The following is a 108018-nucleotide window of genomic DNA, read 5'->3' on the forward strand; positions in this document are numbered from 1 at the left end:
GAGATCCACCCGTGGATCCTGAAGGAGCTGGCAAATGAAGTTGCTAAGCCACTGGCCATCGTATTTGAAAAATCATGGCAGTCAGGTGAAGTTCCCGATAACTGGAAAAAGGGAAATATAACCCCCATTTTCAAGAAGGGGAAAATGGATGACCCAGGGAATTACAGACCAGTCAGTCTCACCTCTGTGCCTGGCAAAATCTTGGAGCAGATTCTCCTGGAAGGCATGCTAAGGCACATGAAAAACAAGGTGCTTGGTGACAGCCAGCATGGCTTCACTAAGGGGAAATCCTGCCTGAGCAGTTTGGTGGCCTTCTATGATGGGGCTACAGAACTGATGGACGGGGTAGAGCAGTTGACGTCATCTACCTGGGCTTGTGTAAAGCGTTCGACACTGTTCCAAACAACATCCTTGTCTCTAAATTGGAGAGACATCAATTTGATGGATGGACCACTCGGTGGATAAAGAACTGGCTGGATGGCTGCACACAAAGAGTTGTGGTCAATGGCTCAATGTCCAGCTGGAGACCAGTAACGAGTGGTGTCCCTCAGGGATCGGAGTTGGGACCAGTCTTGTTTAACATCTTCATCGCTGACATGGACAGTGGGATTGAGTGCGCCCTCAGCAGGTTTGCCGATGACACCAAGCTGTGTGGTTTGGTTGATACCCTGGAGGGAAGGAATGCCATCCAGAGGGACCTTGACACGCTTGTGAGGTGGGCTGATGCCAACCTTATGAAGTTTAACCATGCCAAGACCCAGGTCCTACACCTGGGTGGGAGCAATCCCAGGCACAGCTACAGGTTGGGCAGAGAAGAGATTGAGAGCAGCCCTGCGGAGAAGGACTTGGGGGTGTTGGTCGATGAGAAAATGAACACTGGCCGGCAGTTTGCGCTTGCAGCCCAGAAAGCCAACCGTATCCTGGGCTGCATCAACAGGAGCGTGACCAGCAGGTCGAAGGAGGTGATCCTGCCCCTCTACTCTGTTCTCGTGAGACCTCACTTGGAGTATTGTGTGCAGTTCTGGTGTCCTCAACATAAAAAGGACATGGAACTGTTGGAACAAGTCCAGAGAAGGGCCTCGAGGATGATCAGGGGACTGGAGCACCTCCCATATGAAAATAGCCTGAGAAAGTTGAGGCTGTTCAGCCTGGAGAAGAGAAGGCTGCGTGGAGACCTCATAGCAGCCTTCCAGTATCTGAAGGGGGCCTATAGGGATGCTGGGGAGGGACTCTTCGTCAGAGACTGTAATGACAGGACAAGGGGTAATGGGTTAAAACTTAAACACGGGAAGTTTAGATTGGATATAAGGAGGAAATTCTCTCCTGTTAGGGTGGTGAGGCACTGGAATGTGTTGCCCAGGGAGGTTGTGAATGTTCCATCCCTGGCAGTGTTTAAGCCCAGGTTGGACAAAGCCTTGGGTGATATGGTTTAGTGTGAGGTGTCCCTGCCCACGGCAGGGGGTTTGGAACTAGATGATCTTAAGGTCGTTTCCAACCCTGACTACTCTATGATTCTATGATTCTATGATCATGTTAACATCAGTGGTAAGCCACTCACTTTGCAGGTAGGGCACAGTTTGCATCATTCAGGTGGTTGGTAGTCCTCTGGTGTCATCCACAATCCCCTTGGTGCCCACAGAGACAGCCAACTTGTGTAATTCACTGGCAAAGCATCACAGAGTAGCTCATGCCATTGGATGTGCCCCAAGATGTCTGACATACAAGCTCACATGAGGTCCAGCAGCTCTAGCAAGGATCTACACAAGGGTCTCCATGGGAAAAAGCCCCAGTGAACTCTGCAGCAATGATGTGTGTGGAAGAAAAAGAGAATACAGCACCAGCTTGAGAATAGCAGTGACAGAAAACCATGCTGAGAAGCACAAGAGCAAATGTGAGATCCCACCTGGTGATCCAAAAGGCCTCCTACAAGGCAGTTCAGATTTCTTTTGAACAGCCTAAGTGAGAACAAAGGACCTACATGCCAACTTCTTTGCATGGTGTGCTGAGGTCAGTGAAGAAAGTCTTTTCTGGCAAGAGCTGAAAACAAAAATGAAGCTGAGTCCTTATGAAGGACTGTTTTTCACCCAGCACAGCCTGTGACTCAGGTGATACTGCTCTTGTTTCCCCAGTGCCAGGCAGAGAAGTTCCTGTTCTGCGGGGATGAAAGATACAGGTCCTCCCTTGCTCTGTGTCAGATCCTTGGTTAGATGGAGGGCTGAGCTTCAAACAGTGAGATGAAAGAGAAATAATATAAGAACTAGATTAATGTAGTCAGAGAAATTAGATTTTAAACATATTCGGGTACTCAGCCAATCCTCAGGATTTTGGTGGAATTTAATACCTCAAATACTTTACAAATCTGGATTGAATGGAAAGACAGTTTCCATTCATCATCTCATTATAGAGGAAATAATCATCAATCAAAACATGCTTACTTTTCCTGCTCACCTTTCTGACAGTCTGCAAACATGCCTTCATAAAGCCCATCTGGAGCACTAGCTGAAGTTGGTAAGTTTACCTTGGGAAGAGCCTGGCAGAGATCACAACGGTCCCGGAGAGGTCACTGAAGGAATTAAGGCAGGCTTTGTCACTCTGATGCCAAAAAAAAAAAAAAAAATTACAGTTTTGCCTTGCAAATTGCCCCTAATCCAAATGCAATCCCTCAGGAAAAGTTTATCTTGGTAGTCTGTATACCACACCTCTGGTGTCTGTAGGCAGCTTGCTTCCCCACCTAACTCATACTCTATCCTCATGCAGTTTTTCATGTTCTTATCATGCAGAAGGCACCAAGTGCAGCGTAGGTCTAACAGGACCCTGCATGTCCCTCCATGTGCCATTAGCCCTCACCTGTACAGAACCATTAACAATCCCTGGGTGCCGTTTCCCTTACTCCATCCCCCACTCCTCTTTGATGGCACTAAACTGTGCCTCAACAGCAGTTGCAGATAGGTTCTCAGAAGTTAAGAGACTTAAACACCTTCTTCCCATTCCTGGTGGCTCCCAGACAGCAGCAGTCAGAGTCAGAGCTGAGTGCCACATTCCTGGGAGGCCACAACATTGCTGCCAGACCAGTGGAATTCCCTTGATTGAATGGAACAACCAATAACACTGCCAAGACCCAGAGCCTACACTTAACTGACTTTGGGCCTCGTCCAGCATTCAATCTTCCTAAGGCTCTGTCCAGGCAATGTGACTTCAGGATCAGGGCCCTGTTTTCTAGAGACCACGGAATCACAGAATGGTTTGGGTCAGAAAGCACCTTAAAGCTCATCCAGTTCCAACCCCCGGCCATAGGCAGGGACACCTTCCACTAGACCAGGTTGCCCCAAGCCCCATCCAACCTGGCCTTGAACATTGCCGGGGATGGGGCAGCCACAGCTTCTCCAGGCAACCTGTGCCAGGGCCTCACCACCCTCACAGAGAAGAACTTCTTCCTAAGAGCTCATCTCAGTCTCCCCTCTGTCAGGTTAAAGCCATTCCCCCTTGTCCTGTCCCTGCAGGCCCTTGTCAAAGCCCCTCTTCAGCTTTCTTGTGGGCCCCTTTAGGCACTGGAAGCTGCTCTAAGGTCTCCCTGGAGTCTTCTCTTCTCCAGGCTGAGCAAGCCCAGCTCTCTCAGCCTGTCTCCATAGCAGAGCTGCTCCAGCTCTTGGAGCATCTTTGTGGCCTCCTCTGGACTCACTCCAAGAGCTCCACGTCCTTCTTATGTTGGAGATTCCAGAGCTGGAGACAGGCCTGGGGGGTGTCTCACAAGAGTGGAGCAGAGGGGGGGAGCATCCCCTCCCTCGACCTGCTGGTCACACTGCTGGTGATGCAGCCCAGGACACGGTTGGTTTCTGGGCTCAAGCGCACACTGCTGGGTCATGGGGAGCTTCTCAGTAACCAACACCTCCAAGTCCTTCTCCTCAGGGCTGCTCTCAGTCCAGTCTCCCCCAGCCTGTGTTTGTGCTTGGGATTGCCCCGATCCAGTCTGAACCTCTCTCCTCAAATTTATGCCTGTTATCTCCCGTCCTTCCACCGCACACTGCTGTGGAGGTTGTGGGGCTGCTGTCAGCCCCCCCCAAAGCCCTTCCTTTCCCCTCTGAAGGAGCCTCTTCCCTCACCTCTCTTTCCCATGGGCACCCTCAAACACTCCTGCTCCCCTGCACCACGCCCCAGCTCCCCCCTGTGCTCCTCAGGAGCCCGCAGGTCTCCAAGCACCTCTCGGGCACTTTTATTCATTTCGCAGGAAAATCCAGCTCGTTCTTCCCTCCCTCACGTCGACGCTTTGCTACCATCTAGCGCTGAAGGGGCGCAGGGCCCGAAGAGCGCCATGGAGCGGGTGAACTCGGTCCGCCGCTACACCGGCAAGCGCTGATCACGTCAATGAGGGACACTCGGCACCACCCACGGTACGGAGGCGCCGACACTGATGGGGTCCCCCACGGGACAGGCTGCGCCCCGCGGGTCCCCTCACAGCGCCCCCAGCGGCTGGCGGAGGCACTCCTTGTCGCCCGCCGTCCTCATGTCGCTTTCCGGCAGAGCGGCTGGAGGTGCGGCTTTTTCGCGACAGAGCTGAGCGGTGTTGCTTGATGGCAGGGGCCCGTGGCCTGGCTTGTGAAGGGAGCAGCTGAGGGGGAGCGGGCAGCATGAGGCAGAAGAGGAAAGGTACCGGGGTGTGCGGGACCGTAGTGTCCGGTTCGTGCTGCTAGGCGGCTCCTGCCGCTCTCCCAGCAGCTGAGGGCGGTGGGGTAGGGTTCTGCCGCCTCCCCCGGCCTCGTCTGTGTGCAAGGAGAGGCTTTGGGCCAGCACTTCACCGTGTGTTTGGCTGTGGCGGGGGGGTTCCCGCGCTGCTTCTGGCTCTGTGGCGATGGAGCTATGGGGTTACCACCTCCATGAACGCTGTGCATGTGTGCGGAGAGAGAGAACGAGGCACGGCTTTGCGCTGCTCCCTCCGTGCTCTTTTGGAGGAGGGTGGAGGGACTTGGCACCCCCCGCTGAGCCGCCCCTATTCTCCCCCCACTGTTGAATCGGGCGCTGTGAATGGGAGGCAGAGTCAGCTGAGAAGGACCTGGGAGTATTTGTAGATGATAAGTTGACTATGAGCTGGCAGTGTGCCCTTGCAGCCAGGAGGGACAATAGTATGCTGGGGTTCATTGGGAGGAGTGTGGCAGCAGGTGGAGGGAGGTGATCCTCCGCCTCTGTTCGACCGTGGTGAGGCCACACTTGGGAGTGCTGTGTCCAGTTCTGGGCTCAGCAGCACAAGAAAGACAAGGGGCTATTGGAGAGGGACCAGCAGAGGCCACAAGGATGATCAGGGGTCTGGAGCATCTCTCTTAGGAGAGATTGTGAGAGCTGGGCTTATTTAGTCTAGGGAAGAGAAGACTGAGATGGGATCAGATTAATGCGTATAAATATCTCAAAGGTGGGTGCCAAGAGAATAGTGCCTAACTGTTTTTGGTGGTGGCCAGTGACAGGATGAGAAGCAATGGCCGTAAACTAAAACACAAGAAGTTTCACCTCAACGTGAGGAAGAACTTCTTCACACTGAGGGTGACAGAGCCCTGAACAGGCTGCCCAAGGGGGTTCTGGTTTCTCCTTCCTCTCTGGAGACATTCAAAACCCACCAGATATGTTGCTGTGTAACCTGCTCTAGGAGGCCCTGCCTTGGAAGGGGGGATTGGGCTACATGATCTCCAGAGGTCCCTTCCAACCCTAATGATCCTGTGGTTCCTTTGCACTCACGTGAGTGCTCAGGAGTTTGCCTGGCTCCTGTCCTAGAAGTAAAAGAGAATCAGTGATATGAGATGGTGACAGTCATTTATTTGGGGAAGGCTGCAGTGATATGCAGTGGCAAAATTCCCTTTGAGAGCAGTAACTGTAGGTAGTATTAAATTGCAGAGCAGGTGTGCATTGGTTGCCACAAGCAGGTAGAATGCTCTGGCTATACACATCATTTGGTTTGTTCTCATTGCAGGAGACCTCAGCCATGCAGAGCTGATGATGATGACAATTGCTGACATCATAAAGCAGTTAATCGAGGCTCATGAGCAGGGAAACGATGTGAATCTGAACAAGTAAGTCCCTGGAATGATGCTGAAGGGCTGGTCCATCAGTGATGAATCTGTCCTGTATCATATGCAGGCTTTATTTTAAAATGTTTTATTTTCACAGGCTACTGTCATTTCTCTTACTGTTACCTGATAATAAAGACACCAAGATTTGTAAATTCTGCAGTGATTTGCTACTTCACAGTCAATGCTCAGAGTACAAAAGAGGTTGTATTGGTGCAAAACTCTTTAGAAACTTGTCATTGCCTTTTTATGTTTCTATCTGCATTCATCCTTCAGGAGTCCCAAAGTCAGAAAGGAGAGAATAATATTGGAATAAAGTTAAAATCAGATTTTCTTGGCAATGTGTTATAAATGGCATTGGTGCTTAGGGAAAGTTCTTCCTTCTTGACGCATGTGGAATAATAAACCTGAATTTGTCCTGCTGTTTCCGTTTAATTTACCTGATATAATTGCAACCTTTTTGCTGATGCTGGAAGTAACTGACATGAACATGTTAGAAATGAACTTGGCTAAACTCTATGCGGAGGGGTTAATCATGTGGAAAACATGAAAAGAGTTAAATCTCTGAAAATGGACAAGCCAGAGTCTGTTGGCAGCTTTGGCAATGCTTTGATAAAACCATATTTAGAAGAAAACTATACAGAAACTAAAAACATTGGCAGTTTTGCATCCACCTTATTTGGAGTTAATTTTTGGTATCTTAATGCAGCTGTTGCAAGAAATAACTGTATGCTTTTTAAATAATTTACCTGGAAGAGCAAACTGGGAGAACCTACATAGATCTCCGTGTAACTGGACAGCAGCACAATGGCATTCTTGTGGAATATGGGTAAATAAGTCAGAATGGAGTTGTTAATTTGAGGTATTTCTGCTTTCAGGCTGAAAACCAAGACGGCGGCGAAGTATGGCCTTTCAGCACAGCCGCGCTTGGTTGACATCATTGCTGCTGTTCCACCACAGTACCGCAAGGTGCTGGTACCAAAGCTGAAGGCCAAGCCTATAAGGACTGCTAGTGGGGTAAGCAAGTGCATTGTTCTCACCATCCCCCCCTGCTGTCATCAATAAATTGTGTTTAATTATTTTTAATAACGTGGATATTGAATGTCCATATGGACGCACTGGCTGCGCTGCTGCCTTGCAGGTCAACTTCTCTGTGATGTTGTGCCTACAGGGCTATTGCTTTCAAAGTACTTGGGAGGAGGTAAAAAGGCAGTGTGGGGATCTATTTTCAGAGCACCATGCCTTACTTTTCAGTTGTGTAGAAAAAGTGCAGCTTAACCTTCAGGCCCTCTCAGTGAACACATATAAAATGTGTTAATGCAAGTCTAGAGGAGGCCATGAAGATGCTCTAAGGGCTGGAATACCTCTCCTATGGAGACAGGCTGAGAGAGCTGGGCTTGTTCAGCCTAGAAAAGGCTTTAAAATCTTCTTTCTATAGAATATTTTGTTAAACTCTGACTTCAACCAGGATTTCTGAAAACACGAAATTAGGTGTTATGCTTTCAGTGCCCCAAATTAAGAGGATCTTTGTGTGTCCCTCTCTTCTTCCCTCTGGTTCTTTTTTAGTGAAGGAAGATGGGATCTGGCATTAGGCTTGCATTTAGTGTATGAAAAGCAGTTGTGAGATCCAACAGGGAAAAAGGGCTTGGCTCAGGTGGAGGGAGGGAGCTCTTTTTATTATCTTTGGTTTTTGGTTTTGTGTTTCTCTTCATCTCTCCCTTGTTTTCATCTTTGAGTGGTGTTTGGTGTGCTTGCCAACACACTCTCACCCTTTTAGGTACATGTTAGATGGGCTCAGTGAATACCTGAATGTCTGTGTGCATCTCTTCACCAAGGTGGTTAATCAGATTTGCTATAAGACACGTGGTTCTTTCCAATAAACTGTCAAGTTTATTCTGAATCATGAAAATATTAAAGAATAAGATTCCTGCTCCTTTATATATTTGTTATCTCATTCAAGAGCTAACACACAGATATTCTAGCTGGCAGACTAAGCAGAAAACATCTTTAAATAGTCTCTCACAGATGCACATGTATACATAGCCTTCCAAGTCAATTCGGCAGCAATTACCATAATTTCTCTCCTCTCTAATTTTGCTTCTTACAGATTGCTGTTGTAGCTGTGATGTGTAAACCACACAGGTGTCCGCACATTAATTTCACAGGCAACATATGTGTGTAAGTATGACAGCTTAGATGAGCTAAGAGAACTGTTTTCATAGAATCACAGAATGCTTTGGGTTGGAAGGGAACTTAAAGCTCATCTAGTTCCAAATCCCTGACACCTCCACTAGACCAGGTTGCTGTAACCCCCGTCCAACCTGGCCTTGAACACTGCCAGGGATGGGGCAGCCACAGCTTCTCTGGGCAACCTGTGCCAGGGCCTCACCACCCTCACAGGGAAGAACTTCTGCCTAAGATCTCATCTCAGTCTCCCCTTGGTCAGTTTAAAGCCATTCCCCCTTGTCCTGTCCCAACAGGTCATTGTCCAAAGCCCCTCTCCAGCTTTCTTGTGGGCCCCTTTAGGCACTGGAAGCTGCTGTAAGATCTTCCCAGAGCCTTCCCTTTTCCAGGCTGCAGAACCACAGCTCTTCTCAGTCTGTCTTCCAACATTTCTGTGTAAATCTATGATTGCAGCAGCATTGTATTGGAGACAGGCTTGCTCCCTGCACAAGTGCAGAGTTGCAGATTGCTGATACCTGCATATTACTCTAAAAAGTCTACTTGTTTTCAGTTTTTCATCGTGGAGGAGACCTTTTTCTTTCATGGGCCATGTTAGTAGAATACAGTTTTGTGAATAGAATAACCAGGAGAATCTATTAACAGTCAAATGTAAGTTGTATGACTGTGTCAGGGTGTGCAGAGGTGCATGACTGGGTATGTAAGCAGATTGGAGAAGACCATTCCAGAAAAGAAACAGGGCTCAATCTGACAAGTTTGAAAAGTGCTGAACTGAGACCCACCTGAGGAGGTGTAGGTGGGTGTCTGCAAAAACTTGCTTGGTGTGACAGCCTGGCTCTGCTTGGCTCTGGAGTGAAATGAGAGCACAGATGGAAGGGAAGGCCTCCAGCTGCCAAGAGCTTGTGGTGTTAAGGGAATAGCGCTGGAGTTTTATTTGAATTGAGAAACCCAAAATGGCTTTACCTTGAAGTATGTTACCTCCATTTGACTTAAGAGTCTGTACACCTGTCATCACATCTGGGTTTTTTTCTAACCATAACGGTTCATCTATTTCAAAACATTGCCTCTGTTTCCTGCCTTGTCTCTCCCAAAACATCTCTATCTCTCTACCGGCTGCCTGATGCAGAGTGAGCTGGCTCTGATCTTGCTCTTGCATGAGCCACTATTCTGTCCGATATGTTCCAGGTAATTACGTGTATGAAATGCCTTCAATTGGATTGCACAACTTTTGCCAGCAAATTAATTCAGCCCTGGTAATTTGGTAATTAATTTTGTAATGGTGACAGATGACTTGGGTTAAGTTTGCAGGGCAGGCACTGGGAAAACTCATCCATTATACTGTGAGGCGAATGTGTCTGATTTGACTGAGATGGCATTATCTTGGTGTCTGTGCACTGAGATCTGCACCATGAGTAGCAATACGCTGACTGCTGTTCTGTTTTCTGTTGGGGGTGCTCAGAGCCTGCAATTAAAATAGAAAGGACTGTCAACAATCATGCCTAGGGCTGCCTTGGAGCCCGGAATGGCTGTAGATTGGTCATTAATAACCATAGTCCTCAAAAGAGAGTTAAGGACCCTTCAGAATAAGTTTATATTCCTTTAATTATTCCCTGCCGTGTACCATTCCTCTCCTGGCCAGCAGTCATACTGTGGTAGCTGCAAGTCTGTCTTGCTGTGTCACAGAATAGAGAGTTTCAAACAAGCCTCTACATGCAGAAGCTAATTTACTCTATGGCAGCTCCTTCCTTAAACAATGCCATGTTCCAGAAATAGATTCACAGTACACTTTGCTTCTTGTAAGTCTTACGAAGTTGTTTTTTGTGGATGTAGTTATTTGCCATGTCTGAACTGTTTTTTGACATCGCATTCTCATGAAACAAAACAACTGTTCTGTACTGTATACTTAACATTTGTAAACAGACATAGTCTCAGTTCCTCTCAACTCACAGAATTACCCCCTTCAGCATCTGTGTTTGAATCTGTACCTGTATTTACATAAGGTGATGCAGAAACACACAAATTTATTGGTTCATCCCATGCTCTGAACCATGATCTGTGGTTCTATGATTTGTATTTCTGTGTGTTTCTGGTGAGAGCTGGGGCAGTTAGAGCAGTGTCTGCTCAGCCTGCACCATCTTGTGTGCCTGTACCTCAGACAGATTAAGTCATTGCACCTGTACGAGTTTGATGCCTGTTTTCTGTCTTTTTATATTTGCAGATACTGCCCGGGTGGACCTGATTCTGACTTTGAATATTCAACACAGTCTTACACTGGATATGAGGTATTAATTTGGTTTGCTGTAGCGCCTTGCCTATGCTCACTATAAACTTGGGTTCAGCTGCTCTTTATTTCTGCAGATTAAGTCATGCTGCAAGAATAAAAACCAAAAGTAGGCTTCATGAAGTTTGAGATCTAAAGCAGCTCAACCACAGGACTGGAAATTCCTCTTGATTATTGTAGCAGTTGTTTCCTTCTCCTCACCTTGCTTCTGTTCATAATGTTACACATGCAGGAATGAGCAGCCTGTGATTCCAAGCAGGGCAAGTGCAGCATTGTGGCTGTACTCCGTGACCTGCTGATGTGGGAACTGCTGTTAATGTGAATCTCCAGCTGTGGAAAGAGATCAGTGAGTGAGAGCAGTTGGAGGTGACATTGTGGTCTCTCATGGGACACTGCTGTGTGCAATTTGTTGAAATGAATGCTGGCTGTGATTCCTGTGTGTCAAAATTTTCCTGACTGAACAGTCCAGCAGGACTGTACAGATTTACTTATGGCTCCCTATGGGGTTAAGGGAAAGGTACAGAGAAGACAGAGCCAGACTTCTCCTCAGAGCTGCCCAGTGGAAAGAGGAGGGGCAACAAACATTAGTTAGAATGTGGAAAATTATGCCATAATATAAGGATGTTTTAACATGACAATTATCAGTCACTTGAGTAGGGATTTATCTAGAGGTTTTGGAAACTGTTCTTAAAGATAATCAAGCACTGACTGGACAGAGACCTGAGCATCCTGTCTTAAGTGGACCTGCTTTCAGTCATGTCCAACCTACAGGACACTGCAGGTTAACAAAGGTTAAGCTCTCAAGAAAAAGCCTGTTATTTAGCTGTTACTGCCTCTGAAATTACATTAATGCTCCATATCTGCAGTGATACCTCACTAAATATATGTATTTCCGAAATAGCGTGCTCTTGTTGTCTGGAGAAAGTTTAGCAGCAGCAGATCTTGTGACTAAATTACTGTGACTGGTTTTAACAAAATAGCTCATAGCTATAGTACAGACGTAAAGTAGCAAAATGAGGTAAAATGCAAACTGGATTTGGTAAACAGCAATTCAGCATACTTACAGATTTTTTCTGCTGTTATCCACTTCTCAGTGACTTGAAACTTGTTCTGTTAGTGCAAAGTAGGAAAATCTGCGTATATGTAAATGCTTTGTAATTCCTGTTGGTTTGGATATGTTGTATTCATTCGTTTAGTACTAACAGCATGTGGGAGTTATGCATGATTAAGAGTCCTCATCATTTAGAACTTTTAATGTAATATGAATGAAATGCTCAACAAATCCAGGATACACAAGGTACTTGAAAACCTTATCTGAGAGTATTATTAGTACGCAAACAGTAGTAGTAATACAGAAAGTAAGTTGTTAGAGATTTGAGTTGAAAGAGTATGTTTAGCTTAAAGAATATTTGAAATATAGACTGTGCTGAAGGGGAGACTGTTTGGATAACTTGTGCAAGTAAAGAGAAACTAAAATGAACGGGATGGAAGAAGTGGTATTTTGAAAAACATTTTGTTTGTGATGTTTGCAATATCTTCAGTGAATCACTACAGAGATTCTTTATCCGGTTGATAAAGATGCACTAAAAGTTTGAAAAGCTGTGTTGTTTTTATGTCATGTTACCATCTCAGCAAAACAGTGTGTTTAATTATCATTTTAAAACATGGAAAGAGCCAAATTTGTATTCACAATTGGATGGACTCTTTGGCTGTGAGTTTGAAGAGTTTAGGGTCAGTTAGGATTTGAAGACTTCAGCATCCGTTTCAGTGCTGAAAGTTTTCTTTTGTTCTTTTTCACCATTCTTCTACAAACTGAATACAAAACTATTCTACAAACTGAATCTCCTTCTGTTTTTTAGCCAACGTCCATGAGGGCGATTCGAGCCAGATATGACCCCTATCTCCAGACAAGACACAGAGTGGAACAGGTGAAATTTTACCATTGAAAGGGGAACACATTGTGGTTGCGAAGAAAGTAATGAGAACACTTTTAATCACCTAAATTGTTTGGCAGGAAGCTGGATATAACCCAGCTGTCAATATTGTGACCACTAGTGCTTAATGTGGTAATGTCTGTGTTAATGACAGGGATGCTGGGACAGAGCATGCTGTCAGCAAGTTTGCTGATGATGCAGGACTGGGAGAAGTGGGTGGTAGACCAGAGGATTGTGCTGCCATTCAGGGAGACCTGGACAGGCTGGAGAAATGAGTTGGCAGGAACCTCTTGAAGTTAAACAAAGGGAAATGCCAAACTCCGGGCACAGGTATGTGCTGGGGACTGACCAGCTGGAAAGCAGCTTGATGGAAGAGGACCTGAGGATACTGGCAGGCATCAAGTTGACTGTGAGCAGCATTGTGTCCTTGAAGCAAAGACAGCCAGTGGCCTTAGGAGGAGTGTTGCCAACACATCAAGGGAGGAGATCCTTCCTTTTGCCTCAGCACTGCCGAGGCTCCACCTGGAGAGTTGTGTCGAGTTCTGGACTCCCCAGAAGACCGCGGACTTGAACATACTGGGGGAGGTCTAGCAAAAGGCCACTAAGGTGATGGAAGGACTGGAGCATCTGAAGAGATGCCAAGAGCTCCAAGACTGCTCAGGCTAGGGAAGAGAAAGCTTAGGGGAGTCTTACCAATGTGTATAAATACCTGGCGGTAGGCTGTAAAAAGGACGAAGCCAGGCCCTTCTCAGTGGTGCTAGTGACAGGACATGATGCAGTGGCCACAAATTGAAACTCCATTTGAACATCTGGAAACAGTTTTTAACTGTGAGGGTGACCAAGCACTGGACCAGGTTGCCATAGAGGTTGTGCAGTCTCCAGTCTTTGAGACACTTGAAGCCTGTTTGGGTGCAGTGCTGAACAAACTGCTGTAGCTGATGCTGCTTTGAGAAGAGAGATAAGACTGGGTGATCTCCAGAGGTCCTTTCCAGCCTCACCTTTTTCATCATTCTGTAATTCTACATTAGCCTGGTTTGATCCCCACAGAAGTATTATTTTTACACCTTTAGTCTGTCATTAGATAAATTAGAAGTTTTGAACCTCTTGTAAGATCTTACCTGTTGTGAACAATACCTTATTTCTAATAGGAGATTGTATTACAATAAATTGTACTGAACTTCTGTGGCAATTGCTAGTTCTTGATAATTACTTACAATTGGAGAATTTAATACTCAAATAGTGGCTTTTATACCAAGATGGTTTATTGAGGTCTTTTCTGGAGAGTTAGAAGATCTGAAGAATTTCTTAATCCTGCTCTGCTTTGACCGGTTTCCAGTTTATCTCTAAATCCATTGAAAAATCCTTCATGGATTCAGTGTAGTCCTCCATTCTCTCAAGTTTGTAAGGAAGTTAGTTCTACATGGATTGAAGAAGAAACTTCTATCAGTCAAATCTAAGCTAGCTTCAAACTGGAACCAGTGTAACTCTGTCAGCAAGAGGCTAGGTTCAAATGATTCTGCTTTGTCAAGAAAAGCTGTTATGCTAGGCTCAGTATATGTACTGTGTTCTTGCAGTAGAAAGGTAACTTTGAGGTTTATATTTTTGGGAGGGTTTATAAGAAGTCTTTACAAAATTATTAATGGTTTGTCATTGCTAAAAGATACCACAACTAAAGGAGGAAACATGGTGTAAGAATGTCACTGTTTTCAGAGAAGTCTTCTAAAAAAGTCCCTGGATAATTTTTCCATGGTATTTTCCATTTTACAGCTGAAGCAGTTGGGCCACAGCGTGGATAAAGTGGAGTTTATTGTGATGGGTGGCACATTCATGGCCCTGCCTGAAGACTACCGTGATTACTTCATCAGAAACCTTCATGATGCCTTATCAGGTCACACTTCCAATAACGTTGCAGAAGCCGTCAGGTAAGCATCTTGGGTTTCCTTCATGTAATGGTTTAAAAGTGTTCTTTAACTGGTGTAAGAACAAAAAATACAGCAAAACTTTTGTTTGAATGTTTATCCAAATACATATTTAGGCATAGAATATTTATAGCTCAACTTGGAGCCCTGCTCTGTGTACTGCATAGCACAAGGAGAAGGTTGTGCCATGGTTTATCTATTTTCTCATGTAGGAAGTGCTAAGCCGCTTGTGGTTTCTTGGCATTCCATGTAGACTTCTACCTTTTATGCCTCATCACCTTGGTTTGGAGTTGTGACGAATCACATTGCCATGGGATTTATTGCCTTTAGCTGGCAGGGGGAACTGATCCTGCCTTGGAGGGAGGCCCGACGTCAACTCCCGCAAGGAATGACTCACCCCTGAGAGCGTCAGTGCTCAGGAGCTCCAGGCCCCTTGCGGCATCAAACGCAGTTACCCTTGCAGTATTTCAGTGTGACAGGGAAATGCTCTTCTCATTTTAAAGCAGAGGAACTGAAAATCAGAGGCTGATTTATGTATGTGTGCTTTGGGTCATTAAATACCCAACTTTTCAGTGCGTTTTGCGGTATAACACTGAGAAGAAAAAGGAGAGATTTGACGTTTTGGAGCTGTTAAAACTAGGTGAGGGTCCTTACTGGCAGTTTTAGTTTGCTTGTCATTGTTCAGTCAGGTGGATTTTCCTTGATACCATTATCATCTGCTAAAGAAAATGGTCTTAAAAGTAAGTTGGACTAGCCTGTGCCTAGTAGCTTCATGTCTGTTTTCGTATTTGAAAGCTGTAATTTCATTTGATTTTCCTCTGGAGGGCAGCAAACACTTCTGCTGGTTTTCTTTGGATTTTGTTTTGTTTTTTTTTTTCTTGTCATTCAAAGACTAGGCAAAAAGTGCTGTGCTGTTCCCGAGTTGATTTTATCCAGATAAAATAGTGAGCGAGTTGGGAAGAGAATTGCTTTTCTGCTGCTCTAGTGCCCTGGCTGTGAGCACTGAAGGACACAGCTCATCATGGAAGAGGGGTGGTGTTTGCAGGTTGCATAGTCAAATTAGTGCTATACTTGTACATACCTCAGGTAGCTCAGGATGTGTTTATTCCGTATCTTGTCTGCTGCAGGTGTTTTATTGGACCTAAAATTATTTTTCAAGTAGCCTGGCCATTACTGATTGAGGAAGCTATTTATGACACAGACCATTCAACCAAGTGATTTTAAGTGCATGCCAGAAGGAAGTGATGCTGAAGTCAGTGCACTGCCTTGCGAGTGCACAGATCAAGGAATGTGAAAAAAACCTGCACTAACAGTGTGTGGGTTTTTCCAGCAGATAAATAAAGGTTTATATTTTTAACGTAAATTTCATGTTAAACGCTTAGTAAATGGGAGTATGTGGGAGTTATTCAAGTTGCACTTCCTAAATATTCTAGAGGCGCTGAAATTGGGTTCAAGATGAATCAGACCTTTTACTTCTTGTGCTGCTTGCATTTGGCTGTTGCACTGTGTCACTGCAGTACTGTTTTGAGATGGTCAATGCTACTTGAAATAAACATTCAAGATTAAGTTTATTTCTCTTTGTATACGACAGTTCAGCCCGTCTCCTTCACTTCTTCCATCAATAGAGGCCATGCTGCATGGGGAATGATGACAGTATTTTACTGGTTTTATATTGTGGGCATGGCATTCAGCAGTAACCTGGGAAATGGTCTCTATGATCCCTTACTTTGAGTGAGTTTACGGTGGTCTTGAAATTTTTCTTCCTTTTGCAGATCATTACTTATTTTTGGATTTTGTACGAATCCCTAATGGAAAAAAAGACCTTCAGCCAGGTTGCTTTTTTTGAAAGTCCTGAATATGACCTTTGATTAGGCTAGTGGAGCATCCATCTACATAGACAACAGTCCACCTAACCATAAACACAGTTTTTTCCCCTTTTGTCCAGTCATTTCTTTACTTTGTCCTAAACCTGAGGTCTGCTTCTGTGTCCACACGCTGTCTTTCCAGTGACAGCGACATGCTGACCTGTACAGCATGACTTTTGCAGCACTGAAGGGCTCATTAATCTGGCGTCCTCCTCCTGATGTAATTTCTAATCGTCTTCATATAATACTTTGTCTTTATCAGTGCACTGCAGCTTCTGGTCCTAGTTAATGTGATAAAAAGGATGTGACTCTGTGCAGTTTCAAGCAGTACAGTACGACCGCTGCCTGCCAGGGAGGTATATGCTATTTCTCACCAGGAACTGGCACTGCAAGGCTGACAAAGACATAAATCCTCAAACTCTGTTGGCTGTTGGACTCCAGTGGATATTCTGAGTGGGCTTTTTGCTTTCTTGCAGATACAGTGGCTTATGTTAAATCCAGCATCATGGTAAATCACACAACTGCAAACACAGCTGTGCCTGCATGAGAGAAATGATGTGGGACTGGGAGTGATCTGTCTCAGGGAAGTGGGACACTGCTCTAGCCAGCTGCTGCTGAGTAAATGAGACTGAAACTGTGTCAGTGGAGAGGGCAGGATTCTCATGGGATGGCCCAGAGCATTTGAGCTACATTGTTGTGAACTGGGCAACTGACTTGGCGTGAAGAGCTCCCTTTATACCTCTATTTATAAAACAGGAGGAGATCCTTTTTGCATGAGTTAAGATTACTGTTTTTATGGATGCATGGACAGGACGTGAGTGTAGAAGTGACTGTATTTCCATACATGAACTCACAGAATGATGAAAGTTGGAAGTGACCATCCGAGGTGATATACTCTGGCCTTCCTGCTCAAGCAGGGTCATCTGGAGCACATTGCCGCAGAAAGTCCAAAGCAACACCAACCAAATGTGCAATTGCTTAAAAAAAGATAGAGAAACAGCTTGGCTTTCTTAGCAACTCCATTGCAAGAGAAGGAAAGAAATGACTTCTCCGAGAAAGTCTTGCTGGTGTTTAATACTTCTGTGGCAGCTCCTTATTGTGGTAGTAAACACTTTTCAGACTATTCAGACAGAAGTCTTTGAGGTGCTTTGTTATGCTTGAGAAATAAGTTGGCCAAGGAATGAGTAAAGAATTGCAGAGCCAGAGGGAACCTTTGTTTGTAGAGTGTACAATAAGACTGAGAAGTTTTAATTTTTATCTGCAGAGAGCACCACTTAAGAGATTTCAGTGCACTTCTGGATGTCTGTCAAGCAAGGTTTTGGACTTTGTGAGGAAGAGATCTGTAATTAGTGTAAAAGAATCACAGTAAGACAGATCACAAAGCAGATTTTTCTTCTTGTACTCTATAGAAATACATCTCTCTCTGGGAGTTGTTCCCATCAAGCCAAAGTGTTGACTAGATTGCGGCTGCCTTTGCTCTTTTGTGAGGACAATGAACCAAGAAGGTGTAAAATGCACATGCAAATGAGGATTGCTGCTCCCCAGCATTTTGCTCCTCTCACCTGACCCATGAGTCATTAGAGGTGCTGGGCATATTTAACTGCATCCATGACTCACCACTTAACTCCCAGGGCTGAGCAACTCTTCTCTGAGCCAGGATCCAACTTTTAATTAGTGACTGAGGCCAAAGGAGAACTTGCCTATGTTTAGAATACATAAAGGGACCCACAGGAAAGCTGGAGAGGAACTTTTTAGAAGGGCATGTGGGATAGGACAAGGGGGTATGGCTTTAAACTGAAAGAGAGGAGATTTAGATTAGAAATTAGGAAGAAGTTGTTCCCTATGAGGGTGATGAGGCCCTGCACAGGTTGCCCAGAGAAGCTGTGGTGGTCCCATCCCTGGCAGTGTTCAAGGCCAGGCTGGACGGGGCTTGGAGAAGCCTGGTCTAGTGGAAGGTGTCCCTGCCTCTGGCAGGGGATTGGAACTGGATGAGCTTTAAGGTGCCTTCCAACCCAAACCATGCTATGATTCTAAGAGAAAAGCAGGTGTCAGAAAAGTCCCCCTGTGCTGTACACCATAGCAGCACCTTGGATTGCAGCATCAAGCCTGCTTCTCTTAGGGTATTTAAAAATGCACAGAAATTTGGGTTTTTCTAGTTTATTTTAACAGCATCATGTGTTGGCTGATGTTCGATCTGGTTGTAAATCACATTGTTAATGGCAAAGTAAGAAGGGGATAGGATTGCTGGAACAATATGTTCTGCAATTCTGGTGTACCTGATATTTATGTGACAATATTCAGGTGTGTGGCTAACATCATAACTGATTTCATAATAGGTCTGTAATCCAAGACTGTTTTAGCTTTACACCATTCATCAGTCAGTAGTCTCTTAAAAGGCTCATTCTCCACCTGCATCACACGTTGAAGCCCAGCACTTGCAGAAGTGAGTACCATTGACTGTGTTTGATTCCTTGTGGAGAAATTGCAGCTCCTAATACCAGACTCTGTCATGAAATTGCCTTTTTCTTAGGCTTGTCATGGATCATTTTTGTCAAGTGTCCTTTTGTGTTCCCACCATTAGCTGTGTCTTCTGCTGAGTATTCCTACTGCCACAAATATTTTCATTATGCATGAGGAAATCCCCCTTGGGTATCCCAAAAGCCATATTGATCTTTTGGCAAGCAGTAAGGAGTTAGAGCCAGCTACTTCAGAGCCTTTGCTGAAATAGAAGACATGGGTTTTAAATAACCATTGCTTAGGTTATTGTGTGTACAGTTTAAGAACTCTTAGCCCATCCAAGGAAGGACAAAAAACCCCAAGTACTGGTACTTTGACCAGCAGTTGGTTTGATATGTGAAGCTCCTGATGCTTTTTGAAACCCAGTGGAAATCACTCTTCTCAAAGACACCAGATCAGAGCAACCTGTTAAAAATGTGTTTGGTGAGATTAACAGATGATAACATAAGAAGAATGTGCAGCTATTGGAGCAAGTCCAGAGAAGGCCATGAAGATGCTGCAAGGGCTAGAGCACCTCTGCTATGGAGACAGGCTGAGAGAGCTGGGCTTGTTCAGCCTGGAGAAGAGAAGCCTTCAAGGAGACCTTAGAGCAGCTTTCAGTGCCTAAAGCGGTGACACGGAAACTGGAGAGGGGCTTTTGACAAGGGCCTGTAAGGACAAGGCAAGGGGGGGAATGGCTTGAACCTGACAGAGGGGAGATTGAGATGAGCGCTCAGGCAGTTTTTCCCTGTGAGGGTGGTGAGGCCTCTCAGGTTGCCCAGAGAAGCTGTGGCTCCCCCATCTGTGGCAGTGTTCAAGGCCAGGTTGGACGGGGCTTGGAGCAACCTGGTCTAGTGGGAGGTGGCCTTGCCTATGGCAGGGGATTGGAACTGGATGAGCTTTAAGGTGCCTTCAAATCCAAACCATTCTGTAATTCTATGATATGTTTTCTGGAAAGATCATTCTATGCTTTTTCTCAAATACTCACATTAGGTTTCGTGTATCAGTCATTTTTCTAATAGAAACTGCAATTTCTCCACAAGAAATACAGCGATCATGAAGGCTGACAGTGAAGCAGCTCCTAATTTTGTTTCTCTATAGTAAGGAATAAATCTCCTTTTAGAAGGTTGCACTTTATTTTCAAAGTTGAAGTCTGTTTTAAATTTCCCAAATAAGACTTTGGGAGTTCTTTTAGAAGATTTTGGCAACCTGGTCTAGTGGAAGGTGTCACTGCCCATGGTAAGGGCAGTGGAACTGATGATCTTTAAGGTCTCTTCTAACCCAAATCATTTTATGATAAGATGGAGGTTTCTGCAGGCAAGTCCCATCTTACTGCAGCTGTCCTGTAATTTTACCAAGATTTAGCCCATCTGCTTGATTTTGGTGGCACAGACCTGCAATGAACTTAGGTGGGGTAACAAGTGGGCATATTTGTGCTGTGCTATTGCAGCTGGCTGTTCATCTGTATTTCACTAGTGGGTAATTCTAGTGCACTGTGAACCTCAAGAAAAGATGTTTAAGCAAACCTGTTTTACCTTATGAGCAGAGGCAGAGAAGAGGCTCTCCTGTAAATTGGGTGGCTCTGTTCACATATAGTTGTTTGTTACACTAATGTATCTTACTTGTGCTTTCTGAGTACTAATTGTGACTCTAGCAAAAATATCTGAGGGCTTTGACTCACGAGCTCCAGTGATTCATGCTGGGGCGATTTAAGAGGTTAGTGTTCTCCTTTTATCTACCTTGACCCTCTGCTTGAGGTTACTGCTTCCTAAACAAGCAGCTAAACATAGCTGTCCACCCTTCAGCTGCCAGCGTTCACCCTGTGGCAAATTAATGTCATCTGGAGCATACAGCGATTTCAGAAGAATCTTTGGCTGGGGGGAGCTCAGGGTGTTAAATTGCCCCACTATAAATTGCCAGAATTTGATAGTCAGATCTCACCTCTTGACTTGCCGTAATGAGCAGGTGTGTGACAGGTAGGCTCTGGAAGCAGCTCCAGCACAAACTGCTGTAATTGCTGGTTTAAGATCCTATTCTAGCAGTAATCTGGGGAATCAAGGTGTGCGGGTACTTAATCCAGTTCTACATCTCCTCCCGTGCCGGCAGCAGCTTCTGGCAGAGAAGGAAGCAAATAGCAGGAGGCAGCCACACTGCAAATTGCTGTGGCTGTATCCATTAGACCTTGTCTGTCAAATCCCTCAGGACATCTGACTGGGCAGTGATTTTCTGTGCCTCTGTGCCAGGCAGGAGATAACTGGCTGTTGTTTTAGTGCCAGATCGTTTACAACAGAGATTCTGCCTAAATTTCCTTTTGTTTCCAGAGATCTGGGGGCTTGTTCCTAACTAGTTCTGGTGAAGCAGGCAGATTTTCTTTGTTTCCAGCTTTGGATGTGACTCAGACATGGTTCAGGAGCCATGTTTGCCATTTAAAACCTGTTTATTGTCGAGTGTTTACCTCTGAATGCCTTCAGTATGGGTGACATCTTTCCAACTTGCAGAATTTGAGCAAATTTGAGGGGAGACCTTAGAACAGCCTTCCAAAATCTAAAGGGGCCTACAAGAAATCTGGGGGTTGGAACTAGATGAGCTTTAACGTTACTTCAGCCCAAACCATTTTGATTTCTAAATTTTCCCAAAGCTGACTGCCCTTTGTTGTCATTCTGTTACTTTCGCATTGCATATTTTCTACTGCAAGACCCAAATTCTAGAAGCTGAAGAGTGTGTTATTTGGAAGATGTGTAACTGAAAATCATTTCGTGAGATCCTAATCTTATTATGGGGAGCTGTTCATCTTCTTTTGTTCCTCCTGCAGCTATGGAAAGTGATTGCCTATCCAGTTATCTGTCTTGTTCAATATTTGCACAGCATTTTCTCCTGCATGTGAAATATTCAGGTTTGTGACTGAACATAAGTGACTAAGGAGGGTAGATTTAAGGAAGCCATACTCACATATTTGTGTGGACGCTAGAACGAAATACATTTTTGTCAGAGGTTTACAGGGTGGTAGTATTTATTCATAACAGAAATCTGAGCTACAGGAGATTTAGCAATATCTGTAAATGCTATTGATCCATATTTTATCCTGCACCAGTGGAAGGGATGATGGTCCTTGCGGTCATGACTTTGTCAAAGCTAAATAATGAATTTCAGTGCCTTTTTTTTTTTGTACATTTTCAGCAAATTACTGCTGAACACCTGCCAAAGGGAATACTTTTCTCATTTTTGCTGCTTCACTGCTGTGCGTGTGTAATTTGGCAAGCATAACAAGTTCTCCAGTGACCTGTGCTGACATGTTAATGTGAGGATGGGATCTGAGTGGTCAGCTGGGATTGGTAACTGGAGATAGAATTTTTTACATGGCTCGGTCACCTGTATGAATATGAACCTGGCCTGACAACGACATGGTTCTAGTTCAAATTGTGCTAGTGATCCACAGTTAATGTCTTGTAGAGATGGTGTGGCATCTACTAAATAAGTTTTCTGGGTTAATTTCCTTCCTGACGCAGAAAGTATTACACCGATGCCTGTATTACAGCAGCACGCCTTAGGTACTTTTGTATTCTGATTTTCAAAGTGGGCAGAACATCACACATTAGCAATTGCTTTGAGCTCCGTTAGGATGCAAAGGATCTTCGACTAATACTCCCATGCCCTGGAGAGCTAATGCAGGACCTGCAGTATGTATTTTCCTTCTTCCAGCAGAGACTGCTTTCCAGCCTAAATTGAAATAGGCTGGTAGAAGAGTGAGATGTGGTTTATAGTTCCCTCAGCTGTGCTGTGCTTGCCTCATTGATATTGTAAACTGAGATCCATTGCCTTTCAACAGTGCTAAATTAATTTGAAAGAAAAGTCATTTTCTAGTAACATTGTGGGTGCAGTAAGCATGGAAAAAAGAAGGCAGGTTTAATTTTCATACTCCTATGGAAGGATGTCAAGAAGTGGTTTTCCTGGGACTATTTTGTAAATGCTGTACTAAGCAGAGGCTGTTTGCTTTTGAAATATGTCTTTCTGCAATGTGTTGCAGCTGATGTGCTCTGGGACTTGGTGCCTCCTCATGGCCCATCAGTTTGTGAAGTCAAGTACTCAAAAGCTGAAAACTGGCAGAGCTGGGAGTGTTTTTGCAGCCTGAATTTGGTCACCCTCTGGGCTTGGATTATGCGATTACCTGGTTTTCTCTTTCTTGCAAAACCTTTGCCTTGTTTCCCTCCAGAGATCTTAGAATCCTAGAATCCCAGGTTGGAGAGGACCTCAGGGGTCATCTGCTCCAGCCTCTCCTGGCAAATCATGACCCAGGCAAGGCATGACCCAAAGCATAACCCTGTCCAGCCAGAGCTTAAAAGTGTCCAATGCTGGGGAGTCACCACTTCCCTGGGGAGATTATTCCAACGGCTGGTTGTTCTCATTGTGAAAAATTTTCCTTGTGTCCAACTGAAATCTCCCCAGGAATAACTTGTGCCCATTACCTTTGTCTTTTCCATGTGACTCCTTCTAAAAAGTGTGTCTCTATCTTCTGTGTAGCCACTCTTTAAATACTGGAACATGCTAACAGCTCTGAGGTGAGATGGGGGATAAGACAGCTCAATTCCTGTATTTCTATGTAAACTGGGTGCCTGATCTCCCCTTGCAGCCAGCCAAGATGTAGCCAGCAGAGCCTAGACCAGGATCCACCTTGTGCTGAAGCAGACACCCGTGCTTGGTTTGCGTCTCTGGATTCTGTTGCCTGGCCTGAGCTGACTGCCAGCTCAATGTGGGTGTTTGTGTCCATCGGCTGGATCCCATGCCCAGATTCTTGGCTCCATTGCAGGCTTGGGCAAGAGGACATGTTTCCTTCTTCATCTCTGACTTCTGAGTCCTTGAGCTTCTGCTGGTTTTTGATGTAACATAGCTTTTTGTAACATACTCCTATTTCTTCCAGTGTTGGTTCTTGGTCCTGTTCTGCTTTTCAGGTCTTTGCTTTTTCCCACCTCTAAGAAGACACAAACGTTTGCTCGCCTTTGGTTGCACTCTTTTTTTTGTCTCCTCTCTGGTGTATTTGTCTTGTTGTAAGCCAGGTTGTGCCATTTGCAGGGGGTTGTGGCCATGATAGGAAATGTTTGACTTTACTCCTTAGAAGGATCTTGCTCCTCGGGACCAACACCTCTTCACTGGAGTTGAGAGGGATGTGTGTGCCTAGGGATGAGATAGCTTTAACCTACTGTAGCAGCTAAAAACTGAAAGTTTTCCAAAGCGATGAGCTCAATCACCATTAAAAGTTGAGTAGCTGTTGGCACCTTAGTTGGAGCTGTGATGGACAGAGAATGGAGCCAGGGAAATGGCACCACCATTTCTTGCAGTCTACTGCAGCAAGCCTCTGCCTGAACGTGTGGTTTTACGAGCATGGAGAAAACAAGTGCATGGGTTTGTAGCCATCTGAGGAGATCATACTGCAGCTTTTTAGCAACAAGCTAAAAGAGAAGAAGATTAGATAAACCGTAGCTTTTTGCTGGCAGTTTTGGCTGATGACTGCTTTTTATTAGCTCTGTTTATAATTTTGTTGATACAATTTCTTTGTTTCCTCAAAGCAACAATCAAGTTGTTTTTTTCTTCCTCAAGCTAAATGTTTATATTGGAGTGTTGGATGGGGGTGAGATGAATTCTGTTTAATAGGGAGATGCAGAAACTACAAAGCAAGGTCTTTGCTGGACACTGTCTTTATGCTACAATAGCTTTTAGGAGATAGAGTTGTCAGAACTCTATGCAGCACCACAGCAGCAAAAGTGGTTATTTTCCTCAATAACAGCAAGAAGTGGTTGTTGTGAAGAGTATACATCTCTCCCTAGGCCACAGCCAGGCAATATCAGAACTGAAATTAGAACCAGACTTTTACAAAAATACATAAAAGTGTCACCTAGTGCTGTCTGTCTCATCAGCTGTAGGAAGAAAAACTTGAACTTCAGTTTAGATTTAATACAAAAGACTGTTGTGTCATTTCTTTCATAATTGTAGATAAAAGGATTTTTTTTTCTCTCAGTTCCCTTTTCAGTGTGCATCTGTAACTACATATTGACTATTGCATGGTAAACTGTCTGTATAATTAGGACCTAATTGTTGATCATTATTGATTTGGCAACAGACATTTAAATTGTTGTTCTTTCAAGTTTCCCTGAAGTAAATTGCGCAGCAAAGATACGAGAAATCAAGGGCAAATCTTGGGCATCTCCTCAAGCAAGTTTTATAACAGTCTTCGTTTTGCTGTATGTAGCAGGTTGACAAGCTGCTTGTGCTTCAGCATCACTGTGGTGACATGATTTGTTGTTCATGGGATGTGTTAGTTTGCTTCCCTACACTTGGATAAAAAGAGAGAGGGATGTAGAGTAAAACCTGTCCTGTGGGAATAGCTGATATTGATTGCCTGGTAGAGGTGGAATTTAACTAAAGGTCAGATAATTGTACTGGAATCCACTTAAGGGACAGTGAAATGGGGCTAAGAGCTAGTTGGTTTTAGATTTTTATGTTGCTTGGCAAAAAGAGACCAGAAAGGCAAAATTGACCAAAATGAAATATTAACCAAAGGCAGCCTAAAGCCTTCTGCTTCTCTCCCCTTGAAAGACTGTGTGGGTGAAGGCCACTGTGCTGCACAGAATCGGTGCTTAAAGCAAAGAGTAGCACTCTGTATTTAGTGTTTATCCTGGAATATTGGCCAGAAATACCCAAATTGTTACTGAGAAATGCATTTAATGGTTTCTAAAACTTTATAGCTTAAAGCGTCTCCAATTTTCTCTCATTGTGCTGAGCATTTTTTTTTCCCAAGCTTTTATTTTGCACTATAAACTGACAAATGGGTTTGAAAATAACACTGTTTGGGGTTGATGACCCTCATGCAGGGGCTTTTTCCCCACTTCAGAAGTGACCTGTGTGGTTTTGGTAGCTTGGAAGGGCATGTAGTTACTTGTAAACTATTTTTTTTCCCCTTAAACAGGAGAGGGGCTGCTCTTTGGCACAGGAGGTCTTACCCTCTTCTGCAGCAAGCCCAGAGCTTCATAGCATCTTCAAGCTTCTGGCCATCTGAATCATGGAATTGTAAAATGGTTTGGGTAGAAGGGACCTTAAAGCTCACCTAGTTTCAGCCCCCCAGGGTTATATAATGAAGGGAATAGAGAGCAACCGGAGAAATAGTGTTTTGCTGCCATGTAATTCAGCGGTGCCTTCACACTCTGTTCAGTTCTTCTTTTTAAAAAGAAAGGGAAGAGGGAGAAGGGAAAAGATACTGTGGAACAGGGGAAAAATATCTCAAAGTGGTATGATAGAGATCTGTGAAATCCTGAGTGGCATGGAGAAGACAAAGGATAAACATTGATTCAGTCATGGAATCAAAGAATCCCAGATTGGAAGGGACCTCAAGGATCATCTTATCCATCCTCTCCTGGCCAAGCATGACCTAGACTAAGTGGCCCAGCACTCTGTCTAGCTGAATCTTAACAGTGGAAAATGTTTAGGAGTCCACTACTTCCCTGGGGAGTTGATTCCAATGGCTGATTGTTCTCATTGTGATAAATTTTCCTCTGGTGTCGTCAGAATCTCCCCAGGAGTAACTTGTGCCCATCACCCCTGGTCAAAAGGGAGTCTCTGTCGTATTTGTAGCCGCCCTTTAAATGCTAGAACACGGGGATAAGGTCTCCACTGAACCTTCTTGTCTCCAGTCTGAACAAGCTCAGCTTTTCCTCACACGGCTGCCCAGTGCTTGGATCATCTTTGTGGCCCTTCTCTGGGCCCCCTCCAGCCCATCCACATCTTTTTTTGTATGGCAAGGACCAAAACTGCACACAGTATTCCCAGTGTGGCCTGACAAGTGGGACAATGACATCTTTATCTCTGAAGGCAGTTCAGGGACTCTGCTCTCCCTGTTCCTTGGGACAAGGAAGCTGGTAGCTTGTGGTGCTGCTTCTGTTCTGGGAGAAATGTGAAGACTTCAGTCTCCAAGACTGTAATTTGGCTCTGCTCAATGGGACAGGTTTGAGAAAGGCAGAGAGTTAACATAAGGGAGGAGGAGATGAACACTTGTCTATATTAGTCTTGTCTTAGTATTCCCCCCCGCCCTTCCCCTCCTTTTAGTTTTAACAGAGGTAGGTAAAATAGCAACTCGGCTCCTGCTAGAGCCATGCATATCTGATTTTTCTGGTTTGAAATCTTTCACTCTAGCATATGCTTGCTCATGCTGGTGTTTTCAGTTTGCCAATAATCTGTTGCTGAAAAAATGTTATGTGGCTATTGCCTTGAACTTGAGGGATGGGAGCTTAGAAAATAAGCCTGCGGTGTTAGACGGTCCTGTCAGGGTTTTCTGTTCAGTGTCCTGTTTTTGCCTCTTGAGCAGGAGCTAAGGCAGTGATTTTGGCTTCTGGCTTCTGAAATGATTGTGCATTTATGATCCCAGCATGGTGAGAGCAGAGCAGCTCTTGTGCATGGCTCTGTCCTGGCTGTTGTGAATGGCAGGGTCCCTCCGGCAAAGCTGCAGCCTTCTTGCCCAGAGGTCCTTGACATGGCACTGCTCTGTGAAAGCTGTGAATGATATAAAAATAAACCAAACAACCCTCCCACCCTCTCCGCTCTACAGCCAACATCATTATCTCCTTGTTGTTACAGCCAGGCGTTTAATTAGCCCATGCAAAGAGCCCTGCTCTGACTAGGCCTAAAGTGTGTGTTAGCATAGCTGTGCTGCTTCTGCTCATGCTGTGCTTTTTCCTGGGAGGATTTTCAGATGTTGGATCCATTCATTGTGGTTACAATTTGGTAAACAAGAAAGAGAGAAAACTGGTAAGTTGTTGGGGTTTTGCTTCTGAATGAATGTGATTTTGAACAAAGATGCGACCCTGGATTTTGAAGACCAAGTGACACAGCAGGAGGGAGTGTAATTACATATGACTTATCTGTTAGTGGCATTTCAGAAGAGCAAATATTATATTTTTTTCACTTGTCTTTCAGCAGTAAATACTGTTAACTTTATCAAAATTGGAAAATTATGTTTTAGTCAATAAATGACCCTATTTTAGGTAACTAAGTTGTTCAGTATTTGAAAACTGAACCTTGGGAAACTGGTGCTGCTAAGAAACCAAAGAAATCCATTGTACTCCTGGTAGCAGTGATAAACAAAACGCTGAAATGTTGTAATAAAAAGGGAGCAGTAAAAACCCAAATTACCAGTGTTTGAGCATTCAGAAATACCTGCTCTGGGCAGTCATCAAACATGCAACTTTTGAAATCTGTTGAATGAGTTAAGATGCCACCTGTTTGGTTTACTGGCAGGAAATTGTAGATATTAAATTAATTATTGCTAACTGTGTTTTGGAGATTGGCATATGCTAAAGCAGAGCTATGAGATCAAGAAGAAGAAGGTCATTTAAGTAGTAGGTGATCCTTGTGTATCATATTGGAAGTTTCCTCTTTTCAAAAAGCAGTAGTGTTAGGTTTTGTGTTAATTCCATGTGTATAGATGTCATTATCTGTCTTGAACACCTGTAGTTGTGTCACACCTAGGACCATGCGTCTTGGAGTCAAGGGCACAGGAAGGTTGTTTTTTTAAGACATTAGACTTGTTTGAGATGCTGGATGTTCACAATCTTGGTTGTTGACAAAGTTAAGGCCAGGAATCTTCTGCTGAGAGCTCTTTTAGTTGCTGATTAAAATTCTTCTTTTTCCCACCCAGGCCTCTACAACTTCCCTCTTTCCACAAGACTCTATGAACTGCTTCTAAGGCAGGTTTGCAACTGGTTTTTTATTCCTTTTTTTCCATTGGAATAGGCTGAAGGTAGACAGGCAGCAGTACCTTCACCTTCCCAGCTCAGTTGTGACCACTTGTTGCAACGTGTATGAATACTGAGCACCACATTTTGTGGAAATTTCTGCTGTCAGATAATCCATTGACAACAACGGTGATCAAGTAATGTGAACATCTTCAGAATTTATTCCAACTTTGCCTTTTCAGAAGGTTTTCTTTGGCTTTTAAAGTAGTGCTGGAATGCTCTGCAGGCACATATTTGGGGACTGTTGGGTTGGAAGAGTTGTTCTAGATCCTTTCCTTCTTTCCATATAGACAGGTGCAGCTAAATGCTTCTTGCTCTTGGAGTTTCACAGAATCACAGAATGGTTTGGGTTGGAAGGGACCTTAAAGCTCATCCAGTTCCAACACCCTGACACAGGTAGGAACACCTTCCACTGGACCAGGTTGCTCCAAGCCCTGTCCAACCTGGCCTTGAACACTGCCAGGGATGGGGCAGCCACAGCTTCTCAGGGCAACCTGTGCCAGGGCCTGACCACCCTCACAGGGTACAACTTCTTCCTTATATCTAAGCTAAATTGCCCCTCTTCAGTTTAAAGCCATTCCCCCTTGTCCTGTCCCTACAGGCCTTTGTCAAAAGCCCCTCTCCAGCTTTCTTGTCAGCCCCTTTAGGCACTGGAAGCTGCTCTAAGGTCTCTGTGGAGACTTCTCCAGGCTGAACAAGCCCAGCTCTCTCAGCCTGTCTCCGTATGAGAGGTTCTCTTTGTTGCTGCCTTTGAGCTTCTTGTGCTTTAACCTTTTCCTGCTTCTTGCGCCTTAACCTTTTCCTGCTTCTTGCGCCTTTTTCTGCTCTTTTTCTTCTCCCTTTACTTCCTCTTTATGTACTCTGCTAGCCTGAAACATGTGAAACAGATAAATGGTTTAAAGGCATGTGATTAATGTACTGTATGCACACTGTGTTAACTCCCCAGCTTTATTCTTACAGTTTATCTTTTCTATGCTTTCTGGGAGGAGGCACATCTTTTGGTGTTGTCTGGCATCGTGCCACTCTGATCCCAACCAGGGAGTTTAGAAAGTGATGTGGTATGGATTGTAAATAATTGAGTCTTTGATGTTCAGGTCTCTTAGTGGATGAGACTTTTTGTCTGTAGACCAGGTTTAATCAAGAGCAAGTAGAGTCTTTGTTGAATGAGTTGTTTTATGCCAGAACTGTGGCGTCTGTTTTTTCTTTAAGTGAGAAAGCATTTGAAACTCTACGTTAAACTGCTGTGTCTGGTGGAGAGGTAGGTGGTTTTTTGATCTAAACCCCCAGAACTTAAATAAGAGGTAGATTCTAAGAAGGTCTATTTAATGTACCAGCTTTCTCTGAAAATTCAGTCAAAAATTCTGTAATTATTAAAATTAATAGACTCTCCTTTCTGACTTCCTATTTCAGGCAATTTGTAATCATGCTGAAAAGAACTGACTTAGAATAGTAATATCTGAGCAAATCTTAAGGTTTCTCTGTACCTAATTTCTTTCATTTGTATGGCTTAACCACAACTTTATTTGCATAATTCTTCTCTGTGGTCAGTCTGTTATTAAAATTGCCCCACTGCCATCTTGTGCTGTACACTTGGCTTGATTTCTGATTGTTCTTTTGATTATATGGGGTTCCTCAGCACTGTTGTATTGCAACTAACGAGTAAGACTGTTCCAGGGAAGGAGGAGAAACACTGTAAGATACTTGTTGCTGCCTGAGAAGATAAAATCCATTTTCTCTTTCTGGTTCCATAAGAAATGCACTTCATAAATATTAATGCAAAAATGAACTTGGAAATCGGGTGAACTTGAATATATAAGGCCATCATGGGTGTAGTTTCCAGCTTGGGTTCATCTAATTCCTCAGAGCTTGCTCTCTTTTGCTTTTTTTGGTAATAGTTCTGCTTGTCTTGGTCATAACCAAGGTCATCTTGTGTCAGACACTCTTGTGTGTGAGTATCCTAAAATCACTTTCTTCAGAGCTCTAGGTATCTGCTTTTCAGGCTTTCTGCCTAATTGGATGGAAAGTGTTCCCTTTTCATATCTGCCTTGGTTAGCATGCCATTGTTGCAGGATATGTGCCTAGATATCTGTTGTTTTTGAAGATTAAGTGAAGGCAAATCCATCCTGTCCATTATCATGATACATCATTGTATCCTGTTAGTGAGCTTGCAGGGTTGGTTGTTTTTGTGTTGGGTTGTTTTGGTTTTTTTTTTGAGAAATTAAGTGTAAATATGCATAAACTTCTGCAAGAAAATTGACCTGGTATAGTGAGGCATTTTGACATTAAAAAAGAGAGTAGAACAATGTGTCACCCATTTCATTGGTTTCCAAACCAGACATAGCAGAAAAATATTGTCATTGACCTGAATGGCTTCTAATAGGGTTCTGTTGGGTTTTGCCTCTGGGACTACTGTTTAATGCTTGTGTAGTGATTTTGAAGGGTTGGCAGGAGACACCAATATTGGAGGTGGGCATATAAGGGATAAACCTGTATTCCATAGTAATTTCTATATGAGCAAGCTGTGTATTTTATTATGGGAAAATGTAAAGCTGTTTTTCTTGGAATGGTGCAGGATTCTATTCTGAGAAGCAGCGAAATATCTAGAAAACATTTGTGAGTTAAGTTGCATTATCATGAGCTAACTGTATGATTCAGCAGCCAAATTACCCTTGACTATATTAATAGTGGAAAATTGGGTAGGAATAGGCAAATCATATTCCATCTGGATATAGTACTGGTGTGTCTGCAAAGTTCTTTGGCTGTTTTTGGTATCAAAGGCAACAAAAATATGCTTGAAAATGGTGCTAAGAAAAAGTATGAAAGTGATGAAGCATTAGAATATATGCACATAGTGAACAATATGCAAAACTCCTTGAGCCTAGTCTGACACCCTGATGCCTGCTAGAATGGCAACATGGTGGAACACAACTAATTTTTGGAGATTTCTGGAGTGCATTATGGTGGTATTTGGAAATAGTTGGTTCATCCAGTGCCTAGGAGAGGCGCTTTCCTGGATCTGCTGCTCTCAAAGAGCAAGCTGGGGAGAGGTGTGGTCTTAGCTGCAATGACTCTGAGACGTCAGAGCTCAAGATCCCAAGGGATGCAAGTAGCAGATTAAAGACCTCAGAATTCAGGACAACAACCTTTCCAGGATCCCATGGGAGGATGCCTTGAAGGGTGAGTAAACTCAGGTGAGCTTAGCTGCTCTTCCAGGACAACCTCTTCAAATTGCAGAGACAATGCATCCTGATGTGCAGGACACCAAGCAAGTGCAACAGGTCACCAGCGTTGCTTAACAGCGTAATGGGGACATCCTGATGGAGCTCAAACATGGAAAAAGGACTGCGTGCGGAAGGTGAAAGGAGGTTTGGGATACCCAAAAGGAATACAGGCAAGCAGAGGGCATATCAGGAAAGTTTAATTTAGCTGGATTTGAAATTCCCAGGGATTATAGGGCAACAAGAACTTCCATAGATACGTTGTCAGCAGATGGAGATAAAATGTGGGTCTCCTGCTGGATGAGGTAGACAGCTGATGAAGCACACAGGGAAAGGCTGTTTCTTTGCCTTGGTCTTTATTTGGATGATCTCCTCTTCCTAGGTAGTGATTTGGGGTGATGGGTAGTGCCCATGGCAGAGGATTATGTTGGACCAGAAGACAACAGTACTACTGCCCTGCCAGTGTAGAGGTCTCAAATACTTCATGCCCCCTTACAAAAATAAAATAGCAAAATATTTCACTGCTCCTGTATATCTCCACTAGTTCTCCCTGCTTTAACTCAGTGAATTGGATTAAATTTATAGGATCATAGAATCACAGAATGGTTTGGGTTGGAAGGGATCTTAAACCTTACCTAGTTCCAATCCCTAGACCAGATTGCTCCAAGCCCTGTCCAACCTGTCCTTGAACACTGCCAGGGATGGGGCAGCCACAGCTTCTCTGGGCAACCTGTGCCAGGGCCTCACCAACCTCACAGGGAAGAACTTCTTCCTAAGAGCTCATCTAGATCTCTCCTCTGTCAGGTTAAAGCCATTCCCCCTTGCCCTGTCCTTACAGGCCCTTGTAAAAAACCACTCTCCAGCTTCCTTACTTGTTTTACTTTATTTGTTTGGAGTTCATCTTGGTCTTGCTTTTGCAGTTGCTTTAACCACTCTTCTCTTTATGGCATACAGTTGGATAAGACAGTTTTACCAGCCATTACACTGTACTGAAATCTGTCGATTCCTGTAGTAGATGTTACAGTTTAGGGTCTATTGTTATTCATTATATTCAGCCTTTTACATCTTGGCCATGAATTTGGGGATGTAATTATTGGAACTAGATGATCTTAAGGTCCTTTCCAACCCTAACTATTCTATGATTCTATGATTTTTGTCTCCTCAGTATTTCTAGCCTGATTGCAGGTGCTCAGAATGAGCATGTACCCTATAGCATGATGGGCGAGTTATCTGGTGACTTCCTCCTTCCCCCACTCCTCCTTTAGCTAAATTTTCTCTCTTCAGTTCTTGCTGGTCACGTCTTTAAAAGTGGGTGTTTTTCAGTCTGATGTTAATGAATCACATGTTGGCAGTGTTTTCCCTGATGCGATAAACGATTGTTCTGTTTGCTGCCTGATTAGTGAGCCACAAACTCTGAAATGTTGTATGTGGGTTTTGTTGGGTTGGGGTTTTTTGAAGATACTTATTTTGACACCCATTGCAATCTATCCCCCAGATATCTTGATCTTTATATATCTTAGGCTTTAACAGTTTGAAGGGAGTTAATATTTTTGCTATTCAGTGTGAGCCCACTGGGGATTTTTTGCATTTTGGGGGCAGGTGTGAGGGAGGATGTTGGGGTGGTTTTTTTTGGTCAGATTGGACCTCTGTCATGCTCTAAGGTAGGCTCTGGAGCTTTATTTTGATTCAGAAGTTTCCAACTATCTGGAGCCAGAAATCAGATGAATCCTTATAGAACACTTAATAAAGAGCTGAAGTTAGTCATCCTTGTGATTTTGGTGTATGATATTCTTTCAGGTATCAGCATAATATCTCTTACTCAAGGTGTCCTCTTTTCAGCAACATTTAGTACAGAGTTCTTCATCATTTGGGACGATTGAAAGAGACTGATATTAATCTCAAACAATGGCTGTTAATCCTACCCCCATCCCAGTTTGGGAATTAGACAGATTATCTCTGCAGTCTCAAATGGTTTCAAAAGAAGAACTTTCCTTCTTCCAGCTGTAAATCATTTCTGGGTGCTGCAGTTCACCGTTATACAACCACCATATTCTTCAGGAAAGACAGTCAAGTGAAATGATTCCTGTACGGAAAGGAATATTGTCCTTGCTGGTGGTGTTGGAAATTATGTTGATTGATGGTTTCTTTCCTGAACTTTGGTGCGAGGCTGCTTTGGATTCCTTTTTTCTTTTGTTTTACTCTCTCGTAGGTCAGTAACGTACCATTTGTCATCAGTAGTGGATTTTTCTACTAGCTGGAACAATTAGTCTTTGTTTGACATCCTGTGATGAATGGGAGAGGAGGGGGAAAAAGGGTAACAATGAATTTTGTTTCAGCATTAGACTTCAATGAAGTTGTGGGCATGCTGCTTGCTCACAAAGGGAAGTGGTTTGTGGATTTTTTCATGGACACGTACATTTTCTTGTGAGAATGTAGCTGGATCCCAATCCCTGCAGTTTATCTGTACATTATGGGAATGAAATGAAAATCTACTGAGCATTCCAGCCTCTCCCTAACATGAGGTCCTATATTATCGTTGGTGTCTGAATGGGAGCAAATGCTCAGACTGCCTTTGGTTTGTCCCCAAAACTGAGCACGGTTCTCATTGCCTGCTCTGACTTTCCCTGCTACCCAGGCTTTGTTTCCAGACAGTGAGTACTAAAGGCTCAGTCTGTTCTGGGATTGTCTTCCTAACAAAGACAGTTTAAAAAAGTCCTGCAAGCCCAGTTGTTTTTCATACAAAGCAAACCCCAGATTTTACTAGCACATATTTGTGTATTGTTTCATCCGTGCACTGCTGTGAGTTTGAGGGCACCCTGGTTGCTGGGATATTTGAGGGTTTTAACCTGGATTTTAATTCTGATAGTGACATGGAAACTCTCACCTGGAAGATGCTGGAAACACATTTGAGGTTACCTTTACCAACTTCACCGTTTCAACAGAGGATGTGTTTTTTTGCAGGTATTCAGAACGAAGCCTGACAAAATGTATTGGGATAACGATAGAGACCAGGCCAGATTACTGCCTGAAGCGGCATTTAAGTGACATGTTATCCTACGGCTGCACACGGCTGGAGATTGGAGTGCAGAGCGTGTACGAGGATGTGGCCAGGGACACCAACAGGTGAGGAGAAGGCTTCAGTGCAAAGCTGAGCGTGGCTGCTCACTGCGTGCTTTCTAGAATACTCTTGAGTAGCGTGTCTTGATCTGTTTGCTTCAACACGCATTTAACACTGAATGTTGAAACACTTGGCTCATTTCCTTGTTTGTGTGGCCATGTCTGTTAAGAAAAAGTAGTAAACCACAATGGCTTCATGTATTTCTTTGTGATATTGTGTAGACCATGGCTTGAGAAATGGAGTTATTTGTGATGTTTTATTTTAAACCTGTATTCTTTTCCTGTATTGTACACCTTTTTTTTTATTGCTTCATAAGTAAATGCAGAGAGAGCACATAGTTCTTGTCCTACATAATTCATAATCTATGGGCTTGAGAAGATGCACACAGTATAATCTATTGGAGGTGCTGAACCAGCAAGTAGCATGTCCTCTGAACCACATACAATTTTCTGCTGAGTATTGGAGAGGGGAGATGACACTGGCAAGTACAGAGGGTGAGATGTAGCCAGAAATAACTCCTGTTGATAGATTAACCACAGTCATTCTAGGCATACAGTATCTCTAGGGATTGTAAAATTTATTTGCAAGAGGCCTGTGATTTATTCCCTGTCATGTGGGACCTGTGGCCAAAAGAACAGTTGTCCTGTGTAGGAAAGCATGCAATATATTGTTCATCCCACCCCTTACAGGCAAGTAAACCAATCTCTTTCTTTTTTTTTTTTTATTGCAAGTCTGATAGTTCTGTTGAGATTTTTGAAAGAAGTGATTTTTCTCTTAGTTTTTTTTCACTCCTGACACTCATTCAACTTGCCTTCGTTCTCTACTCCATATTCCAGTCACATCCCATGGATGTTTAATAACCGTAATCATACATAATGACAGAGAGATTACGGTTCAGTAAGTGAAGCACATTTTTGTTAATGCCCATGGAAGTGCAGGATGTCACTACTGTGAAATGGTCAGGCTCTAGGTCTTAGTATACAGGAATAGCCATTTGTTGAATAGTCCAAGAGTTAAAAGCTAATATTTATAGGTGGTGCTTTCCTCCTCTAGATGTCAGAGCTTTCCAAAGGAAAAGAATGTAGCTAGATCTCACTCTTAGGCTAGATGTATATTTACTGTTAATTCTGACACAGATTGTAAATTTAACAATTAATTTCAGCTCTTAAAATCTTCTTTCCACCTTAAATCTTTTAAAGCTGTTCTATCCTGCTGTGGAACTTTAAAACCTCGCTTAGCTATCACTTCAGTCATCTTCAGTTTTCCTTCAGTGTTGTGTGTTACATCAGAGCTGGTACCATAAATCATTCACAGCTGTATGTCAGTTTTGACTTGTACAGCTTTCCTGATGATGAAGAAGAAGAATGAAGACTGGATACTAGAGAAAAATTCTTCACTGTAAGGGTGATCAGGCATTGGAACAGGCTTCCCAGGGAAGTGGTGGAATCACCGTCCCTGGAAGTGTGCACAAACTGTATAGATGAGGTCCTTAGTGACTTGGGTTAGTGGTGGTCTTAGCAGTCCTGGGGTAATTTGATTTGATGATCATAAAGGTTTTTTCCTTCCTGGTTGATTCTATGTATTACTTGCTTGACTTCACTCAGAAGTAATGCTGTATAGAATTACAATTTTAAAGGCACTTTTCAAAGCTGCTTGTAGAATTCCTAAACGGCTTTGCTGCAGGCTCTCTCAGAGCAGGGAGAGTGCAGGCTGCTCACTTAAACACCTCCCTCCAACTTTTTAGAACAAAAAATTAGAATATACTTTCAGAGAAGGGTGATTCAGGTTTCTCTTTCTCTTGAAACGACCTCATTTTGCTTCTGTTTTGTGGGGGATGTGTTTTGACTTTAAACTTTTAATATTTTGCTTGTAGCAAAATGTCAGATTACAACCAATTAGGCTAACTGTTTGGAAATTACTTTCTATTATGTTCCATAAGTCATTAGTGAGGTTTTTGAGTGCTTTTGGTGGCTGTGAGGCAGTAAAATATTCAAGAACAGATTTAGGCATCAAATAATCAAGTTATTGATGCAGCTCAAATTCCACTTCTAATAAGAAAATAATTTTTATTTATGAAGCAAGTCTCCATTTACTCCCCTCAGGCTACTCAAGGTCTTGAGTAATACTGTCCTTGAACAGTGTCAGAAAAACACCGTAATACTTCTGAGGAAAAAACCCAAAACTGTAGTCATAAAACTGTATGTAGGGATTTAATGGAGGCAGAATCTGCCAATAGAGAGGAAGGCAGAGGTCCTTAAAACAAGGGAACTTGCTGTTTGGTTGGGTTCACATCAGGTCTCAGGTGTACCTTTGTGCAGATGCTCAGATGGCATTAATTTTTCATCCAACGAGCTATGAAGGAGAAGAAGAGTCACCTGCTGAGCTAATCTGTTGGCAAGGAATTCCAAAAGATGGGGTGAACTGGTATGAAAGTGTGATGGGAAGAAATTGGGGATAGGAGAGAGAAGGTAGCAGATGCTGAGGGGATAGAAATGTCCAGTGTCGTGGTTTAAACCCAGTCAGGTAACTTGTTCACTCACTCCCAGTGAGTGGTGCCGAGCTGACAACAATCGAGGTCCGTGTCCCCCCCCCCCACACCGGGGTTCTCCCCCACTCCCGGAGGAACGGGGAGGAGGATCGAAAGAGTGCAACTCCCACGGGTTGAGACAAGAACAGTCCAGCAACCAATGTACACAAATCACCACCGCAACTATCAACTACAACAATGATAAGGGAAAATAACAAGGGAAGAGAATACGATACCACCGGCCAAGAAGACAAGTTCCACCCGGAAGCCCCATGTCCTTCCGGGTAACTCCCAGTCACCCCCCACCCCGGCCATGACATGCTGTGGTATGGAATACCTCCCTGGCTAGCCTGGGTCAGGCACCCCATCTCTGCTTCCTCCCGGCTTCCCCTCCTCCCTGGCAGAGCATGAGCCTCACAAAGTCCTTGGTCAGGGTAAACATCACTTAGCAACAGCTGAAAACATCAACTTCACCAGCACTGTTCTCAGGCTGGAAGTCAAAACACAGCACTGCACCAGCTAGCACAAAGGAAAAAAAAAACAAACATGACTGCTACTGCTGAACCCAGGACACCAGAAATGTCAGCCTGTAGTGGATGAGCCCTCCCAGCTGGGGAAGAGCAAAACTGAGGACGTTATGGAAGGAAGACTGGCCATATGTGGGAGGACCTACTCATCGCTATTTGTAGTGAAAGTGATTGCCAGGGGGGTGGAAGGATAGAGGAACTTGCTTGAGGCTAACAAGTTCTGTGAGGTTCAGCCTTTGTTCCTGCCATCATTTGGGCTCCCAGACTCTCCAAGCTCCTGCTTCTTGCTCTAGACCTGAGTTAGCTTGATTTGATGTCAGTGGAGAACAATGTGAAATCCTTCAGTCCTAATCCAGTCTGTGTTTCAGCGATTTGGCAGTTTTAAGAAGTTGAGAAGAGTGTGTGTTTCTCTAAAAGTAGGATTTGAGACTCTGGCAAGCATGTTGCCAGATGATTCTCTAGCTAGCTGGTTTTACTTAGTCCCCATCCTTTTCCTCTTCTGTTGCTTCTGTTTCTGGTTCTGCTTCATTTTGGCCAGGTTGGATGGGGCTTTGAGCAATCTGGTGTAGTGGAAGCTGTCCCTGTCGATGGCAGGAGGATTGAAACCAGATGATCTTTAAGGTCCTTTCCAACCCAGCCCAACCCATTCTATGATTTGGATTATGCACAGTCTTCAGTGCAGTGTGTCCTAGCTTGTGCTGTGACATCAGCTTGTGTCATTGCTTTACAAATTGAATTTCAGCAGCTTTCCAAAGTTTCTCAGTGTGATTTGAATAGCTTTAGCCTTGATGTGGTTCACCTGCTACAAAAATAGCAAACTAGAGCTCTTTTAGCCCAAAGTGTAGCTTACTTTGTTAGCACCCATGTTCCAAACTCAGTCCTTCCCACTTCCTAGAGAATAATCTCAACTGAACATAACACAATATGTCATTTTCTGTGGGATCTTGAATCTCTTTTCTCTCTCCCCAGAGGTCACACCGTGAAGGCCGTGTGTGAGTCTTTTCACTTAGCCAAGGATGCCGGGTTCAAAGTGGTGGCGCATATGATGCCTGATCTACCAAACATGGGGCTTGAAAGGGACATGGACCAGTTTGTTGTGAGTACAGCTTAAAATAATGGGGAGTTTCTAGTGTGTTCCAGCTTTTTCATCTAATGCTGCTTCTCTTTCTTAACTATTAGTTATAACCCAGGCCAGAATTGTTTCTTAAGGACAAATAATTTAAAATTCATTTTTGAAGGTGGAGGGTGAGAAAGATTTGTTGAACTACTTCATCCAGAAAATTATATCCTTGCCTCATGAAAGACTGAGTCACTCGGGTCTCTGTGGAATATAGCACTTCCGATATTAACTAGGGCTCTTAGTTCTTCCAAGGTGGTTTTCTTCCCTTGGATTTAGAATACTGCATGATTCAAAGTTAAAAGCATACTATCTCAAAGGTACTTAATTGCATAATAGAGTGCATAGGTGTATTATATAGCATCTCTGTTCTTGTCTCAATGCTAGTCAATATCTATCAATGATGCAGAAGAAAATCTAGAAGTATTTGCATAGAAACTGAAATGAAGAATAAAGAGTAAATGTAAATAGTGCGGGGAATTTACCACTTCATCTGGTAGCCTGGTGGATTTTTCACATAATTTCTATTGTGTTTTAAGTCAAATCGGTTGGGTTTTTTCCAAATAGTGTAAAAACTCCAGTCACAACTCCGGAATCACAGGTATATTTCCATGCAAGTCAGACTAGGTGCTTCCAGGCACTAAAAAGCTATTGGTGCAATGGAATATATTCATCAGAAGGACAGGCAGAAAGCAGTGGTTTATCTTGGTATGCTGCAAACACACATGTCTAGAAAGAGCTAATCGAAAATGCAGTTGTACAGTACATGAAGGCAATTCTGAAACCTCAGGAGGCACTTTTTCTAAGGGCTTCTGTGCAGAATTCCTTGAGCTCTTCATAAATGTATTATCACAGTACTCAGCAAATCTTATGTTCGTGTGAAAAAGTGAGAGGCTGGGGCAAAGGGGTATGCATAAAACTAGAGGAGAATTCAGTGAGAGAGCTCAAAATTAACTCAAAATTCCTGCCCCAGATGTTAGAATCATAGAATCATAGAATAGCTAGGGTTGGAAAGGACCTTAAGATCATCAAGTTCCAACCCCCCTGCCATGGGCAGGGACACCTCACACTAAACCATCTCACCCAAGGCTTCCTCCAACCTGGCCTTAAACACTGCCAGGGATGGAGCATTCGCAACCTCCCTGGACAGCCCCTTCCAGTGCCTCACCACCCTCTCAGTAAAGAATTTCCTCCTTATATCCAATCTAAACTTCCCCTGTTTAAGTTTTAACCCGTTACCCCTTGTCCTATCACTACAGTCCCTAATGAATAGTCCATCCCCAGCATACCTATAGGCCCCCTTCAGATACTGGAAGGCTGCTATGAGGTCTTCATGCAGCCTTCTCTTCTCTTGAATTAATTTCTTACAGTGCTGGAGGAGGTAGAGGGTGGGCATCTCCTTAGCAGTGTTTCCAGAGAATTGCTTGTGATGCAGGGTATGGGAAAACTTGGAGTCCCTTCCTGTATCTTAGATATATATCTCATACATATATATACATGGACCTGTTAGACTGAGTTCAGAGGAGGCCACAAAGATGGAGTACCTCTGCTATGGAGACAGGCTGAGAGAGCTGGGCTTGTTCAGCCTGGAGAAGAGGGAGAGAGGTCTCCAGGGAGACCTTAGGGCAGTTTCCAGTGCCTAAAGGGGTCGAAAAGAAAGCTGGAGAGGGGCTTTGGATAAGGGCCTATAGAGAAAGAACAGCAAGGAATGGCTTCAAACTGACAAAGTGCAGATTTAGATGAGATCTTAGGCAGGAGTTCTTCCCTGTGAGGGTGGTGAGGTCCTGGCACAGGTTGCCCGGAGAAGCTGTGGCTGCCCCATCCTTGGCATTGTTCAAAGCCAGGCTGGATGGGGCTTTGAGCAACCTGGTCTAGTGGAAGGTGTCCCTGCTTATGATAAATGGTTGGAACTGGATGAGCTTTAAGGTCCCTTCCAACCCTAGCCATTCTAGGATTCTTTGTTGTTTATCTCATGAAGTTCTGTGGTATTTATGTGTAATTGTACTACTTAGTGAAGTAATATTAGGCTGGAGAGAATTTGTGATAGAAGAATAGTATAATACTGACAAAAGGACTTGAAGAGTTAACCTTGGATAAGACCCAGCAGAGAAGATGGAGTAATCTAAGGTATTTAGAAGATGTAAAACTGAAGAGAGAGGAATTCTTTAAGGCAGAATTACAAGCATATATAGGAAGTATTTAGTGATTATTATTCTTTGCTGCTTACCCATGATAAACGGCTAAGGCTTTTCCACTGTCTGATTTGGAGTTCCTCCTCTTTCATTGAAGGAGATGTCGGGAGTCTGTTTAAAGGTGTAACTTCAAGTGATGCTGAACTGCCTCCAGTTTCTGTAGGCTGCCAGGCTCCCCTGCTTGTTAGGGGAAGGATGATGCCATTCTGTATTTTGTCCATATATTTATGACAATTTTTGCAGAAATAGAAGAGGCAGAAGGCGAAGTTTCCAGAAAGAGGAGACAAGAATTGGTGATAAGACTGGAACTGTGAAAGGGGGGGATTAAAAGAAAGCTAGGAAAATAGTTGAACATAGAAAAGCAGGAGGAGGAGGAAACAAATTGGAGAATGTCAACTGGTTTAGACTGTTTCCAACAGAACGATCTCTTGGCTTTGGAGCTTGGAAAACCAGTGCTGATGGCAGGCCAGCTCTGGGACATGATAGGATGGGAAAAGTGAAAGCAGATGAGTATGAGGCCCAAAGAGAATTAGGAAATTTTTAAATTTAGAAAAGGAAGGGATAAGGTAAGATCAGAATTTTTTGCTGCAACTGGCAAAAAGGCAGGTCGAAGGGCCAGGAAAGAGAAATGCTAAGCAGGGGATTAAGAAAACCAGGTGATAGTTTAAAAGGGGGAATTCAAGACTACAAGGGGGGTGAAGACCAACTGACAGCTGTGTTAATGAGTTCAGAAATTTGAAGCAGGACTTGCAGACCGAATTAAGATTAGATGCCAGTGAACATAGAGATGAGAAGTTGGAGGATGAGTAATCAGTGTGGAGGATGAAGCCTTCAAGAAGCAATACGAATGCTGCAGAGTGTGGAAGAAAAGTGGGAGTTGGGAGGCAAGCTGGTGGGGAAGAGGTGATAGATCACATCAACATGGAGAGAACAGCTATACCTGTGTCATTTCAAACAAAAGTAAGTATGGGAAAGGGGAGAAGAAGGAATCAAAAATGGTTGTATTAAAGAGGTTAGCAGGGTCCCCACCTTGACCTGAGACTGGTCAGCATATGTAAAAAGACCTGTGTGAAGGAGGTGGCTGTGAATTTGCTGCCTAGCTAAGTGATCACCATGCCTTCTGGAAAATGGAGCTGTAGGGAATGGGAGTGGAGAGGTTGTGGATCATAGAATCACAGACTGGTTTGTGTTCGAAGGGACCTTAACGCTTATCCAGTTCCGACCCCCTGGCATGGGCAGAGACACCTTCCACTAGACCAGGTTGCTCCAAGCCCCGTCCAGCCTGCCCTTGAGCACTGCCCCAGGGATGGGGCAGCTACAGCTTCTCTGGGCAACCTGTGCCAGCGCCTGACCACCCTCATAGGAAGGAATTTTTCCTAATATCTAACCTAAACCTTCCCTCTCTCAGTTTAAAGCTCTTGATCACTGTGACATGTTTCAAGGTGGACTGGTGAACAGGAGACCACTGTCCTCTTCCCTTTACCTTCTCCTATGCCTTTCTGATCCTATTTTAAATGCTTTATAACTTGTTTTTTAAAGATCCTTTGTCTTAAATAGTAGAGAATAAAGGGTAAAAGCAACTCTTTTTCCCTTTTTTTTATTTCCCTCTAGAATCCACTGGTGAACATGATAGAAGTATTTAGCAGGCAGTAATTCCTCCTTTCTTGGGGATTCAGTGAGATAGTAATTCTCTATATCCTACCTTTAAAATTTTCTATCATAATTTTGAGTTTAACAACTTACTTATGTGTTGTGCTCTATAAATGTTAGCCCATGCTCGTAAATATTTAGACGTTTCTACTACATAAAAATAATGTGAGAGCAAAGAGAGGAGCCAAATGAAGAGCATCTGTTGTGTTCTTGCAACAGTACTGAGCTGTTCATGAGCAACAGGAGTGCTCTTTTATGCAGTATTCTCCTAAAATGTATCATTATCTTTGACTTTTGGGACAAAACCACCTGTGGCTTATCAAGGATCTTTATAGATCTTTGATTTTGCAGTACTTCAGAATAGTTTAGAAAGATAACTTTATTTGTTGTGATATTAACCTCCTTTCTAGCCATGTGCTTTTCAGACCAGGGAAAAGTAGGACAAAAAAGGAACTAAGTTGACTTTAAAAGGAGGTCTAAGCACCTTGCTTTCATTACCAGTTGATGTATTAAATACAGGGGCTTCTCTTGGGAAGGTAACAACTTGCTGATTGTGCTGACTGCATACTAAAAATACTGGGTGCTTCTTCAAATTGAACAGGTAATTATGGTTTCAAGACTAACATTGTTTCTGTCCTGTATGACCTATTGATTTTGAAACATTTCCTGCTCCTTCTATCCAGTAGCAAGGATGCTCATCGGTTACTTCTTTGGAAACATGTCTAGATTTTCAAAGTTGTGTGTGTATATAGCAATGGTTTTCCTGGACAGTTTATTAATAATTACCCCAAACGTTAGTTCATTGATGGGATTATATTGAATGTGTTTCGTTATATGCATATATAATTTTTTACAGTACATAGGAAGTGCCTGGCTTCATCAGGAAAAGTATTAGTTGCCTTTTTTTAAAGAGAGTGGATGTACTAGTCCTGTGTCCCCTTTATGTTGTGCTTCTCCACTCCCTCCCTCATCATGCCTCTTTTCTTCCCTTATTATTGATTCTTTTTATAGCCTTGGAGGATTTCCTTTCTACTTCAGGTCTTTCCACCCCATTCCACATATGGGGAAAGCGCTGCAGGGAGGGAGCATGCTCTGCTTCTTCCCACCACCCATGTGGCTGTGCCAGGAGCATCAGGTAGTGTACATCTACATACACACGCTGCTATTTACTGTTGGCAAATGCAGGCATAACAGATAACACTGATTCGCAGTGCCTCACGTAGCAGGTGGTCGGAGAAAATAATTAGAATAATAGCTAGAATAAATCAAGGACTCAGCGGGAATAATGGAATTGTTACTAGAGCAGACACCTCATTCTGTGGAACGCGATAAACACTCAGCTTTGCTGCTGAACCACGAGAGAGATGAGGTGACTCTAGGGGTAAATGGTTGGGAGGATTCATGAATCACACTTGCCAACAGGGCTACCAAGCAGAACTTAGGATTTAAGCAAAAACTTCAGGAGGCTAAAGAATTCCCAGGATTTTATTACTAAATTCCTCATTCTGTTTCTGCAGAGCCACTGAGTGGCAATAGTATAATCAACAAAGTTTATCTGCTCTAAAGTTAGTAATGGATTTATGAATGGAGAAGATATTGCAATGTTTGTCTTTGTTTTCTATTTATGGTCTTTGCCTAAGCATGATTTACTGTTGCTGTTCCTCCCAGTCTTCCAGGAGGGATGGCTGAAAGCCCATCTCTAACAGCTTTAAAGACCTTTTATAGATGAATTAAATCTGAGGAGCAGAAAAAAAGGAAAGGAAACAGGGAGGAAAGCCAGAAGATCAGAAATTTCAAGTGTGGGAAGTGTCAGGGAAAGTGTCATGGCAAGTTGTGGCAGAGCCTGTCAGCTCTGAAGGCACGTGGGAGCTGGTGGATGCAACCCAGAAACATCAGATAGGCCTCCAGTTGTTGAGGAGCTCTTTTTCCATGAGGAGATCTGTGAGGATGTCCTGTGGCTTTACTCTGTCTAAAGTCTCGGAAAAATAAAATGATGAGGGTAAAAGCATAGGCAGGACTATTTAAAGGATAGTATCGGAAACAAATAATCAGGCTGAGGAGCTTTTTGGTTTGTTTCAGTGGAGCTGTTCTTGTGTTCCTTAAATAAAATACAATCACTGAATGGTTTTAGTCTTGTGAAAATTCCTTTTCTTACAGTCATATGTCAGACTGGATTTTATTTTTTTTTATTGAAAGAATTTCAAAATAAACATTTCCCAGAAATAGACCAGTTTTAGTGAAATGCCTGTTGCTCCTGTGGTTCAAGTGTAAGTGGTGCAGAGGGGTCCATCCTTGAACATGAGGGAGAAAAGCAACAGTCAAGTAATGCTGTGGGTGATACAAGTGTCCTTTTTCTTTGCAACGTATTTGACGTTGTTGTAAAACTTCAGATACTGTTATATCACCTTTAGCTGTAAATAAGAAGATAGTTTTCCTGAGGACTCCCATATTCATCAGGGAGATTAAATTCATAATTAAACTAATATATTGCATCTCAATTGGGGCTTTTAATAACTGTAATAAAAGATGGTTAAACTGCTGATCTATATTGATTTTTTACTCCTTTGGGAAGAGTGCTATCTGTGTTTTTAAACAGAGCTCTGAAAGGTTTCATGGGGTAAATGATTTCTCTTTCAGTTCCTGCTAAACATCTCATTGAGACGCTGTTATATGCAGGTAGACAGCATTACCTCTGTAAATATGTCTTTTTTTTTTTTTTTCTTTTCATGGCACATTTACAGAAATAGATTAGACGGTATTTAATGATCAGTCCTTCAGTTACTAGAGCTTCTCTTGGAGTTCTAGTAAATGTTAATGCTAAAAAGCCCTTCACTTTGGAAACAGTTATAGTTCCATGAACTATGACCAATGCCATGGTAATTTTTATGTTAATATGAATCATGTTAGTAAGGGACAATCTATTTTTGGAAAGTATTTTCACAGATAATTTTCGCATTCATATTTCTCTGGATAACATATCTAGATAAAGCCCCAGTGTGTGCCCACTTCTGCAGATGGTGGAGTTGTGTGCACAAAGCTTCTCTCCCACTCCAGCGTATGTGTGTAAATGACTTTTATGTGCTCACTGGGTATGTTTGCTGCATCTCTGGGTATGTTTCCTATAAAGCAGGTTAAACTTCTCTCTAGATATGTGGGGTGTAGGAAAGAAGTAGAAGTTAAAGCTGCAGCCCTCAGTGTGGCAATGTGCACGAGCAGAATAGCTGAATCCATTGAATAGTTTAGGTAAAACTGGTCCTTCAGCTTCTGCATCACCTGGGGACCCATGGGCAATGTAGAAAATGAAGAGGATGGGGTTTCAGTAGTGGCCTGATGTTTTCTGCGTTTCGCTGTAGAAATAGTACATACTGAATCACAGAATCCTAGAGTCTCAGGTCAGAAGGGACCTTAAGGATCATCTGGTCCAACCTTTCTAGACAAAGCATAACCTAGACTACATGGCCCAGGACCCTCTCCAGCTGAATGTTGACAGTGTCCAAAGTTGGGAGGTTCACCACTTCTCCTCGGCGATTATTCCCATGGCTGATTGTTCTCATTGTGAAAAATTTTCCTCTTGTGTCCAACTGGTGATAAAGTCTCCCCTTGAGCCTCCTTTTCTCCAGGCTGAACAAGCCCAGTTTTCTCTGTCTTTCCTCACACGGCTGACCAGTCCTTGGATCCTCTTTGTGGTGCTTCTCTGGACCCTCTCCAGAGCAGGAACCAAACCTGAGGACAGTATTCCAGTTGTGTCCTGACAATCACTGAGGAGAGTGAGACAATGACATCTTTATCTCTGCTAATGATGCCCTTGTTGATGTAACCCAGCATCCTGTATTGCTGTACCATTAATATGGACATGATAAATTACAAGGCTGTGTGGAAAACCTGCATTTATTACTGGTCTTGGACTGCTTCCTTTGTCTTTCTGAATTAGTATTTTGTTCACACACACGTTTTCCTCCAGCATGCCAGCTGTAAAAGTTACAATAACAATAATCACTACCTTTAAAATAGCTTCTCATTCACAAAAAGCTTCTGCTAAATACAAAGGTACATTTGAGACCCTTTCTCTGCCTGAACTAAAAGATCATTTCTGCACTTGACAGTCCCAAGGCCACCACAGGTTGCACAGGCTCCTGCAGTCATTCGTGGTTTTTCACACCAGCATTCAGAAGTTGTTTTCTGGGGCTTTTTCACTGCTGCTGGGCCCCTTGCTGCTGCAGTCAATAATGAGCATATGGCTGAGAACATGCAGCCAAATGGAAAGGGGTGCAGGAACAGGGGGATGTGTCTTGGCTAGAGAGTGTGAATTTGACGCTTGTTTAGGCAAAGAGAGCATCATTCAGTAAAATACGTATTTTAGCAGCAACCATCAGCAGCAACTGAGTGCTTGTCATCAGAGTGCACAAACCATGATGTCCAAATTAAATTTCTGAGGACTAAGTTGCTAGGTGGGGGGGGTATGGGGGGAGTTTGGTATTAAATTAAAAAAAAAAGCTTACTGGAAAAGTCTAATGCTTTTGCTATGAACAAGGATGAGAGAAGCTTCCGCAGGGTTGAGTGGGGTGGGAAAGGGCACGTGGTTGTATATGGATGCTCCTTATGGTGAGTTCTGATGAAGGGGGATTAGATTATCAAAAACATTAACAGAGTTGCAGTTTTGGGGGTATGTGAAATGTAAAGATATGCTTTACAAGGATCTGTATAGCAAAATCTGTGTACTCAAGACAGTGAAAAATGCTGTATTTCCTATACTTAGCCCTAGGGGAAAGCTGACCCTTCCAGACAGAGAGACCAGAGTTCTGTGCTTAGTAAAAGTGAAGGTGAAACTTCACAGCAGATTGATTGAGGTATTCTCATGGGTTTCTCCAAAACTGCGTAATAAATGGAGACTCACTTGGAGCACCTGCAAGACTAAGCAGATGGGACTGCTTGGTGCAGTGAGCACAATCTGGAGAGATTTGTCTTGGTGTTCAGATAGACACTGAGTTCAGGAGTCAAAACCACGCTCCAAGGTCATGCTGCTGATGCCCAAGGCCTCTTACAAATGTTAAATGTCTCTTCTTATTATCAAGTTGTATTATAGCGGTGCTGGGAAATGTCGCAGACTAGGATCTCCTTGCCGTAAGTTCTGTGCAAACTTGGAGAGAGCAACTTTCCAACAGTGTTGGAGGCAGTCTGTGGATCCAGAGAGTCCAGGAGTAAAGAGAGACCCTGAGGTAGGAGGCAGGCATGTTCCCTTCTTGTCTGGCAGCAGCAGCTTCCTATACTATGTAGAGAAGTAGGGTATTTATGACTGAGGTGCGTAGTCTTGGGTAAATAACTCTCTGAAGACAGCTTCACATCTGTGGACAAAATGCTCCTGTCAGTTTGTCTCTATTTTAATGGTCGCTTTGCACCCCAAGAGTGGTTCCTTCCTCGGTTTAATGTGATAATATGTTGTTATTGAAGCTGAAGATTGTGTTAGACGCTTCTGGAAATGTTCCCTTTGGCATATGGATCTGGAGTCTTGAGGCTGTTGGGAAAGGGAGGAAGTTTAACAGCTTCCCATATCTTGAAGGGTGAATTACAAGGTCCTTCACACTGTTCACTCTGGGTATTAGCAGACAAATCCACTTACTTTATTTGGTGTTCAAAGTCTGCATGAGGCATAATACATCCTAAAATAAGCATATATATTAGTCTGGTAAGTAGCAACTGAAATCATACATTTTTGTTTATTCACAGAATCACAGAATGGGTTGGGATGGGAGGCACATTAAAGCTCATCCAGTTCCAAACCCCCTGCCACAGGCAAGGACACCTTCCACTACACCAGGTTGCTCCAAGCCCTGTCCAACCTGCCCTTGAACACTGCCAAGGATGGGGCAGCCACAGCTTCTCTGGGCAACCTGTGCCAGGGCCTCATGATTCGGAAAAAACTCCAGGAACAAACACCCCAGGTGCAGGGAGCATCTTGCACTCACCACCCTCACAGGGAACAGCTTCTTCCTAAAATCTCATCTCAATCTCCCCTCTGTCAGTTTAAAGCCATTCCCCCTTGTCCTGTTCCTACCGCCCCTTGTCAAAAGTCCCTCTCCAGCTTTCTTGGCAGCCCCTTTAGGCACTGAAAGCTGCTCTAAGGTCTCCCCAGAGCCTTCTCTTCTCCAGGCTGAACAAGCCCAGCTCTCTCAGCCTGTCTCCATAGCAGAGGTGCTCCAGCCCTCAGGGCATGTTTGTGGCCTGCTTTGGACTCCCTCCAACAGCTCCACATCTTTATATTGGGCCCCACAGCTGGACATAGGCCTGGGGAGAGGGTCTCACCAGAGCAGAGCAGAGGGTGAGAATCCCCTCCCTCGACCTGCTGGTCAAGCTGCTGGTGATGGAGCCCAGGACACGGTTGGTTTCTGGGCTGTGAGTGCCCATTGTTGGGCCATGTTGAGCTTTGATGAGTCATATTCTGGTAACCTGAGAAGAAATCTCAGGTCACATAATTGAAAGATAGTGATGTTAAGTGATTTTTAAAATGACCACTTCTCAGACTGCTGTTGGATAGGATTTATTTTCCTGCTTCCCAGGTGACAACTGCTGCTTGACTATGTGCATGTTCCCAGGCTGCTCAAAGGCAGCAAAAAGGCCCAATTTAGTCCCTACTTCTCGGTCAGTAGGCCATTGCCTGTATCATTGAATGCAGATCCTATCTTTACATTTTAATTAGACTAGCATTTACAAGAAAGAGGGGGAAAATGCAAATTTAGAGTTAAAATGGAGCCACATTTTTGAGCCACAAGCTTCTGTTAATGCATATAATTAAACTGCTAAGTGATTGTTCATTCCCTGTAGAGTTGAAAGTGTCATTCAAGGCAGTAGCTTTCAAGTGCTACCAGTATTCAGAGTTATAAATAATACAGCTGATGGAGATAAGGAATGCTGTAATATGGAGAGTTAAGATAATGTTCATCTTAATGTACTCAGGCATGAATTTATTCATCTGTTTAATGCAGGGACTACAGTAAAGGAACCAATTCAAGAATCAGGTTGAGTGGCACCTGGTTTCTAGTGGACAGTCATTTAAAAAATGGATTTTAGTGACATTTAACAAATCCTGACATTTTAGTAAATTGCTTTTAAAAATGGCTGCATTTATCCTATAACTGATATCTGATCAAACAGTTGAACATCTTGAGAGCAAGAAGATTAAAGATGCAACTGAATCTTTGATCTATAAAATATTGAAGTGAAATCCCAGAAAATAATATTTTTCTCTTTTTGGAGAGCTGCGTTTTTTTTGTGTCTTCAAAACATGTTTCTAATTTGTTCTGCAGTTAAAGCAGTCACTAAAATCAGATTAAAACTGCAAGGTATGATCTTTAATATTGGCTGAGTTGTGCTATTACTGGACTTGAAAATGGGACCAAACTGCTGAATGCTCTCATGATCCTAAATCATTTGACCTTTCTGTTCCAACTCTGAACTGATACAAGGGTGACTAATGGGGTTTTTATTTTTAAAGTTTATTGCAAATGCACACAACAGTGAAATACTCAAGTTCAGGACTTCATCTCCTGATTCCATCTCTTCTTATATTCTGACCTTTTTTGGTTCACGTAGTGTTACATTGACTTGGTTTTCAACTCATGTCTGTTTTCTTGGACAGTAATTGCAATGTCGTGCAATTTCTGTGACTGAAAGCAATTGATGAGAGTTGGACAAAAGAATTCCATCATGCCCTAGGATACGTCTGACTTGATGGAAAAATCAGTGGCTTCTTGGCATCAGAAGTACTAATTTTACACCCATTGGACTCTGATTATTCATATTGGCAGTGAGTTTATGAGGTGGTGGATGAATGGATCCTACAGATGCCATTAGCTTTAATAACGAGGAACTTCTACAACAAAGGCATATGCTACTAAAATCAATTACTGTTCTCATAAAGCATGTTAGTGTCTAACTTGTATAACCTTGTAGACTGAATGTGTGTTGATGGGATCTTATTAAGATTCATTGTTTGTAATTCACAGAGCAGCTGTTCCAACAAGTAAAGTATGTTTAATGGAACTCAGGTGAAGCAAAAAATTCGTGAATTCCAGGATTGTGTGGTTACTCGTTATATTATTTAATGTGAAAAAGTACTCGATTTTTCTCTAATACCTCATAAATTGAGCAAGGCTATGAGAAACATTATGCTAGGATACAAAAATAGATTTTAGGATCCAGAGATATTTTAGGATTGAGAGAAGTCTTGAGTAGAAGGACTTGGGGGTGATTGTCAATGAGAGGCTCAACGTGATTCAATGGTGTGCACTTGCAGCCCAGAAACCAACAGTGTCCTGAGCTGCATCACCAGCAGCATCACCAGCAGGACCAGGGAGAGGATTCTCCCATTCTGCTCTGCTCTGATGAGACCTCCCTGCAATCCTGCATCCAGCTCTGGGGCAACAGCATAAGAAGGGCATGGAGCTGTTGGAGCAAATCCTGAGGAGGCCACAAAGATGCTCTTGAGGACTGGAGCACCTCTGCTATGGAGACAGGCTGAGAGAGCTGGGCTTGTTCAGCCTGGAGAAGAGGAGGCTTCAGGGAGACCTAAGAGCAGCTTCCAGTGCCTAAAGGGGCTGACAAGAAAGCTGGAGAGGGGCTTCTGACAAGGGGTGATAGGGACAGGACAAGGGGAATGGCTTTAAACTGACAGAGGGGAGATTTAGGTTAGGTATTGGGAAGTTCTTCCCTGTGAGGGTGGTGAGGCCCTGGCACAGGTTGCCCAGAGAAGCTGTGGCTGCCCCATCCTTGGCAGTGTTCAAGGGCAGGCTGGACGGGGCTTGGAGCAACCTGGTCTAGTGGAAGGTGTCCCTGCCCATGGCAGGGGGTTGGAACTTGGATGAGCTTTAATGTGCCTTCCATCCCAAACCATTCTGTGATTCTGTGATATGAAAAGGTCCATGTTTATGAACCTCCACATCGTTTAAGTTTCAGCTCATCTGAATTGGCAATTTATTTTTAGTTACAGTTAAACCACTGTGATGATCTCTCATGTCCTGTCCATCATCTACACACACAAGTTTAAATTTTTAGCATTCATTTTTATTACACGAGATGTGTTAAATGCTAATTTGCTTACAAGCTTTAGATAGAAGGGAGAAAACTTCAAAGAAAATTGGTTTAGTAGCTTTGAAGTTGTATGTGTGTTCATTTGGAATATTCATGCATGCAGGAGCACTGCATCCTCAAATGATTCAAAAAGCCTGGAAATACGTCAGGATCCTTTTTGTCTAGGTCATCTTTAACCTCTAACTTCATGGTGCATTAGCAGACGTGGATTTAAGACCTGCTTGAGTGGTTGCTAGAGCTGATGGAAAGCCTCCTGTTGACTCCAGTGATGCTGTGGATGGTGGTCTTCAGAACAAATGTTGGTGTAGGGATGGAATTTGTTTTGGCAGTAAACTGTTCTGAACATTTTTATCAGTCAAAGACACCTTTTAAGGTGTCTAATTATAAAAAGAAAAGGCTACAATTCCTCCTAAAGCTTGGCATGTGTTAGCATTTTATAGTTGCTTTGTTTCATGAGAGACTTAATTAAAGTTGTTTGTAAGTGGGAAAAGGTTAAGCCATTATATATTGGGATTTACAGAAACTATTTAAAGTTTACTGCTGGAAAAAGGGGTTCAGAAAAAAAAGACACTGCTCTGTTATATGGTTTGAAATTAATTACTTGTGAAATAATTTAACTTGAGGAATATTTTGAGAAATAGTTTAAGAAAAAGTATGAAAACATGTTGATTTTCTTTTTATGCCAGCACTACTGAAATATGAAGTGGCATTATCAGCTAGCTTAATACATTGACGTAAAATGCGAGTGTGTGTGTATAAAGAGGCAAATTCACAGTGATTAGAAACCTTCACATTTGACCTTGCCTTTGACTGCTGGATGGTTTTAACCTTACTGCTGTGTTAGTGCCTTTCCCTTTAATCTGCAGTGTAAATTGCTGAATGTTTAAATATTGTGTGGTGAATCATACATGCTTTTGCATTCTGTTCAGTGCTGTTGCAAATATTAATATATAACCTTACTGGAAGCCTTTTTTTCTTGCTGGAGTGGTTTCTTTACCTTCCTGTATCTCACTAGGGAAGCATCATTGCTTCTTTACCTTAATGTCTGTCTCCAGTGCCGCTTGGCCATTGAGCTCCTCTTGTCAGAACAATCACCTCTTGCATTCTTTTCTTATTCCTTCTTTCACAGTTGCTTTGTTTTACATTACAGCACCTCTAACCATCCACAAAAGGTGGAAGTCTGTCCTTTTGGGTTGCTTCAGGACAGCAGGATTCTGAATTATTTTTCTGACCCTATGTTACCTTATCATAGAATCACAGAATGGTTTGGGTTGGAAGGGACATTAAAGCTCATCCAGTTCCAACCCCCTGCCATGGGCAGGGACACCTTCCACTAGACCAGGTTGCTCCAAGCCCCGTCCAGCCTCCCCTCTGTCAGTTTAAAGCCATTCTTTCTTGTCCTATCCCTTCAAGCACTTGTCAAAAGCCCCTCTCCAGCTTTCTTGGCAGCCCCTTTAGGCCCTGGAAGCTGCTCTAAGGTTTCCCTGAAGCCTTCTCATCTCGGGGTTGAGCAACCCCAAATCTCTCAGCCTGTGTTATATGGTGTATGACTTTGTATTTCACACCTGCTTCTTCTGGTTGGTTTGAAAATAAGTCAAATGATTATTTTCCCCCCTCTCTTTGCATATTGAGCATCTGATGCACACCAGGGCCAGCACAGAAGTGGTAACAGTGGTCAGCTAAGGGCAGAAGATGTCAGCCTGCTCTGACAGCTGCCAGCAACAGTATTGACCTGTAAACTCAAACTGAACCTGTGCAGTAGAGGGGAGTACGCACACTTCTAAGAGATGTGTTAACCAGACATAATGGTTGCATGCTGTCACATGGGGGCATATCCTGTTTCTGACCTTATTTCCTTGCTGTGAGTTGGACTCAATGATTTTTATGGGTCCCTTCCAACTTGAGATATTTTATGATTCACTGGCAGTGCTGAATAGACCACCAGCCCTGCTCTGAGACAAAAGAAAAGCGCTCTCCCCAAACATATATTGGGTTCTTGCGTTATTGGGCTGAGTCATCCTGGTCAGGGGTCCATCAGGAACTGGAGCTGGCACGAGGCTGGGAGCAGGATGGCGTGGCTGGAAGTGTGGACAGGGCAGGGAGCCATCACGTCTGCTGCCTGGGGAGCTGTAGCACAAACCGGCCCAGAGTGCTTCCGCGTAAGTCATTTATGTCCTGTCCTCAGAGGTGGTGATGACAATTTATTGTTTCATGGAGCTGTCAAGGTAAGTATTTTTTCTGATCTTGCAGTGGCCATGTGAGATTTTGTGACAAACAGGAGTGTTTATGGAGTGCATAAACAGTCCTGAGGAAAGGAGGAGACCAGCCTTATACCTGCACATTCTCCACAGTGAGCATCTGGATGCTGGGGTTCAGAGTCATCTCTCTTTATCTGCCTCAGCCTAGATTCCTTGTAAACCAGTTCCTTTACAGATAGCCCAGCTTAGTGGAATAAAAGGTCTGTTAACTCTCTGGGATGGTTTCTTTGAGGAGAAATGAGTTAGTTATCCCTTGTAGAGGCTGAGGGTGGGAAACCAAGTTGTTTAGTGATTCTGTGACAACGTGAGTGCAATGAGGCTGTGCCCGGATGGGGTTTTCTCAGCAGCAGTAGTGGCTTTTGGCACAACCATTTTGCAGAGCTGCAGGTAACTCAGTGAGTTGATCCCAATTAACACAACCTTGTAAAATGTAAAACCAGTACCTCCCCCTTGTGTTGATTTTTTTTTTTTTTTTAATGGATCCATCCAGGACTTGCTGCTCCTTAAGCCTGCAGTGCTGCTGGGATGACGATGATGGCTGAAGCTTCATCAGGCCATGAATGCAGGATTTGGCAGTTAGTTTTGCAGGAGCAGTGTGGACTTGGGGCTGTTCAGCCTGGAGAAGAGAAGGCTCCAGAGTGACCTTAGAGCAGCTTCCAGTGCCTAAAGGAGCCAACAAGAAAGCTGGAGAGGGGCTTTTGACAAGGGGGCATGGCTTTAACTTGAAGGGGGAAATTTAGATGAGATCTGAGGCAGAAGTTGTTCCCTGTGAGGGTGGTGAGGCCCTGGCACAGGTTGCCCAGAGAAGCTGTGGCTGCCCCGTCCCTGGCAGTGTTCAGGGCCAGGTTGGACAGGGCTTGGAGCAACCTGGTCTAGTGGAAGGTGTCCCTGCCCATGGCAGGTGGTCTTGGACTAGATGAGCTTTAAGGTTCCTTCCATCCCAAACCATTTTATGAGTTTTATGACTTTATACATGGTCTGGATCTTGTTTTGTCTCTTAAGCTGACTCAGTTGTCCCGCTCTGTAAGGATGTATATAAACTGCTCAGCATGGTGGTCTGCCTGGAAAAGCTGCTTTTAAAATGGTTTCCATTTTTAGCTGGATTAGTTCTGGGGTCTTGTTGTTCTCTGCAGCTGCACAGCAGGTAAGGGTGGTTCAGGAGTGCGGATGTGCCAGGCAGAAGCTGCTGGAACAGCTCAGGCTGCTGTGATCCTGCCATTTCTCTGACCTTACTCGCCTCTTACTGTCTTTGCGCTGGATCTGGCATGCATCTGAGTTTGTGCAGATCTATTTTGATGTGCTTAAGCTAACAGCAAACCATTTACTGCTTTTTATCATGTTGAAGTACGGTTTTGTGAACCACAGTGAGCCAGCAGAGCTGCTCAAGAGCTGCTTGGGTAGGGAGGTCCTGCTCCCAGCAGGCTGCTAATGGCACTTTATTCCAGCATCAGGGCTTGCTGAAGCACTGCAGGAGCTGGTTTAACACACAGCAGCAGTAGGAAACAGCAAAATGTCTTGAGTGGGTCTGGGCCACATGAATGTTTGAAGCACTTCAGCAAAGTGCTGGTGAGTACCAAAGCTAGCGTGGCAACTTGTGGGACCACGATAGCCTGCCAGTATCTCAACTTACATGGCTTTCTATATTATCTTTATTCCTACTATAATGCTGAAGAGGGATCAAGTGGTGGATTTCAAGTGTGCAACAGTCTAATCCAGTATTAGATCTGGCCATTGATGGTATTTAATGAGGACCATGTCATTGCTTAATTCAGTTCCATGGTTGCTTGATCCAGGGTACCCTGCCTGGTTTTCTTTTTTTTTTTTTTAAGTGAATTTATTGTAACTGTCATCACTGAAATTTAATTTCCAACACACACACACACACACACACACACACACACACACACCCCAATGCGATTGTTGTGTAGCATGAGCTGGTGCTGTCCAGTTTGCATTTTGGTGCTGGGATTTAGTCACAGGAATAAGCAGGAGGTACAGTTTGTCCTCCCATTCTCCAGGATTGTTCAGAACATCACTGTAGAATAAATCTGTTTTTCTTCATTGCTATTCAAATGATGTGTCGCAGACACATTGATTAATCTCTAAATGGGGTCTGCTGAGATTGAAGATAAGTACACTCATTTCTATTGTTCTAATTCTGAGCAGAGTCTGTTACAATAAAGGGTGCAGTATCTATTGAATTCATGCTGAAAGGTAAAAGCAATGCACAGATTCGACTCGTAGCATTGTCATGTGGATTTTTTCTTTAGCATCTTCTCTAAATCTAGAATGTACTCTTTATCTCAAGAAAAAATGTCGCAACCTGATAAATTCTGGCAACTCAGTGCAAGCCAGTAATTCTTAAAACATGTTTACAATTGTCTTTACAAAATCTGTCTTGAAATTCATTTTGTTGGGACACTGAAGCCCCAGGAAATGTGGTTTGTTTTGCCCTAACTTGCATTTTTTGTTCCACTTCTGCAGGAGTTTTTTGAGAATCCTGCTTTTCGTCCAGACGGCATGAAGCTCTACCCGACACTAGTGATCCGTGGCACTGGTCTGTACGAGCTCTGGAAGACTGGAAGATACAAGAGCTACCCCCCCAGCACTCTTGTGGATCTGGTGGCTAGAATCCTGGCCCTTGTCCCACCATGGACACGTGTGTACCGTGTGCAGAGGTGATTTACTGTGGTGGGCCTTGTATATTGATTTGTTGCACTTGGAGGGATTCTTACTTTAATTACAGCAAGATCTGACTCAGCCTTTTATTATTTTTCAGCCTTAGTCATTATTACACTAAAGATTTTTAAAACTGCTTCCTTTCTATTTGGGATGGGAAAGGCCAAATAGAATGAGAAGCTATTTAAATTGAACTGCTTCTGTAATGCACCCAGAAACTTGGAAGGTTTCTGGAGGCCTCACTGTTGCTACCACTCAGACAAGAGCATAGGATGCAGCACACATAATTCTCTAATGATACTGGTGGATAATTGCCTCTTGGCTGTGGGTGATGTTTCCTATATTTGTTGCAAGAGCTACAAGGTGTGTCATTTTATTTGGCTATAGAGACTTCCTTTCTTTCCCCGTGGGTATTGCAGGGTTTTCATAAATGCACTTATGATAATGCCATTATTTCCGATGCTCACCTCCCAGGACAATAGATAATACTTACATTTAGCGCTATATTTTCAGTGTGGAGTCTCCCTTGGACTGTTTTTCTTCTCTTATCTCCTAAATCTTTTTGATAATAGGAAGGGAGGCTATGACATACTTGACTATTTTCACATGTGCAGACAATACTCAGTTGGCTTCCAGCTATGTGAGCTGGAAACAGTGCCAATGCTGAGTTCTCCAAGAGCGTGTGGAATGAGAAAGCCTTGTGTGTTAGACATCACCTTCCTGGACTTCTCTAAGGCATTTGATTTTGTGTCCTGTGAGAAAGAAGCGTGACAGAGTGAGGATAAACAGTAAAACATGATAGAGAAGAAAGGTGGCTGAAGGCAAGAAATGCTGGGTAACATTGACGAAGAAAGTATGGACTCAGGGTTATTACTGGAGTTTCTTAAAACTCCATTTAAAGATGTTGCTCAAATCTTGCTCAACACTTTATTTATTTACAGTGACACAGAAGGTAACAGGGCATTGAGGAAACCTTGCAGGGCTGGAAAGCATCAGTGAAAAAGAGAAGGATGAACGAGTGGGATCTGGTGGTGGTGAAGCTGAAGTGATAGAGATGGGATGAGATGTAGTTTGGGGGACTTTGAGGTCAAACTCAAAGTCTTAGATTAGATATTAGGAAAAAATTCTTCCCTGTGAGGGTGCTGACGCCCTGGCACAGGTTGTCCAGGGAAGCTGTGGCTGCCCCATCCCTGGCAGTGTTCAGGGCCAGGTTGGTCGGGGCTTGGAGCAAACTGGTCTAGTGAAAGGTGCCCCTGCCCATGGCAGGGGGTTGCAACTAGATGATCTTTAAGATCACTTCCAACCCAAACCATTCTGTGATTCTATGAATCTGGGAGTGGGTTTTGCTGCAAACCATGAGGTCATCATGTGAAAATAGCAGAGGAAAAGTTGTAGTATCTTGCTCTGTAATATGAATAAGTCACTGGTGAATGCAGCTGTGAAAAGCATTTTTTTTTTCAGTGTAACACTTTTTAGAGATGAAGGTATTAATGCAGCAGCCAGACAAGGCTTTGGTAAGTCCTTGTCTGGAATAATCCCCATCTTCAAGAAAATGATCTGTGGAAATATGTGCAGAGGAGCACCAGTCTCTTTTTTGCAGGATAAATGGGGACATAAATGACTTCTGTAAATTTTTCAGAGAAGGAAAATAACCTTTTAAGAAATAGGAACATAGATGTAGGGAAAGAACAAGGTAAGAAGTGGCCTTGGATAAAATGAGGCAGGCAGCTGGGAATTTTGCGTCAGGATGAAGTTCTGGAGTAACCTTCTAAAGTTACCAAAGAGGAAGAGAAGAGAAATATGAATATGAGGAAGCTTGATTAGGCTTATGAATGTGATTGAGATACACAAGTGTGAGGTAACTGAGACATGGTTTCAGCAACCACGAGATCCTTCCTTCAAATCTTCATTAGTGTGAGAAACTGGTGGCTGTAGCTGAACTCTGAGAAGGATATGACACTGAAGAAAACAAACATGGCTCACAGTAAATACCTACTTGGTATTCCCCGGGGCTTTTCATATCACTTGTAGGAGCTTTAAACTGAAAGAGGGGAGATGGGATAAGATCTTAGGAAGAAGTCCTTCCCTGTGAGGGTGGGGAGTTGCTGGGACAGGCTGGCCAGAGAAGCTGTGGCTGCCCCATCCCTGGCAGTGTTCAAGGCCAGGTTGGACAGGATTTAGAGCAACCTGGTCTAGTGGTAAGTGTCCCTGCCCATGGTAGGGGGTTGGAACTGGATGATCTTTAAGGTTTCCTTCAATCCAAACCATTCCATGATCTTGTGATTATTAAAGGGAAAACCCCTGCCTTTTATCCCTGCACGTCTCCTTCATCATTGATTCCACTATAGATGCAATGGCCTGTTTGTTCACTGTATCTTCATATCTAATTAAACCAGATTTATTCTTAAAGGACATCTTGAGTTTGCAGCCTAGCAGGTCTTGTAAGGAACACAGGCCTGGAAATGTCTTTGCTGGTGTGCTGGTTTGCCTGAGATTGACTGATTTCCTCTGTCAACAGCAGCAGCCTCTATCCAGCTGTCATCCTGTTGTCAGTTATTATGTTCCAGTGGAATAGCTGTTTTCTCACTGACTGCCTCATTATCTGAAACTTGTTCACGGTGATTACAGATTTTTACACCTCCAGTGCAAAGTCCAAAAGTTATCACATTGATCTAAATTGCTTTCAGGGTAATTTTATGACTGTAGCAGAATAATAAACAAAACCAGATTTCTAAAAACTTCTGTGGACTGTTCCCAACACTGCTCCACTGGAGACAGCAAGTTTTTCCCTGTTCTCTGTTGCTGTCCCGGGACCTTTCCATCTCCCTCCAGTCTTCCATCCTTCACATCTTACATTTCAGGCTCTATTTCCACAGTTCTTTTGGATTCAGCTAGTGCCCCAGACAGCAAGTTCTTCCCTGTGAGGGTGGTGAGGCCCTGGCACAGGTTGCCCAGAGAAGCTGTGACTGCCCCATCCCTGGCAGTGTTCAAGGCCAGGTTGGACAGGGCTTGGGGCAACCTGGTCTAGTGGAAAGTGTCCCTGCCACAGCAGGGGTTGGAACTGGTTGAGCTTTAAGGTCCCTTCCAACCCAAACCATTGTGTGATTCTGTGAATCTGTCTCTATTCTCTATACAAGGTTTTGAGGAAACATAAGGGTCTCAGTATTTCTGTAGTCTGTCGCATGCTCATAAGAATCAGTTTAATGAATCATGGGTGAGTTGTCACTGACAAAACGCTGTAGAAGTCTTTCTGCGTCAGGAAACCATGTTAAATATGTTTTGGGTTTGTTGGGTTTTTTTTCTTTAAAATTGAGGTGCTGTTGATAATGGCTGGTTGGAGAACACATCTTCCAGGGTGTTTTGTGACTGTCAGGGATGCTTGCTACTGTATTTATTCTGCATGTTTGTGAATCTTATTATCACAGAAGCACTTTGGTGTGTGAGAAAGTCTGAAATGACAGGATTAGTGCCACACCTTGAGACTTTTTCTTTCATGGATCTCTGTGTTTTACATGAATGGTTTTTTTCACTCTACTGATGGGGGGATGTAGATATGAAGAAATAAAATACCTGACTCAACAGAGATCATGTAATAAGTCAGAGCTGAGAGCAGACTCTGAGGTCTTTAGGCTTTCACTGTGTGCTTCAAATCAGCTGCTTCACAGGTGTCCTAAGTAATGCAAAATGTTTGAAAAATAGAAGATTAAACAGGCCTTGTTGAAGCTTCTGGCAAATTGCACATTAACTTTAATAAGGTCAGGATTTAATCCCCTGTATGCCTGAATTTGTTTAGCATTTTAACAAGTCCTAAAAGCACTGGTAAAATGCTGTCTGGTGGCTATTCAAAATAGGCAGTTAGTGCATACACTCATGTTGCACACACAGTACTTATTTAAATACCCTGCCTTAATCTGAAGTGGGGATGGAAGGCTTGTTTCTTGCTTTATCTTTCTTAAAATGCTTATTTTCCACATACATATTTTAATTTAGTTTGCTCCCTAGTAGGTAGATGAGAGAGGCTCAAGCTACTGTATGTTGTAATCCACCTTTTATTTGCAGTACTTCATTTACTGTTTCATAGCTGACTCTGGATTTACCTGAAGACCTGGTACTGGAAGATGTTAGAATGTTTTATCTGTGTCCCTGAAGGGAAAAATACATCCTGCCTGACTTCTTGGAGTTGTTCCATAATTAGAAGAAAGGCGTTTAGTTAGATTATCACTGCAGATCTAACATACCCTGCTGAAAATGCTTTTCTCCACTAGTGTGTCCTGTAGTCACAATGTGAAGTGCTCATTTCCTCTAATTGAAGCTCTTTGAAGTATGTTGTGGTGGCTGTGCAGTGTCTTATTTACTCAAAGAAATCCACTGAATAAATGAACTGGGGAGTTAATCATATTTTGCCTCAACTTTTTGGCATGTGAGTGTAAGAGGTGAGGAATTTTTCACAGACTCTCTGGCTTTATATTAAAAAAGGCAGGGAAAATAAGGGAGAAAAGTAAAACATGGGGTCTCCATTAAACAGGGAGACCTTCTAGCAGCCTTCCACTACCTAAAGGGGCCAACAAGAAAGCTGGAGAGTGGTGTTTGACAAGGGCTTGTAGGAATAGGACATAGCGGAATGGCTTTAAACTGACAGATGGGAGATTTAGATGACATCTTAAGAAGTTGTTCCCTGTGAGGGTGGTGAGGCCCTGGCACAGGTTGCCCAGAGAAGCTGTGGCTGCCCCATCCCTGGCAGTGCTCAAGGCCAGGTTGGACGGGGCTTTGAGCAACCTGGACTAATGGAAGGTGTTGGAACTGGACAATCTGTAAGAGCTTTAAGATCCCTTCCAACCCAAACCATTCTGTGATTTTATGATTATGCTGGAGAAAGTTGTATCAAAGTGAGAGTGATGCAGAAATGGGAAGAGAATCCTGGAGTCCTGAAGCTCTTGTTTTCATTCTTAATGGTAAAGGAAAACTTTTCTTGCCCACCCTTTGCCAGTGTCTCACACTTCTAAAAGGCTGAAGCAGTACAAGGATCAGGTGTTTAGGACCCTTTAAGACCTTCCGTCTTTTCAGCTGCTGCTGCAAATAGTGTTAATGGGGGCCATAGTGTGAATGCAAGTCCTCCAGGAACTGAATGCATCAATTAATACATTTTACAGAGGTCATCAGGCAGCTGCTAGATGGTGATGACTTTCAATCACCACTGAACCAGCATAGATTCAGCTAATTATGTTATCAGTTCGCTGAACCATCACATTCTCTGTATGTGTGTTGTTTTTTTTTGTGATGTTCTGGTTTTTACTCTGTTGATTGAATCTTTATCATAGATAGAGAAAAATGAAGAATACTCACCTAGGAATACTTCAGCCCTGTTTTGAGACCCACATATTGTACAATTTACTGAGTATCTTTGATACTTGCGTATCCCTTATTTCCCTGAAGAAGATCCAAGGAGGTTTGGGTTACACCATAATGCACTTGGGTGGTGTGTTACTGAGGTGCCAGGGTGGAGTTTGAGCTGAGGAGGGAGAAGCATTTGAGATCACCAAATAGAACAGCATTAGATAGAAGGTGGGCATGGAGCCAATAATCTGCATATTTCTTTTTCAGCTTTATCTGGATGCATAAATCCTCTTTTCCTTAAGGGATGGTATCCTGCTTTCATAGTCTCCAGTGGGACTAACTGCCCGGGAAGGTAGTGGAGAGGCCTAACCTGATCTTGCTTTCAAATTTCATTTTAGTACCTTCCTTGGAGAACTGGAAGAAGGCGTTCTGCCATTTGCAGACTCATGATTTACATTCCCATAGGAAGGCCCTAGACCTTTGGGATGGGCTTTGCTGCAAATCGTTTTCTAAACAGAACTTTCTCACTTTTAAGCAGCTAGTGTCCCAGTATTAAAATGTAATTCTGATGAATTTTCCCTGATGTCCCTTCAACTCAGAGACTGCAGAAAGACGCAGTCTGGTTCCTAATTGCTGGTCGCAGCAACAGATACCATGGAGGACATCTGACCTGGAGTCACAGGCCCAGCTGGGTGTTCTTTTTTTTCCCAAATTTCCAAGTGAAGAACTGAGAGCAAAATTATAACCTGTTTCTTAGAATTCTAAAAGCCATCTTTTGTCTTTTTTTACTGAAGTAAAATCTGTAGCTTTTTCACTTTGTTTTTCCCTGCTCTTAGTTGTGTTTTGTCTGTGTTATTTCCTGTTCAGCCAAAGACTTGAAATGAAGGTAATTCAGATAAGTTCTGTGGTCTGCTGTTTGGGATCTTGGCTTAGGTGTTTGTAATGGTGTTTTATGGTCTATTGTCTGCTAATGCAGTTGTTTGTGCTTTTTGCTTTTGCTCTTTTACACAGAGATATCCCAATGCCGCTAGTCAGCTCTGGAGTGGAGCATGGGAACCTGAGAGAGCTTGCCTTGGCCAGAATGAAAGATCTTGGGACACAGGTAAAATATTTGTCAGTTGGTTTTGAGGGAGAGCTGCTTGATGACTTTATACAAAATAGCATAAAGGAAAGGAATGACTGGAAGGCACAATAGGAGCCAGGTTTACTGCTGAACTAAAATAATCTGCAAAGGTCTTAAAAAAAAAAGAAGTTAACAATTGAAAAGCACCTTGATGATCCTTCTGAAAAGCTGGTTTTGTTTGGCTGATTTTTAGTTTAGCACTTTCACCCTTTTCCTGAATGCACCTGGTAGCTAGTTTGTGGTATTCCATTTTTTAGCAGAATGAAACCCTTAAATCAGAGAGAAGGCAGGAAGGTTTCTTTTTAATTTATGCTATTAGAAGTTCTCCTTTCTTTCTTTTTCCCACGCATGCACTTACTTGACTGAACAACTGAAAGAAAAGCTCTTAGTCTGAGGGCAAGAGAGATTTCAGCACAAACAAATGAGACTTGATATTCTTCATATTTCTGTGGTCAAATAAAAATAGGAGTGGGGGTGGAAAGAATGAGGGGGAAGGAGGAATTGAGTTCATATTTGAAGTCAGAAGGAGGTACGTGTACCCTGTCTTGGGTTTTCTCAGAAGATCACTGCAGCAGCTGGCATTCACAGTGCATCTCATGGTCTGCTGTGACACTGCTCATTCTTTGAACCTTCCTGTGAAACCCAGTTATTAACCACAATTTGCAGAATCCTCCAGTAAAATTATGCTGTTCTTCATTCTTGGGATGTCTGACTTCAGTTTTGGTCCCCACTGTACAAAAAAATATGTGGCCAGGCTGGAGAGGGTCCAGAGAAGGACCACAAAGATGATCCACTGCACAGCTGTGTGAAGAAAGGCTAAGAGAGCTGGGGTTGTTCAGTCTGCAGAAAAGAAGGCTCAAGGGAGACCTTATCCCCATGTTCCAATGTTTAAAGGGTGGCTACAAAGATGAAGGAGACTCCCTTTTTGACAAGAAGTCACATGAAAAAGACAGGGGGTGATGGGCACAGGTTACTGCTGGAGAGATTCTGACTGGACACAAAAGGGAAATTTTTTCACACTGGGAACCAGCCACTGGAATAATCTCCCCAGGGAAGTGGTGACTCTCCAACACAGGACACTTTTAAGATTTGGCTGGACAGGGTGCAGGGCCATCTAGTCTAGGTCATGCTTTGCCAGGGAAGGTTAGAATAGATGATCCTTGAGGTCCCCTCCAACCTGTGATTCTAGGATTCTGTACAGGAAAACATCACATGAACCACATGCTTCTTGAGGCTATTCCAGAGGGCTTTAATTGCTTTGGTGTTCAGGCAGGGTCACATCCTCACCACAACTGTTCCATAAATCTGTATTGTGATTTAGTGCTCCCTCTTTCTAGCTCACCTTTTCTTAAAGATGTTTTAAGGCATTACTGCATGCAGCAATATAAAGTCTTCAGCTACTGGGTTTGTGCCTGTAGTCCCACACCAGCTTGTGCTCCTGACCTGTATTTTTGGTATTTAACATAGATCTCTTGGCTACGTGTAGCTCCTTTACTGCCTTTGCCATTTCACTTGGATCTTGTAGTTGCTGTGCAAAAGATCAGAAAAGAAAAACTCCAGACTGTCTTCTTCCGGCTGTGCTTTCCATGCCCCTTGATGTTTCCTAAGCTGGTGCCCTGGACTTTCTCCTTAAATCATTCATCCCAGTCTCTCTCCAGTAACAAGCCAGGATTTGGCAGACAGCTTTGCCAGCCACAGAAGCTTCCATCCCTCCTGCTGACTTTTCACTTCAAAACCAGGCAGGGGAGGCAATCTCCTTGATGCAGCTGAGCTTTTTCAGTTGAGCTTTTTAGGGCTAAGTGAACACTTCTTGAGTTTGATACTGAAACCACATAATTTGATCAGAACCTGATCGAGACCAGCTGGGGAAGCGGGGGTAGCTGATCCATGGCAGTAAGGGCAGAGCTGAACCATTGAAGAGCTTGTCAGGCTGGTAGTCATTGCTTTTAGAACCAAATCTGTGGATATATCTACTGTGCAGGTGATAATAGATTTTAATGTAGTGAGGCAGAAACACTGCAGCTGGTGGAATGAGGAGCCGGTATAGCTTGAAATGTAAGGTACTGTTGTGGTTTTGTTGTGTCATAGGAGAAAATTATATATATACCTTGTCCTCTTGTCTCTTAAAGAGAGGAAAAGGCCGAGGCAAGAAAGGGACTTAGAGGAATCATATCTTTGCCAGCTCTGGCATTTCTGGTATCCATCTCTGGGGAATGGCTTAGTGAGGAGCACGTTAGAGGGACAGGATCAGTATCAGTTATGCCAATGCTGCAGCTTGTGTCTATGGTTGCTGGAAAGAAATTGTTCTTGAAGGGCCTTGTTGTGGAACCAGATGCTAGCCTTTATGATTGCCGGCCACTGAGTGCAAGTGGAGATACACCACTGGGAATTTTTAAGCAGCATCCCAGAATACATTGCCCTTCCTTAGTTCCTCTAATTGAAGAGTGGATGTTTCTTTGTCTCTTACAGTGCTGTTTCTGTAGCTAAGAAATTGTAAAGCAGAGATGAATTTGTCTACTCTAGAATTCTGGTATGACAGTGAATCACAGAATGGTTTGGGTTGGGAAGGACATTAAAGCTCATCTAGTTCCAGCCCCCTGCCATGGGCCACGAACACCTTCTACTAGACCAGGCTGCTCAAAGCATGTCCAGCCTTGCATTGAACACTTAGTCCTGGAATCCTGCTTTTACCATAGCCCACTCTAAAAAACTAACACAAGCCCACCCTTTTTTTTCTGCTATTTGGGAGATGGTTGCTTTATATTGATAATGGAATTAAAAAGCATTCAGAGGAGGACAGGGCATGAGATGGAGCTGTGCTTGTTCTGGGTATTCAGAATTTCTGTGTGAACTGGTTTTTTGCATCCTCATCTGCAAGTCTGGCTTTTCAAAATCCATGGGCAGGTAGGTGCTCTTGCTGTTAGACAAATTTTACCCTGTTGGTGGAGGTTATCTTCCTTCCTTCCAAATACAGCAGAGCTAGTGGAATGAAACTAGCTATCTAGACTGTCTTAGTCTAGATATTGTAGACCAATGCCCAGACTTTATAGTTTCACATATAAAAAGTTTGAAAGAAAGCTAATGATAAAAGCAGTATTGTTCTCCTCAGTAATGATCTCTTAGTCTTCTGGTTTGCAGAAAAACCTCTGAAATGCAAACAGATGTAAGCAGTTACCTACCTGCAGCCCACAAGGCCTCCTTTCCTGGGTTAATTTCATGACCAGGTTAAGTAGTTAATTTTAATGTTTTTAAGCTACTTGTTCTGAAGCCAATTACCAAGTTTCCAGCCATTTAGAAAACTGAAAAGGAAAACCAAACACCGGTCCAGTAGCTTTTTACAGTAAAGACAAACATCCTTTAGCCTTATAGCTAAAGGATACACCTAAGCCTTATCCTTTAAAGTCTATGTCAGTGTTCTCTAGGACTTCCGGATCAGACCCCTTGGTTTTATAAAGGTATTTTATGTTGATGTGAATGAGTGCTATTTTTTTTTTAAGGTAGGTCTAATCTATGTATGATTCTATGAAACAAGCATTTGCAACTCAGCTGCTTTGGGTAAAACTCTTGTGGCTATACTTTGCTGACAAAAGTTGGGTTAAGTTTAGTGTTGGACTTACAATAAACCCGCTAAGATGTGCATGCATGTAGTCTTTCACAGTAGGAGTGATCATACTGTTACAGCCCTTTGCTTACATGAATGGGTGCCAAATCACTCAACTTTGATTGAATTTGTTGAGAAGCACAAAACTTTATGCAAGCTATAACCTATCTCTCAAGCACTGAACTTGGACCCTCATCTCCTCCTCTGTCTGGCTACTAAGGAAGGGAAGATTTCTTCTGGCTCTCTTTGTTTTCTGCATCATTGGTCCCAACCCTCAGTGATACCTCTGTGGATGCCAGAGCAGTGTTCGCTTTACTTTATGACATTTGGACAGGGCTTCTTCAACAATTCTCATTTAAAAGCAAGAAAAGGGGTTGCCGAGATTCAAAATCTGTCCATTTAAGGACTCTTGGGTGCTTTGGTGTAGATTTTACCAATGTTAGACTTTCCCAATGAAGGATAAAAATGGATTATGCGAAAATCTTTTTGTTTTTTCTCTGTTACTTTTCTATATGCGTTGACTTTGCCTCCAGACCCTGCTGCTTGTGAAAAAGGGTACAATTCCTCTTGAGCCATAATGGTTGCTTAGTGAATTGATTTTTGCCAGCATGTCTTTCCATTTAGCACTGAGACCTCTTTCTGAGGTGTATTAAGAATGGATCGGTGAGCATTTTTGTTTTGAAGTCTACCCATTTGAAATTAATCTCTGAAACTTCATGCTCTTTCAGTTTAGTTTTGAACCCAATGGGTTTCTGGAAATCTGTATGTTGCAAAGCTTGATGTTTTTCTCCTATGTAACTTTTTTTTCCTCCCTTTCTTTTCTTAGTGTCGTGATGTAAGGACAAGAGAAGTCGGAATTCAAGAAATTCACCATAAAGTGAGACCATATCAGGTAAGATTTGTCTTTTGGGTTTTTTTTGTCTAGGAGCTTCTATCAGACACAATTTGTTGTATGTGTTCAGTGTGGAGGCGTTGGGGCCCATTTGTTGCACGTCCAATACTGTGGTTTGCCTTTGTAGGTGGATCCAATTTTCCATTTATTTTCTCAGCAACTTTGGATGTCTTTTGTTTGAGTGCAGTCACATGCTAAAATTTATGGACCACCATGTTCAATAAACTGACTGCAGCCAGCAGTTACTTTGGTATTTTCACTGCTGTAACAAAATAACTGCCTTCCCTCTTCTCCCTCCTCATTATAAATTTGGATCTAGAAAATACCAGTAACACCGTGTGTGTATGCTGAACAGGAATGACTGTTTAGCAAGACGACTTTACATCCTTTGTGAATGTTTATATAGGCAAATGGTTTATGTGTAAATACACTTCCACACGTATATGTGTGTTTATGTGAGTGGATCCATTTAGCGTATGACCCTTATGTTGTGTTTCTTTTCTAAAATAGTCCACAAAAATATTGGTATGCTTATTTTGTAGAAAGCAAAATATTCATTGCTGAACTTCAAGCATCCAGTTTAAGAAGCTAATCCTTCAGTTCACTATAGTCACAAGGAGGGATTGGTCCTTCTAGGGGGTTGTCAGGCGGTCCCTGGCATTCAAGGAGATGAGCTTGCGAATATCACACAGGGTCTGATTCATCTTACTATACATGTATGCTGTGGCTAATAAGTCATACCCTCGAAGTATGCTGTTCCTTTTCCTTTGCTGATGTTAGGGAGGGTCTGAAACAATTCTGGAGTTTGTCCATCATATATTGCCTTTACTTTCAAATAAGAATTCTTTGTGCCAGGCAGGCCAGGCAGAAGATACTCCTACTCCCAGTTAGCAACCCAAATCAGAAGGACACTTACATCTTTCTTCTCAGGTGCAATGGGCACATACCCACTTTCTAAAATGTGAGCCACTAAACTGGGGTTAGGCTTTCTCTGTGTCAGCAGAGAGCGAGCGATTCATAGGATCATAGAATCACAGAATGGTTTCAGTTGAGGGAGACCTTATCATCTAGTCTAGGAGACTGTCATCTTGTTCCACCCCTCTGCCATGGGCAGGGACACCTTCCACTAGACCAGGTTACTCAAAGCCCCATCCAGCCTGGCCTTGAACACTGCCAGGGATGGGGCAGCCACAGCTTCTCTGTGCTACGGCCTCACCATCCTCACAAGGAAGAACTTCTGCCTAAGATCTCATCTCAGTCTCCCCCTTGGCAGGTTAAAGCCATTCCCCCTTGTCCTGTCCCTATAGGCCCTTATCAAAAGCCTCTCTCCAGATTTCTTCTCAGCCCCTTTAGAGAAGCTGCTCTAAGGTCTCCTCGGAGCCTTCTCTTCTCCAGGCTGAACAAGCCCAGCTCTCTCAGCCTGTCTCCATAGTAGAGCTGCTCCAACCCTCAGAGCATCTCTGTGGCCTCCTCTGGACTTGCTCCAACATCCTCCTTATAATGGGGCCGAAGAGCTGGATACAGGACTGCAGGGAGGGTCTCACCAGAGCAGAGGCAGAGAATTTCCTCTCTCACCCTGCTGGTAACAGTGCTGGTGATGAAGCCCAGGATAATTTATATAAATGTGTAACAATCCCCAATAAATAATCTTGTTCTTACCAGATTTCTGCAAGAATTGAGGCTGTACAGACTCATTTGGACGTAGGCCATGCAGCCTTTATGCTCTGCTCTTGTTATCTAATTTGCGGTCATCTCACAGAATATCTTTCCAAAGATGTCTGTTGTCAGTGGTGCTAATCTAATTTAAATTGTAAATTCCTTGAGTAGTTAGCAAATAGCTTATCACAGGGTTTTCAAAGCAATGTTATGTTGAAAATTCCTTTTGTTAAACTCATCCATCTGAGTGACAGGAGGATGTCATTATGTAGTCTTTGCAAAATTTATCATGACAGCAAGCAAGAGAAATATTCTGAAGATGGTATAATTTTTCATGCACTTTAGACTAATGACAAGGTATGATGTTGTTTTTGGCTTCGTAAGTAAACAGCACATCTTCTTGATAAGAGAGGCTATCATGTCAGATCTAAAATAAATTAATTGCTTGCTGTAATCACTTATGCTTTATGCATCTTCTTTCTGTTAAGGATCAGTAGGCTGTATGTATTTTCATAATGGTGATTACATGTCTGCTTTTAAAAGTATTTCAATTTTTTTTTAGATCAATTTGAAGTAGATTACTTGCCTATAGCTGGTTATTTACAGAGCTGTCTCCAAGCTGCCTTTTCAATTAGTGGCTTTTCTCCATTGCAGTGGAAGGTACTTGCTTGCTCTCAGAGTGGTTAAGGCTGCCTAGTGCTATGTAATAGCCTTAAAAATGCTCTAGTGAATTGTTGCTGTAAAGAGACATTCAGAATGACAGTTTTTGAAAGGCGAGGGGCAATGACAGCTCTGTTACAGATATGAACCTACATTAGTGTTAAAGCAGAAAGTGTAAAATGCAGAAGCTTCTGTTCCTGCAAAGCAGGGTTGTATCAAGGTAATGATCTCAATATAAAGCCTTCGTGGGAATAAGGCGGTTTTTTAAGCTGGTTTAGGTTGGGTGTAATCTGAAACTGGATTTTCCCCTTTGTTTGTAAAAGTAAGTTTAAAACAGGCTGTGCCAGAGGTTTGATAGGGTTGCATACTGAAATGGTGATCCACGTTGATGAGGGTTATCCTTACCCAGCGCACACGATGCTTACAGACAACGAACTGCTGCTGGGGACTGTGGTATGCTGCTGCCCATGGCTGTGCACCAGCTGACTGGGAGGTGATTCTGGATGGCTTTTGCCTCATTTATATCAGTATCCCAGAAGAAAAAGGCTTTGTAGATCTCATGAGTTCCCAAAACCCCTTTGAGGGGGATTTATGTATTGTAGGGACTCTCTGTGCCCAGGGAATTGGGGAGAACAAAAAACCCAGGAGGGACTTTTCTGAGCGTATGAGCTTATCTGGTGCGTCCTTATGGTGCTAAGAAGATGCACATAATACAAAACCTCCTGGTAAAGGTTACTGTAGTCTTGCTTTGTCTACAAGTGGCTTTCAGACTGGCGATGGGCATAATGCAGCATCTAGTCCCTGCTGGAGGACAGGCAGTGGAACCAGGCTTTGTACTGGTTCTGTTTTGTCCTCAAGAAGAAACAGAGAGTTCTCCAATCTTGCCATTTCAAACTGCTAGTATAACAGTGCTTAATAATATTTTTAGGGGCTTTTTATAGATTAGCAGGAAACTTTACCCTAACTGCTTTTTCACATGCAAACCTAGCTGAAGAATACGGGTATTTTAAAAATCTCTTTTCTTTTCCTGCACATTTCCATTTTACTAGTGGTGTTATGTACTTAATTGTAGATTTGGATCAGTGTGTGTCAGCTGTCCTGACACACAAGCTGGAGCGGAGTTACGCTCTCAGAGAACTTGGCACATCAGTAGATGTCTGCTTGGGTGCTTACCCTGCGAGCTGTACATCAGCGTTGAAATGAGTCTTGCTTCTGCAGTCAGCAAGGGATGTAATTGTGAGCTGCGTTCGCCCAGGCTTTGTCATGGAGTAGAGCAGGCAGGCGACAGAATCCCGTATGGCTTTTCTATAAACAAATCTTTAATTCATGGATTTCTGGGTATGAGAAGGTTTGCAAAAAAATACTGAGGTCCTTTGCTTTAGTTTGTAGTAATACTGGGAAAGCATGGCAAGATACAGAGTCACAGAATTGTTTAGGCTGGAAAAGACCCTTAAGATCATCAAGTCCAACCATTAACCCAGCACTGCGAAGTCCTCCACTAAACCATGTCCCCAAGCACCACATCTGCACATCTTTCAAATACCTTCAGGGATGGTGACTCCACCACTGCCCTGGGCAGCCTGTTCCAGTGCTTGACAACCCTTTCAGGGAAGAAATTTTTCCTAATATCCGGTCTAAACCTTCCCTGGCACAATTTGAAGCCATTTCCTCTTGTCCTATCACTTGCTGCTTGTAAGAAGAGCCCAACCCCACCTCACTACAACCTCCTGTCAGGTAGTTTTAGAGGGCAAGAAGGTCTCCCCTGAGCCTCATTTTCTCCAGGATAAAACCCCCCAGTTCCTCACAGGACTTGTGGTCCAGACTCTTCACCAGCTCCATTGCCCTTCTCTGGAACCCCCTCCAGCACCTCAATATCTGTCTTGTAGTGTGGGGCCCAGAACTTAACATAGGATTTGAAGTGCAGCCTCACCAGGGCTGAGTACAGGGGGTGGTCTTACAAGCCAGCCTTGTATCAGCCTTGGCCACCTGGGCGCACAGGAATCAATACACCTATATGGAGGAATCAATCCTATCCTGTACCATCAGGATAAATGTTAGGAACACCAGTACAGTGCTGGTGCACAGGGCATCTGGCACTTGCCATACATGTTTAAATTCCTAAAGTTAAAGGAATCTGTCAGAACAATAGCAGCTGTACCTATGTGGTGTCTTTAGTTCAGACTAGGGGTGTGCTTTTAAAGCAAATCCTCTGATTGCTCCTCACTTTGAAAGTATCCAGAAGCACAGCAACCTGAGTCCTTTCAGGTTAATTTAGAAAGTGCCTTCCAAGAGTACACCTAATGTACGCCAGCTGGTGATGGATGCCTGGTTCATGGCATGTATTTAAGCTCCACCAACATACATTATGTTGTCATCAGGCTCTCAATACTGCAAACTCTTGCTGCTTCTCCTCTGTTGAACCAGGCAATTTGGGAAATAAATTCAGCCTTCTTAGCAGCTGGTTGTTAGAGGTGAGCAAGGGAATACCTACAGAAAGGATGGGCAGCTATGTCAGCTCTACCATATCAACTCAAAACACGAATAGAGTGACTCACTGTGTCACCAGATATGTGACGTTATCATCGTCAGCTACAGGTTGCATTAAATTAACTTGGGGCTAGCTCAGCTACATATAAACACAGCTCCCGTTATATGACATCAGATAAGGGAGTCATGTCTCGGGTCTTGTCACTGCTTCTTGATGATGGTAGGTCATAACTGTCTGAAACAGAAGGTTTTTATTCTTCCTGCGCTCTCATCCCCTAGCTGCTCTTCATAGCTTCTAGGTGCTCTGCAGAAGTAATTTTTTCTACCCAAGTGTGGTCTTTATTGTATTCTCTGTAGTCAGTCCACTCTCACTTCACTTTCCCTTCCACTTATTGTACTTCAGACGTGACTTTGGATTATTATAACAAATAGCATTTGAGGCAACTTACAAGTTGTTACTGGTCAGTTCTCAGAGTACTTTTCTGGATGATTTTGGTGTCTTCAGAACTGCCTGAATAAGTAAGAAAATTTCCTGCTGATTCTGTAAAGCACATGTAATGCAATATTCACTCAACACCAGCTTTTTCAGATCCACTCCTGTTGCACTACAGTTTGCTCATGTTGGTAGAACTTGTGAGGCGCCAGAAAGTACTACTTGGTAATTAGTAAGGATGTTGACTGCTGCTTAGAAGACCCATATTCTGTAGATATCTCAAGCCATTTCCTTTGCAAAGCAGTAGAGACAAAGTCATAAATGCAGGTTTAGTTAAGGCAGATGCAAAACTACTCCTTCTAAATTAGCAAATTTGTAACTGAATTTCAATTAGATAGTCCCTTGGTTAGAGGTGAGAGTTGTTGCTCTCATTGATTTTGCACTGGTTATGAAACTCAAGTAACTAAGAAACGTGGAGTTTAGGTTTCTGACTTACAAACATGTAACCACATGTGTAACTAGCCCTTCTTGAAAACCTACAAGTAGGATAGAAGACTAGTTCTGTCTCACTGGCAAATACATTTTTATTAAGGTAGTAGCATGTTTTGTCTTTAATATGACTGCAGTAACAGCAGTTCTTAGCCAGTACTGCTAAAATCCATCTAGAATTAAATTGGCCTTTAAGAAAGCACTTCATGTTTTCTCTGAATCATAATAGTTTATGGACCCATGAAATTGGTTTTGGTCTGTTCAGTTTGTTGCTTTAAATATTTTTAAGGACATTTTCCCTTTCTCTTTTCCTCTTTGTATTTGTCCTCCCTTCTTCTCTTTGACCAGATTGAATTAGTTAGAAGAGATTACGTAGCTAATGGTGGATGGGAGACCTTCCTCTCCTATGAAGATCCAGAGCAGGATATTCTCGTTGGCCTTCTACGACTGCGGAAGTGTTCGGAGGAGTCATTCAGACCTGAGCTGAAAGGAGGTGTTTCCATTGTCCGGGAATTGCACGTGTATGGGAGCGTTGTCCCTGTAAGCAGTCGGGATCCTTCAAAATTTCAGCACCAGGTACTCCAAGCATCTTTATTTTTCATCTGTGCCTCTTTCTTGCACCTTTCTCCCCTCTCCCTAGTATAATGGGAGAAGAATTTTATTATCTGAGATTCATTCGGTTGCTTTGAATTATAGTCACTGCAATAGAAACAGAATTGGATTTGAGCCCCTTCTTGACTTTCACCTGCCAACATCATGCTGCTTCTGAGTTTTTACTAGTGTGATCATGTTTAGGCAATTGCAACTGCTCTGAAATTACAAAACAAAAAAGCACATCTGAACGCTATCAGTGTTGCTTCATGCCTGTACAATACAAGCTCATATATGCTGCTGCTAATTTGACTTTCCAATATCGAGCATCGTTAGTTTGGAAGTTTCTTTCCTTTAATAACCTGTACAGTACATCAGACTTGACTTCAGACTGAGTAAAAACAAAACAAAGTGGATACCTTGCAGTGCCTTCCAACCTGGTGTTCTGTGATTTTATGATTCTGTGATCCATTGTGTCTTTTTACTTCCTTCTAAAATTGATCATGTTCAGTAGATGACTTTTCCTTCTGAAATCTAAAATAATCACAGAATCATAGAATGGTTTGGGTTGGAAGGGACCTTAAAGCTCATCCAGTTCCAACCCCTGCCATGGGCAGGGACACCTTCCACTAGACCAGGTTGCTCCAAGCCCCATCCAACCTGGCCTTGAACGGTGCCAGGGATGGGGCAGCTACAGCTTCTCTGGGCACCCTGTGCTAGCACCTCACCACCTTCACAGTGGTGAGACATATTTACATATGGGAAGGTGAAGTTTTATTTGGTACTACCCAGTTTTCTTTCAAAGATACATCTATTAAATATGTTCTTCCTACCAAAATTAGAAATCCAACTTTGATTCTGAGACATTTATCAGTTTGGGTGATGTGGTGATACTCCCAAGTAAACTCCTTCAGTTGGGTCAGACAATTTTTTGCTTCAGACATGCTTGTGAGACTATTTCACATATATATTCTATAGTATGTGGGGAATGGAGTGGAAAACTGTGTTTGTAATTCCTTGCAGTGTCTCATGAAAATAGCACATTATCCTTCTGCTGCATGTGACATGCTGTGGCTTGCGGTGAGCAAAAATGTGAATTAGATTTTGCCCTGGTAGGTTCTGAACCTTTAGACCGAGCTTTTTAAAAAGCAATCAGTTTGTCCTCTTTGCCAGAAGTGCTCAGGGCTGATGTTTTAAATTAACATCCTTGTATTTATTAGTCTTTCCCTGAGTATACGCATTAAGATGCAGTCCTGCTAGATGCTGATGATGTGTGACCACAAGGCAGTGTTTGGGGAGGTGGGGAGAGAAGTGGGTATTTCCACTGTAAAATAGTTAACAGTTAAAAATGTAGGAAGAAAAAAAAAAAATCATCCTAAGTATGTGGGGAAAAAAAGATATTTTTTTTAAGAGGGAGAAAATCTATTGAAAGTAACCAACTACAAACATTAAAATAGGCTGCAAATTGAAATTTCATGGCATATGACGCGCTCATGTTCATTCGGAATAGTCTGTGTTCAAGAGGTTAATCAGAAAATGTTCTTCACAGTTGTGAGGGCAATTTCTGATTAGAAGGATGTTTCTGAATGAAGATTTCTGTGTGTTATTTAAAAATGCCTGTAAGCGTTCAGTGTTTTTTAGAATTAAATCATATCTGCTTCAGTGTTGCCGCAGCCCCATTCTGTACATCTTGTCAGAAAAGCAGATGAACAAAGAGCCAAGTATAATTCCCATCCTAATGTTAGGAGCTAATTAATCCAATCAGTTACTCCAAGATATATAGGACTAAGGAAGTTGTTAAATAGAGTGGAAAGGCTATTCCCTTCTTTTGAAGTATTTATCATGATTCCAGTAGCACTCCTGCTGTGCCAGATTTCCAAACATAAACATAGGTGTGGATCTGGTCCAGAATGTTAACATGTTCATCTGCAATTCTTTTTGATTTGGAACCTCCTGTGTCATGAGCTGAGCCTAGAGAGCGATACAAAGCTTGAGCCTAGCATGACCTCCTGCAGGGGTCATGCACCAGTTTGCTGTAGCCTTTGTGGGTAGCCCTGACAAGCCCTATGGTTGCTGCCTGCCTCAATTTTCATCCTGAAACAAGCACGATAGCAGCTCTTGACTCATGGAGAGGTTGTGGGAATAAAGTCTGAGGCGCTAAGGCTGGTGTATATCAGAAAAGTGAACAGCAGCAAGGCCCATCTCTGGTCAGTAGTGTCTGGCCACATCCTGGTCTAGTGAAAGGTGTCCCTGCCTTTGGCAGCGGGTTGGGACTAGATGGGCTTTAAGGTCCATTCCAACTCTAACCATTTGAGCTTACATCCCTCATCAGAATGGCACTGGGTGTTCATGCGCAGACCCTGTTAAATTCACAAGCACAAACCCAGCTCTGTTATGGTGGGTGATTATTGTTTAGAATTGGTTATCTCTGCCAGATAGGCTCATTCAGCACCAGGAATTATAGGATGCCTACCAAGTCGACCTACCTTCAGTGGATTTAACTTCATTCTGTTCCCTCCATTGAGAAGCAGTCAGACACTAGAACTGCCTATGAATAATTTTCTGATAGAAAAAAAAACAAAACACTGAGAAAGCTCCACTGTAAAGCTTAGTGTTGGTGCACTTCTTCTCAAGCCCTCTCCTGCAATATTCAGCAATATTCCTGATCACAGGATCATTCCTCTGAAAAAAATATAAGTCTTTTGGAACTGTACTAATGCTTACATTCTGAGCTTGCTTATGTTTTCTAATTTTTAGAGAACTTACCTTTTTTTCCTGTTATTTCTCCCATTATAGGGATTTGGTATGTTACTGATGGAGGAGGCAGAAAGAATAGCCAAGGAGGAACACGGGTCATGGAAAATTGCTGTAATTTCAGGTACCTTTGCTTGATACCTTTTTATATATATATATAAAATATATATATATAAAATATATATGTCTCTCTTAATCTGAAAATAAACCCACTGCAGCCAGCACCACTGCTGTGAACATTCATCATATTAGGAAGAAAATGAGCATCAGCAGATGTTTCTTCTTAATGGAGTTAAATTCCATTGTAGCTTTGTCCAGACAGTACTGTTATTATAAGCAGCATACTAGAGGATGCGCTGCAGGGAACCATCCTGTTCTTAGTGCTGAAGGAGACAGACAGCATGACCATGGGTGTCTTCCTCCACCAAACACTGCTATTTCCAACCCTGCTGATTTCACCCCATCGCAGGTTGTTATTGTCGAGGGCTGCTTTCCAGAGTTTATAAGGATGGAAAATTGCCAGCCTCCATTTTAGCGTCTTTCTGCAAGTACTGTCATTAGGGGGGACAGATGTGCTTTTAGGATACATTAAGTATTATCATGAAGAAGGGAGCTATATAAGAAAGAGCTGAAGCCCTTTCTCCTAGTTCATTTTCCAGGCATTGTGGCTAAGAAGAGAGGCATCAGTTCATTGCATGTGTGTGAAGTCAAGGTCAGGACTGCCTTTGTATCTTAATTTGTCTTGTATTAGCAGTTATAGTAGCCATAGAAAGGTTTTACAGGCATAGAGATCTATGACTGGGGAAGCTGGCAAATTGCATTAAAAGAGAAACTCTTGTTGGTGTAAGATTAATGTATGCTGGGGAATTTAAATGGAATAGCTATATTTTAGACCTCTCAAATAATAACCTTCTGCTGCTGGAAACCCCTGAAAAGCAGAAATCCACAACTTTGATGAGTGCAGAAGCAAAGAGTTGTTCTATGTGTTTCTGGCTCTGTAATGTCCCTGGATGTTGAAAAGCCAGCGTGGGCCGTATTGACAAATACTTGTGACAAGGGCAAGCACGTGAGTGAGGGCAGTGTGTAGGCAGTAGTCAGATCAGAGAATCACAGAGCGGTTTGGGTTGGAAGGGACCTGAAAGATCATCCAGTTGGAACCTCCCTGTAACAGGCAAGGACACCTTCCACTAGACCAGGTTGCTCCAAGCCCTGTCCAACCTGGCCTCCCTTGACCTGCTCGTCATGTTGCTGCTGCTGCAGCCCAGGATGCTTAAAGATAATTCTGTGTTCTGTGGTTCCCCTGTTTCTTTTTTAAGACACATGTCAGTCCTGTATCTTGATTGCTGCTTCATGGGTGTCAGTTTGAACTTGGAATTGAGTAGAGAGGCAAAGGTGAAAATGGTTTCTTTTGGTTTTGCTGGTAAAATCTTGGCTTGGTATGTGTGGAGAGAGGAAGTCACAGTTCCTCTGTGCTAAAGAGCACTTCTTTTGAGAAGAACAGAAAACATACAGCAATTGCTAAAAAATGATTTATGAAAGCATTCCATGCTAATTCCTGATTTTAGCTGTATTTTAGCAAACTGATGTGAAGAATATATTCTTTGCATGAAGGTCCAGTGCAAGAAGTCTTGTTTTGCTGCATGCACAGTTTGTGGCATCCTCCTAAGAACTCATCTGCGTTCTTTGGTTTTTGTTTTTTTTTTCTTTTTTTCTTCCCTGGAGTGCAAAGTACAACATAGTGCAGTTTGTCTTCGAATACAGAATACTACAGCATCTGTGAAGACCACAAGATTTCCAGCTGTTTCCTTGGAGATGTTACCACTTGAATTGCAGTTCCCCTGTAGGTTTTATCTGAAACAAAAATGCAGCCAGACGTTCTTCCTCCATTGGAGGATGAACTTGGTTTTGCTAATTGTGGTTTCTAAACAGATTTTTAATTTGGGAACCCACTGCACGATTACATCTCCAACTTATTGCAAACTTTTGACTGCTTCCTAGAGGGAAGCTTGTAAGGGTGTTATGCTTTTTGTGCAGCCTTTGCTTTATATTTTATGTTGAAGAAAATACTTTCTTCAGCAGTATTTTCCAGTCTTGCACTTAATGGCTACATCAGTACTAGTCAACTAAATAGTGCCAGAACATGCAAACTGCATCTTCAGGGAATGGTCCCTGGTCAATGCTGATGCATGTGCTCTACTGGAGGATTGCATGAAGCAGCATTAGTGCTCCTCAGGGCTCCTGCTAGCAAAGTAGCAGAGTGGATGGTTGAATTTCTGTACTATACCAGTTTTTAGGCAGGATATGTCTAAGTGGCAAACTCTCTCATTGAGTTATCCAAAAAGAAATACATGTATTTTTACAAAAGCACAGCATGGAGGGGTTTTGTTACTGTCTAAAGATTAGGGCTAGTCTCTAAGATCAAGTCAAATTAATTCTAATTCTGGTTAGAAATTAGCAGCTCTGGTTAGAAATGAGCAGCAGTCATTGTGGCAGGGTGGTTGGACTTGATGATCTCTAAAGGTCTCTTCCAATCCAAACCATTGAATGATCTTGTGATCATCTGTGGCTGTTCCCTATGTTTAAAGATCCTTTGGTCATCTGTGACTATAACCTACCTGGCCTTTGAATAGGGGCATCTTGTATTGGTTTGTTGCGGAACAGCACATTTCCTGGGGACACAAAATGACTCGTTGCCCCCAGTATTCTGCTACATGCCAGAGCCTTGTCTGCCGCAGCATGCCAGAGCAGAATGTTTTGCATCACTGATCACTGAAGATCATAGAATCCTAGATTCCAACACTCCGTCATGGGCAGGGACACATTCCACTAGACCAGGTTGCTCAGAGGCCCATCCAATCTGGCCTTCAACACTGCCTTGGATGAGGCAGCCACAGTTTCTCTGGGCAGCCTGTGCCAGGGCCCCACTACCCTCACAGAGAAGACTTTTTTTTCCTGTCTTTCCAGATGTGTGAGGCCAGACACCCATCTCCATCTCCTGCAGCTGGCAGGGTCCCTCTCACCCTTTAGGGAATAAATCTGGGGAGCTGGATAAATCTGGTGGGGTCCAGGAGCCTCTGGCTTGGATTGAAGCATGGCTTGTTTGGAAATGTGTTTAACTCCAGCCAGATGAAGGCAGATTCAGATGAAAATAGGTGTGTACAACATCTAAAATAGGCAATACAGTTACAAGTGGTTATGAGAAACAGGAACGAAAGAGAAAGAAAGAAAGGAAGGGAAGGAGGAAGGAAGAAAGGGAAAGAAAGAGAGAGAAAGAAAGGAAGGAAGGGAGGGAGGAAGGAAGAAAGGAAGGAAGGGAAAGAAAGAGAGAGAGAAATGGAGGAAGAAAGCAAGCCACCTCATGACTAATCTGCTATTAGTGAGGTTACACTAGAAACGCCTCGCTCCTGTCCACCTGATTTGCTGCCCATCCTGATCAAGGTAGTATTCAACGTTTCCTGTCATCTCAGGGTATGTCCATTAGAGCCTCACTCATTAGAAACATCTTTCCTCTATGGCAGAGCATGTTAGCTGCCAGAGCAAATTTTCCCTTTGTCCAGACTCCCCAAAGGACTTCAGGCATAATCTTTTCCCCTCTGGCTCTGCTTGCTTTCTCCCCACATATAACCTTGTCAATATTCTTAATTAAACATCATTTCACTTGCCTGCAAGTGCAGATATCCACTTCGTTAGGTCAGGTGTCTGTCTTGCAGTTGCCTGTTTCTTGTTTCAAAAAAGGGCTGAAACTCCATCCCCCTCAGCAGTGAGTCAGTGGCATATTTCAGCATGAAGTGTTCATATTTTTACATTCTCTTATCAGGCAGTACTGTAAAATCACTTGATGCAAACATGTAAATGGGAAACAAGTGAGTAATTCATGATTGCCTCCTGATTAAGATCAGTAGGACCATAATAATCAGATTGGGGTGACTGATCCCAACATCTTTCTCCTAAGCGTACTGCAGCAGCCAGGAATCCACAATCGCATGGCTGTGAACAGAAATTAAAACTAATACCACCTGCTTTCTGTATCTCCATGAGAGAGAAAATTGTTGGTGACTCATCTACCAGTCTGTTGGTGCTGCTTGAGCATGCTGTCTCATGTATTAAGGAAACCGTATTACTCCTGCATTTGCCTTTTGCAGTTAGGGAGAAAACGGAGATTTGGAACTTTCTAAAAGTAAATCTGATGCATCATACAAGTGTTAAAGTCACCTGCAACGAGGAACATTAAGGGGAGAGAAACTGAGCTAACACATAAATCAGAAGTAAGGTTGCAGGGCACATTTGACAGTACTCTGAAGTATTCTAATTTCCTCGTGTAAACAGCCCTTTGGTCACCCTAGAAGTAATAAATTGAGTAATCAGCGTCTCATAGTTCATAGGATGTTGATTCATGGGCTGCCTTGGAGATTGCCAACTGCCAGGGTGTACTCAGGAGACCTTAGGACGAGACTCCAAAATGCTGCTGAAGGATTGATGGAGCTCGGGAGGACTCCCTGGAGTTTTGCTTCCAGCGCTGGTTGGTTATTTTTAGAAATGCCAGTCTTAGTAGCTATTAATAAGAAAAGAAGTGGCCCAAGATAAATGGAAATATGGGAATGTTAATGAATTGACTCTCTGATGTTTGTCTGCTTTAGATTGATGGCCTTTGAAAAAAAATTAATTAGGGGGATTTGGAGGAAGCCAAGGATAAATCTGGAGTAGGGGATTGGTGCTGTGGAATAGCTGCTGTGTACAATCCTCTAGTTCTAATGAGCTTCAGTTTTAAAGGTTTAATAATGTAACAGCTTTGAAAACAGGCTTGATACTGTTAACTGGGATTTCAACACAGGTAGAAACAGGAATATTGTTGTCCTTAAGCAAGGGCATTTCTGCAACAGCCTTCATTCTGCAAGGGTGTTCTGGTTGGAAGCTTTGATATATATATACATATATACCGTAAGATATCTTACAAAGATTTAGTGTGGCCTAACTTCTGCATAGTACAGACCAAAGACTTCCACCTGTCTTGCATCTGTCCCAGCTGAGCATGTTTTGGAAAATGGGAACCTGTCTTGATTCGTTAAGGCTTTTGTGTCTCCACCCACCAGAGCTTTTGTTACAGTGGGCAGGGGAAGATCTAGTAAGACAAACCCTACACAAATATAGTGAGCGGGTGTTGAATGTGTGGGGAAATCTCCTTTGTGCTTCCGCCCTCCTCAGCAACCCTTTCCCCCATCTCAAGCCAAACTATTCCCAAGCTTGTAAGACCCAAACAACTAAAAAACCCCACCAATTCTTAAATTAGGTCAGGTAGGAAGTATTTAGAAGTTAAAATAGCAATGAAAAGGTGATTTCTGTCCTAGTGACTCGTAATACTCAGCAGTTTAAATAGCATTGAATCAGAACTGTGAGCAATAGCAGTTTGCAGGGATTTAAAAATAAATACCATTTACTTTCATGGGAATCTTCCTCTGTGACTGGCATTGTTCTTACACTGCCAGCAAGTGGTAATCCTCATTTTCAAGGCTGCACCAGGGGTCAAGGGCTTAAAGCTTGTTCTTAGTCAGACCTTTGCGTGTAGAGTTTGTTGAGTTGTAGGTTTCAACTTTGTCGTGTTTATAACCCAGATTCGATGCACACTTGCAGTCCAGCTTTTCAACTGCTGCCTTAGCTGAGAATTACTTCTGGCTTAAGGCAGGCTTATCTCCAGTGTGCTTTGTTCTGTCTCTGCAGCCTGTTATAGAAAAGACTTAACACTCCTCCCTAGTCTACCAGTCTCTTCCTGCAGTGTGGGAAGCATTCTGCACCTCATTGCCTGCCGTCACTCTACCCAGAGCAGGGTAAGGATCTCTCCCTATGTCACAAGCAGAGGTATTCATGAGACAGTGAGGTTTTTCCTTTAAAAGCACATTCAAACCAGGACTGCACAAATGAATGCCATCAGTTCCTGTGCTTCTTCAGAGCATGTTAGTTTGTGCTCCAGAGGAAAAAATATAAAGCAAGTTTCCCAGCAGACTCTTTCCAAAGCATTTTACTCTCCCTGTTGTTCTTGGAATAAGCAGGTTCAGCTAAACCTCTAAACATCGTAAGGCTCTTTTCTGTTGGGGTTGTTTAATTTATGGACAGAAAAGGGAAAAGATGCAGCAGGATTCAACAGGGTCACTACTGCTTACAATCATGGTACCTAAAACCATGCAAGGTTACTTCCAAACAAAGGAAAATCTCAGGTCCCCTGCATCAGGCACCCAGGAGTCATCACAGGCAATGAACCGGGGAATGATGCACAAGGCAAGCTAGGCTGTACCGCAGCTGCCTCATGGTGTGTCTAGTTAAATATCACTTCATTTGAAGAGGACCGGTGGGAGAACTGCATTTAATCAATTCTGGAGTCAATGACAAATGCACCAGTAAGGGAAAATGAGCATTTGCCAGCCAGGTTGGAAGGGCATTTTGGATTCTGGCAGCACATGGAGTGATTAGGGTACCAGTGGGATGGGAAATGATATCCACCGTACGTACTCTGGTTTCTCATTGTGCGTTATGCTGTAGTTATACCTCGTGGATTGCCACTGTGCGGATTCGCAGCTCTGTTTACAGCTTGGATGCTAGTGATCCTGCATGCGTTGGACCCCGGATACTAAGATTGCTAAGGTACATGCTTCCCCCCGGAGGTGCAGTCTCATCTCTGGACATTTGACTAAACCAACCAGAACTAAATAGTCACAATAACGAGGTGGTTTTGTGGCCTGCCTCTTGGTTTAAGCACAGAGACAGAAGTATGCTGCCTGCTCCTTAGCAGTAGGGAGGCGGTGTCCTCCCCCCCTAAATCAAAGAGCAAAGTAAAAAAGTGAGTGGCTTTTTTATCATGAAGTCATTGCTCATTTAAGGTAATTTTCTGCATGAGTGGTGCCTTTCTACCCTTCTGATGTGAGTAGTATATTAGTATGCAGGCTTGGGTAGCTGAATGGTAGACCCTGGAGGCATCACTCCATTATTCAGAGCTCTGGGGAGGTCTGATCTGAAATATCTGTTTTTCCATTTTCCAGCATTTGTAATTGCATGTGTGTTTTCTTCGCCTTTTGTTGGTTTTGTGCTGTGGTGGGTGTTTTGTTCTGTTTTTTCTTCTTTCAGTTGTACCTGCTTTGAATTTGCATCTTTTTTTCCCTTTAAAAAAAAGCCCCCAAACCTAAATTACACTGAAATAATTTTAAACATGTTACTCCTCTGATGTCCAAAAGTCATCAGGCACTGAAAATGTAAGAAACCTTGGTGTTTGAGGTTTGTGGATGGCTCATAAGCTTGCTGAATTTATAATTGCTTCTTCCTTTTTGTCAGTAGCTGATGTTTGAATTGTGTATTCAGGGTTTTCTCTCCTTTTGGTAGGATGATGATACTCCAGTCCCTAAAGAAGCTTTCCCTTCCACTCCTCTTCTACCATTCAGCCTACAGACCTGTATTTCTTTCTGTTTGGGATGGGACGTTTTTAGCTCTCTTTTGAGGCTGTCCCCTGCATTTTGCAGTCCGTAGGTGTCAGCACTTGCCAGGGTCCCCTTTAGGAGTTACTCCTGCTGTGTAAATACAATGCAGCCCTCGTGCCTGTTGTCATTTAGCCCAGCTTGCATTGTATTTGCTTCAGACTCTGCTTCTGCCAAAGAATGTGAGTAGGCTGCAGCAGGTCAGATCAATGTGTCATTTCTGACACTGCCAATGCTGGGTGTCTGCAGGAGGGAGCAAATATCCAGTAAGCGTGCAGACATCATCTCAGCCTCCAGCTGTTCGTTGCCCAAGGACTTCTATAGTCAGAGAGGGTGCCTTTGTATCTGATAGCCCTCGAGGGATTTTTCTGTCTTGCCAGTCTGCCTGCCTGCAACAGCTGATAAACTTCTCTCCCCATCCCTTTTCTGTGAGCTTTAGAGGGGTTAGTTGCACTGCCCCACCATTGTATCTTGAGCTTGGAAAGAGTAATCCTTTGAACTAGGTAAAGATGGATAAAGGACAGTCCTCTGTTAAAGCCTTTCCTGTTTTCTCCTTGAGGGTTCCTATTGCTATTGTTTGGACTTTGTTGCTTGACATCCCATAATTAATCCCTTCTGACCCTAAACCTGTAGCAAGTACTTTAAACTGTTTCTTTAATATAGCACCAGTGATGAGTATGTGAAATGTAACATAATGAATTCTGAAATGCTGGAAGTCCTGCGTCCTCCCCCTCCTAAAAGACAGAAGCATAAAGCTCCTGACTGGATGTTCTTAAAGAAATTCATGCATTGTGGATCCTTTGTGTTTCCTCTAACCAGCAACTCAATTGTTCCAGTGTCATACTCTGATTTGGGCGGTTACCTTTGGCAATAACAATGATTGAAGAGATTTGAGTCAGTGCTTTACAGTTACTTGAAGCACCTGAGCAATAAAACGACACGACTGATAACCTTCTCTTTTAAAGTACAGTAGCTACACACAATGCTGAAAAACACGTGGCAGAAATGCTTCCCTGCCTCCTTTTAAAGTAACCTTTGTGAACTTAAATAATGTGTATGCAGGAGCAGTTTTGAGTGGGTTCCCATCCCAGATATTTGTGTTGCTCTAATGAGTGCATCATCTATTACAGCAATCTAGGAAATCAGGAGAGAGGCTGTAATCAGCACATCTGCAGAGACAGAACGGTGTGAGTGACTGCATAGCAGCACACACACGGTCCTCACACTTGTGAGGACTTGGTGCCCGTGGAAGTGCCCAGCACCACTGGCCAAAGCCCACATGCTCGTCCAGGGAGGAAGAAAGCATCACAGCCAGGCACCGAGCCACCAAAGGGATCTGCTCAACTGCTGCTGTCATTCCTGGATGTGCTTTCTGGCTTTCATGCCTCTACATTGAAGACTTGGAGCACAACTGCCTGATCCCCGAGTAGCTCTGACCAGTCCCTGCTGACACACAGCAATAACTGAGTGCGAGACATCCACTTGTCAGAGCTTGCTACACCCAGGCAGCCTGGCTTTACACTGCACTCCTCCTGGCTCTGAGTACACACTGGGCTGTTACGCTTTTCTAGCTCCTTGCCAAGTCCTGAATCTCTTGTTCCTCTTTGTGAGAAGTGTTGGGTTTGTGCCAAACTGACATCCTGTCCTGGCACCAAAATATCTTGCTTTGACTCCACATTTAACATCACTGTTCTTGTAGTTTGTTTGGGTATTTTTTTTTTAAAGGGTATGTCTCCTCCTGTCCCAGGGATAGGCACTGGCTTTACACGTGGATTTTTTGATGTTACCATCTTCAAACCCTAGTTTTACTATCCACCACTGCCTCCCTATACCCTCCACATGTTCTCAGTGTGTGAAAGCCACTTTCCTCTAAACTTTACACTGCTGGCATATGCAGCTGCCTCAAACTTCACTTTCTGGGGACATAGAAAGGTTGGTGGTCTCAGTATCAGTGGCATTTAGCAGTGACACAAAGTGGCTTATCTTACCTCCATAGCCTGGATTCTTGTCTGAAGCTAAGGTGAAGCTACCACTGAGTATTCCCTTTATTCACCACAGAGGAATTGAACATACACTGAATAGCTGTCTCTGTCCCTAACTACTTAGCCTAAATCGGCTGCCAAAGGAGATGGACAGCGCCGTTACCATAGAATCACGAAATGGTTTGGGTTGGAAGGGATCTTAAAGCTCATCCAGTTCCAACCCCCTGCCGTGGGCAGGAACACCTTCCTTGGACCAGGTTGCTCAAAGCCCTGTCCAGTCTGGCCTTGAACACTGCCAGGGATGGGCCAGACACAGCTTCTCTGGGCAGCCTGTGCCAGGACCTCACCACCCTCCAGGGAAGAACTTCTTCGTACTGTCTTTTCTAAATCTACTGTCATGTTGTCCCTAAAAGGTTGGCATCTTACTGCTTGTCCTTGTTGAGCGTGCTGGTTGCAGCAGGTAGCCACCTCCTTTCTTTAGTGCATCTGAAAGCTGAGATACTGTTGGTAAAGCTGCCAGCTGCTCCAAGGGCAAGGATCAGGAGTGCACAGACCAAATATTTATGCACTGTAAGACCACAAATTACTTTTCAAACGCTAAAAGCTAGCTCTATAAATACAGTGCTCTTGCACGGAAGAGGTTTTTTTCGGCTGCAGTATCTGCTGTGACGTCTGTCAGCGTTATCTGTTTATGCTGGCATCAGAAAAGCAGACTAGCTTGGCTTGTACCAACAAAATTGTCTCCTTATCTCTGCACAGAAGATGCTTGTTTGGGGAGATGCGGGAAGAGACTGAATTCCCCTGTCACAGGTGCTTGCCCTGTTCAGTGAATGCGCTGAGGTCCATTCATAAGCACCCTTTCCTTTCTTCTTACAAGTGCAGGCATTTTGGCGCCTTTAAATGAGCCTCATTGATAATTTACTCCCAACACCGAAGAGGTGTCTGGAACCACAGCCAAATCCGCACCAGCATGCCTCATCTTCTAAAGCAGTAGTTTAATGCCTCCCTGCAGCGAGATCTCACCATAGCCTCACTCCATCCTGGTGACGTAGCAGCCTTATCACGGCGCTGTGGAAGTCTGGCACTGCTGCCGTTTTTTCCTATAAGCTAATTACTATGCGGCAAGATGATCAGTTTTCCCCCAGACCAAGCTTCTATTTGTGTTCTGTCAAGTAGAAAATTAACATGGACACAGGCCAGGGATGTTTCACGTCTGAGTGCACTGAGGCTGAAGGTGGTGATGGGAAGGCAGGATGGATTTCTGAATGGTAGGCATGGAGGATCAGGTGATGTCAAGAGTCGTGGGCCCGCTTCATTAGCCACATCATCAGAAAGTCGAGTAGCTGGGGAAGAGCCGGAGAAAAATGGCCCATAGCATGCACAGTCCTCATTAACCGTGTGCTCAGTTCAGAACTAAGCTGAACAGTATTTCTGCACAGCAGGTGAGGGGTGTTGTCTGCAAAATTTGGAAGCGAGACGGTAACTAGTATTAACTTATGTTCACTGTATTAATTCATTATTTGCCACACTGTAGCCTTTTCAGGACCTCCTTGCACTGCAAGGATGCAGACAGAATTGATGTTCGAGTGACCCTCTCCGCTTGCATTGCTGCTGGGTCCCCACGAGCACATGAACTTGTGGGAGCCCTGTCAGCAATTTGCTGACACAAGCACATGCAAAACTGAGAAGAGATTGTAAAGGATTTTCCTCTGCTCAGTAATTTGTACTTCTTTTTAACTATCATAATTATTTACTTATTTATTTTAGCGTTTTGATGCTTTTTTCTTGATAACATATGATAATCACCTGCAGGCTCCTGAGCATGCCTATCGCTTACAGGAACACATGGCAGGGATCTTGGGGTCTTTCTGCAGTTTGCTCACATTACTTTTACTCACCAGAAGTCATTAACATCTGATGTAGCAATCTGCACTATTAAACTGTAGATCTGTAGGAACCTTTAAAGTTGTTCTTTGATACAGAGACGTCAGATTTATAATGCTTAATGATCTCTTTCTGATGAGTGAGAGGGGAAAGTTCAGAAGAAAAGGCTGGTTTCTGCCTCCTGTCTTCTGGCCCTGGACACGTACTGGAACAAATTCCTGAGGCCATGTGCTGTATTTTTATGATGAGGGTGGTAAGGCACTGACATCGGTTGCTCAGGGAAGCTGTATCTGCCCCATCCCTGGCAGTGTTCAAGGCCAGGTTGGACAGGGGTTGGAGCAACCTGGTCTAGTGGAAGGTGTCCCTGCCTGTGACAGGGGGTTTAAACTAGATGAGCTTTAAGGTGCCTTCCAGCCCGTTCCATTGTGTGATTCTCTGATGAGGCAGATGCATGGGGACACTGATGGTTTAATGGCTGGAAGGCTCGCTCTCGGGATCGCTGAGTGTTTCTTTGTTGGCATTTAAAATCTCATAGCCCATAAGAAAGAAAATCGATCATGAATGCCTCACATGCTCTGTGAGTCATCCTAAACCCCCAGTCTCTCAGTAATACCTTACCAGCTGGGTTGGCTATTCCAGCAACCATCTCTGGAAGAAGCCTCGAGACATTCCATAGCCTGTAGATCTAAAATCTCACAAACACTTAACTTCACAAATCTGGGGTTGTGTAGCAGACACATTTCATTGTCCCTGTCTCTCTCAATGCCCAGCAGCCACACCAATGGCAGCTCTTTGTTAAAGTGTGAGAGAAGTTATGGTATTAGCTCTTAAATGTTTAATTTTGCTTGGTCTAGAATCAGAAGATCTGTCAGCTCTGGCTTCATCTGTCACAGTTAAAGGCAGCGTTGGTGTGGTGGCTTCCTCTCTCCTGACAGCGGATGCTTTCAGTGCAGCTGCCTTTGGGCAGGTCTGTGTAGTCATTAATGAAATATTGCTTCTACAGTAAAGAGATCAATGAGATGTAATCTCACCATCTGGAAGCTCTAGGATGGGTCTTACCTGCAGACTTGCCATTTAAAAATCAGTTCTAGCCAGGGCATCTCCTGTGTGCTGAGAGGCACCACAAAAGCTGAATGCTATAAAATCAGTTATTTAATTCTACCATTAATTTAATTGTTTGTGGGTTTTTTGTTTTGTTTTGTTTTGTTTTTAAAAAGTAAGAAAAAAGTTACCGGTGACAGAATTGGGTTTGAGATTTGGCCTTAAGAATGAATCAGAAAATCCCCATGTGATCCATTAGTTAATATGATAAAGCTTTTGCTCTGGTTTTCCTTGTTAGCTCCGCACCTTCACCAGCACATGAATTCTGCATGTGACAGGATAGGAGTAAATATGGTATATCTGCTTTCTTTCATAAGCAGTTTACTAAATCATTCTGTGAAGATACCATAATCCTTACAACCTTTCCTCAGTGTGGCTGGTGTTGCTGTACCCTGCAGAGCACTTGGGCACACCAGGCTCCCATCCTGTAGTGTCACTGCAGAAACTTGCCCTGTTAAACTGGTTTTGGTGTTTGACAGACCTACCCCAGCAAATTAGAACTGGCCTCCAAAGCCAGTGTCCCCAAATGTTCCTTGAGATTGCTTCTGAATCAGTGTCACTGCTCTGTTACAGAAGGATTCATCAGAGATCATGTTAACCTTTAAAGTTGAGGTGGTTCCCCTAAAGTAATTGCTGAGGCTCCCTATGAACCTGGGAATGGGGGGAGGTCAGGCTGAACCGGGAGTGCATGTGGGAACCTCATTTGCTAGATAACAGATGGTTGTTTGAAAGGACTGAAGCTGTTGGTCAATGAGAAGCTCACCATGACCCAGCAGTGTGCACTTGTAGCCCAAAAACCAACCGTGTCCTGGGCTGCATCACCAGCAGTGTGACCACCAGGTCGAGGGAGGGGATTCTCTCCCTCTGCTCCGCTCTGGTGAGACCCCCCACCGCAGTCCTGTGTCCAGCTCTGGGGCCCCAACATAAGAAGGACGTGAAGTTGTTGGAGTGAGTCCAAAGGAGGCCATGAAGATGTTCTGAGGGCTGGAGCACCTCTGCTATGGAGACAGGCTGAGAGAGCTGGCCTTGTTTAGCCTGGAGAAGGGAATGCTCCACAGAGACCTTAGAGCAACTTCCAGTGCCTAAAGGGGCTTTTGACAAGAAAGCTGGAGAGGCGCTTTGGACAAGGGCCTGTAGGGACAGGACAAGGGGGAATGGCTTTAACCTGACAGAGGTTAAAGATTGAGATGAGATCTTAGGCAGAAGTTCTTCCCTGTGAGGGTGCTGAGGCCCTGGCCCAGGTTGCCCAGAGAAGCTGTGGCTGCCCCATCCCTGGCAGTGTTCAAGGCCAGGTTGGACAGGGCTTGGAGCAACCTGGTCTAGTGGAAGGTGTCCCTGCTGTGGCAGGAGGGTTGGAACTGGATGAGCTTCAAGGTCCCTCCCAACGCAAACGATTATGTGATTCCATGATCCTGTGATAAATGAGGGATGCTGCCTTTCATGTGGGAGATTCAAAAGGTGAAGGAAATCTTTATCAAATTGGTCAGATCATAGACCATGCCAAGCCATCCTAGATATAAACTGAGTTAAGTTAATCTGTAGCATGTAAAGAGTAAGTTGCAAAGGGGAGAGTTAAACATCTCCTGTGCTGTTTATGTAGTGTGGTTTCTTCCTTCATTTTTATTCATCAAACCCAGGAGCTGGCCATGAGTTGGAGGAAGGCTCAGCTCTGTCAGAGGCTGCATCTCTGTGTGTGCGGTAAATCCGGAGTGAATTTAAACAGAGCAGGGATTGGATTTTGGGGGGAGGCTGGGGATATTCAAGGCTTTCAGCTTGTGGGTCATGGCTTCAAAACTAATCCGATTTCAAATCCAAAAGGCCATCAGTGTTTTGCAGTAGCAAAGTGAATTGTTGAGCTGATGGAGGGAGACCCAGGCTTCAAACCTCTTTTTTATCGCAGACTTGCTTTGTGATTTCAGATGAATTACCCAGCTGCTGGGATCTTGGCTTTTCTCCTGGGCCAGGGCGATGACAGTCCCTCCCTGCTAGACAGAGGTGTTGTGAAAACAGTAATGTGAAATCTCTGGGGAGCAATCCGGGTGGGAAGGAAGCACAACTTGTATTTGAGAGAAAAAAAACAGAGGCTTTTGCATGTGGATTTCTCTTCCTGGTCCAGCAAACAGCCACACACAGACTAAATACAGGTCAGGCACGGTTGCTGTTTGTAGGTTTGATTCTGCTACTCCTTTAGCCCTTACTAGCGAAACGATTATGGAATGCTTCACATGCAGCAATATTAACAATCATGTAAGTACATGGAGCTGGGATTTAGACATATCTTTAACTGCAGCACTAATTAGCTCTTTGTGGTTGATGCAGCAGGAGGAGGTCGTGAAACACTGAACTCTCCCATCCTGCTGTTTAGTCCCTTCAGAGGCTGTTGAAACACGTGGGGGGAGTCTCTCCACTGTGAGACTTCAGACCCTGGCTTTAGACCCTGGTGCTTCAGACCTTGGTGCTGCGACGTGCCTATGGGTGCAAAACAACCTCAAAAAGAGTTTCCAGTGCTCTGATTTTACAGCAGATTTATGAAATCAAAATATTTTCATTTATCTTTATAAAAAACCCAAAACATATTTCTGTTTTCCGTTCACATTGCCTGGATTATGTTTTCTGATGGCTGCCAGAGTTCTAGTAGTGCTCAGTAATTCTGCACAGAATCTGCTGTTTTAAAAGAAAAGTGAACATGTGTGAGCTTTTTGTCTAGATGGATTTGAAAATCGGGTGCATCATAATTTGTAAGATACTGGGTAACATTTCCTAAAGCCTCTCCTTGTAATTTTCAGAGGATTTTTATCTCCCAGTATCTTTAGGAACTGTCAGGAAATGAGTGCCAATTATCTAATCCTTAAAAAAAATAAAAAGCTGTGCTTCAGGGATAGATGTAAGGATTGTTCCTTGGTTTCTTAAATTAATAACTTTTTGCTGAGTGCTCTGATGTGCCCAGGTTTTCTTAGCAGTGTTAAGAATATTGTTGTTTTCTGTTTCCTCAGTGTCGATAAGGCTTTTTGGTTATCTCCAGTCCTTTGCTTTTTCCCCCATTGTTACCGTTCTTGGCAGTTGGTTGGTAGGGATTCACATGAGACAGCCTCATGTTTTCCCTGAAGATAAAATTCAGCACTGTGAAAAGCATAAATGCCAAAGCAAACTCATTGGAGGTTGTGGATGGTTCTGCTCTACATTCTTAACTCGTGCATCAGCGCAGAAATGCAGTATGTGGTTTTTCAGCCAGTATCCAGTACACAAGAGACAAGAAAATGTTATTTTCCTACTGCTGTTATGGATCTGGAGCACTAGTTTTGACCCTTCCTCATACAAACAGGTTCTGCCAACTGTAAGAGCAAGAGCCTGCTCCCCCGCTAGATCTGAACACTTGCCCGAGTGGCTGCCAACCTCCAGTCAGTGTTGGCTTTGTTTGAAGTCCTGCACAGAGTTGAGGTTTTGGATAGCGGTGGGTTTCAGAAGGCACTTGTTGGACAGCTGGTGAGGTTTCTTCTTGGACTTGGTGGGGGTCAAAGCGAGGAGTATTAAAAATCTCCTAAAACTTCTCTTTTAGTAGCCTGAGTCTCCAACAAGACCTGTGATAAAAAGAGGGTTCTGTTTGCTCACTCGCCACTGACATCAGGCTCCAAGTCACCCAATCCGTATCTTGAGGGACTTTAAAATGTGACTTTGTGATTTCTGAATGATGGCCTTTGAGTCCTCTTAATGCTTTGGCAGCCTTGGTCTGATCATGGGGGACACACTTGGAGGCCAAGGAGATTCTCTCAGAGCTCTTGTTTTCTTTCTTCGCTTTTCTAGCTGTGTTGAAAACACAGACGTTTATGGTCTGTCCCGTGGCAGCAGCAGCTTCCAAGCTTTCTGCCTGGCTCTTTGCCATCGCTGGGTTTTATTGATGTCCATAGAAGCACTGTGGGTGACTGCAGAAGCATTTGTTGCTTCCTTCTCTGTGCCTTTTCAAAACCACAAAACTATATTCCAACTGTGGCAGAGCATTCCCCTCACAGGGCATGGCTGTACACACAGCAACAGAGCAGCCAAGGGAGGAACATCCTTTGTGATACCAAGTTAAGCAGCTGTGGCCATCCCAAACCCCTGCAGCCAACTTGAGACTCACTGCTCATTCCAGGTGAAGTCCATACCACTTTGGTAAATGTAGCATCACCCTTTCCTCTCCTGTTGCCTGCACTAGTCACAAATCCTTTTCTCAGCACCCTTGAAGGACAGTCCTATTTGCCAGAGGTCCTACCCAGATGATCTGGGTGTCTGCACAGAGTCCAGGGCTCTCCCTTCGTCAGGCAAAGCACTGAGCCGGGTAGTTACTCCCCCCCAAAAAAAACTGGAAAGGCTTCGTTATCACCAGAATTGCAGCCAACAAGTTAATAGATAAAAGCAGTTTGGGAAGTTCAGCTGACTGAGGCTCACTGCCCGGCACACAGGGCCCTGCTAACTGCTTCTGAAAAGTATTTTGAGGGGGAAGGAAGCTGCAAGACATGATATGCCTTGGCTGTGCATCTTCAGAGAAGATTTTAGTCACTGCAGAAAGATGTGGAGGCCTGCATAGAGATAAGTCTCTCATGTGCCTCAGTAAGTCTCTGCTATGGAAATTTTATGAACTATTAGTAGTTCTTTAATGATCCTGAAAAATGTCTCATTTTCACTTAGTTCTGGGACTAGTGAGCCGTGGTGGAGAAATCTTTGAGGATACTCAGCCTCGGATGCTGCATCGCAGTATTTCTGTGTGGCAGGGCTGAGTCAGAAGGGTGGATTTATTGGTTCTGCACGAAAAAGGTCACAGGCAGGGGTTGCTGCGCATGGGCAATGAAATCTGATTTCTGCCATCCTGCTGGGCTCCAAGAGTGTTTAACCCTGAAACTGTGGTCACTTTTCTCCATCCCCTGCTACAGGCAGACTTTTTAAATGTATTTAATTAATTTTGAGGTTTAAATGTTACAGTCAACAGCCAGGTTTGGGGATTTATCAGTAGGCTTCACCATTATTCAGATGCTTGCAAAAGAAGAGAGCAAAAGGTAATTAAATACACCAGCAGCTGTTGCCAGAGGTTGTGTCATTTGAAGGTTGCGTTGAGGGACACTTCCAAAAAGCCTCAGCTGGCCCCTGGCCACAGGTTTCTATCCAGGCTAGTGTGATCAGAGACCCTGCCCTTCGACCGAATCACCATTGGTGAATCTGGAAGTGGCTGGGTGAAATCTGCTTTGCGGAGTTCAGACTAAGCTCTCCTGCACAGCTTGAGATGGGATATGTATAATTTAAAACCCCTTTTTAAAGACCCAGAATGAGGAATGCAGCAAATTCAGGCTTGAAAACTCAAAAAGCTTCTTGAGCCAGCTTTTGACCTTACCTGTCCACTCCTGCGTGATACCTCTTTTGTGATATTTCTTGGATGATGTGTCTTTCCAATGGAAAGCAGCAGTGTGACTTGGAGCAGCGTGAAGAGCTGCCTGAACAGGTCCCACCAGCTCTGTGGTACGTTTGCTGTAAATTAGAGCAGCAAAACCTTGGGAAGAGAACCGGTGCTATTGAGCCCTTCCTTTCAGGTATGCTTAATGTGCAAGTATTGAGAGCATGCTGGGCATTGTAAGTCTCTTCTTCAGCATTTTCCCCCAGAATGGCTTGTGAGCAGGTGAAACAGCATATTGTTTTAATAGCTATTGCGCTGATTTTTTAGGACTGCATGGTGGTATTCTGCTTGGGATCAGAAGCCAGCAGCATAGTTTTGTGACTTTGGGTTTTTTTTGACTTTTCATCCATACAAAGTTGTGATTAATTGAAAGGTCTGTGAGAATGGATTCCTTCTGCATGAGTTACAGGCAGTTATTAGTGTCCTACAAATCTTTTATTCTGTTTAGCAGTGCTTAAAGTGTGGCATTTCCACAGAATGGGTTGGGTTAGAAGAAACCTCAAAGCTCATCTAGTTCCAACCCCTTGCCGTGGCCAGGGGACAGCTTGCCTCACCATGGGCGGTACCACGAGTTGCAGGGTAATCTTTGCTCCAGCACCTGGAGCATCTCTTCCTCTTCTTCTTCACTGACCTTAGGGTCTGCAGGGCTGTTCTTGTCACATGTTCTCACTCCTCTCTGCAGCTGAATTTGCTCCTGCTCAGTAACTTTTTACCCTTTTAAAATACGTTATCCCAGAGGCATTGCCACAGTCACTGGTGGGCTCAGCCTTGGTCAGAGGTGGGTCCATCTTGGAGCCGGCTGGCGTTGGCTCTGTTGGACATGGGGGAAGCTTCTGGCAGCTTCTGACAGAAGCCATCCCTGTAGCCCCCGTGCTGTCAAAACCTCACCACACAAACCAAACACAGGTGTCTTGGGGAGAGCTTTTCCCTTCAAAAGCCTCTTGCCTAGAAAACATTCCTGCAGCTCTGGAGCTCACGAGACATCCCAAGTTAGAGCTAGGTAGCAGGGAAACCATGCTGTATCTTTACATGCAGCCCTCAGCTTGAGACTTCCTCTTCGTGGAAGACCTTCCTGTTGCAGGACAGTAATTTTATGCAAGAAGTTACTCGTAAGCAGGGCTGAGATGATGACCAAGATGCTTTGCGAAGTGCCAGTGTGGGACCCCTGGGGCACAGGGCTGGCCAACTGCATCATCATTCTTGTTAATGGATTGAACCCATTGCCCTCAAACGAGGAAGAGTTGGCACTTAACTAGTGCCACTTAACAGCTCAGAGATTAATGGAGACAGCACTCGGATGCTCTGACGCAACCTAACCTTCCTTCTTTAAAATCCATATGTTTCCCAAGTGCTTTAGGAAAAAAAGGGGGAATGTTAAATAACTCTGATCAAGGTGTTTTTAAAAACATCAGCCAAAGTACTCAGTTGTCCTTTAACTTCAAGAGGGGTCCTCTTCAGCTTTAGATTTCACTAGTCCTTGGAACCAAGTTGTTCTGGGCCATGGATGGGTGGCTTTGCTGTTTTATGGCCAAAATCCATATGTCATCCCCCAGCATCTCTTCTAGGGAACCCAGAGGACATTTTTTAGGCAAGATACTGCTAAAGATGATAGGTTATTTACTCCAGGTCAGAGATCCCAACCCTCCCGGGAAAAGCTCACAAAGAAGGAAGTGGACATGTGCACAGTGGGCTTGGGTTTTTACTTGGCTTCAGGTTCAAGCTGCATCTGAGTGAATTTGAGATCCCCTCGGGATGTTTTTCATAGAATCATAGAATAGTTAGGGTTGGAAAGGACCTTAAGATCATCTAGTTCCAACCCCCCTGCCATGAGCAGGAACACCTCACCCTAAACTATGGCACCAGTTTTAGTTGAGAATGGTGCTCTGCTGCGATGTCACAGGGGCTTTGCAAGTACTTTGAAGTAAATTTGCCCAGGTGTTCCCCAGTTTGAGGTTCTCTGTGGGTTTTCAATTTCTTCCCAGCTTCAGGTGGAGTGAGGGGCAGGAGAACATCACAGAACCACGGAATGGTTTGGGCTGGAAGGGACCTTAAAACTCACAGACTGGAACACCTCCTACTAGACCAGGTTGTTCCAAGCCCTGTCCAACCTGGTCTTGAACACTGCCAGGGATGGGGCAGCCACAGCTTCTCTGGGCAACCTGTGCCAGGGCCTCACCACCCTCACAGGGAAGAACTTCTTCGTAATATTTAACCTAGATCTCCCCTCTTGTCAGTTTAAAGACATACACTCTTGTCTGTGTCCTCCTTACATTGGAGGCCCTCAGAGCTAGACACAGCACTGCAAGGTGGGGTCTCACTAGAGCAGAGCAGAGAAGGAGAATCTCCTCCCTTGACCTGCTGGTCATGCTAAGGACATCTCAGGTCTGGGTTTCAGGTGTCTTTTTGGTACTTTAAATTAATATAATTCTTCTCTAGGAAGTTGGATGGGGACTTGCCTGGAACTGTGGTGTTTAAGCCACTCAGAAGCAATTGTAGCTTGCATTCAGGAAATAATTAGGGCTATCTTAAACAAATCTGTCAAAGCAGCAATGGGTAAATTGCTGCAGCAGTGAATGGGCAGGAAGGGGTTACCAGCTGTACCCGGTCACTCCTTGCACAAGAGATGCTGCCTGTTCGGTTCCTGGAGAGCCATTTGCAAGCACGGCAGTTTCCAGGAACTGGCTGGAGGGATGAGATTAGAGGAAAGAGGGGTTGCTTTTCTTGATGGAGAGCCATGTCCTGTCTGTCCTTCTGTCCCTGCTCACCAGATGCACTGACAATGATGCCATGATGCTGAATTCCTCCTCCCTCCCTTGATGACTAATGTCTGCATCTGTGAGTAATTAGATAAGGTGAGGGCGAAGGCTGCTGTCCTGGACTTGTCCTGCCGCAGGATGCTGCTGCAGGAAAGGCAGCCTAGGTCAGTGTGGCTGAGCTCACCCTGGGCATGGATGCTGTGGGATCTCATTAAGAGAGGAAGGAGAGGGAAGAGGCTGTTGGAGAACTAAGGTGTTCGGAGCCATCCTTTTCAATGAGGAAATTAGATTGCGGCTGCAGAGCCCACTTGTCTATCTGAAGTGGAGCTGAGCTCATTTCTAGGAGCCTTTGGACAGAGCTTGTTGGGGTTTAGAGCCCTTCAGTTCCTGGTAATGATGCCTGCAGCTGCGCCGCCTCCTCTCGAGAGCCTGTCTTTGGGTTTTGTTGTACCCAGGGTACTCTGAACTCACGTTTCACAGGTGTTCCCATGTTGATTCCTCTCTCGCTAACAGCTCACAACCTTTCTCAGGACAAAGGATGGGATGAATGATTCAGGGCAGCTAAAACAGCTGTGTTCCTGTGTTTCATCCCTTAAAAACACCATAATTAGTCCAAACACTAACAAGTAAACACCCCTGCTCCAGCACAGGGAGGCCTAGTGCCAACTCTTCGGAGAGGCCAAGCACCTTTCGGCACCATCCCTCCATGGAAGTGACATTCCTGCCAGGTCCTGGCTTCCCCAGCTTGTTTGCATCGTACTGAATTAAACCTCTTTGTGGCTCTCCTCACAGGTGTTGGCACAAGGAACTACTACAGGAAGATTGGCTATGAGCTGGAAGGGCCTTACATGGTGAAAAAGCTGGACTGATGCCCCAGGAGGTCCTCACCCTGACCAGCTGCTGGGAGGAGAGGTGAGGAGACAAGACTCATCATGCAGAGGCAGCTCAAGAGGACAGACGTAAGCTAAAAACCAAAGCCTGCCAACTGCAAAGGACTTGCTTATGCCAGAGCCCCCAGCAGCAAATGGGACATCTCTTCTTGGGTGATCAGTTCTGAGCTCTGCCCATTGCCCCAGGAGAGGCTGGGAGTGTTCCATTTGTGTCATTACATGTGTAAGCCTGCCATACCTCTGGGAAAGCTCTGAGGCCTTTCAGCAGAGGACTGAACGTAGGTGAACTGAGAGCTCTGAATGGGGGACACTATTGAACAGCCTAGTGGAGAAAACATCTGTTACTTCTGTGATGCTGTCAGCAGGTTTTTAATGATTCAGCACTGAAACCGTGTGGGCTATTCTGCAACATGAATTAATTCTTTCTCTGTGTGTATTCATTTATGCTGGGCTTGGCTGCTTTCTGTCCATCCCAAGGGATGCCATTTGATCATCTTGCAGTAGGAGACTGTGAGGATCAGAAGCCACTTTGGTGTCTGTAGGAACTGAGATTAAAACTTAAACTGACTCTCTGTGGTGACACACAGCCATGGAGTAACTGAGGTTGTAAGGGACCTCCTGTCTCTAGTCCAACCCTAGAGCAGGTCCAGTTAGATCAGAGTGGCAATGCTTGAGTATCTCCAGCGATGGAGATACTCAGTGGGTGTGGATGGAGAGTCCACAGCATCTAGGTCCCTGTTCCAATATTTGACCACCACCCATATGTTGAAGAAGTTTTTCCTGATTGGAATTTACAGTGTTTCAGCTTGTCTGTTGTCTCTCAGCCTGTTGCTGTGAGCTTCTGGGAAGTCTGATTCTGGTCTCCAAGCTTCTCCCTGCACATCATGTACTCCAATGCCACAACCATGCTGGTGGTTTCCACTTCATTTTGTTAGTCTGTATTTCCAGATCCAGATCCACCCCTTCTCCAGCCCATAGCCCATTGATTTGGGTATGAGGATGCCATGTGGCATCAGTGTCAGAAGCTTTGGAGATGTCACAGTGCACAACATCATCATCTCATCACAGCAGGCAGCAGGGTTGCTCAGCCATGATCAGTCCATGGGGGATCCCTCCTGGCTGTTCCCAGCTCTCTCCTCCCCTCTCCATCCCACAACAGGAAAGGGCCTTTGGGAGCATTTGGCCCCAGCTCTCCCAGCGAAGAGGTGGGGTTCACTGCCTTGTAGCTTCTCAGATCCTGGTTCTCCTTGAAGATGGTTGCCTGTTCCAGACATCAGGAATGACAGAATTAAAGCTTATTTTTGCAGACAGAGTGAGGTTGGTTGTCAGAGTGAGCTGTGACCCTGAATGAAGAGCTCAGCACTTTGCATCCCTCTCCCCAGCCCTTTGGTGGGGTGGGGACGTCCAGGACATGTCCTTTGACACTCGTGATTCAGGCTTTCCCAAAGCAGCGGGCCTGGGGCTGCCTGCTTGATGTAACAACAACAGAAGCCCTGACCTCATCCACTTCTTTTATTGTCTTTCAATCAAAACCAGCGTAGCGGCTTGCAGAGCAAGTTGACATTTTGGGTGCTGCTCTAATAAATGACTCTGTCAGGAGCCTTCTGGAAACTTCTGCAGTCCGGAGTGCTCAGACACACGTGATTAACCCAGAGGAGGAGCGGCTCAGGGAGGAAAGCTGTCATGGCAGCGGTGCCACGCAGGGAATGCGATTCTGCCGCTGTGATCTGTTGCTGCTCCTGCCCCGCAGCTTGCAGGGTCAGCGGCCAGAGCCGTGCTGACGGCTGCTGACGCACAAGCGGCGCACGTATGGGAAAGGAGAGTCCAAATACCTGGTAATAAATGTGTTATTATTGAAGGTGAACACCAGTGTCCTGGTTAAGGGCCGGGGAGTGACAAACCACAGAGCAGCGTGCTGGTACCGAGCTGAGTGTGTTTGAGCCTCCTGCCCTCTGCGGAGGTTTGATTTAAAGAAGGGAGATGGAAGCTCATGCTTCTTGATTTGTTGAGCTGTTTTTTTTCCATCCTCCAAGACACTGGTAAATGGGGCGCATTACGCTTCTGACATGGCACGAAGAGAGGAGATGGACAGGGACATGGGGAGAGGAGATGCAATTTCTGTGCAGAATCCTTGAGATTTTCCACAAAATTTGTTGTACTGGTGCCACTGACATAATTATGAATCACTCTGACGCTTCCAGCTCTGACAGCCAGGTTTTTTTCCAGGTACTGGCCAGAAATGCTTACCATTTCCGTGCGTCTGAAAGCGTGCCCCTCCGGCAAATCTGGGATGGACCGGATACGTTTATTTCTTGGTTTTTAAGGCGAATGTGTTTTGAGTGTGTGAGCAGCTTTATCAAGAAATAAAGCAATTTTGGGGGGTGTTGTATTTGTAGCTTCCCATTAGTGTGTTCTTTCTGGGGTGATTTCATGCTGCACTTGCTCAGCTGCTGTGAAACTCTCTGGGCTTGTCTGCACAGGCTCGGGTCTGTTTTGAAGTGTGATGTATTGATTTGTCCGTTTGATATAAATGCAGCCAAATGAATAGCTGGTTTGTACTTCTCTCCAAGCCCCAGTGCTTCTGCCAGGGACAGGGAGTTCCTCCAATGCATGTTCCTGGCACATGTCCTGTCAGGATGAGATCTCAGGCCATGGCTCTTCCCGTCCGTGGCACAAGGAAACCTCATGTGGCAGCCCTTTGAGTGGCTGCCCGAGTTTAAAAATACCATGGATGTGTTACTCACTTATGGAGGGCAGGGAGAGGGACATCTGAGCAGGTGAGTGTGGATTTTCCAGAGGCTTTACTGTGGTTTATAGGGTCTGCGGTCACCAGTTCAGGCAGGATCATTTTCTGCAGTTCATTCTGCTGCTGCCTGTGATTTGGATGCCAGGAGGGAAAAGCAAAAACCATGGTTCCCTCTAAAGCTGTCCTGAAGGGTTTCATGCTTTCTTGTGTTTGAAGAACAGTGGGCAGGAACATTTAAAAAGCCACCAAGTCTGGTAAGATTTCAGACATCTTTAGCTGCCAAAACCTGGGAGGCACAAATACCTTATGGGAGGAGAGGGACTGTGCAGGTCATAGAATTACAGAATGGTTTCGGTTGGAAGGAACCTTAAAGCTCATCCAGTTCCAACCCCTGCCACAGGCAGGGACACCTTCCACTAGACCAGGTTGCTCCAAGCCCCGTCCAGCCTGGCCTTGAACACTGCCAGGGATGGGGCAGCCACAGCTTCTCTGGGCAACCTGGGCCAGGGCCTCAGCACCCTCACAGGGAACAACTTCTGCCTAAGATCTCATCTCAATCTCCCCTCTGTCAGTTTAAAGCCATTCCCCCTTGTCCTGTCCCTACAGGCCCTTGTCCAAAGCCCCTCTCCAGCTTTCTTGTCAGCCCCTTTAGGCACTGGAAGTTGCTCTAAGGTCTCTCCAGAGCCTTCCCTTCTCCAGGCTAAACAAGGCCAGCTCTCTCAGCCTGTCTCCATAGCAGAGGTGCTCCAGCCCTCAGAACATCTTCATGGCCTCCTCTGGACTCACTTCAGCAGCTCCATGTCCTTCTTATCTTGATCCTTCCTATAGTGATGCTTGAAGTTTTGTGGCCACTTCTTGAACTAGGCCTCATTAACATGGGGCAACAGTGAGGAACCAAGTGTCCAAATAACAAACTGGGTAGCACAGAGGGATCCAGATGCACAGCTGGGTTCTTACCTTAGTTTAGGTTATTACGTATGGGTTTGGGTTGGGTTTTTTCCTCCATGAGAACAGCATCCATTCCAGTACAGGTACATGGTTCTTACAGAGCTATTGTGTAGGAAATCGGCTAAGAGCATCCTGTAATTAACTGTGAAAGGGAGACTGGCTTTGGAATCCAGGAGCCTTTGCACTTCAGCCCATGAAATGAGTCTGTCTTGTGCGGCCATGAATCATCCTCCAGTCTGAAGCAGAGTAAGTGCAGACAGCATTGCCTTAAGTGGCCAAGCCCAGCTTCTTTTACACAGGACTTGGTGGAAGATCAGTGAAGAGTTTACTGAAGCCTCCTGGATGGAAAACACAAAAAGAAACACCAAAAAACCCTCACCAAAATCCACACACCCCCAAGGTGATTCACATTGACGAGCTGCAGCTCTTTCTCCCTTCATGATGGGAACAGGGTCGATTAAGCAGACACAGCCTTACACAACTGCTCAAAAGATGAAAAAAGTCAAGAAAATGCAATTTGCTCATCATCCCCAGCAGCCTGAGGGCTGTGGCTGATCCCTCACCTGTGGAATACAACCTCGGCTGGGAATGCCCCAAATTCCCTTGCTCTGAATCAGGATGGTGCCAAGGAAGGATTCAGGTCACTGCTGCAGAGCGAATGCTGGTGCTGCATCCCTCATGCTCAGTGACCCATGGCAGCCTCAGGCAGGCAATGGGGCTTTGAGGGTGATGCTTTCAAGCAAGAGCAGCAATGCCGGTGGTGTTCCTCTGCCTGTGCCTGGCTCCTTCACAGCCCATGAGGAAAATAAGCAAGCAGGCATAAAGAAAGCAAGCTGTTAATGGAGGCTGCTCTCTCCTTTCATGGGCAAACAGTGACGACCAGGTTAAAATCCTTTGAAGAAGGAGGAAGAGGGTGCGTCGTGCCCATCTCTGCATTAATTTTAGCCTGTTGCATTTCTCCTGCTCTCCCTTTTTGGGACACCGATGTTCTCTGCCTGCCTGCAATCAGACACAGCCAAGATGTGGCACGTGGGTGCCATGGAGCTCAGGTGCAGCGCAAGCAGTAATAACTTGCCTCAGGCCAGAGCACCAGGGCTCACACCATGATCTCCTTGCTGTAGTCTTGTGCTTTCTGACGTGAAGAGCAGCTCTGCCAGCTTTGATATTTCTCTTGCTTCTATTTATATGCCTTTTCCTCATTGCTTTTAAATTACCTTCTGCCCCTGCCTTGGTAGTGCTGGAGTGATTAGAAATGTGCCTGCTTGGCACGCCTCTCGCTATAAGCACAAGGGCTGTAGAGATGGGGTTCGCTTCCCCATGGCCATGGGCATAAGCCCATCTTTGCCCAGGAGAGCTGCTGGGAGAAGAACCCTGCTGAGGGTGTGGAACTGCTGCTATCTGGGACTTCTCAGATCCTGTCAGGGGCAGCATCAGACCCATGAAAACATCTTTTCACCCAAAGGGCTGTCAAGCACTGGAGCAGGCTGCCCAGGGCAGTGGTGGAATCACCATCCCTAGTGGTATTTAGAAGATGTCTAGACCTGGGGATATGGTTTAGTGGTGACTTTGCACTGCTGGGTTAATCTTAAAGGTCTTTTCCAACCAAAATGATTCAGTGCCGACATTGTTCAGGTCGTCTGAGCCCCTCTGCTTTGGTGCCCAGCCTCGGAGGACCTGGTGGGCATCGCCCTACTTACATAGCTCTGCAGCAAAATAAAACCCAGATCCACCACAGCACCTGCACAACCCCCTGTTCCCTCTCCCCAGCACAAACCCACTTGTGGACACCTCCAGCAGGTCTTCTTGCTGCCCAAAGCTGCCTGTTGGTCACCCTGGTGCAATACCTGCTCTCACTGACTGTAGCTTTGCAGGCAGAAGTGGTTCCTGTCCCTCAAAGCTATGTGGGTAGCTGTGAATGCACAACCCAGGTCAGGCACAATGAACACAGTGATTCAACAGTCTCTTTAGGGAAAAAAGAAGCTCCTGGGAGCCGCAGGACCTGATGTGCCAGTGGCTTTTGGCAGAGCATGGTGCTGAATGCCTCTGGACAGTAACGCCTACAGGGTGGAAGAGGTGGCTCCAGGAGAAGGGGATCCAGGAGAAGGTGGAGGACCACAGCCTAACAGCAGCAGCAGCAGGAATCTTGAAATATAGGAGGAGCTGGGAGATACCTCAAAACCTTGAGGTGTTCAAGCCTAAGATGCCCAAGGTGAAGCGTCACCATTACAGGAACTGAACTGTAAACCAAGAAGACTCCAGCGCTGAGATAACCATGGTGAAGCAGAGTATGAGTAGCTCAGCTGCTCCGCTGTCATTAATGTTACTGGTAATTTTTACATCTGATTGATAGACCCCTGTTATGAGCAGCCTGGTCTAGTGGAAGGTGTCCCTGCCCATGGGAGGGGGTTGGAACAAGATGAGCTTTAAAGGTCCCTTCCAACCCAAACCATTCTGTGACTCTGCATTTGAAAGGGATGAATTTTGCAGATTAGATGCTGCTCGGTTTGGGGAGAACACAAGAATATCTGTTTTCAGATCCTAGTTGGGCACATCCTGCACCCAGCTACACCGGGGTCTTGTGCTTCGCTCCATTGCTCCATGAGACCCCAGCAGCTGTATTCATTATTAGAAAAGGGAACTGGGAAAAAGAAAACCAAAGGGAAATAGAGAAAGAAAAAAGGGTGAGTAACCCAGCAGCCCCTCACGACTCCGGGTCCCCTCTCGGTGAGGCCAGCAGCGCCTCGAGGATGCTCGAGGATCAATCTCCTCCTGCCACTCAGCTTTTGTTTTCCTTCCCCGCTCGCATCCTCGGTGCGGCGGCAGCAGGGGCCGCCTCCTGCCTCCAGTGCAATAGGCATCGCGCCGGGGACTCTGCGGCGGGTCTGGAGGAAAAGGAGAGAATTAAATGGAGAGAAGCAGGAGCCGGAGAGGAGCCTGATGGTAAAAAATGGAGCAGTCACGATCCGGCTGTGCTCATCAGCGCTGCTTAATGAGAATACAGAGTCAGGGGGTCGGAAAAACAGAGTGCAGGTGAAGCGGCACCACGCAGACCTCGGCTGAACAGCGCGACACAAAACCTGTGGGCTCGCCTCGAGTCCTTTTCCGAATGGGAAAGAAGTGGTTTGGCATTGATTTATCGATGCCGCTGCCTGCTTCCCTTTTGTCCCTTCCCCGTCTCAGCTGGCTGGCGTGGGGGCTGTGCGGGATTTCATCCCCAGCACTGCTACAGAAGGCTGCCAGCCCCTGCACCGCACCACAGACCCGCTTTGGTGGCTTTAAACTTGCTGCAGCACACTTGGATTTATGTTTTTTTTTTAATCTCCCTCTTCCAGTTTCTTTATAATTGTGGGGAGAAAGGCAAATGTGGTGGGTTTAGCCTCAGTCTACAGTGTAAGCAAAAGGCTGAGACTGCTCAGTCACCAACTGACAGCTCAGTTCAACCAGCACACAGCTTTTGGCAGAAATTGGTGCTGGCTTAAGAGAAAAAGGTTAAAAAGCCCCAGCAAAGTATCAAGTCCGTGTGTACAAATTGCTCTGTACATACCTGTTTTCACTGCCTAAAATATCATCTAAATCTCCCCTCTGCCAGGTTAAAGCCGTTCCCCCTTGTCCAAAGCCCCTCTCCAGCTTTCTTGTCAGCCCCTTTAGGCACTGGAAGCTGCTCTAAGGTCTCTGTGGAGCCTTCTCTTCTCCAGGCTGAACAAGCCCAGCTCTCTCAGCCTGGCTCCACAGCAGAGGTGCTCCAGCCCTCAGAGCATCTTTGTGGCCTCCTCTGGACTCACTCCAACAGCTCCACGTCCTTATGTTGGGGCCCCAGAGCTGGACTCAGGACTGAAGGGGTGGGTCTCACCAGAGCAGAGGGGCAGAACCTCTTTCTCACAACCTTAAACCCCAAACTCTCTGAGGAACCTGTAAGAGGACAAGGGTGATGTCTGTCGGGCTTTACACCCCTGTGAGGCCATCAGTACACGACAGGATGGTGGCTTCCAACTTCCCTCTTCCCAGGAAAAGTGGCTCCTTTGCACTCCAGGCTGTTGTGCACACAGCCCTTTAGAAAGGGGGTGAGCGCAAGGCTGTGCTGAGCGGGAGCCCTGTGAGGAGGTGTGAGTAATACCAGCAGACTGTCCATTATTTCCATTTAAAACAATTTCACATAGATTTCTCTGATCCTTTAGCTCTTTGAGAATTAAGGAAGTTTAAAAGGGATCAAATCACTGCTTCTGACTTCAAAAAGCCTCAGCAAAATCAATTAAAGGTGTATGAAGAAGCTTGAAAGAACAACAGGGAGTGACAGCTTGAACTGCAAAAACTCATTACCTTTTCAAACCCTCTCAATGATGCTCCTGTGCAACGTCAGCAGTGGCTCATTGGTGCCTTTACATCTCGCCTGCGAGAGTACCTGGATCATGCTTAGCAAACTGAATTCAAACACAGCATTCGAGGTTTATGCGCTGAGGAAACAGCCTCCTTTGCTGGGGGAAGGCAGCAGCTACGTAATGGAACAAAGCAGCAACATGTTCAAAGTTTAGGATGGGAGGGGAAGCAGCTAATGTGACCCGAGTGCTGCAGTGCGACCTGTTTTGAGTAGGACATAGCCTGTATCCATCATCAATGATTAAACCACAGCTTTTCCCCCTTTTTTTTTTTTTGTTTTGAAAAGTATGTCCCTAGATTCAGTCAGTCCAGGAGTGGTTCCAGTCCTTCTGCACCCGCACAAGTCAGTAACTTCCAGAGGGACCTGGACAGGCTGGAGACAGGGCAGTGCAAACCTCATGGAGCTCAACAAGGCCCAGGGCAAGGTCCTACACCTGGGTCAGGGCACTCCCAAGCACAAACACAAGCTGCGAAGAGACTGGATTGAGAGCAGCCCTGAGGAGAAGGACATGGGGGTGTTGGTCAATGAGAAGCTCACCATGACCCAGCGTGTGTGCTTGAGCCCAAAAACCAACCGTGTCCTGGGCTGCATCACCAGCAGTGTGACCAGCAGGTCGAGGGAGGGGATGCTCCCCCTCTGCTCTGCTCTGGTGAGACCCCCCCTGCAGTCCTGAGTCCAGCTCTGGGGCCCCAATATAAGCATGTGGAGCTGCTGGAGTGAGTCCAGAGAAGGCCACAAAGATGCTCCAAGGGCTGGAGCACCTCTGCTATGGAGACAGGCTGAGAGAGCTGGGCTTGTTCAGCCTGGAGAAGAGAAGGCTCTGGAGAGACCTTGGAGCAGCTTCCAGTGCCTAAAGGGGCTGACAAGAAAGCTGGAGAGGGGCTTTTGACAAGGGCCTGTAGGGACAGGACAGGCGGAATGGCTTTAAACTGACAGAGGGGAGATTGAGATGAGATCTGGGCAGAAGTTGTTCCCTGAGGGTGGTGAGGCCCTAGCACAGGTTGCCCAGAGAAGCTGTGTCTGCCCCATCCCTGGCAGTGCTCAGGGCCAGGTTGGACAGGGCTTGGAGCAACCTGGTCTAGTGGAAAGTGTCCCTGCCTGTGGCAGGGGGTTGGAACTGGATGAGCTTTAAGGTTCCTTCCGACCCAAACCATTCTGTGACTCTGTGATTCCATGGTAACCTCATTCTTACCTCTCCAGCCATGCAGAAATGAATTTTTTCCTCCAAACACTTCACAAAGGGAACATTTCTGGCTGATGACTCAGGATCATGGGAGCACCGATGCCATGGCCTGCAGCTCTCACTGGAACCATGGTCCACACCACCCATCCTTCCTCCTCCCCACCCTGGAGAAGAGGTTGGCAAATCTGCTCTCCTTATCTCATCCTGAGCCCCTGCTGAGAGGAGACACTTAATCCAACAGGCTGCCTTTTACCCCTCAGTATGATCTGTACTTCCAGCCACCCATCTGCACATCAGTTGCCTGCAGATAACTGCTGGGTGACAGGCGGCCCCAGCACCTTCATTGTCTTTGTGATTAACAGACCTTGTGCATTTATTTAGT

The 108018-nt window shown here is 44.3% G+C and overlaps 1 protein-coding gene across 1 annotated transcript; it reads left to right on the forward strand.

Annotated features, from left to right (window-relative positions):
* The first annotated feature begins 4563 nt into the window (after positions 1-4563).
* On the forward strand, positions 4564-98808 carry ELP3 (elongator acetyltransferase complex subunit 3). Its single transcript, XM_061461124.1, has 15 exons — positions 4564-4644; positions 5954-6053; positions 6929-7067; positions 8158-8228; positions 10450-10513; positions 12372-12440; positions 14214-14368; positions 34682-34843; positions 38862-38988; positions 56678-56871; positions 63218-63308; positions 67757-67822; positions 73896-74123; positions 76935-77016; positions 98287-98808. Exons 1-15 carry the CDS (start codon positions 4626-4628, stop codon positions 98361-98363), a joined length of 1644 nt encoding a protein of 547 aa, XP_061317108.1. The 5' UTR covers positions 4564-4625; the 3' UTR covers positions 98364-98808.
* The last annotated feature ends 9210 nt before the right edge of the window (positions 98809-108018 follow it).

The sequence above is a fragment of the Pezoporus flaviventris genome, unplaced genomic scaffold, assembly GCF_033815535.1.
Source record: "Pezoporus flaviventris isolate CSIRO_AGI_PZ_B2104156 unplaced genomic scaffold, CSIRO_AGI_Pfla_v1 ptg000031l, whole genome shotgun sequence".
In the NCBI taxonomy this organism is placed as follows: domain Eukaryota; kingdom Metazoa; phylum Chordata; class Aves; order Psittaciformes; family Psittacidae; genus Pezoporus; species Pezoporus flaviventris.

Coding starts and splice junctions, on each gene's coding strand:
- ELP3 (XM_061461124.1), top strand. Junction 6,054..6,928: donor AACGATGTGAATCTGAACAA/GTAAGTCCCTGG, acceptor TTCTGCTTTCAG/GCTGAAAACCAAGACGGCGG. Junction 12,441..14,213: donor CAAGACACAGAGTGGAACAG/GTGAAATTTTAC, acceptor TCCATTTTACAG/CTGAAGCAGTTGGGCCACAG.